The 101317-nt window shown below is 44.6% G+C and overlaps 3 protein-coding genes and 1 pseudogene across 4 annotated transcripts in view; all 4 read right to left on the reverse strand.

Annotated features, from left to right (window-relative positions):
• Positions 1 to 1233: 1233 nt before the first annotated feature.
• Positions 1234 to 10970, reverse strand: SLC46A2 (solute carrier family 46 member 2). Of its 2 annotated transcripts, none has more exons than XM_032865624.1 (4): positions 9726 to 10970; positions 8236 to 8319; positions 7666 to 7822; positions 1234 to 2060 (listed from the first exon to the last, which is right to left on the reverse strand). In XM_032865624.1, exons 1-4 carry the CDS (start codon positions 10849 to 10851, stop codon positions 2003 to 2005), a joined length of 1425 nt encoding a protein of 474 aa, XP_032721515.1. In that variant the 5' UTR covers positions 10852 to 10970; the 3' UTR covers positions 1234 to 2002. The 2 variants fall into 2 exon arrangements, with proteins under 2 accessions (XP_032721515.1, XP_032721514.1); XM_032865623.1 differs by lacking the exon at positions 1234 to 2060 and adding an exon at positions 4049 to 5276.
• A 20764-nt stretch (positions 10971 to 31734) lies between these two features.
• On the reverse strand, positions 31735 to 65752 carry LOC116872818 (annotated as a pseudogene).
• Positions 65753 to 73135: 7383 nt separating this feature from the next.
• Positions 73136 to 76998, reverse strand: LCN9 (lipocalin 9). Its single transcript, XM_032865628.1, has 7 exons — positions 76886 to 76998; positions 76413 to 76549; positions 75627 to 75700; positions 74839 to 74949; positions 74382 to 74483; positions 74182 to 74227; positions 73136 to 73224 (listed from the first exon to the last, which is right to left on the reverse strand). Exons 1-7 carry the CDS (start codon positions 76976 to 76978, stop codon positions 73215 to 73217), a joined length of 573 nt encoding a protein of 190 aa, XP_032721519.1. The 5' UTR covers positions 76979 to 76998; the 3' UTR covers positions 73136 to 73214.
• A 14343-nt stretch (positions 76999 to 91341) lies between these two features.
• Positions 91342 to 101317, reverse strand: part of LOC116872819 (zinc finger protein 420-like) — a 31021-nt gene continuing 21045 nt past the window's right edge. The window contains exon 3 of the mRNA XM_032866345.1: positions 91342 to 91926. Within this exon, the coding sequence (XP_032722236.1) occupies positions 91342 to 91926 (585 nt within the window). The remainder of the gene's footprint in view (positions 91927 to 101317) is intronic.

A 101317-nucleotide genomic window follows, 5' to 3' on the forward strand; every position in this document is an offset into this window, starting at 1 on the left:
CGAGGTATTGTATGGTGACTAACATAACATAATAAAAATTTTAAAATAAATAAAAGCCACAAGCTCACAGCAAGGATGAGTGTGGGCAAGTAAAGAAATGTTTCTGGATGTTGCAAGCCAGTTTTTCAGGAGCAGGAATGGAGCAGCCAACAATGAGATTCATCCAGGTCGGGGAGCCAATCAGGCTGGGACACGAGGGAAGGAGTCCAGGGCAAGGAGCATGACTATGAGAGTTTAGAGAGGTGAGCGTGGCCTTGAAGTCCTCTTCCCGTCCCCCCTCCTCCATCCATGTTGCCTGTCTCAGTGAGAGGCTCTGCCTTCTTTCTAAAGTTGCCTGAACCCCGAATCTGAGCATTCTTGCCTCCATCTGCCTCACCCTCTGCGGTTCATCCATCCCCCACTACCGTTGACTACTAGCTCCCAAGGATCTCTCTGAGTCCCTCACTTTTCTCGATCCTTGTAGCTCCTTCTCCAGCATCAGTCCTCCATCATCCGTCGCCTGGATTACTGCATCTCTGCTCTTGCCTCCTTTCTGCAAGTAGTGCTCGCTCCTTCTGCTCCTTCCTCCCCCAGTTCGTGCTCCTGCCTGAAATCCTCCACCAGCTAGCCCCATAACTTAGAAGAGAAACTTTTTTTTTTAAGGCTCTATTTGTGTGTTGTTCCTCCTTACCTCTCCAGTCTCGTGTCTTGATCCTGTTCCTTTGGTATCTGCCCCCTCCCTTTCTCCTCACTCCCCTTATATTGAATTCCTCTATCCCAGGATATTTTCACCTTCAGGCCTTCCAGCTGTGATTCCTTCTGCCTGGACTGGCCCTTAACTTCTGGCCTCGGTAACTCCTTATCCTTCCAGTCTTACCATGTGCCACTTCTGAGAAGCCTTCCCTGCTTTCCTAAATCTGGATTATTTGCTTCCTTAGGTTAGCATGTGTCGTAGGATACATTGTTCCTGGAGGCTCTATCTGCTGCACTTGCTAGACATAGGCTCTGGGACAGGAACAATCACATTCTTGCCATATCTCGGGTTCTAGCTTCTAGGACCCTGGTTCTAGGACCTCAGGACACATGCCAGAAAGTTTAGTTTTTTCCCTGCAAGGGATCAGAGATGCAGACTCTCTGAACCCAAATTCTTGGAGCTTTAAATCTATTCTGTAGCTTCAAGTTTGACCCCAGTATAAGAATGCCATGCCTGTAGTTATAGAGGGAGCCTGACTAGAGCAGAATGATTCACACACATACAATAAACGTCCATTTTATTAGGAAGTGAGTCTGCTTTTCTCTATGTAAGTAAAATAGGCTATAAAAATGGGTACCTTGACATAAAATGACTCTTAGCACATCTCCTCTCCCCTCTCCCTTCACACCACCCACTGGGGGGAGTAATGTTGACTGGAAATATTCAATATAATATTCCACTAAACAAAGTCTTTTGATATTCGCTTCTTAAAAGCAACAGGACCAACAACAATAAAACCACCCTGAATCCAAGAGCCTGAGCCCCAAATCTCCTAAAACATTGGGAGTTCTTATAAAACATCCCCTCTGTGTTCCCCTTAGGCTATTGAAAATGTGTTGCTTTGGTTGGAGTTCTCATGTGGGCCTCCCAGCGCAGCACCTGGGTGACTGGTTAGCCATACCTTGGAGCTCCGGTGACAGCTCCTGAAAGAAAGGGGGCTGCCATCTGAAGCCCTGGGTGCATCTGGCATGACTGTGTATGCAGCCTACATAAAACCTTTGAATGTTCACACTCTCCTGCGGCCTGAACCCAATCTCTGTTTAGCAGAGACATCTGAAAACTGAGAAAGTTCTTCTATCACCAAGAAAGGGCTGTTCCCCACCCACCAGGGACCCCAGAGCCAGAGCGGGTCATTCCGAGGCCAACTCTGGCTCGAACTTGGGGTTTGGGGGTGGTGGGTTGCCTTGGTCACCAGCACTCAGTTCCCTCCTTTGCCTTCAAAGGGGCCCCGCTGTTGCTGGTCCTCACAGCTCCCGCAGGTCAGCCCCTTCATGTCTCCGTGATGTCACCGTATTGCAACCACGAGGCTTGTTTATAGGCCACGATGCTGTAAGAATTGACAATCCAGAATTACAAGCCAACAATTGGAATGAGGCAAAGGGTGTGCCTTTTCCTCCCCACCAACAGCCGCTGTCCCTCGTGCCTGGGAGGCTGTTTGGAGTTGGGAGATGGCGGGAGGAAACTTCTCCCACTCCAGGCCCATTCCAGTCCTAAGACATCTCAAGCCCTTTACGTCTACACTTTCCTTTTCCCAGAATCTCTCTCCATCTCACTTCTGCCTGATGACCTCCCAGCTGTATTTCAAGGTCAAGACTGGCTAATCCCAAGCAGAATTGGCTATCTCATCTTCTGCCTTTCCATAGCCCCCCTTTATCTCTTCCACAAATCCTCATTACGTTGTTCGCAAATATTTGTAGCTAAGGGGATGCATAGGAATTAGGAGATTTGAGGCCAAGTCTTGGATCTGTGTGAACTTTGGCCTGTCCTTCGGCCTGTCCTTCCACCTCTGGGGTCCTCGGACTTTCCTCTGTTTGAGCCCTAGGAGCCTCAGAGTCTAAGAGCACAGCTCTTCCTAGCTGATGGCCAGCTCCTGGAGCTGCTGGATGGGATATGAATGAGAATCCAAACCTTCTAAGGGAGAGCTTCGTGAGCTCTTCCCAAAACTCTGACTTCCCATCTTCCATAAGTCACAGGGCTCCACAGGGAGAAGCACTTACTGTACTTGAAACAAAACTCATTGTATTACTAACCCAGCAGGAAAGCCCAGGAGTGGAGGCAGCTACCCACAATGCCGTGAATGCCTGGCTGCAGTCCTGACTCTAGCTGAATCCTGCAGAGACCTGACCACGCAGACCCAATGGGATGGCCAGCCCTGCCTTCAGGTCAGCCAACAGGCAGCTCTGGGGGTTGGAGGTTCACCGTGCTGGCCAGTAGGGGCCACATCCTTCCAACAGAGGATACCTTAGATCCTTTTTGAGTACTCCTTACATGCCAGGCTCTCTGCTGGACACAGACTATCCATGCTGAGCCAGAAAGCTGTGGTTCCTGCCCTCAGGCCAGCCTACCATCCAGTGGGCAGGCTTATGAAAAGGCAATCACTAATCATCAGCTGTCGTGCTATGAAGGAAAGTACAGGAAGCTTTGGGAGCATATGATAGAAGGACCTAATTTAGGTTGAGAATGGGTTAAGACCATAGCCAGTTGGGTTAAGAGGAGGCACGGTGCAGAAGGGAGGAGGACACAAGGGGCAACTACTGGGGCTGACACATGGGGTCGGGGAGGGTGGTAAGCAGCAGCAACAGGCACCAGGGAGGTTGGCAAGCCCAGATTATGTGGGGCCTTGTGGTCCATGGAAAGACATTCAGGTTGTATCCTAACAGCAATGAAAGCCAAATGCAGAATTTTGAGCAGGAGATGACATGATCTATTTAAACACTTGAAGGAAATTGCTCTAGGCACCTGGTAGAAGGAGGATGGGGTGGGCACAAGAGTGGACATGGGGGTAATGGTTCAGAGGCTAATCCAATTGTTCAAGTGCTCAAGCCTCGGGGTGGTAGCAGTAGTGATAAAAAGAAAAGGATGAAATCTAGGCCTATTTTGAAGATGGAGTCAATGAGGTCTGATGGATTAGCAGTTAGGGGAGGTAGAGAGGAGGGAGGACATTGGTGACTTGGGTTTCTCTTCCTGAGGGAGTGGTGGTGCCTTTTAGTGAGGTGGGATAGACTGGAGAGGGAACAGATGTAGGAAGGCATCAAGAACCCAATTTTGGAAACTTAGATGGTAATTCAAAGTTTTGAAAGTACTTTAGTTTGCTTAGAGAATATGAAGTGAGAACCCAGAGAAGAGCCCTAAAGAATCTTCCATTTGGTGGTTTGTCAGGAAGAAGCAATAAGGTGTTGAGAAAGCCCAATGACAGTGGAGAGAGACCATTGGTGTGGGGACCATGAGGAAATCATGTAGGGTGAGAACTGCAGGGAGTCCAGTGGCTTTAGCCTTGAAGAGTTGTTAGCGGCCTTAATGAGAAGGGCTCTGATGGTCGAGGGGGGCCTCAGATGGGTGGGAGATGAGGATGCAGCAAGTGCACACCAGCCTTTGCAGAAGCTGACCATGAAGCCAATGGAGGTTGAGGAGAGATTGGGTGGTAGATCACATGTCGGTTCAGTAAGCATTCAGGAGAGAGCAGCTCGCTTTCGAGGGGAGAGAGCTCTCTAAGGAGACGGGACAGGTGGCACCCGACACTGGTGACTCCTCTAAGAAGCCGTGCCCTGTGGTGGGTCAGAGACTGCCTGGGTTCAACCCTTGTCTCTGCCACTTGTTGGCTGTGGAATTTGGTAAGTTACAGAACACCCTAGAGTGTCTGTCTCCTTATTTGCAAAAATAACAATAGTCATGACCTCCAAGAACTTTGGGGGAAGATTAAATTCATTAAATATATGCAATATTTTAAGTAGTAGCTGGCCCATGATAAGGGCTATTTACAGGTTTGCTATTGTTACTATTAATTTAAAAAGGGTGGGGAGGGCAGAGAAGAATCCAGTGGCAAGTAGGTCACAGACGGGCAGAGACAGTTACTCCTTTAACATCTCCCAATTGCACGTAAGAAGAGCAAGTAGGAGAAGGGCGGTTCTCAACAGTAATGTGAAATGGACTCACTTTGGGACCAGAAAGGGCCGGGGACACAGTCCCTTCTGGCAAGCAGGCTGTTGGCAGCTCTGGCCCAGGGACCATTCCTCCAGCGTTCTGCCCTCTGCTGCCTCCTTTGTTCCCTGCTCTCACATGCCTTCCTGGGCTTCTATGTCATTAGAATGTAGCTTTCCTCTCTGTGGTTGGAACGTTCTACTGCTTTTCCCCGGTGGTCTCACTGGATTGATGGTACCTCCTTGGCCTCTTCTAACTGTAAGAATTTTTCAAGATCTTGTTCATTCAGGGACTCCACGGAAGGGAAAGGTAATGGAAACACTTGTACCAGAGTTATCAATCTTGGTTGTATATTCAAATCATCTGGAGAGCTTTTAAAAATTCCTGTGCGCAGGCTGCACTCCAGATCGACTGAGTCGGAATCTCTGGGGGTGGGATCCAGACATCAGTGACTTTTAAAGCTTTCTAGGTGATTCTGGCATATAGCCAATGAGGCTTTATTTTCCCATGTGTCTCTTTACTGGTACATGACTGTGAGAGAGAAATAATGATCAACTACTTCAGTGCCTCATTCACATAAGCACTCAGGTACTTACTTGATGGATTCAAGATCCTGTCCCTGCATCTGTGATAGAAAATCGCAAAGACCTTCAGGGCCTAAGGAAGAAACCGTGCACGGAAAGTCTGACCAAATCCAAGCACACATTGCATAGTGTCCTGGGGTGAGAGGTCGAGAGAAGCCCACCTCCTTCCTGTGCCCTAAAGTCTCTTACGCAAGACCAGCATCCCACTCAGTACACACAAGAAGCAGCAAAACTGTAGAAAGGAACCAACTACTGTATTTTCTCATGGCTTTCATTGGTCCATTTATCTCTCTAACTATGCCACACATTAACTTCTCAGGCTTGTTTTTTTTTGGTCTGTTTTCCTTTGTTTGTTTGTTTAGGTTAATGAGACTATTTCGCCCAACTCCCAAATAGGGTTGGGTGACTTCCAAGTGGCACAGCTACTAATTCATCACTTACTTGGGCAAACAGCTGGGAAATTTGCATTGCATGCTAAGGTCTAGCTGAGCCCAACCCATTCAGCCAAGACTCACATAAAAATAGGGCCCAGGAAAAGGCCTTCCCTCCTCCGTCCCTCCCTCTGTCCCGCTGTCCCTCCGTCCCTCAACTCCATTCCTTCTTTTCTGATCGGCACATCTTTCTTCTCTCAACCATGAAATAGAGCTAAGAGCCTTCATGATTGATAGCTCAAGAGGCTCAGCCTTGGCACGCCTGGGTGGCTCGGTTGGTTGAGCATCTGCCTTTGGCTCAAGTCATGATCCCAAAGTCCTTGGATCAAGCCCCGCATTGGGCTCCCCACTCAGCAAGGAGGCTGCTTCTCCCTCTCCCTCTGCCTGCTGCTCCCCCTACTTGTGTTCTCTCTCTCTCTGTGTCAAATAAATAAATTAAAAGAAAAAAAAAAGAGCCTCAACCTTCTGTGTAGACAGGGACATATATTATGATGTGAGAATTCTCACAAGGCCTTACTGCCATCTACTTCCTGCTTCTTCCAGCCTGCCCTCGATTGGTTTCTATTGGGCTGTCTGTAATGCCACCATTACTGACACAGAGAGCTCTCTGTGCTACCAGGCAGGTCCCCTAAAATGCAAATCCTTATCAAATCCCTTGCCCCTTAGTGTGGATATATTTACTGTATTCCTTTCTCCTGTGGTGGGATTGATACAAGCATGAGAGGACCTCACTGAATGAGAAGGGGTAAATGGTCTCAAACCATCCAAGACTGGGCTAATGGAGTAGCCACTATTGCACTGGCCCCCGAGCACTTGAAAGATGTGCAAATGGAGTCCAAACTGAGATGTGCCAACAGCATAACATACATACCGGATTTCAAAGACTTAAAAAAAAAAAAACAAAACAACCAAAACTCACTGATACTTTTGTAAATTGACTAGACGTTAGAATGATATTTTGGATATATTGGGTCAAATCAAATGTGTTACTAAAATTAATTTCACCTGTTACCATTTTTAAACATTACTAGAAAATTGACAATTGCATATATGGCTTGCAGTGTGGCTTGCTCTGGTGACTTGCACGAGAGAGGGCTGGTCAGAGACCATTTTGGTCTGTTTTGATGATGTCCAAGGCTGGTGCTCTTACCCTGGGAGTGGAGTTCCTCTCTTTGGCTTCTCCAGTGGTCTTCCTGCCTGTTATTTTCCTGACTTTATTGCTCTTACTTGACAAATGAGACAACTCCCCAGAGAGATCAAAGGAATTGCCTAAGTCCTCTAGGGAGCTCACACAGTCCAGTGGCATGTGAGAGTGTCGGGGCAGGTGGGGAGGTGGCTGAGCCCAGAGGCCGCCAGTTGTCAAGCCTTTGGAGGGCATGCCAAGAGTACCCAGAAGTGAAGCAGGATGGTTCTCATCTAGAAGGACCTAAACAGGGCGCCTGGGTGGCTCAGTTGGTTGAGCGACTGCCTTCTGCTCAGGTCATGATCCCAGACTTCCAGGATCGAGTCCCGCATCGGGCTCCCAGCTCCTTGGGGAGTCTGCTTCTTTCCCTGACCTTCTCCTCTCTCATGCTCTCTCTCACTCATTCTCTCTCAAATAAATAAATAAAATCTTAATAAATAAATAAATAAATAAATAAATAAAATGACCTAAACAAAAGGGGTGGAAGTGGTTCACAAGGGTTTCTAATCCCAGCCTCTGATTACAAGGAAGTCTATGAGGCTTTCATAAACAAAGTGAATTACCACACTGCCAGGAAGTATGCCAGCTGCTTGTGGCCGTCTGTTCATTATTCAGGACTTTGGGGGTTTCCCACATTGCCAGATTCCTCCTGAGGAACAGGAGGACTTTTTCTTTGTGGGAGAGCTGACCCAGAACCCACTGCCTAGAGGCTGCAAAGAAATAATTCTTTATGCTAATAGGCTGGAGGGGGTCCAGCGGGCCCTGACATGTGCCCCAGGGCCTCAGCCTAAACCACAGTCACTGCTCCTGTCTTACCCAATTGGGATGATGGCCAGGAAGGAGAGAAAGGAGGAGAGAGCAAAACAGGTGCCAACAAACTTTTCCATGGTGAGTTGATAGATCTTGTTGTACACCGTGGAGGTCACCACCCCGGTCAGAGTCAGGGACAGCTGCAGGATGACGAACACCTTTCCTGTGGAAGCGACAGGGGTTACCAAGAAGATATGCTGCTGTCCCTTCCTTGTTACCCACTAGCTGAGTCTCCAGGGAGCTCTCAGGAGGCTCTGCGTCCTTCCCAGAGCTCCCTCTCGGTCTCGGCTCACTCCGCCAGGACCCCTGCCTCTATCCAGCTGGATCTTTCTGCAACCCACAGATAGTAGCCTCCTCCCCTGACTGTGGCTTTTCAGTGACTGACTTTCTGAGTCTTTCCCATCCTCCTGTTTTCACCCCCTCTGCCCTGGATGGACCCCAGAGTGTTCCTAGTGTATTCAAGGTGGCTTCTGGAACTCTCTCGTAGACCTTCTGTAAGTCTGAACCCTGTGCTTCAACCCAAGCAGCTCTGAAACGGGCTGGGCAGAGAATTTCAGAGAAATTTCTTTAACGTACCGTAAGAGGAGCCCTTTATGAGTTTGGACATTGCTGATCGGATGGTTGTGATGGGGATGAGTGCGAACAGCATGACAGCTCGAGCTGGAAGGAAATCACACAAGAACACTCCTCAATGTGCCCTGCCTTGGCCAAGGAGTAAATCAGAAGAAAGCAAAAAGCCTTACCAGGAATCTCCCTTTCCCCACAGACCGCATGGGCTTGCCCTGGATGTAGTGGTTTCTCCACTAGTGGACTAATGCCCCCCCCTCCCAGGCAGGCTGAGTCCCTGAGCTCTGATGGTGCCATTGATGCCACAGACCCACTTGCAAGGTGGCGGGGCTCAGCTGGCACGGGGATGGATAGTGAAGGCTGTCTTCATTGGCAGATTTAAGTGGCATCTAGTGAAGTGGAGCTGATGTCACTGAGTGACTCAGGACTCTTCATCTTGTTGCCGGGACAGAGGTGTCTTCTGTCACCATTCACGATCCCCTCTGGGAGACAGTTGCGGGAGTGTGTGCCACGTTACACAGCTGCCACACACCCTTCCTTCCTTATTCATAATCCCAGTGTGGTGTGTGTTTAGGTGTGTGAGTGTGTGGAGAGAGAGAAGGAGAGGTAGAGGTGGTAGGAAGGGAGACAGGTACTCTGGCCTTTGCACGCAGCCTAACTGGGAGCTGGCCAGGCCTAAGTTGCCATTTTGTTAGGTGTTTTCTGAGATGTGTGCCCTCAGCCAAGGGACAGCCTGTGGTGACTGTCTAAAGTTGTTTTTTTCTAATATGTCAACCACTAGCCACAGTGACTATATAAATAAATTAAAATCAAATTTAAAATTCTGTTCTTTAGCGGTGCTAGCCACATTCCAAGTGCTCAAGAGCCACACATGGCCAGTGGCTACCATATTGGACAGCACAGATTTTAGAAGAATTCTATCATTGTAGAAAGATCTATTAGAGCCTGGATTTAGAGCTCTCTGCCTGTGGTCCTCAGATGGAAACTTCATTCTACTTCTTTGAGAGAATTTATTACATTGGTTGTGAAAGGCATTTATCCATTTTTAAACAGCCCCTGCTTGGCCTGAAATGATTTTAATGAAGGGACCTTTCCAGCCGGATTACTTCAATGTTTTGTCCCTTTAAAACTGAAGAGAAAAAATCTAACCCCTTCTCCTAAGGCCAATCCAAAACCTTCCCTACTGACTGCAGACACTACTGACTGACCCTCCCCTGACCTAGAGCCATGGGCACGGCCCTGATAACGTTTCAGTGGGCAACACAGATAACACAATACAGTGCAACTACATTAACTCAACCACATGTAATCCTGTCTCCCTTCTTAAGATAGTAGGTCCCATCCCTGGTGCTGAGCTGGGACACCTAGACCACACCATGCCACGCCACGCCACGCCACACCACGCCATACCACACCACGCCACACCACACCATGTCAGCCCCATGACCCTAGGGGTCCACATTTTCCTTGTCCTGCCTCCCCGGGAAAGCCGGACTCACCAATGTAGAACATGTATGTCTCTTTCACAAACGCCAAGAGGAGGGCTCCTGACCCAAAAGACACCATACCGATCATGATCATGGTGGTGTCCTGGAAGCAGCGGGAGAAGACCAGGACGCCCAGGAAGCTGGTGATGAAGACGGTGTACCCTGCAGCCATGCCATAGCCCACCTGCACTTGGTTCCAACTGAGAGGCTCCCTTAGCATGAAAAGAGGCATCACGTCCACGGTGCCCACCACAGCCAGGTCATATATGATGGCACCCACAAAGAGCAGGGCAATGATAGTCCTTGGGGGCTGTGCCTTCCCAGGGGATGGAGGGTGCCCCACCACACTCTGCTTGTCTAACTGATCAGGATCCAGGGCACGGTAGGTGCCAACCGTGCCAGATACCGTGTCCACCACAGGGAGCACCCTGCTGGGTCTGGCCATCGACTCAGGGACCTTCAGGACCAAGAGGCTGTAGAAAAGCGCAAAAGCAGCCCAGCTCACGCTGCAGGCGGTCAGCACCAAGCCCTGCCCAGAGTGCCCAAGCATCTGCTTGAAGAGATGCCCAGAGGCCATGCTCCCGCAGAATCCTGCCAGGCCCAGGATCAGGTCGATGAGGATGAGGCGCACAGAGCGGCGACCCTCGGGGGAGCCCAGGGAGCCCAGGGCCATTACACCGGACCAGAAGGCCGAGAAGCCGCCGCATAGCCCATTTAGCGCCGCCGCCCCGTACAGCACCTCCACCGGCCAGTCCAGCAGCACCTTGAGCAGCAGCCCGAGGCGGGAGAGCAGGAAGCCCAGCAGGGACACGCAGATGGAGATCTTGCGGTGGTAGCGGTCGCTGAGCCAGCCCAGACCATAGGCGGACAGCAGCGGCGTCAGGCCCACCACGAGGTTGTAGACGATGTAGAAATTGGAGATGGCCCTCTGCTGCTGGTCCTCCAGGGCGTCCCGGGGCGACGGGCTGGTGCTGTGGTTGGAGGCCCCGGCTCCAAAGGACGCCTTCACCACGAGGAGCAGCCCCGCCTCATAGAGGGAGGCGGCCACCTGCGTGGAGGCCACCACGGGTTCGATCCAGGTCCTCACCTGGAGGCCAGACAGGAGGCCCCTCCCTGGGCAGGCGGCCTCGGGCCCCATGAGGACTCTCGGAGAGGGGCTGGATGCGGTCCCAGAGCGCGAGTGTGCGCCGTGCGGCCGGGTGCGCGCGGGACGGGACCAAGCCGGAGCGCGGGGCGCCTGTGACAGTGGCCCGCCTGCGCGGCTGGCCCCCGGGCCAGGCCACTCCTCCCGGCCTTAAAAGGCCGCGCCCGGCCCCCGCCTCCGCCCGCCCAGCCCGGCTGGCGACAGCCCAGGAAGCCGGGCGCCCGGGAGAGCAACGCCCCGTTTCGGCCCTCAGCGTCACCGCCCCCGGATCGTCGTGTCACGCTGCTCTGGCTAGCGCGGCCGCCTGACGATGGCCCGATGGCCCCCCAGCCAGGCATGCCCCGGCTTCTCGCGGGGTGCGGGCGCCTTCCCCAAGCGTGTTCTGGCCAGGGCCGAGACGCCCGGCAGGGAGCGAAATTCAATTATCCGTGGCGGGCAGGTCTGGGCGAGGGGCTGTGGGGGGCGGTGGGGTGCGGTGGGGTGGGGGGTGGGGTACAGAACCTAGGATTTGTCCTGGGAGCCGGCGGGGGTGAGGCTTTTTTGGTTGGGTTTAAAAGCAACGAGGGGGGGGGGGCGCCTGGGTGGCTCAGTGGGTTAAGCCTCTGCCTTCGGCTCAGGTCATGCTCTCAGGGTCCCTGGATTGAGCCCCGCATCGGGCTCTCTGCTCAGCAGGGAGCCTGCTTCCTCCTCTCTCTCTCTGCCTGCCTCTCTGCCTACTTGTAATCTATCTGTCAAGTAAATAAATAAATAAATCTTAAAAATAAATAAATAAAATAAAAGCAACAGGGGCGACATAACAAAGACTTTGAGAGAAATGCTCTTTGAGATGTTGATTTCAGTTCTTTGGGACGAATCCCCAAGCAGTAGAGTCGCTGCATGGGGTGGGTGGGGAGGGGGGCGGTGGGGTGGGTGGGGGGGGGGCGGGTAGCTCTAGTTTTAATTTTTTGAGGAACCTCCATACTGGTTTCCATTTTGCATTCCCACCAACAGGGCACAAGGATTCCACTTTCTCACACCCGCACCAATACTTCTTATCTTGATATCTTTTTCTTTCTTTTTTAATAATAAGATAGCCATCCTGACAGGTGTGAGGGGTAGGTGTCTCATTGTGCTTTTGATTTGCATTTCTCTGATGATGAGTGATGTTGAGCCTCTTTTCCTGGTTGTTGGCCATCTGTGTGTCTTCTTTGGAGAAATGTCTCTTCATGTCCTCAGCCCATTTTTCAGCCGGGCTCCTAGTTTGTGTTTGTGTTTTTGTTCTCACAATTAAATTGTAGAGAACAATTACATCCTCACAATTAAATCCTTATGTATTTTGGAGATTAACCCCTTATCAGATGTAAGGTGTGCAATATTTTCCCCCATTTTGTAGCTGGCTTTTCCACTCCGTTGTTTCCTTTGCCATGTACAAGCTTTTTTTTTTTTTTTTTTTTTTAATTTATTTTTTTATTTGACAGAGAGCTAGAGAGAGAGCACAAGTAAGCAGAGCGGCAGGGAGAGGGGGAGAGAGAGAAGCAGGCTCTCTGCTGAGCAGGGAGCCCGATGCGGGGCCCAATTCCAGGACCCTGGAATCATGACCCGAGCCGAAGGCAGCCGCTTAACCAACTGAGCCACCTGGGCGCCCCTGTACAAGCTTTTTAGTTTGATGGAGTCCCACTTGTTTGTTTTCAGGATCTGGAAGAGATGTTGGCAGTCCTCTACTCACTGCAATATCTTTTTTTTTTTTTTTAAGATTTTATTTATTTGACAGAGAGATCACAAGTAGGCAGAGCAGCAGCAGGCAGAGAGAAGAGGGGGAAGCAGGCTCCCTGCTGAGTGGAGAGCCTGATGAGGGGCTTGATCCCAGGACTCTGGGATCATGACCTGAGCTGAAGGCAGAGGCTTAACCCACTGAGCCACCCAGGCGCCCCTACTCACTGCAATATTATTCACAATAACCAAGATGGGGAAATAACAGAAATGCCCATCGGTAGGTGAATGGATAAACAAAATGTGATATAGATATAGATATAGATATAGATATAGATATAGATATAGATATTTGAATACTATCCAGCCTTTAAAAAAGGAGGAAATCCTGCAATTGGTGACAACATGGATGGACCTTGAGGACATTGTGCTAAGGGAAATAAACAAGTCATAGAAAGACAAATAGTGCATGATTTCACTTATATGAGGTATCTCAAACAGTCAAGTTCAAGAATCAGAGTGGAATGGTGGTTGCCAGAGGCTGAGGAATCACTAATCAATGGCATCAAGTTTCAGTTCAGAGAACAAGCAAGCTCCAGAGGTCTCTGTACAACAGTGCACAATAATAATATGGTGTAAACTTAAAAACTTGCTAAACCTCTCATGTTAAGTGTTCTTACCACCACTAACAAAGAATCCAAACAAAACCTCAGGGAGGAGCAAGGCTCAGCCCTCTCACCAAGCCAGAAGCCTCTGGGAGAAGAGTCCTGCTTTGACTCTTCTATACCTCACGGGAGCAGCTGGTTGAACGGCTTTTGTTCCAGCCTCTGAAAAACCAGGTTGAGAATGGAGTGGGAGCAGGTACAGGGGCTCTGGTCGGCCTGGAGCTAGTGCAGGCCCCAGCCTGCAGGGCCCGGCCTCAAACCCCGGGGCCAAGGGCGAGACAGGGAGGTCCTGCAGCCCTGGGTGTCCCTCCAGATGGTAAAACTCTCTGGCAGGGGGTAGATCCCACCAGGAAGAAGAGAGTCAGCAGGTCATCTGCTTCTGAGTAAAGTCCGCAAGGCCCTTTCTGTTTCTTTGTGATTGTTCTTCCATCTCATGGGCCCACTGTCCTCTGCTCTCCTAGCCACCTTGTTTCCTCCTTTAAGCACACACTTCTGCAAAGAGGACCAGGCTGATGGGTGGCGCAGGGACAGTAACGCTCCAAGATGCAAGACCCTTCTTCGGGGTAACCCCCACGGGTAGAGAGTCAAAACATACAAGCCCTCTCCTTGTCAGTTCAACCCCAATATAGCCACAGCAGCGTGGATGAACGCGATCCCAAAGGTACCCAAGGGAGAAGACCCAGCTGCGCAGGGAGCAATTACAAAGCCAAATGCATAATGTATTCATGGGAGGAGGGACTCAACTCTAAATGACTTTGTGTAGGTTTGTGCCCTGTGGGTGAGCTCCCATCTTCTGTTCCTCTCCCCGGCACTGTGTCCAACCCAGACAAATCTGCTTTCTGCAAAGAGGAAGACCCACCTAGTCTCTCCCTGTAAGATGTGCCCTGTGCAACTGGCCTGGTCGCCCCCTCAAAGCTTCCCTACTTCCTTCTTCCTCGCCCTCACCTAGGCCCACCTTGGGAGGGATTGTTTTCACTCAGCCCATGCCCAGCTCTCCCACTCCATTCTTAACCCCTGTTTTTTCAGAGGCTGGAACAAAAGCAGTTCAACCAGTCTGTTCCTGTGAGGTGCAGAGGCTCCAGGGATGTGGAGGTTTTAGGGGAAGGTGGTACCCAGCAGTCAGATGTGGCCCTAAGAGCGACAGACAGCCTGAACTGTATGGACCATTCCTGCCACATAACCAAGGGGTCTGTATGTTCTTGGGGTTGTGGGCACGAGAGGGTACATTTCATCCTCCCTGTTGTCTCAGTTCTCCCCGTCCCCTTGTGAAACTAGGGAAATTTGAGGGGCCTCTGAGAGCTTCCCACCAGATCTAGGACAGGTCTAGTGGGAGCTGGGACACCATGATGCTAGCTAGCCAGCCCTGGGACCCTCCAGGCTTGGACCCGAATCCTCTGGCCTAGAAATGAACTAGACCAAGAGCAGTCTGTACCTTTCCCAGTTTGGGCTACTCTGCTTTGGATTGTATTTTCATCCTGTTCGCTCGAACCCCTCCATCTCTGACTGCAGGCTTCAGCTGTGTTAGTGCCTGGCCATCCTCTGTGGCCTAGGCTTCTGGCAGGGTATGCCCTTGAGCCAAATTGAACATTGGCCCTGCCACTTTAGTCTCTAGCTCAAGGTTGGCTCTGTTCAAGTGCAAAAGTTAAACTCGCTCATCTTTTAGATTGATGAAGTCATACTCTTTGAGGAGAAAAAGACTTAAAGGAAAAAAAGGGGGGAAGCAGCTATCATTTACTGAGCCCTCACTGTATACTTAGCACTCTGCAGGAATGAATGAACGCCGTCCTCCCGAGAAGTCCATCCGCTAGTCTATGACCTCATTTTATGGTTGGAGAAACTGGGGCCAGAGAGGTTAAGTAATTTGCATAAGACCACACAGCTAGTAAGTTGGGGAGCCCGTCTCAGGCACTGATGTAGGCGGAAAACACAGTCAGCAGGGGATCTTCTTTGAGGGTATGCTCTCAGCCAGCACAGGAATGTGGAGAGGAGCAGGAACACCTTAGTCATGACGAAATTACTGTCGATCAACCCTGTATTACACAATGGAGAGCAGCAAAGGAGTGGATGGAAATTTATTTACCAAATGTGTATCCCAGGCACTTTACAGTCAGGTCGGAAACAACTTTCATTTTCTTAACAGAAGGCTCCAAACTTCATTTTAGAAAGGAACTGTGTTTGTTGGGAAAATGCATGGGATCAGTTAGAAGGTGAAATCCCTAGGCCTGAGTGTCAGCTGCCCAGGCCGCTCCAGAAAGGGGGTGGGAGCTCCGAGAATGAGTCAAGGAGAGGAACTTGTCTGAGGCTCTGGAGAGGGAGGGGCGGGAGAGGTGTGGGGGGTGTGGGGGGAGGGAGAGGGAAAGAGGTGGAGGGGGGACAGTGAGACTGGGGCCAGGAAAGGAACACCTCCCTCCCACTCCCCTGCAAGTCAGGGTGGGCTGAGGGACTTTAGAAGAATAGAAATGCCTAATAGGGGGTTTAAATAGCTTGCTGTCTCTTGTGTGTCTGAGAAACCTTCCTGAGAGGGCTCCCTGCCTCTTCGGTTCTTTAGAAAAGTCTACTGATGAATGTCTTATGTGAGTGCAGTTTCTTTGTGGAAATTGGTAAAGATGCTGTGGTGTCCGTCGGGGTTGACACAATGCTGAGCAGTAGTCGTGAGTACACAGGAGGAGGAGGATACCACAAGAACACAAGCCTCCCGGGGATTTTGCTGGAATCGGGGACTGCCTTAGGACTTTCACAGGCTATGGACTTGGGGGGGTTAAGCCATGGACCCAGATCTTGAGGGCCAGAGAGACCCTCGCAGCTGCCCAGCAGGCTACGATGATGAGGGAGGTGTTACGCTCTTTGTTGTTAATATTTGAGGGGACAAGTTTGGTCTTTCCGCAAGACATTGCAAATGAGGGGAATGAGATGCCCTCAGAGACAGCAGTATGCAGTGGAACAAAGTGAAGATGTACAGATTGAGCCCAGGAGGGAGAGATAAGCCTTGTCAGTAGCCATCTAAGCCCTGTCTGTGAAGGGTTTTCCAGCGGCCAGTCCACCGCTACTGGCAAGAGGCAGCCCCAGTCCTCTTGCATGACATTAAGCAATCCTCTAGTTATGATTTTACTTCCCAAATATAGCTGCACACAGAGAGAAATGTGCTAGTTATTTGAATAATTCCCCCAGATACTTTTTAAAAAGATTTTATTTATTTATTTAAGAGACAGAGAGAGCACAAGCAGGGGGAGGAACAGAGAGACAAGCAGACCCCCCATTGAGCAAGGAGCCCGACATAGGGCTCCGTCCCAGGACCCTAGGATCATGACCTGAGCTGAAACCAGACACCCAACCGACTGAGCCATCCAGGTTCCCCTACTCCAAATAATTCCTTATAGTAAATTAATAAGTTGGCATTCTGGTTTATCTATCTGCCTTTCTAAATTGGTTCATTTGGGCCCCTTTCTGGAAATGGCTTCCTCTCTATGTGCTGATGAAACAAATTTTCTTTATTGGACACTTTCCATCAAATGCCGTGAGCCTCTTCCTGTTGAAAATATTTTCAAACTCAGTGCCTCATTTGTTCATTCATTACCTATGCACCCATCCGTCCACCCCATGTATCCATCCATTTATTTGCAAGCATTCTTTGAGTATCCAGCCCACTAGCAGGTACCAGGGTTGCAAAATCCTTTGCCCTCAAGGATGTTTCAGGCTGCAGAGTTATCAGAAGTCACCTGCACTAACACTCCAAGTTGTGTGTCACACGTGAGATCACTGATGCCCGGCCTTGCCTCCCCCTTCATCGCAGACTCTGGCTTTACAGGATTCCTCTCCACTCCAAGCTCTGCTACCATCCTGAACCGCATCTCAAACAACCTGCTCGACACTGTAGAAGAAGTCTTCAACACCGTAGGAGAAGGATGTCTGATGATTTTGCTGGCCGGAACACATTAACTCTTCCTCTAATAACAACGCCACACTGAACCGCTCTCCACTCCACGGGGATATAGGACTCAGCTCTGGCCAATCACAGCCAGTGCCTTGGGCTCACAGTGATTGGCTTAGAGAGGGAAATGTGACATAAGTGGAGACCAATAAGAACAAGGCCCGGGATTTGGGCTGAAATAGGGAAGAACCCATTTTTCTCTTCTGCGGGTCTCGGACTGGTGAGGCTGAAAGCCTGGTACTGGCAGCTGTTTTGTTACCATGAGAGAAGAACTCGCCTGAGATGGGAACGCATGGAGAGGAGAGCGGGGCTGAAAGAGGGGTCAGATCCTGAGGACATCACATGTGCTGTGCCTGGGGCTAAACTACTCCTCAGCTTTTTGCCTTTTTAATTGCTGGTTTGATTTGGGTTTTCTATCAAGTCCAAACACAAGACATTTGATGGAGTCAAACCTACAGCCTCTCATCTCTAGTGACCCTGCCCCTTCTTCAGCCACAAACTCCGCTGGATCCTCGATCTCCTCATCAAACCTCTCACTCTGACCACACGCTCCTCTTCTTCAGTGTTGCTGGTTCAGCTACTTCTGCTTCCGTGATTCTTTGATCTAACTGGGACCCACGTACCCCTCTACTAAAGTAAGATGTTCCAAACCATAGCCTTTTCCTTCTCTTCTCTTCCTCTGCTACTTAACTTCGATTTCCTGGGACATTATTTCAACAACACCCTTCATAATAGACCAGACTCTCTGGTGCTTCCGTGTTTTCAGTGCGCATCAACCTAGGACGAACCCAGTTATCTGCTGGCGCTCAAGTAACGGGGACTATTGGAAGAAGTGTCACCACAGGGCAGATTTTAATGAGACATTTACTAACTCCAATCTCAAATGAGCCCTCGGAACCAGCTGGCGGTCCTGCATTGTCTCTCCAGGCAACCCTCAGCCTTCCATTCTCTAAAATTACCAGTTCAGACATTTGCTGTTCTCTTCAAGCTTTCAAGCCCTTCTACCTTTTTCTGTTTTATTTCCAGCTCTGTCATGGCAGGACGTGGACTTTCTGACGTCATCAGTGACCCCATACCATCCTACTTGACTCTGAGCAGCCTTGGAGCATTTCGACCTCTTCCCTAAACCTTTGAGTTTATTCTCTTGTTTCAGTAACACCACAGCCCCTTTGCATATCTCTGTCCTCTCTGACCACTCTTCTCTTTCACCTTTGGAAACTCCTCAAACTCTAACCATTTTTTAAAACTGGAATTCCTCGGGCCTTTGTCATGGGCTTACCCCCTTGGTCTCTCCTCTAAACAATTTTGTCTGCACATGGGACTTGAACTACCATTTATATGTAGATGACTTACTAAATTGTTTCCAATCCAGATACACCAACTACCTACTGCATATCTTTTCAACATAAGACCAAACTCATACTCTCCTCGCCCCGACCCTTACAATATTCCCTGTCACTGAGATAGCACCATCCATCCATCCACATGTCTAAGCTGTAAGATGAAATGCATCCTTGATGTCCTTCTCTCTCTAGCATTCTTTATGCAATCCCTTACCAAAACATGTTGATTTCACCTCTTAAATGTCTCTGAATTCCATCTACCTCTTTCCATTTTCAGAGCAGCACCCCACTTTGAAGTATCATCTCTTGCTTGGTCCCCATAATAAACTACTAATTGGTTTATCTGTACCCACTTTCATTCCTCTCCAGTACCGAAACCAGATTTCTCTCTGCAAAATACACAACCTCTTCTGAAGCCAAATCCCCACACAGTGGTCTGCCAGCCTCTCATATGTGTTCATTACCTATTTCCCCCTTTCATCCTGTACCATGCTCCCTTCCTATTGCTTCTTTTTTAAAATTAATTAATTAATTAATTTGATAGAGATCACAAGTAGGCCGAAAGGCAGGCAGAGAGGGAGGGGGAAGCAGGCTCCCCACTGAGCAGAGAGCCCAGAGAGGCAGGCAGAGAGGGAGGGGGAAGCAGGCTCCCCACTGAGCAGAGAGCCCCTTTCGGAGCTTGATCACAGGACCCTGGGATCATGACCTGAGCCGAAAGCAGAGGCTTTAACCCCCTGAGCCACTCAGGCGCCCGCCCTGCCCCCGAACAGATATTTCTGTAGAGCACATACACAAATGACCAATCAGCACATGAAAAGATGCTCAACATCATTAGCCATCAGGGAAATGCAATTTGAAACCCCATGACATATCACTTTACACCCCCTAGGATGGTTGTAGCAATAATAAAAGGCAATAATAATTTTGCCTTGTCTATTGCTGGTGGAATGGAAAATGGAGCAGCCACATTGGAAAACATTCTGACGATTCTTCAAAAGGTTAAACATAGAGTTACCATATGTTCCAGCAATTCTACTCCTAGGTATAGACCCAAGAAGATCGAAAACCTGTGTCCACACAAAAACTTGCACACGAATGTTCATAGCGGCATTATTTATAATACTTCCCCCAAAATGGAAATGGCCCCAAAGTCCATCAACTGATGAGCAGATAAACAGATAAAATATGGTGCAAGAGATATCCGTACAAGAGATATTAGTCCACCATAAAAAACAATGAAGTGCTCATACATGCTACAACATAGATGGACCTTGAAAACATCCCAAGTGACAGAGTAAGACACAAAAGTCCTCCTATCCTGTGACTCCATTTATATGGAACATCTGGATTAGGGAAATCCATAGAGACAGGAACTAGATTTTTGGTTGCCAGGGACTATGGAGAAATGGTAATAGGAAGGGTGGTGATGGGTGTGGGGTTTCTCTTTTGGGTGATGAAATGCTCTGGAATTAGTGGTGATGGTTGCAGAACCTTGTGAATATTAAAATCCACTACACTGTATAGTTAAAAAGGATGAATTTTATGGTATATGACTTACATCTCAGTAAGTTTTAAAAATTGACTTATACAACACATGCTTCAATTTCATTTCTTAAATTAAGGTTTTTAATGATGTTCCAATGATTTGTGTAATATAACTTTATAATCTTAATTTTTATTCTAGTTTTAGGCATAATCTTACTATAAGACTATGCTCGAACTTTTAGGTCATTAAAAGATTTTATGTCTTTATTTTTAAATATTTTATTTATTTATTTGAGAGAGCATAAGGAGAGGGAAAAGCGGGCTCCTTGCTTTTAGATCCATGTGGAACTCGATCCCAGGACCCCAGGATCATGACCTGAGCCAAAGGCAGATGCTTAACCAACTGAGCCACCCAGGTGTTCCAAGTCATTGAAAGATTTTAAATATGGTTTTCCGTTGTGTAAATTTCATTAAAATAATTTAATAAAAGAGCCATTTACAGCCTGGCTTTTCAACAAACACCTAGAAACTTCTCTGGGACCAATTTCTTAAATAATTATAATGCATTCAATTTATAACTCAGTTTATGATTAGGCGTATATTTTTCCGGTTATTATGTCATAATGATACTACTCACTAGAAAGTCCTGTGTGGTTAGGAACCCTGTCTGTTTGACTCTCCCGTACCAAGCAGTCTGTGTGGCTTTGTAGCAGATATTCAATAAATATTTGTGAAAGTGAGTGGGTGATTAGTTAAGAGAGCCAGAATTTCAAAGCCTTCTCTAAAACCATTTGTCACCTCCTGGGCAATGATAAAAGATAATAATACGGAAGTGAGGTAAGATGGAGAGAAATATAAAGTAAGTCAATTTCCCAAAAGTGATCGTATCTCTGCTTCGGAAATTTGTCTTTTTAATTCCTTGAGCATCTCTAGCCATCTTCCAATATTTCTTAAAGATGACTGTTGTTTTGGGTTTATATCTGACTCTTCTTTCAGAGTCTTAAAATATGTTTCATTTGGGTTTTAGATTAGAATTTAATCAAGTAATTCTGAATTCTCTGGTTATCTTCACCCCTAAGCCATTTTGGGTTTTAATTCCCTTTTTAAAATCACATTTATTTTTCCCTTCCTAGTTTGAAAATAGTTTTCCTTGCCCGGGAAGGCAAGTTAGTGTGGTGGTTCAGAGAGCACAGACCCTGAAGTCAGGCTAGTTCCTGAGTCCTGGCTCTGATGGTTGGTGGCCATGTGATTTTAGTCTCTCATACCTTATTTTTCTCATCAGTAAAATGGGAATAATATTAGGGCCTATCCTAAGGGTTGTCATGAGGACTAAGTAAGTTAATGCATATAATATGTTCAACATAGTCTCTATAACTATTAATTTCTATTATTGTCAGCCTGACAGAGAAGTCAGATGTTAATTTATAATTATCTAGCTGCCAGGTTGTAGGTTTAACTCTTTCTATTTGTTTCTGTTCTGTGATCAGGGCTTACCATGTCAGTCCCATCTTTTGTGTTCATAATAATCTCCAGAATCTTGGCTCATTGAGGGATTTGGTCTTTACTGGCCAACCCACTGTCCCAAATGGTGCAGCAAGGATGGTGAGTGACTATTCAGGACATCTGAGGACCTGTTAGAAGAATTGTGCTTTTTAAACAGGAAGAAAGGGGGACTAAGTGACCAGGGCAAGATGGGGTAGAGGGAAAAGGAACAGTACATTCCTTAATCTACTTAAAGGACTGCCGTGTTGATGGGGAGTTGACTTGTTCTTTGTGATCCCGGAAGAATGAACTGGGGCCACTGGATATAAGGTTTGCTTCAGTCGAAGGCAAGAATTCCTAATGGAGCTTTCCAAACTTACCTCACTCCAAGTCACCAGCTTATATCTTCCACTTACCACAATAATCTCATACGTTATTTCCCACATCATGGAGACCCCTCCAGTACCGCAGCTACGCTGTAGCCAAAGGTCTTTTTGTAAAACACCCACATGATCACATCATTTCCGTGCCTATTACCTTTCAGTGATTTCCAGTTATCCTTGGAATAAAGACTCCGATCTGTATCATGGCCTGGAAGGCTCCCTGCATCTGGCCCTTCTCCCTCTCCTGTGCCCCCCCACCACCACGCCTCACTGGACACTCTTCTTCGCTCACAGTGGTCCACCCGCAGTGGTCTTCCTCGTTTGCTTCCTCAAACTGCCCACGGGGCCTTGAACATGCTTTTATCTCTGCTTATGACATGCCACTTGCATTTTATCTTGTCAATGCCAACTCTCCCTTCACATGCTCATTCAGGAGGAAGCCTCGAGGCTTCCTATTCTCGAGGAAGCCTCCCTCGGACTTCCTTTCCCGGGCTATTAGATGCCCTTGTAGCATCGTGTACCTCTCACCTGCATGCAGTTCTTTCCGCTGTTACAATTTAATGGTATTTGCCTGAATTTTTGATTAGTGCCTGTAAGGCCCATGAGTGCAGACATCATGCTTTCTTCTTTTTTAGCCTCACCTGAGTCCTTGTTATGGAGCACGGTGCCTGGTACAGAGTAGGTGCTCAGTAAATGCTTCTTGAATGAATGCATGAATGGATGACCCAACAGCTGATGAGCTGTGTTGGTAAGAATTACGCTGCTTCCAATGGCCACGGTCACCAAACTATGGAAAGAACCAAGATGCCCTTCAACGGACGAATGGATAAGGAAGATGTGGTCCAGATACACTATGGAGTATTATGCCTCCATCAGAAAGGATGAATACCCAACTTTTGTATCAACATGGACAGGACTGGAAGAGATTATGCTGAGTGAAATAAGTCAAGCAGAGAGAGTCAATTATCATATGGTTTCACTTATTTGTAGAGCATAACAAATAGCATGGAGGACAAGGGGAGAGGGAGAGGAGAAGGGAGTTGAGGGAAATTGGAAGGGGAGGTGAACCATGAGAGACTATGGACTCTGAAAAACAATCTGAGGGTTTTGAAGGGGCGGGGGGGTGGGAGGTTGGGGGATCCAGGTGGTGGGTATTGGAGAGGGCATGGATTGCATGGAGCACTGGGTGTGGTGCAAAAATAATGAATACTGTTACACTGAAAAATTTAAAAATTAAAAAAAAAAAAAGAATTACGCCGCTTCTCCTGGAGATATATAACGCTGAGGATAGGCAAACTCAAATCTCTTTTTAAAAGAATCTGAGTCTATAATCCCAGGGCCCTTGCAATAGAAGCTTGCTTGACTAAAAAAGTGGTAATAAACTCACCGAATTGCCTTGGCCGATCTCTGAACCTTTGTCACATCGCGTGGTTGGAAACTGCCTGAGCGCCACCTGGTGACCAGAGGAAATGAGCCTTTTCCCCACCCTCACGGGCCCCTCTCTGTTGACACATTCTATTACGTGCTTCGCTAAGCTCCAGGAGGTGCCATTCACATTCACCGTGATGTCAATGGTGCCTCGTGGAGCTCGGCAACATGGTGTCCCTGGCCTTCAAGAATGATGATTGGGGAGGGTTTGGGACAGAAAGAAGAGAGCCCCTGGGAAGGAACCGGTTGAAGACTTAGGATGGTGAGGGCCCAAGTGACGGATCAAGATTTTACAGGGAAGAGGAAGAACTGGGGGCACTGGCTTCTCTGAAAGGGAGGGGGCCACAGGGAAAAGGTGCGATGGGCTGGACGCAGATGAGGTATTATGTGGGAAGAAGGCATCCTAAGAGAGAAGAACAGCTTGGGTTCTGGATACTTTCGAGCTTTTAAACTACTCAAAGATAAATTCTTTTTTACTGACATGTCTTGGGAAAATATTATATGAGTACATTTTCCCAAATTTACCACATTTCACAAAGGATATGAGACCTGCTCTAACCGTTTTCTGAAATCAGATTCTGGACTCTGTCCCCCTGTCATACAGGAGACCAGCAAGTGCAAGCCTAGTCTTTTTTACAAGGTTTGGGCTCAGAGGACAAACAGAAGTTCCCTATTGCCGGTTCACTTCCCTCAGTGTGGGAATTCTCTCCTGATTCCCTGATAGCACATGGTTCCTCTTATTCCAAACCCCCAGGCTTCTATGGTGCTATTTTGGTATCTTCGGACCTCAACCATTTTTAGCTGAGGCCTCAGTTTCCTTTTAGAGGTAGGAAGGTAGGGCTCAATCTCTTACCACCTTACTTCTTCTGAGGACCAAGACACCAGAGTGCCAATTTTGTCCCTAGAGAAGGGATCAGACATTGGAACCCCCAGTTCAGGAGTTGGCAAGTGACCCCGGTTGGGGCTAACAATCTCTTGCATATCATATCTTAGCTCAGAAGAGCAAGGTAGGGAAGGTAGATGAGGACAGTCCCATTTTTTTCCCCATTTTTTAAAAATTTCTTTTCAGTGTTCCAGAATTTATTGTTTATGCACCACACCCAGGGCTCCATGCAATACGTGCCCTCCATAATAAAACCCACCATCAGGCTCACCCAACCTCCCACCCCTGCCCCTCCCAAACCCTCAGATTGTTTTTCAGAGGACAGTCCCATTTTAACAGATGAGAGAAGTGCAATCATTTCTGAAGATCAGGGAGAGCTGGCCAGGTAGGACACCCACATGCCACTGTCAAGGCCAGGGAAAGGGCTGTGTGTGTGTGTGTGTGTGTGTGTGTATTGAGTCTGGGATTGGAGGAAGAATACACGTGGGTCTTGGGCTAAGGAGCAGGACTCTGACACTCTGTATGTTGGAGACTGAGAGGCAGTCAAGGCTGAAAGTAGGTTTAGGGTGCATGTCAATAGACTAAAATCTGTCATATTGTAGGGGAGGTCATTTGTACCACTCCTTCCATAAGACTTGCCCAGAATGGGACCGATCTAAAGCTCAGAGAAAGCACATGCTGTGTGAGTACAACCTTTTCATTCACATCTTACATAGTGTTTGTTGCAAATACATCACGGAGCGGGGGGGTCCCATCATTACCTTCTCCACCGACCACTCACCCAATGTCCAATTAGCATCGACTACCATTTATTAAGGTCTTTTACATAAATCTCCCAGATCATAGGAGCAAAGCTGGTAGTTAGACTCAGATGGACACATGAAGCTGGTTATTCATCCCACCCTCCCCCCAGGTCGTCACCCTACATGCACATGGGTGTTTCTACCCCCTTATCCCTTCTTACCTCAGCGTGATCTATCTTCTTTGTTCTTCTAGCTCACCTATGTATCAAAATAGCTTTCCTTAATTTGTTCTGCAAAAAATAATAATGAATTGAGAAACAATTTGATCTATATAACATTTAGGGCTTTTCTTTAAGGTTTTTTTTTTTTTTTTAATCATTAGGAATGTGCCTACATTGGGTTCCCTATGGAGCAGACTCGGAAGTAGAGATTAGTGTGTGGGAGGTTTATCGAGGAGTGCTGTGGGGACCTTTGCCAAGGGGGAGGGGGAGAAGGGGGGCAGTCAGAGGGTGGAGGTGAATTATTGTAATTGCAGTGCAATAAGGCCTCAGCTGACCTTATGGGGAGCTAGGATGATCCTTCAGAGTCGTCCCACCTACTAAGCCTTTACGTTCCCCTCCCCACAACATTGATCAGCCACTGGGTTCAGGCTGCCCTGGAGAAGGGCATGTGACTTTGGGCAAGGCAGCTCTTCTCAGCTGAAACCAGTTCCCACAGGGGACTCCGTTGGCAGCTGGCAGCCATCAATGCTCTTAGCATCTCAGTCCTGAAAGAGTGAGCTGGATTGTGCATCGCAGCTTCTACTACAATGAGCAAATGACAAGAATTCAAATAGGAAGAAGTCATTTTCACCTTCAGAGTGTTAAGCAAATGGCCAGCCTCATTAGTAGTGTAAAGTGCAAAATCAAACTATATAGTACTCTTAGCCTATCAGATTTGGTATCAGCAAGGAATCAAAGCTACAGGTCCCACTTTACAGCAAAACAAGCATGGTAGTTGGTGCATGGTCATGGGATCCACTAGTTCTATCAAATTTTTCATCCCCTAGGAGCCACCAGCCTGGTAGAGTAGTAGAATAGTCTTTGACCAGCCAAGATCCCAGTTTAGAGTTAACACCCCATAAGGATGAGGTACCATATCCACACCCTGAATCAATGACCATTATATGGTACAGAATACCTGGGTCTGGAACTAAAAGATGGAAGTAGAAATGGCCCCATGTACCATCACTCCAAGTGACCCTCTTGGGGAATGTGTGTTTCCCATCCCTGTAGCATTAGCTCTGCAGGTCTAGAAGGGACCACTTCCATCAGGGAACATAGGATTCTTCCTATGAAAATTCCATTGAACTTTATTTGAGCTATGACGGTTGCTCAGGCACTTCCAGCCCCAGACAACAGCAGGAAAAAAAGGAAATTCAGGAGTAATTAGGGCTGCTGCTACTCATTGGGGCAGGGAAGAATATGTTTGGTGCTCAAAAGATCCATGGTAGGCCTCTTGGTATGCCCATACCCAGTTTTAATGGTAAAGTATCAAGGGCAATAGCCACAGCCTGAGAAAGACTTAGAAAATTCAGGCACAGACAACTTAGGAATGATGGTCTGGATCACCTCACCAGGTAAGTCCGCAGACCCACAGAGGTGGTGAGGGGAATGTCATGGGAGGTGGAGATGGGGTGATGAGGGTCATTTATGCCCTCAGTTTAGCTGTGGCAGTGGGGGCGTCTGTAGTTTGTCTCACTAAGCCTTCTCTTTTAAGTTTCCCAGGAAACCAAGCCAACCAGAATTATGGAGAAGTCATTCCTAGATGCACCTGAGAGATGAAGAGGTAAGCTCAGTGGATATTGTAGAATTTACTCAGATCCCCTCTTTAGGGTCAATGCATCTACTCTCAGTCACTGGGAATATCAGACATTGTGGGCCCACATCTGTAGCTCTCCCTGGTAATGGCACTTGGCACGATGAACCATTCTGCCCAGATTTCTACATCATTCCCAGGAAGCACAGCTCCAGAGCTATGACGTCCGTCGCAATCCCATTGCAATCCCACTGCTTCTACCCATCCTGCTTTCATGATTTCCTCATGGGGGTGCCCCCAAGAACATTCCTCGACAAACCTTCTAACACACTGTTTCAGAGTCTGTCTTCAGGGAGCCCAGTATAGAACCCAGTGTAAAACAGTGTCCATGTCCATGAATGAGTGGTCTGCAGGGATAATCAAGGATTGGTTGATTGAACTCATTAGTGCCCAAAGATTCTTTATGAAATGAATTAAAAACCCTTTAATTGCTTACACAGAATTCTTTTCAGGCAGAGAACTGTCTTTTGTTTAGGAAAATGTCTTGATAAGCTGATTGGTAGAGAATGACTCAAGAACAAGAACAAGAACGGCAAAAGGTAGGATGATTAATTGTTCTGATGCCAGAAAGAATGAAATGTGTTGGGACAGGTTGGAGAAGAACGGATGGGGGCAGATGGCATGTATGATCAAATGGGGTGTTTTGCGTGGTTGATAGTTTAAAGGATACCTTTGAGAATGGTGATATGTCAAGTTCAATGTGAGGTTGCTTCCATGACTGAACTTGCCCCACATTTTTGAGAACACATAAAACACTTAAAATTGTTTGTGAACAAGGGAATTCTGTGAAAACTAGAGAAGAAACTGAGCAGAGAGAAGCAGCCCACCAGGAGACTGGAAGCCAAGTACACTGAGGATGTGTCCCCTGGGAACTCGTAGGGAATGTTGAGAAAGCTTTGGACTTCTGTAGACTGTAGAAGGGGGTGCCAGCCAGCGTTTTCTAGAACTTTAAAAGTGAGGAGGCACCACCTAGTGCATGGATTACATTAATGAAGAACTGACACACCAGGGAAGCTTGAAAATGGAAGATGACTTTAAACTTCTGGGATTGAAGTGAGAATTCTTGGAAAGAGAGTCTGGGAGTCTGAAGTAAAATTTTGCATTACCTGAGGAGATCTGATCAAAACTATATCGCTTGCCTGGGGACCTGAAAGTTGAAAGGCAGTAATCCCAGGTCTTGGGTAATGTCACCAGTCTTTCTGTGGTGATTTCTGAGGCCAGGGTTGCCTCCTGGAAAAACTCACATAGACCTTCAGGAAGCTGATAGGCATCAGGAATACGATATTCTTTTCTCCGTGGTTGGGCCTCATTATCACCCGAACGCTCTGTTCTCTCATATGATTCTATGGCAACTGCCTCACAGCTGTTCACTCTTGAAAACACTGTGGGAGGAAATGGCAGCTCTGAAGTGTCTGTGGAAAGTAACCAATCAGTCCCTGAGGTCAAAAGGGCTAAAGGAGACACAGAGGACCTTTCCTGGTGTCCCCAAAGGAAGGAGAACAGGGAGGAAGTCCTCAAAGTTACATCTCTGGGCTTTATCTTCTCTGGGATCACAAATAACATGGTCTCGTCCTGACAGGAGACCTCATTTTTTTCCACAGGTGGTAGTTCTGTGCCCCTGATGTTTCTCGGGGTGGTCAGACTATGAAGTGCTTGCCAGCTACAGACGGAGGGCAGTGTCTCCTGTGGCCCGCTGCCCTCTGGGTGTCCCCATTGAAGTAGCTCTGGGGGAAGGTACAGCTCTCTTCCAGGCCAGCCTCAAAGCCTGTCTGTGATCTGTAAAGAACTTTCTAACACTGCTGTTATTCCCCCCTCTTCGGGCAGAATAACAGCTTGGTATTCGGACTTCGAAATAGCATGGTAACTGAAATATGTTTAAGATGGGACCAGAAAAGTCCAAGTGGACTTGGGAAGAGAACGCACAGCGTTAAAAAGTCGAATTTTGTCACACAAGTCATGTGAACACAAAACTTTATCATGCTGTATTTGAGAAAACACTACTGTGAGGTCAGTGACATGGCTTCCTCTGCTGGTAGATATAGAAATTCCTTCCTTTCCCCCTTGATTCAAAAAGTACTTATGGAACATCTTGTTGATGCAAGATCCTTGCAGTATGAGACAGACCATTTGCAAGACCCTCACTTTTGAGCCCAACGGTGAGTTTAGGGAGTTCCCAAGATGAACCGCAGGTTTGGTAATTGACTCAAAAGACTTGTGCAACTCAATGAACATGGGTATACTCATAGTTCTACTTCATTACAACAGAAGGTTACAGATTTCAATCAGCCAAGGGAAAATAGTGCCTATGGCAGAGCCTGCACAGGTCCTCTCCCCAGAGAATATGGGTGGCACTCCTTTTCTGGAAAAAACACGTGACAAGGTGCATGGAGTATTGCCATCCAGAGAAGCTCACCGGAGCCTTGGTGTTCCGAGTTTTTCTTAGAGCTCTGTCATGCAGACTGGGGTGGGAGCCCACCTGGCTGCATTTTCATCTCCAGGCCCTCTGGAGGTCAAGTGGATACTGCGTGGCCCCAACTCCCCATCATAAATCACACTGTTAGGGGCGCCTGGCTGTCTCAGTTGGTTAAGTGTCTGCATTGGGCTCAGGTCATGATCCCAGGGTCCTGGGATTGAGTCCTGCATTGGGCTCCTTGCTCGGCAGGGAGCCTGCTTCTCCCTCTGCCTGCCGCTCCCCCGCTTTTGCTCTCTCTCTCTCATTCTGACAAATCAATCAATCAATCAGATCTTTAAAAAAATAAGTAAATCACACTGTTAGACTATCTGGTGTGGCCCAAGTCCCCTGGGTAAACAAAAGCAGCCTGTCAGGGGGAATATTCTAAAGGGCTTAGAGATCACCTCTCAGGAACTGAGGGCAAACGCCTCCTTTGGGGATCCAGTCCATCTGATGGATCCAAACACTTGTTCTCTGCTGTCAGGGACCCAGGGAACCAGTGTCTGACTCATCGCTGAAAAAGCCAAAATGGCCACGGGGACAGGGGAGTGTGAGTTTGCAAAGGAGAAGCGTTTCCTGCAAAAGGCAGGGCAAATCCAGAGGCTCAGAAATGGTCGCAGAACGTACGGGCCAGGATTAACAAGAACCCTGCGCAAGATGATAGCCTTCCAGGGAAGGTGCTGGGACATTATAGGAAGATGCTGGGTGGGGGTGGGGGTGTAGACAGGAAGGAGCAAGTCGAAGGAGCCCCGGGGTGGTAGTCAGGAGAACCCCTCAGGCGAACCCACCCAGGGAAGTGTCAGCTTTAACCACCTGCCAAGTTCAGAGAACGCAAAGCCATTTACTGAACGAAAAGCCATTTTCCGCCAACGTTCTCACTTCTCCCTCCTTGCACCCCAACCTCAGAGAGGCCGGGAGCTGCTCTTGGGAATCTGAAGGAGGAGCAACGGGGGGAAAAGAGAGAAAGGTACCCCGTTGAAGCCTGCCATTGGCCAGCATGGCCTCAGCCCTAGGAGAAGGGAGAAGCCCTGTCTTTGCAACGAGCATCAAAATGTTGAGGAATATATTAATGTGGACTTTCTAATTTCAGACTTAAGACTATGTTTGTGACCCACCGTAACCCCCAGTGTAGAAGGTTGTGTTTTATTAAATGCCCCACTGTCGATGAGGACGCTCTGTACAAAAAGGAGAGGGACAGAGACCTCTCTCCCTCCTTGCATAAAGTTCTGATCTTGTCTTCCTTGGCCTGCGGCCACCCCTGCCTCTGCCTCTCACGTGCTTTTGAGGTCTCGGACCAGTGGGCTCAGCCTGATCAGCCGGGGGCATCCTATGAGCATTGTCTGTTGTCAGCTTCAGACAACATCCCACGGGAATCCACTTTATTTGGTGGGAGAGGGAGGGGGTTTGCAGAAAATCCATGTTTGTTACCATCAGAGCTCCCCCCCCATAAAAGCCAAATAAACATTTCTCAGAGTTTTGATCAGTCTAAATGTTGTCCACATGGTTAAAATGGCATATAATTTAGCGTCTCGCAATGTATTATTATACATCATGAATTCTGTTAAATGTAAGTGCTCACTTTCCAATCAAATATTTGAAAAGAACAATGTCTCTATTCATATTTTAACAGGCGAATGAGTATAAAAGTCTTTTTATTTAAAAACATGACCTGAGGGATGCCTGGATGGCTCAGTAGGTTAAGCATCTGCCTTTGGCTCAGGTCATGATCCCAGGGTCCTGGGGTTGAGTCCGTCATTGGGCTCCTTGCTCAGCAGGAAGCCTGCTTCTCCCTCTGCCTGCTGCTCCCCCTGCTTGTGCGAGCTCACACTCTCTCCCTCTCTCTGACAAATAAATCAGTAAAATCTTTAAAAAGTAAAACAAAACATGACTTGAGAATCAACAGAAAAAGCCCCAGCTTTTCTATGGAGGGTTCCTTATCTTTCTCTTTTGCTCATGTCTAATCAAAACCTTTAAGGATTCTGGCATTTGGGAAATAAAGGCCAGAGACCTATTAGTTTAGCTGCTGAATTGAAGTGTCACATAACACCGTTGGGTAATGGGTAATCCCCTCAAAGCAATTGTTTTATAACCTGTAGCCCCTCAAACAGTGGCTGCCAGTCCAGGCTTGTTTGTTAGACAGCGGGGAAAAGATGGCTATTGAGAGTGCCGGCTTCTCAGGGCTCCTGGCTGGCTCCGTCCGTGGAGCATGTGATTCTGGGGTTGTGAGTTCAAGTCCCATGTTGGGTAAAAAGCTTACTTAAAAAGAGAGAGAGAATGAAGATCTGTTTCTCTCCGTTTGAGAAAAATGCTAAATGGCTTAGTGATGATTTGGGGACTCTCAGAACCAAAAGGCATTTCAAATCAAACTATCAATAGTTAGTTTTTATTTTATAAAATAGGTCGCAGCAGCGACCCTGGTCCACTGTGTGAAACGCATGCACACATTGTGATCAAATTTGATTTACAAGCTGTACTATGAGCTCTTTTTGTTGTTGTTTGTTTATCAAATGATCCTTTATTGAACTATTCTCTGTTGTGGTCAGCTGGCTGGGCATTCCACTGTACCACTATTGATGTCATCTGTGATGTCATGAGTGTGGTGGCCATCATTGCAGCCCGAAGACTGGGCAGTTCTCAGGATCTCTTTAATGGTTCCAGAGAGTTCTCTAACTAAAGATTGGTGGCGCATCTGTCGGGCAATATTGCCAATCTCATCCAAAGTGATATTCCCATGGTGCTTCATGTTTTTCTGCTTCTTTCTGTCTCTTGGTGGTTCCTTGAGGGCTTTGATAATCTGGGCAGAGGCCGAAGGTACCACTTCAATCTGGGCCTGTCTGTTCTGAATGGTCAATTTCACTGGAATCCTCAAGACTCTTCCAATCACCACTCGCTTTGGCTCTGTCATCACCAACCTTTTTTGGAGCCAGACCCAGCGCACCAGTCTTCAGGGCCAGGAGACATGGCACTTGAATTTGCAACTGGTGCACCTCAAGTACATGACTTTGATCTTGTTGGGGTTGAACTTAGGTGGTATGGTGGAGGCAGCTGGTGTCGGATGAACCTGGATTTGGGAGACTGAAGACAGTTGCACCCTTGCCTCCTCTGAGCCGAAAGCCAAAACCCGCCTTTTTTTTCTTTTTCTAAGTTGTATGACAGATGTCACGCCAAAATGTGGTCTGAGGCTTAAGGTAAGCCACCTTTAGAATATTGCTTCTAAGTGAAATGAAGTAAACACCCATGCGTAAACACCAGATTGAAAAACTGTTAGAAAGATTTTCTTTTCATGAGAAACAGAGAGAGAGAGAGAGAGAGAGACAGAGGCAGGGGGAGAAACAAGCTCCCCACTGAGTAGGAAGCCTAACGTGGGGCTTGATCCCAGGAGTCTGGGATCAGGACCAGAGCTGAAGGTAGATGCCTAACTGACTGAGCCACCCAGATGCCCCCAAATAAATATTTTAAAGGGGAATATTCTATCAGGTTTTAGGCAACCCTTTTTGCCATAGTCTCTCCTGAAGTTTAGGTAGAGCTCATCGCATGGCTGGATCCCCAGCGGTTGAAGATCTGTCCTCATCCTTTCTCACCTGGACTCTTACATTTGGTTGCCCTAGGTCTCCCTGGTCCCAGAGCTTCCCCTGGAGGGCTTATGGAAGTCCTGATCACATCACTCCCTTGCCTAAGGCACTTCTTGGCTCCCTGCTTCCTGCTGGAGAAAAACCCCATTAGTACCAGGATCTTTCGCGTTTGCCCTCTGTTCCCTTCTCCAGGTTCATCACTGCCCCTGCCCCACCAGCCCTCCCCCCCGCCCAGGCTCAGAGGGAGAACACCTTGTCTAACATCACATTCAGATCAAAGTTTTATGGGGCCTGAAGCTTATATCATTTTGGGGGGATCTTCTTCACAAAATTCAAAATTACTCAAACAAAATGAGACACACAAATGAGTACTTAATGAGAATGAGAAAATAAGTCACAACAAATGACGAATTTCACAAAGCTGAAAGATACCTCAAACATCCCATAAGGCAGAAAAATAAAGTATTTGCATTAATGAACTGCCCAATATGTCTCTCTAATACTTTCTTTTCCCCTTCAGGTTTGTTGCACGCTCTCTGATCACTTTTTGATGTGATGATAATTTTATATTTGATAGTTTAGAAAAGGTTCAACTTCAGACTCATGGGTAATGTCCTGTAGCTTTCTGGGATTTTGTCAGATGTAGTCACCATGAAGTTCCTCGCCTCATCTACCAAAAAATGCAACCCTAACGGCTACAGTGAACCTTTATTAGAAACTTCAAGTAATATGCCAGTGATGAGTAATATCCTGGGAACAGTCCACCTACTTTTTTTTTCCTACATCTTTGACCACCCCCCGCCCCGACAATGATATTGACTTTTTGAGAGAATAGGCCAGTTTTTCTTTTCTTTTTGTAATGCTCTACCTTCTGGAATTATCTGTCTCTCCATTGTGCTATTTAACCTATTCCTGTATTCCTTGAATTTCCTGTAAGCTGGGGACTAGGGCTGAAGGCTCTATTAACCTCAAGTTAGGTATTTTTGGGCAAGAATTTGTGAAAGGTGGTGCAATATACTTCACACTGTATCACACAAGGAGACACAGCATCTGGGATTGTCCCACTATCGGTCAAGTCATTTGGTTAAGATGATGGCCACCAGATGTCGCCATTGTAACATTTTTCATTCGGGAACTACAAAGTCCCTTGAAAAATACTCTCATTGACAAATATGCTTGACCACCCTCCCACTCTCTATTGGGTTTGGGGCTCTCTTTGTCATCTTGTTACAGTGCTCTGTAATTCATCCAAAAGTGACTCAAATGTAGAAATCAAAAGGCGCAGCAGCGGGCGCCTGGGTGGCTCAGTGGGTTAAAGCCTCTGCCTTCAGCTCAGGTCAAGATCCCAGGGTCCTGGGATCGAGCCCCACCTTGGGCTCTCTGCTCAGCGGGGAGCCTGCTTCCCCTCCTCTCTCTCTCTGCCTGCCTCTCTGCCTACTTGTGATCTCTGTCAAATAAGTAAAATCTTAAAAAAAAAAAAAAAAGGCGTAGCAGTATGTTAGACACCTAATGTGTGGATTTTCCTATGTTCATGTATGTTTCCATGTTCATATGTGTTCCCATGTTCAATCCATCACATCACATTCCTGTTGGTGCTCCTTATCAATATACTTATATATTTAAGGATCACTGGAGATTTGTTATTAACAATAACAGCTGGCAGCGTGTGATTTTCTTAATGGAATGAGGCAGGTCACAGGGGAAAACATCATAAATCAGGCAACGGTTTTAGTTAGAGGGAAGTGATGAAAATTTTAGAAAATCCAGGAAAAATAATTGAAAAGGCTTAATACACACATTTTCTCCAGTCGCTTAAAGGAGGCGATGAGAAAAGAAAAATGTCAAACCCTTTCTACCAGTTGTTTCGACTTTAGAGAAAAAGAACATCTGCTGCTTTTTTTTTAACTTTTGCAACAAACTTCAGGAGTGATCCTGCTGGCTGGTGTACGTGAACTTCCGGAGAAAGTCCCGCCCCCGTCCCCCCTCCCGCCCTCCCCCTGCCCCCCCCACCCCCCAAGACTAGCTACGGTTTCTGGGGGCACCTGTCCTTCTGCCTGCTGCCTCCTCAACACAGCCGATTGTTGGCCTGGGGAGTTTTTGCCAACTGGATGGGTAAGAAATTGTGTCTCGGGTTCATTTTAACTTGCTTTTCTCTTCTGAGTGAACATCTCTTCCTGTTTAAAGGTCATTTGCATTTATTCTTCTGGGATCTGTTCCTCTTTCTTCCCCATTTTTCCCTATCCTGTCACTGATTATTTTCTTTTCGAATTTTAAAAGCCTTCAAGAAGAGTAGGGACATTCTCACTTTGTGATATGTTACCAACATTTTTCCTCGGTTTGTTAAGTGTCTCTTGGTTTTCTATACAGCGTATTTTGTCGCGCAAAAGTTTTCTGGTGTTTTGGTGCAGTCAGTTTTATCAATATTTTCTTTTATTGTTTTTAGTCCTGGGTTTTGCCCCCCTTACATATAGCTCTCTGGCCCATCTGAAGTGTTCTCTTTTCCCATGGGCCTAATCAGTTGTGGCAACCCCACCTATTAAAGGTTTTCCCTTCCCCAGGGACCGGATATATTGCCTTATTTTATATGAAATTCCCATATGTACTTGGTTACGTATCTGGATTTTCTGTTTTGTTGTTTTCTCCACTGGCCTCTTCAGTGATTCACCTGTTTTTTGGTTGATACTTGATTGGTTCAACTGAACAGTGCATTCCCTTAAGCAATTAGTCCCACTGATGAACAAAAGGATCACATCCCACGAGGAGCAGGAAGTTTGCAGTGGGTTCTAGCTTACAGACATTTGCATAGGCAGCCTCTCAACAGCCCCCTCCTGAGCCCTGTTATTTATAGGACGGTCCTCTCTAAGCATAATGGGTATAGGTCATGGTTAGCACCTGGAAGTCTCACTGAATTTCTGATTCTCAAAATACTTGCATGAACAAGGCTATAATGTCTCAAGGTTTCCCATTTAATACCACTGTGACTTAGCATCTAGAGTTTAAAAATATTTTTTTAAAAAGATTAAATCAAGGTTTTTATGTTTTAATTTTCTATAACCACAGAATTAATGAATCATTTCCTTGTGGTCTAAAATAGGACCACAGATATTTGTAGCACACAAATAGTGAATATATGCTGTTTTCATAGTCCTCTTTCTCTCTATATATATGTGTGTGTGTATGTGTGTTATATTATTATAAATAAGAATTATTTAAATTTTCTATAGCCTTATATTTTGTCATTCTGTAATTTTCCAAGTTAAAATATTTTGTAATGATGGGTATAGTGTTTTAATATTGCTAGATGAAAAACTTTCTGCAGATGGATAGTAATGGTTGTACAACATTGTGACTGTATTTAGTACCACTAAATGGTCCACTTGAAAATAGTTCAGATGGTAAATTTTACGTGACGTGTATGTTACCACAATAAAGAAAGAAAAATTCCATTACGATTATGATTTCACCCATTTCTGTTTATTCAATTCTTACAACCAGGATATGAATGGGAAAAAGTACTTGCAAAAGGAAAAGTACAAGTGACACCATTGACAAAACGTTTTAATTCGTGCAAAACATGCTACCTGTCTCTCAAGGAGTCATGTTATGCAGCAAAAGGCTTAACATATGCAGGGGACATATTTTCCTTTACAAGGAAAAAACACCACTTTTTTCCACGCACCAGGTGCTTACAATTTAAGCCCAGGTGTACCTGTATCTTACAGAGGAGGCAGAATCCTCTTCCCTCTTGATTGGTTCCTAAAAGACTCCTGAACCATTCAGCCATGGATCAGGGGCTGCTGCTACCCGCCCCCCCCAAGCTGGGGTCAGTACTTAAGCACATGAGCCTGGCCCCTGCTGGGACTTCGGAACTGGCCTTCGCAGCTCACACATTAGTGAGCACAGACCCCCTAGGCTGCTGGGGGGACTTCCAATGGGTAAGCTTTGTCCCAGGGTCTAGAAGAACAGCAGCCCTGCTCTCTGTGTCTGCGTGTCTCCGTCGTGGGTATTAGGCCTGGTGCCGGCACAGGGGGTGGTTGAGACCACCTTCTCAGGAAGATGAGAGAAGCTTGATTGGGGATACCCTTCTTCCTCTGCAGTCCTCAGAGTCCCAGCGTGTCGTAGGAGAGCAGGAAACTGGTCTTCACTGATTTGGACCATCGACCCTCTGGTAAAGCGAAGCGGCGTACTTGGACCGGCCCCGTTGTTGGAAGGGCAGCCGAGCAGAGAGCAGTGAGGGGGAAGTGAGAGGCCATAGGGCTGGGAAGGCCTTCAGCAAGGAGGCCAACAGGGATGGGCCAGACGAACAGAGGCCAGCGGGGTCCGGACCCCTCTGAAAGTTAGCATGAGTGGGCACTGAGGACAGTCGCCCAGATACCTCTTCCCCAAAGGGAGAACGGTACTGAAGCCCACCTAGGAATGCTCTTCAGGGAGTAAAAAAACAAAAATAAGGGAGAAATCCCGAAAGCACGGGGTATTAATCTAAAAGAGAGCCAGTCTCAAATGGAAAGGGTCAAGGTATTTTTTGAATCAGAAAGACTGTTTTCTGCTGGAGGCAGAAATTGGAGCTTCAGAGAAAATGTCAGAAAATTAGTTATGTAAGGCTAATATGGCTACCACTTAAAACTCAGTGCACCTGTGATGGGTCTGGATGAGGGAGGTCTGTGCCTTAAACACCCACCACCTTCCTCTGAGGGTAGCGTTTACACCCGCCTCTTGCCAAGTTTCTCCTCCTTGGTGCTACTGATATGTGGGGCTAGATAATTCTCTACTGGGGTGGGGGTGGGGTGGGGGGGGAGCTGTCCTGTGCGTTTTGGATGATTAGCAACATCTCTGGCCTCTCCCCACCAGATGTTAGTAGCCTCCCCCTCCTTGTGGCCATAACCAAAAATGTCTTCAATTACTGCCAATGTACCCCTGGGGGCAGCAATCCCCCACTACTGGGAACTGTGCTAAGGCGCTCTCCCATGTGTAGGGTCCTTGGGCATAAAGTAAAACACATGCAGCTGACCCTCGGGGTATGGCTAGTAAACAACCAGGTGATTCCGATTCCTTTGTGCTTGAGAAGACTCCGAGGAGCAGGAGCCTTGACTAGACACCACCTGGCTTTGCCTCCAAACCCAGAGGGAAATGGATGGAGGGAGTCTAGGAATCTGGGTGACCAGCAGCTTTAAAAGGCGGCAGGAGGAAAGATTTACGCGTAAGTATGAGAATATGAGCCGTGACTGTCTACTGATATGCGGCGCTTGGTAAGTTTCACCTGTTTCCGTGGGCGGGGCGCGGCCTCCGTGCTTTGGGAGCGGGAGCTTCGAGTCTGGGGTGGGAGACTTGACATTTGCAGTGGGTCTGTTCTTCCACGGACGTAACTGAACTTCAGTCCTCAATAGTTTATGCAAGTTTCATCTCCTGCTCAGGAAAATCCCTCTTGGGGCGATGTCTACACTTGAACCTTAAATTAACCATATTCTAGAACTTGTGAGAAAAATCTTTTCTCCTTAACTCTGTTGGCTTCAAATTCTTACTTCCTAGGACAACCTTAATCCTCAGAGCTTCTCAAGACCTACACGTGAAACACAGGCCTGAGTCTAGACCCCAATTAAAACCTCAAAGAGGCTTTTTCATATCCCCCAATCCCAATTTGCCAGCCAAGATCCCAGGCCCACAGGACCTTGTTTCTTCCACTCTTGAACCAAACCGGCAGACTTTTCTGACAGACCCCAGGCCCCAGACTCCAAAGGCCTCAAACCTGGAGTTTTGAGGAAATTAATACTAATGGGAACTGGGACTCTGAAGAGAAAAAGAAAGCTTCATTTTGGAAGGAATGGGAAAAGAAAAATCCCGTCAGGACAAGGTAGGTCTCTCAGCTCTTTCTGTTGGAGGCTGGGGAAGGAGAACATTCCCTGGGAAAGGGGAAGAAATATTCCCTCTGTTTGTGATCTACACTTGCTTTCATAGGTTCCTCCAACAGCACTGAGCAAGTCAAGGCACCAAACCATCAAAGAAAAATGAAATTTCCTATACAAGGAGACTATCTTGCCAGAACCACACCACAGAGCTGGTAGAAACCAAAAAGGGTTCTGGATTTTTAGCCATACCAACCTGAGGGTTGGTGTTAGCATCTATAGCAAGATGTGGAGGGGAGAGCAGTAGGGACAGGTAGACCACGGTCCCTTTACTGGAAGGGATATTCATCTTGCCAGAATTTCATTTTTAAGTCCCTGAATACTCTTGAGGAAATGTTATTTTGATACATGGCTAAAATCAGACATTTTGTTAACCCTTTTAAGTGAGTGGGGTTTCCTGGGACTAGTGTTCCCCCGCTGTGACAGGCGTTCTGTATAGTATCAACCTAAGTCTGTTCCATGCGGCTGCCCGGGGACTTGGGTGGGGGGGGCAAGGGGAACCCATGCAACTGTGAAGTTCACGCTGCCTGGTGGGAAGCATGTAGAATGTGGCAGATCTGCTGGACAGCTTGCAAGGAAGGTAGAGTCTCAGACTTACCACAGTTCTTGACAGTTTTGGTTGTGAGTGTGGGATGCCAACTAAGACCTAGCTTTCTGGGAAAGAAGGGACGGACACTGCAGGCTAGGTTAGGCAATAGGAGAAGCAAATACCCTGGGATCTGGTGGCATGTCTCTTGCCCAAGTGGTGGTGAGTTAAGAGTCTGACCCTTTCTACTGTGGATGAGAATAAGCGGTGGGAGGTAGAATTGAAACACGAAGTCCCAATAGTGCTTTTAGTGGTGGCTCCCTCTTAGTGGGAGATGCTATGAGGAGTTGATGGGTTGCTGGAAAGTGTACATGGGCTTTGCTTACCAGTGCAGAGCTGGTCTCTCCCCTCCAGTCTTCCCCATGGAGCCCTCCCACCAGCCACTTTAAGGAAAAATCCAAGTATGCTAGAGAACCTTGGGTGGGGGCAAGATAGTGGCTGTGTTGGACATAGCCACCAGAGTCCCCATCTTACTTGGTAACAGACAGGAAAGGATACTTGGAGTTTCAGGGTCACAGCTAGGAGAGAAACTAATGTGATCTTGTGTATGGGATCCTTTGGGGTGACTGATTATTCTTGCTTTGTTCTGTCTACATCTGACTGTAGGAATTGTGGGCTACTTCCATATCTTGGCTATTGTAAATGATGTTGCAATAAACACAGGGGTGCATGCACACTTTTGAATTAGTGTCTTTGTGTTCTTTAGGTAAATACCCAGTGGGATTACTGGATCATGGGGTAGTTCTGTCTTTAAGTTTTTAAGGAAACTCCATACAGTTTTCCACAATGGCTGTACCACTTTGCACTTCCACTAACTGTGCAAGAGGATTCCTTTTTCTCCACATTCTCACCAACACTTGTTGTTTCTTGTGTGCGTGTTGGGGGGGGATTCTTCTTGAGAGCACATATGCACATATGATTCAGGGTGGGAAGGGAGTGGGGAAGAGCAGAGTGAAAGGGAGAGAGCCAATCTCAAGCTCCAGACTTGGTGTGGAGCCCAAATTGGGGCTCGATCTCCTGATCTGAGCCATAACCAAGAGTCAGATGCTTAACCCAACGGAGCCACCCAGGTGTCTCTGTTCCTCGTGGTTTTGATTTTAGGCATTCTGACAGGTGTGAGGTGATGTCTCCTTGTGACTTTTGATTTGCAGCTCCTCGACAATGAGTGATGATCTTTTCATGTGTCTGTTGGCCATCTATAGGTCATCTTTGGAGAAATGTATGTTCATGCATTTTGCCCATCTTTTAATTGGATTGTTTTTTTTGGGGGGGTGGTGAATTGTAGTAGTTATTTATGTATCTTAGACATTAACCCTTTATCAGACACCTCATTTGCGAATATCTTCTTCCATTCCTTTGCTGCGCAAAACATTTTGTCTTGATGTAGTCCCAGTAGCTTATTTTGCTTTTACTTTGCTTGTCTCAGGAGACAGATCTAGAAACATGTTGCTGTGGCTGATGTCAGAAATTAACTACCTGTGCTTTAGTTTTAGTAGTTTGTTTCTAGGAATTTATCCATTCTAAGTTTTTCAATTTGTTGGCATACAGGTTTTCATAATGTTAAGATTATTTGTATTTCTGTGGTATAGGTTATTTCTCCTTTCATTAGTGGTTTTGTGTACTGGGTCTTTTTTTAAGTGAGTCTGGCAAAAGGTTTATCCATTTTGTTCTTTTCAAAGAACCAGCTCCTGGTTTCATTCATCTGTTCTGTTGGGTTTTTATTTTTTGTTTTTTGTTTTTTTAGTTTCTAGCCATTTGTTTATACTCTAATTTTTATTTTCTTCCTTTTGCTGGATTTGGGTTTTATTTTTCTAGCTCCTTTAGGTGTAAAGTTGTTTGAGACTTCTCTTCTTGGTGTACGGCTGTATTGCTATAAACTTCCCTCTTAGAACCACTCTGTAGGAATTGTTATGTGCTTGCCTTTCCCCATCCTAGGATGGATTAGCCTGATAATCCAACTAGCTAATCCCTAACTCCCCTGCCATTTCACCAGTAGGTGGGGCAGAATTCAGCACAAGAACCTCTATCTTCAGATGTCCAAATTTTCACTACATGGATATCTTATTGCTTTGGCAGTCAGAAATCTCCATCTCCATGGTCCTGACTCATGTTAGCATACTTCTGTTAGCAGGTATGGCTGACAAACCTGAAAAAACTTGGGGGCTGGATGCCAGCTATGGTTTCTAAGGTGTATATGAGTGGGTTCAAGACATCCAATCTCTGGCACTCAAAGGGAGGAAAAGGCTATGTTTGCCCTAACTTCTACCCCCTCCCTCCAACAAAAGGAGCCCTAACACCTTTGATTCTGTAAGCGTCTGAGACAGAAGTTGGACTCTGCAAATTGGAGCCTCTAACAAAGCGAGACCGTTTTCACCTAGAGTTGCCCTTGGGGTTTTGGACTTGTAGCCACATGAGGGGGACCATCAAGTAGACCCATTTTGGGGGTCTTAGGGAATTGGAATAACTGACTCATGAAGGCCTTGAGATGCTCAGTCCTCCCGCTGCTGTTTTGGGGTTGGTCAACTTGGACTCAAAGGCTAACACGGAGAAAGAGCTCCAAAGATCCTGGTCAAGAAATGACCTGATCTGTTAAAAAACACAAGTGTCCTGACCCCAGCAGCATCTTGTCTTTACTTGGGGGAAAAGCACATATGTCCCTATGGAAACTTCTCCCTCCTCTTTCCTCCCTCCCCACCTGGAGTCAAAGACCCCCCGTGGTGTCCTCTGCAGAGTCTACCTGGCTCTGGCTTGATGACGTTTTGGATAAGTTGAAACCTGTCAGTGTCCATGGAGCTGTGCACCCTGAGAGTCAGCCCCACGGAGTTGGAAATGGATGTAGTCATCCCATTCACTCGCCAGGACTCAGACTTGTGGGCTGTTGCCAAGGGCCTAGCTATTTGGGCTGTCTGCATTCTTCCAAGTGGAAGACCATCAGGGATGCCCCCCAAGCCATGGAAACAAATTGGGTTGCTGACCGAACTCTCTGGGTCACTCACTTAAATGTCTGTGGCAAAAACTGGTTGTGAGACCTCCTGGAATCAGCAGCTGATGGGACCTAACTCTGCCCTTGACCTGGAGGCTACTGTTGCATGGTAGCCTTGGGGCTCCAGCCATAAGTTGACCAGCCCACAGTTGGTGTGGCCATATCACAAGGGAGGTTTCCCCTTCCCCTTCCTTACAGGTCAACCTCCTCAGCCCTTGACCCCCTCTGTGGGTGCCAGGGGTTTCCTTACCATGGATACTACTTCAGGTTACTGATCAGCTTCCTCTGCACTGAGAGGGAGGCCTAGGGGACTCCGATTTAATTCTTAAGTTTTATAAAAATGTCTGTATCTTTCACCTGATTCTTCCAGGTGAAAAGTTTGGGGCAAGAGTAAGAGATGATTGGATGAAGGGTTGTTATAGCTACCGGCAGGGGACAGGAGGTTTGGGGAGGGGTGATGGTGAAGGAAGAGTGCCAATGCAGCTGAGAGGTGGGAGAGGAAGGACACGAAGGACATGCCTTTCAGAACTCGGCTGTGCTGTGGTGGGGAAAGCCCATGGCGTGTCTTTCAACTGGTGAAAGCAACTGTACTACATGGTGAGTCTTCCTTCCTCGGCCAGACAGCTCTGACTGACCTATAAAGTGGTTACTGTGACCCACATAGGGCTGGGGACAAATGACCTTGTTCTCAGACCTTCCAAATGGACAGACCTGGGGACTGGAACGCTCCCCAGTTGACTAGGAGGCTGTGTTGGAGCTACTGTGAGGCTGTGCTTTCTGACTGACGTAGATCCCAGTTCCCAGGGCCGCCCCAAACAAAACTCTTTCCAGGGATGCTGTATTCTCTGTTGGGATTCTACTGCCTCTGCAGAAGCGGCATTGTAGCTTCCCTCTCTACTAAAACACCATGGCTCACACCGTAAGAGGTGACCTGAAGTGTTTAAGGCAACACCACCTCGGTCCTGGCAGGAACCCAGGTGAGCCTTAATTCTTTGGCCTGGTTGTTATGGATGAGAGAATCGCCCTAAGCCTGCTCCTCAGGGGCTAAGGCAATCTGTGTGGCTGTAACACAGCCCGTCCTTGTGGGTTAATGCTTCAGGCAGATATAGAAACTTCTAGAGAGAGCCACTTGTCTAGGGTGGATGCGAATGGCTTCATGGGCTTGGTTCAGCTGGAATCCTGGGGGCAGAGCTGATGGTATTGCAGATTCTGATTCTGTTGCTTAGAATACAAATTGAATGGATTTGGTCTTGTTTCCGGGTAGCTTAATTATGCCAGTGAGCCATTACGATTATTCATAGGAAAAATTGCCAGAAGCCAAGACCATACAGAAATGAAGAGTGGATAGGGGCACCAGAGCAACTCCGTTAAGCGTCTGCCTTCAGCTCAGGTCATGATCCTGGGGTCCTGGGATCAAACCCCACATCGGGCTCCCTACTCAGCGGGGAGTCTGCTTCTCCTTCTTCCTCTGCTCCCTCTGACCCTCCCCCTGCTATACTCTTACTCGCTCTCTCTCAAATGAAAAAATAAAGAAGAGTGGATATTGTTTGGGGAGGGAGCAGGTAATCCTCAATAGCTTTTCTGTGTATCTTGGGACCACTTATGTGAAAAGAGAGCCTAGCTTGTGTGTAGGTGACAGATAGACTGCAAAGACAGAAGGGTAGAAGGCATGTTTATTTCTTGACCACTGACAACAGCTCACCATCGCCACTTAGATGTCCAATAGGCACCTCAAACCTAACATGACTACATAGGAACTTCTGGTCTCTTCTAAACCTATAGTTCCTGTGTGTGTGGTTTTTTTTTTTTTTTTTTTTTTTTTTTTTTTTTTTTTTCCAGCTAATGTCAACTCCACTTTTCCTGTTGCTTGGGTAAAATCCTAGTAAGATGTCCTTCTCTTCTTGCCTGTGTCCCACCCATTAGGAAATCCTGTGGGGGTATCTTTCAAAGTGCATCCAGAACCTAGCTGCCTCTACACCTCCCACCCTGGTACCAACCTGGACCATCTCCTCTCTTGGCTTGCCCCCGAGGTGATGCCACAGGGTGCCGCAGAGCCCTCACTCCACATGTGCCTTGTGCCCCTGGATGGAGCCTTTCCAGAGTGCTGCACTGAGAATCTAGATTCTTCTCGGCTTTCCCTCCACCAGCAGATGCTGCTTTCCAGCTTTCTCTGGTTTGCTAAGACAGCCTTTGTATTTCTGTTTGCCCGCTCCTTCTCTCTCCATCTCTCTCAAATCTTTAAAAAAGGGTGGGGGGGCTCCTGGGTGGCGCAGTCATCGGAGCATCCAACTCTTGATTTCTGCTCGGGTGGTGATCTTGGGGTTGTGCCATAGAGCCCCAAGTCAGGCTCTGAGCTCAGTGCAGAGTCTGCCCCTCTTTGGCTATTACCTTCTTTCTCATTCTTTTGTTAAGAGATTCTGATGCCACTTCCCCTCCTTCAGCCATTTAAATTCACTGTAGTGAGGTTTCAAGAGGCAGCAGGGGCAATCGTCTGCCCAGCACACCAAGTGTAACTGCAAGTCCTAGCAGTAACCTCAGAAACAGAGGCAGCCCTGCAGACCAGAGCTGATTGTGCCTGCTCCCTTAACACCATCTCCAGACGCTTTATAGATGTATTCACGAACCCTGCCTTGAAGCACCAGGAATGTTGCTGTAACATTGAGCTTGAAACTATGTTAAATACATCTAGAGTGTGACCTGAGAAGGCTGAAGTATTTTCAAGATGGAGATTAAGGTTTCTAAATGCAGGTAATATCAAAGAATCCTCTAGAATATAGAACTCTACTGGTAAATATGTGCTTTGCTCTGTGTGTTCCTGTCCTTTCTGATAGCCACGTGCTTCTCTTACTCCTGCACTTTTATTCTACAAATTTAGGCATGTATCATGTTCTTGGTGTTCAGTATGACTTCCTATCGTGTGTGGTATACTGGAGTCACGTGAACAAAATAGGGTTTTTCTTCCCCTGGAATTCTGCTGTAATCAAGTTCAGCATGTATAGGATAGTTAATCTCTTCAGAATAATTCCTTGTACCTCCTAGATTATTATGCAAGTTCTAGGACAGAAATGCAGCAAAGAGCAATAGAGTGTGTTTAAAAAGGGGACCAGAACTCCTAGAATTAAAGATTGTAGACCTTGTCATTTAATAGGAAAAAGAAGAAAAATGTGATCAGACCAAAGACCAAATAAGCAGTAAAAATTAGGAAATGTAAGGACTGCAATCTGAAATGGGAGCCAGATGAGTCCTTCTACTTCCAAATGCACCATTGGCATGAATTTAAAAGCACAGCTATGTGGGGCGCCTGGGTGGTGCCATCGGTTAAGCCTCGGACTCTTGGTTTTGGCTCAGGTCATGATCTCAGGGTTGTGAGATCGAGCCCTCCCTAGGCTCTGCACTGGAGGCTTGAGACACTCTTGCTTTGTCTCTCTGTACCCGCCCCTCCGCCCCTCTGCCCCTAACCACTCTCTCTCCCTCTAAAATAAATCTTCAAAAAAATAGTAAGAGGTGCCTGGGTAGCACAGTCGGTTGAGGATTCAACTTCTGGTTTCCGCTCAGGGTCCGGAGATTGAGACCTGAGTCGGGCTCCGCATTCAGCGCTGAGTCTGAGGGACTCCTCTGCCCCTCTCCCACCCCCTGCGTCCTCTCTCCAAAATGAATAAATCCTTGGGGGAAAAAAAAAAAAAACAACACACCTAAAGAGTTGCGAGTCTTTAGAGTGACTTAATGAAAGGCAAAGAAGTTAAAAACAGGTGGGGGAATGAATGCTGTTGGACAAATCGGTGCTTAAGGAAGGATGAGACTGTTAATGCATTAACAAGACAAGGATTTTAATAACTTTCTTACTCTTCTTTCCCTTTATTTCACCCACCCGCCACCCACCTCCCTTCTGGCAACTTCTAGCTCTCTGTATGTAAGAGTCTGGATTTCTTCCTCCCTCTTAGTTCATTTGATTCTTAAAATTCAGTGGGTGAAATTGTCTAGTATTTGTCTTTCTCGGACTTATTTCACTTAGCATTATACCCTCTCGGTCCAACCATGTTGTTGCAAATAGCAAGATTCATTTTTTTTATGACCAGCATTCCATTGTGTATATGCAGCACACTTTATCCATTCATCTGTGCTTGGACATGGGCAGTTTCCGTATCTTGACTACTGTAAATAATGCTGCAATAACCCAGGGGCCCGTATCTCTTTTTGAATTAGTGTTTGTGTTTTCTTTAGGTAAATGCCCAGTAGTGGCATTACTGGATCAGATGGTAATCCTATTAAGGTTTTTCTGCAGAACCTCCATCCAGTTTCCCACAGCGGCTACGCCAATTTGCATTCCCACCAGAAGTTGCACAAGGGTTCGTTTTTCTCCACGTCCTGGCCAGTACTTGTTTCTGGGTTTTTGATTCTAGCCATTCTGACCGTTGTAAGTGGTGGTATTCATTGTGGCTTTGGTTTGCAATTTCCTGATGATTAGTGAGTGAGGTTGTGCATCTTTTCAAGTGTTTCTCAGCCATGTGTATATTTTCGGGAAAATGTCTAATCAGGTCCTCTGCCCAATTTTTAATTTTTTTTTTTGTGGTGTTGAGTTGTGTAAGTTCTTTATTTTAGATATTAATCCCTTATTGGATATATCATTTGCAAATACTTTCTTGCTCTCAGTAAGTTGCCTTGCTCTGTTGGTTTTCTTTGCTATGAAAAAAATCTATTTAGGTGTAGTCCCAATGGTTTAATTTTCTTTCTTTTTGCTTGCCTGCAGAGACCTATCTAGAAAAATGTTTCTACTGCTGATTACTGCCTGTGTTTTCTTCTAGGAGTTTGATGGTTTTAAATCTCACACTTAGGTCTTTAACCCATTTTGAGTTTATTTTTATGCATGGTGTAACAAACAGTCTAGTTCCATTCTTTTGCATATAGCTGTCTCGTTTTCCCAGCACCATTTGTTGAAGAGACTGTCTTTTCCCTGGGGTATGTTCTTGTCTCCTTTGTCATCTACTGGCCATACAAGTGTGTGTGTTTATTTCTGGGTTTTCCATTCTGATCTACGGATGGGTTTTTTGTTTTTTTAAAGATTTTATTTATTTGACAGACAGAGATCACAAGTAGGCAGACAGAGAGGGGGAAGCAGGCTCCCTGCTGAGCAGAGAGCCCGATGCGGGGCTCCATCCCAGGACCCTGAGATCATGACCAGAGCTGAAGGCAGAGGCTTAACCCACTGAGCCACCCAAATGCACCCTGAATGTGTGTTTTGTGCCAGTGCCTTACTGTCTTGATTACTCCAGCTTTGTAGCATACCTTAAAATCTGGGATATTAATAGCTCCAGCTTTGTTCTTTCTCAAGATTGCTTTGGCTATTTGGGGGTCTTTTGTGGTTCCACACAAACTTTAGTATTATTGGTTCGAGCTCAATGAAAAACATGGCCGGTATTTTGATAGGGATTACATTAGATCTGTAGATTGCTTTGGGTCCTTTGGACATTTTAACAATATTGGTTCTTTCAGCCCATGAACATGACCTATCTTTTCATCTGTGTCCACTTCACTTTCGTTGATCAGTGTTTTATGTTTTTTTTATAGTCTTTCACCTTCTTGGTTATGTTTATTTTTAGGTATTGTTTTTGGTGCAATTATAAATGGGATTGTGTTCTTAATTTCTGCTACTTCATTATTGTGTAGAAATTCAACAGATTTCTGCATCTTTTGTATCCTGCAAGCTTACTGAATTCATTTCAGTTCTAATAGTTTCTTGGTGGAGTCGTCAGGGTTTTCTATATATAGTATCATGTCATCTGCAAATCGTGAAATTTTTGCTTCTTACCAATTTGGATTTCTTTTATTTCTATTTCTTGCCTAATTGCTGTGGCTAGGACTTCTAGTACTATGTTGAATAAAAGTGGTGAGAATAGATATCCTTGCCTTGCTCCTAATCTTAGAGGAAAAGTTCTGTTTATCACCATTGAATATGTTATCTGTGGGTTTTTCATATTTGGCCTATATTATGTTGAAGTATGTTCCCTCTAAACCTACTTTGAGAATTTTTATCATGAATGAATGCTGTTTTGCAGCTGCTTTCTCTATGTCTAATGAGGTGATCATATAGTTTTAATCCTTCCTCTTATTTACATATCATGTTGATTTTCAAGCATTGACCCACTCTTTCATCCCTGGAATAAATCCCACTTGATTGTGGTGAATGATTTTTTTTAAATAAATTATTGGATTCTGTTTGCTAATATCTTGTTGAGGATTTTTGCATCTATGTTCATCAGAGGAATGGGGTTATAGTTTCTTTTTTTGTAATATCTCTATCTGGTTTTGGTATCAAGGTAATGATGGCCTCATGGAATGTATTTGGGAGCGTTCTTTCCTCTTTTTTCTTTTTTTAATATCTTGAAAAAAATAACTCCTTAATTGTTTGGTAGAATTCATCTGTGAACCCACCTGGTCCTGGACTTCTGAGATTTTTTTGATTATTTAATTTCATTGCTAATAATTGGTCTGTTCACATTTTCTATTTCTTCCTGATTCTGTTTTGGGTGGTTATATTTCTAGGAATTTATTTCTAGGTTGTCCAGTTTATTGACATTTTTCATAATTTTATGATTCTTTGTATTTGTTGGTTATTTTTCCTCTATTTGATTGAGTCCTCTTTTCTTCTTGAGAAGTCTTGCTAAAGATTTGTCCACTGTTTATCTTAACCTCCCAGTTTCATTTTTCAAGTCTATTATTTTTGCTCTGTTTTGTTTTTTTTTTTAAGATTTTTATGATTTTATGTATTTGACAGAGAGAGAGAGAGTACATGTAGGTGCAGCAGCAGGGAGAGGGAGAAGCAGGCTCCCCACAGAGCAGGGAGTCTGACGTGGGGCTCGATCCCAGGACCTTGGGATCATGACATGAGCCGAAGGCAGACACTTAACCAACTGAGCCACCCAGGTGGCCCTCTGCTCTGTTTTGTTTTGTTAACATTTTATTTATTTATTTGATAGAGACACAGGGGGAGAGGAAGAAGCAGGCTTCCTGCCAAGCAGGGAGCCCAATGTGGAACTCGATCCCAGAACCCTGGAGTGATGACCCGAGCTGAAGGCAGACGCTTAATGACTGAGCCACCCAGGCACTCCTGCTCTGTTCTTTATGTTCTGTTATTTTCTTCCTTCTTCTGACTTTGGGCTTTGCTCTTTTGCTAGCTCCTTTAAGTATGAGGTTAGATTGAGATTTTTCTTGTTGCTTGAGGTAGGCTTATATTGCTATAAACTTCCCTCTTAGAACTGCTTTTACTGCATCCCAAAGATTTTTGAACCACTGTGCTTCCATTTTCATGTGTCTCCATGTATTTTCCTCTTAGATTTCTTTGTTGACCTATTCATTGTCTAGTTGCATGTTGTTCAACCTATTATATATCTGTGTTCTTTCCAGATTTTTTTCTTGTGATTGACTTCTAGTTTCATAACATTCTGATTAGAAAAGATGCATGATAGGATTTCAGTCTAGAATTAAGAGGTATTTTGTGGCCTAACCTGTGTTCTGTTCTGGACAACGATCCACGTGTGCTTGGATGTATTTCACTGTTTTTGGATGGAATGTTCTGAGTGTTAGGTCCGTCTGATGTGTCATTCAAAACCACTGTTTCCTTGTTAATATTCTGTCTGGATGATCTGTCCATAGATGTAAATGGGGTGTTTAAGACCCCTACTACTGTCAACTTCCTGATGTCTGTTAATAGTTGCTCTATGTGTTCAGGTTCTCCCATTAACAAGGGAACTTAGTTATTTATTACCTTTCCTCTTTTGGATAGTTCTCTTTATCATTATGTAGTGTCCTTCTTGGTCTTTTGTTACAGTCTTTGTTTTTTAAAGTCTATTTTGTCTGATATAAATATTGCTACCCCAGCTTTCTTCTTTCTTTTGCTTGGTAAATGCTTTTACATCCGTTTTCTTGCAACCTGCATGTGTCTTTAGGTCTGAAGTGAGTGTCTTACAGGAAACATGTAGATGGGTCTCACTTTTTTATCCATTCAGTCACCCTATGTATTATTTTAGAGAAAGAGTGAGCAGGGGAGAGGCAGAGACAGAGAGAATCTCAAGCAGACCCTGCGTTGAACAGAGCCTGACCAGAACTGGATATCATGGTCCCAAGATCATGACCAGAGCTGAAATCAAGAATAGGACACTCAACTGACTGAGCTAACCAGGTGGCCCACACCCTATGTCTTTAGAGCATTTTATCCATTTATATTTAAAGTAACTATTGATGTGTATTATTGCCATTTTGTTATTTAAGATTTCAGAGAGTGCATGAGTTGGGGAGGGGCAGAGGGGGAGAGACTCCTCAAGCAGACTCCCCACTAAGCATGGAGCCCAATGTGGGGCTCTGTCCCAGGACACCAAGATCATGACCTGAGCCAAAACCAAGAGCTGGTCGCTTAACTGAGCCACCCAGCTTCCCCAGTTTTATGGTTCTTTTTGTAGTTCTTAACTGTTCCTCATTTCTTGCTCTTACTTTGTGGTTTGATGATGGCTTTCTTTAGTGTTCTGCTTGGATTCCTTTATTTCTCATCTTTAACTTGGAGTAGGAGGATCCTGAGCTCACCTCGTCATCCCATGGACATACCAAGGTAACAGCCACAGTTAGTCAGTGAAACTAACTCTGAAAATCACCAGAAGATGAGCAGAGCAGAATTCATGATTGGGAAGGGCAGGGGGTGTGGAGATGCAGTTAGGAACCAAACCCCTAGTGAGACTAACCCCAAATGGGAGAGATACCACAAGCATGGAGAATCAAGAGGATCAGACCATCCTGACTGCCCGAGGTAGGCCGTATTGGTGTAAACTTCCCTCTTAAAACTGCACGAGGGAAGCAAGAGGATCAGACCCCACACCAGGCATCCCAGGCATGGGGGACCCGCACTAGGAAGACAAGTTCTAACATTTGGCTCTGTGGACCAGTGGGGCTTCAATTCAGAGTTTCTACAATCAGCAGGGCTTAATTTCGGGTACTTTAAAAATCAGCAGGCTTAAAACTAGGGGATGCAAGTCCCCGTAATCCCCCACAACTTAAATGTATGGCAGTCACCTGAGCCAAAATCAAGAGTGGTTTGCTTAATGGACAGGCACCCCACATGCAGGGTTTTTAAAGGGTGAAAATTCAGGGTAAGGGTCTCTGGGCCTTAGATCATGCTGATTAGGGATTAAGATTCCTTTCCTCATCTTGTCCCTCCTGGTGACATCCCGTCTGGCTTTGGTGTGACTGGACTGAGGTGGTCCTTCAGCTTCAGCTTCAGTCTGGCCCTGCGAGACGTTCTCAGCAGATTACATTAGCGATGTCCTCTCTAGAGGACAGACAGAAGTTCTTTATTCTGTGACTATTACTATTCTGCAAAATTTTTTTTTCTCCCAAACATGGCACATTATGTTTCTCTCCAGCAGAACAGCATTTCACGAACTTTTGGGGAGGCTACTTTGTTATTTCCTGAGACAATTTTCCAGTTTTCTTTAACAGTACCTAAGGGCTATGGGACTCTGGTCAGAGGGTGCTAAGAGCCATACATTTAAGTTGTGGGGGGATTACGGGGACTGTAATGTCCTCTCCACACGATTCAGCGAACCAAAGGCTAGATTTTGTTTGCATCGGTTTTGTGGGTGTCCGTGTGTTATAGGATTTTTCTCTACTTCTAGATGGTATTACTAAACTTTTTAAGAAGAGCTCTGTTTAACTGGTTTAAAGGCAAGTGTGTGTAAGAACTGAGCATTCCATAACTCAGATAAATGTCTTTCAAGTCCATGTGATCTGGAGAAATATTCGATTATTAAAGCTACTTTGACATTGGTTTCATTAAAATACATGACTTTAGAACTATCAGGATTAAAATTCAAACTTATTTGACCAGCTTAACCAAGAATATGTTTTTTTAAAAAACATACATAGCTTGAGAGACTGACCAACATAAACCTTTTTACGGGTAATCTAAGCATAGTTAAGAACAAGTAAATTTTAAGAATTTTTAGATAAATAGGTTACCAAAGATTTTACAAGCTACAACTTTGAAGTTTTGGTAGGTTCAGTGATAAACCAACTTAAATTAATTGGATCTCTAATTTCTGATCAATAATGAATCAAATACTAAATATAAGTTTATCTGCACTTGGTTTCCTATTACAGGGAAACTAAAGATATTTGGGTCTGTTAAATGTATTTTGTGCTTTTATTAAGCTACTATAAAAACATTTCTAGAAATTGGCCAATTTGCTTCATAATCTAAATTCTGCTGTAACAGTTCAATTGCTTATTACATTTTCACTAGAAACTAAGGTTTCTAAGAATTCAGAATTCTAATAAGTATAAGCAAAACTCCTGGAACTAAGGGAAGCGACTCTGTATGCAAAGAAAGTAAGATGTGGTTTTGGGTAAGAAAAACACGAGGGATAGAAATACATTTTTGTCAAGGGAAAAGCAATCCTAAAAACAGACCAGTTAAAGAAATGTAGGACAAAATCTAAACGTAAAAAAGTTATAGAAAGTTTTTGGAAAAGAATTGAGTCCTCAGAAGATGGAGCTGAATGAATTTTAATATCAAAATATACAGCAGTAGAAAACTAGAATTGGGTTTTTGTTAAAATGACAAAGTTCTTAGATGATGGGCCTACTCTCGACAACCATAAACTAAGGTTTTTATGTGCTCCGAAAAAGTTATGTTTTTTCTTGATCAGGTCTTGCGTTACTTAAGTTGAATCTTATTTTTGACAAACTTCCCAAAATTCAGCTTCTAAATGAAGTCTTGAGTAGGCTTACTCGGTGTGACGAATTACAAGGGAAGCCTTGTCAAATAACTGATGATAAATCATCTTAGGTTAGGTTGTGTGGGTGAATGCTAGAACTGCTCCAGAAACTATACAAAATCCCCAAGTCTTGACAGGTCCTAGTAGAAGATCATGAGCTGTCCTTGTCATTGAAATGTTGTGGGTCACAGAAACGTTTCCTTGTCAACTGCATTATGAACGCTCCCTAGTGCTTGAACAGTGACCCTCTGAATGGTCTTCATGGTCACCATTTTACTCTGATCCTGTTACAACTGTCTCGGCTTCAAGGAGATCCATGGAAAGGACTTTGGACACATACAGGTTTCTGATAATCTTTAAGATCCTAAAACTAAGAATTTCTAGAACTAGTGGGAAAACTGCATTTAAACAACAAGAATTAACAGGGGGCCAGAGAAATTGAAGAAGATTATAGTTTTTAGGACTCTTACTTAAAACCTTATTGTTTCTAAGTTTTGCTCTCCCACATTTAAGGAAGCTTTTTCTCTTAACCTTCTAGTACTTACACAAATTTGGTAAAATTTTCCTTTGTAAACTAATATGAAATCTTTCTCCCTGCCTGATCCTCCAGAATTCAGAAACTTTGCCTGAGTCTCCTTTGATGGCATTTGTTATTTTCACAAGTTCAGTAAGACTCTGTCTCCTTGGTTCTGTTACCAAGGCTTTGACTGGAAGGTCATATTTGAGCGAGACAAGCATGGAGTCAGACATGACCAGACAGCTTTAGGGAACTAGGGTTGACTTTATGGAGCCAAGGAAGCCCGCTGGAAATAACTATCAACCTGCTACCTTGTTGACAGAGCCCCTGGAAGTCTTACCTGGTGAGTCAAAAGTCACTTCTTGGCCGTCTCAAGCCCCAGGATATTTGGGGGACCTTGAGAAGAGACTAAATAACCAAATCTGTACCTATTACAGGTGAAATCAGAGGGCAGGTTTTTGGCTTGGACTCTGGTCTTGAGCGGCTATTAAAAGTTCAGTCTAAAATTCCTTGCACAAAGTTCCAGCAAAATAGATTTTTAAAAAGCTTATATGGTCAATCAGTACTCCTGTTGCACTTACATAATTAGGCCCAGACATTAAAACTGGGCTGCTTTTACCAACAAGTTAGTCTTAATTGGGCTGAGGGTAATTCTGGAAATCCTGTTTTAATAAACTACCTTTGTGGATGTTAAATTCTGATTCTGATTGCCTTTGAATGTTTGCCTCTAAAACTGGGCTGGATCCTGAATTCTTCTAGGTTCCTTGAGCATCTGACTAGGACTCTCTAAGGTTTTTCTATTTCTCTTTTTTGACTAAGATTTTCTACTTGACTTGGACTCACCCTGCCTTCTTCCTTGAAGCCCTATAAACCAGAGCTAGACAATTTCAGGTAAATGTCAGAGACATTGCCACAACAGCCCACATTTAGACCATCTTTAGGCCGGTTGCTGTATGGGCCACTAGGACCACCGGGGGCATTCAGACTGAAGACTGGGGATAGATCTGTCAGCTTGCCACCATCTGCCCTCACTCCAGCTAAAGATGCTTCAAGCCTGACATCTAGAAATTTCTCCTTGGCAGCCCTTGGCACTCAGGTACTGAATTAATAATCTGTTCCAACCAATCACATATTTTTCCTTTGTTTCCATAGAAATGCCTCTTATTATGGGACTGCTTGTACAATATAGGCCTAACTTTGAGAGCCCACCTCTGTTTAACTGAACTTATTCTCAAGACTGGCTGTGTCATGAGACCTGAAACAGACTTCTTCCCGAAGGTCCAGTTAAACTCTGGCTAGGAGGGATTAACGTTGATCCATAATGTTTGTCTGAGGGGGGAAAAAAATCTGTGTCAGAAGGTAGGTCCTTCCCCCTCACTTCTCACCAAACCCTGGGTACTTGTACAGGACTTGATAGTTGGAAACACAAGAGGGATATGCTTATTAAGGAACTTGGTTAGCCCTTTCTGTTGGCAGTTCCAGTGGAATTAGAGAGCTAGTCCCTGACTAAACTACTTATTGGACAACCAGGGAATCAACTCCAGATGGGGATCCCTTGCCTAGTTATCGAGAGGAGAAATCTTGATCTTTACTTCGAAGAACATTTTTACCCTGGTGGGGAATAAGGGCTCATGAACACATGATCAAAAATCATATTACCTTAGGCACGTTGGCCCATGAACCCGCTCAAGCATGAGCAGCCCCACAAAAACCATTCGATTCCATGCCTGCGCCCGGGGTAGTGCTGGACCGGAGAAAGACCTCGGGTTAGATTTTGGCAGAACAAGGAGAGGGCCATGCCAGGTAATTAGCTTCCTGCTGCATTCACATTAATTCTTCAGCAGAAGTGGACCAGCCCCTGAGACAAGAATAGAGAACAAGCCCGTTGCAGCGACAGATTCCTGCTCAAGTCCCTGGAGCAAGAGGGGGGCGGGTTTTCTAGGCTTTGGGGATTAACCAAAATGAGCTTTTCTGCTGGGCTATTCTTTTTGTGACTTACCTGCTCCTGAAATTCGGCAAAATCAGGAATTGAATCACCACCACAGTTAGGCCAGACACCGAATAAGGCTCACAGTCAGGACCAAAACCATTTCTTTCCTCCACTCCGGGCCTCAGTGGCTCTTCCACAGAAAGGAGCTAAACCGGTCCTTGTCCCCACCCCTGTTCACTGAGGAATGGGAGGGAAGCCCTGCAGTCCCCACCACGTAGACCTATGGCTCTGCATGCCTGGGACTGGAGTCACGGAGACCATTTTATAGGTCTTTAAAAATAGTAACAAAGTTGCCTGCCAAACAGCCTGTAGGATGCTGTTCTGCCTGACCTAAGAAATGTCACATGCTGTGTTTGCAAGAAGCAGTTTTGAGTTTTACTTCCGCCTTTTTTTTTTTTTTTTTTTTGACAGATCACAAGTAGGCAGAGGCAGGCAGAGAGAGACAGGAGAAGGAAGCAGGCTCCCTGCTGAGCAGAGAACCCGATGCGGGACTCGATCCCAGGACCCTGAGATCATGACCTGAGCCGAAGGCAGAGGCTTTAACCACTGAGCCACCCAGGCACCCATACTTCCGCTTTTATAGTCCGGAGCCAGACTCACTAACGTAGGCACCTGAGCAGTGGGGCGGTACCAGCTGCTGAAGCTGAAGGACTGACCGCCAGACGGGACTGGAGGGGCCAGAAGGGACAAGATGATCCAGAAAGGAATCCTACCCTGACCCAGTGCCTAATCAGCCATCAGTGGGACTCAAGACCCTGTGGCCCTTACCCTGAATTTTCACCCTTTAAAATCCCCTGCTTTATAAGCTGTTGGGGAGTGGGGGACATTCTCCTGGGCTGGGCCACATCAATAAAAAGCTTGTCTTCACTGCAAAAGCTTGGTGTCTGTTTTTCTTGGCTTGTGGTGCATCAGGTACACAAACTCCCTTGGTTTGGTTACAGGTTTAGTTCTGGAAGAGCCGGGGGGTGGGGCACGGAGCCTTCCTCCTTAAAGACACCCAGCAAGGTAGCAGTTTAAAGAGCATCTGGGGGGGACGCCTGGGTGGCTCAGTTGGTTAAGCAGCTGCCTTCGGCTCAGGTCATGATCCCAGCGTCCTGGGATCGAGTCCCACATCGGGCTCCTTGCTTGGCGGGGAGCCTGCTTCTCCCTCTGCCTCTGCCTGCCTCTCTGTCTGCCTGTGCTTGCTCACTCTCTCTCCCTCTGTCTCTGGCAAATAAATAAATAAAATCTTTAAAAAAAAAAAAAAAAAGAGCATCTGGGGGAGGAATTTAATCTCCGAACACACCGGAAGCAGGGAGACTTCTTTAAGGATAGAAGAGCTGGTGGAAACTAGCTAGTCCTCGATAGGCAGACACCTGTGGGAGCCACTGCCACCAGCTACCGCTGTGTGCCCGCACCGCCCACACCTCCCGCCCCCCGCTCCTGTCCCCATACACCTGCAAGCAGCCCCAGCAAGGACAGGCACCCTCCAAAGGGACTCCTGCCCCGGGCAACAAACCATACACCAGAGCACCTGTAGTCCCTGCAGACAAGCCTTACAGCTGGCAGAGGGAGGGGGGCAGGCATCCGGCCTGATCGCTGGCCTGAAAACCTCTCGGGGGCAGCACAGGGAGCGGGCCCAGCAGATAGGTGGGATGTAATTATTTGCAGTTTAAATAGATATAATTTGCAGTTTAAATACGAAATATAGGGGTACCTGGGTGGCTCCATCCGTGAAGGCCCTGCCTTCGGCTCAGGTCATGATCCCAGGGTTGAGCATGGAGTCCCACAATGGGCTCCTTGCTCAGCGGGGAGCCTGCTTCTCCCTCTTCCTCTGCTGCTCCCCCTGCTTGTGGACGTGTCAGGTCATGGGGAGGTAACAGAGCCCAGAATACAAAGATGAGCCAAGCCAGATGGAGACATCCAATCAGGAAAGCACCTCCCTAACCACCCAAGAATGTGGGCCCTGCCTTTTGGGCGCCAGTTCTGACCAGAGTGATAGGCTAGTTCAAATAACTACTATAGGGTGAATTGTAATTCAATCGGCCACCTGTGTGTGGCCAGGCTCGACCACATGGCCTTTACTCTATAAAAGTTAGTCTGTGAGGCTGGGAGGGGTCGCCTCTTTGCAAGAGACCCTGGCCGGTCAGTTTGATTCCCGATGCTTGGCGCGAAATAAAGCTTTGCTTGACCTTCGCTTTGTATCAATCTCACTCCTTTGACCATGGACCCAACAGGGAAGAACAAAACAAACAGTAACACCATTGAACAGATGCGAGTGGTAGGTGCTGCTTTATGCATCAATCCTCACGCAAACCAGATGAAATAGGTAAGGAGGAAACAAGCCCAGAGAAGATAAAAACAAAAACAAAACAAAAACAAACCTGGCTCAACCTCACACACCTAGACTCTCAGGAGGAATTCAAACCCAGGCGGTCTGGTTCTGAGTTCGTGGCATTAACTGCTATGCTAGGCCCCTCCCTTCATGGACAAGTTGAAATTAACAGACTAGAAAAAGCTGAACAAATAGAACCAGCAACTGGCTCTCTGCAAAGACCAGTAAAGTATATAAATCCCTGGTAAGTTCTGATAAAGGAAAATTTCACCCTTTGACATTTACAGATGCTGCTTCTGGGCTCCCGGAGAAACTGTACCTTAACGTTTACCAAGGTCAGAATGAGCTGGCAAAACCTCAGAGCAGGGGCTCTATTTCTGCCCTGAGGACATATGGTACATCTGCTTTGTTAAAAAATAACCAAAGGAGCATTCTACACATAAAACAGTCCCTCCCTGTCCCCCACCACTCCCTACACACACCCCATAAAATTAAAGTCAATAGGCTTGCATATTCCTAAAAAGATAAGCTGAAGCCTGTAACTTTCTGGAACATTCTTTGTCAGGATGCTTTGTAACTCTTCATGTAAAAAGTGTATATAACCCTCCACCAAATGTTCCTTCCCTGGAGCATTCTCTTCTTTGTGAAGTTTGTATAATCCAGGCAGCTGTCCTAACTTGGGCTCAAATAAAACTCTCTTCCTTTCTCTTTAAAAAAAATTTTTTTAAAGTTTGTTCATTTTGCATCAGCATTTCTTGGCACCATCAGCAGGGTAACCAGGCCACTTGCCTGAGAACAGCTGGGGGTCGTCCTGAACTCAGCACGCAGTACCAGCTGGGCCCCCCGCTATGGTCCTCTGACTTCTCAGAACCTCACAGGTATTATCTGGTGAATTTTCCTGATATCAGACCTCCTTGATTTGAGCTGATGGTCCTTTTATTTGAGCTGTTGAGAGTCACCAGTAATATCGTCAAGGTGGGAATAACCTAGAGGGGTTGGAGTTGAAGGGTGGGTTGGTTTAATTTGGCATTATACTCATGAATATAAGGCTTGAGTAAGTTCTCTGGCTAGAAATAGGAGACTGAATCATTCAGCTCCAAAGAGAAGAGACACGTGCTCCTCCTGGCCCAATGAAGCTTTCAGGTGACGGAAAGCCTAGCAGAAATGTTCTAGGCTATTCCTCGAGACATGTCGGGGTCCTGTAGGAACTTCTCATCTCATAAGGTAATTAGCAATCAGCTCATCTGGGGACACACACACATATTTGATCATCCCGTGCTCTGAGTTCCTTTGATGGTCTTAGATCTCACAGGGAGAGACTGGGACCCGTGAGACTGTACGTATCACAGCAGTCTGGAAGAGACCCTTACGAGCCACGCCCTCTTGATCCACCACACGTAATGCCCTTATTCAAGCCTTATTCTAAAAATAAAAGTGAAACTAAAAGGAATGGGGAACCATGCTTCAAAAGCTAAAGAGCCTCCCATGGGGTACCTGGGGGGCTCGAGCCTCCGACCCTTGATTTCAGCTCAGGTCATGATCTCAGGGTCATGAGATTGAGCCTGGTGTGGGGCTCCATGTCTGACGCCTGGTCTGCTTAGGATTCTTTCTTGTTCTCTCTGCCCCTCCCCACCTGTGCTCTCTCCCCCCAAAATAATGAAAAGCTAAATAGCCCCCCGCAAACCAACAGCTACCCACGGAAAACTCCAGCAGGCATTTTATAGAATACAGATAGAGTTTTTACTTGTAAGCGCTTACTTACGCAGGAAAATATAAGGATAACCTGGGTCTCAGAGGGCCCAAATGGGGCTTCTTTTGACATGTCTGAATTAGTTTTCTTGCATGCACAATTAGAGAAAGGCAGCTAGAAGATTAAGCAACCAGGGGCTGCCTGGGTTGCTCAGTAGGTTAAGCCTCTGCCTTCGACTCAGGTCATAATCTCGGGGTTCTGGGATCAAGCCCTGCATCAGGCTCTCTGCTCAGCAGGGAACCTGTTCCCTCCTCCCCCCACCCCCAGCCTGCCTCTCTGCCTACTTGTGAGCTCTTGTCAAAAAAAAAAAAAAAAAAAAAAAAAAGAAAAAGATTAAGCAACCAGAAATGAGGCCATATTGGTTCATTCAGTGAAACGCACTGGCTTCTGGGGAGGAACAGATGCTCATGGAGGAAATCGGACCCTCATTTGGTGAGTTTGTTGCTGCAGCTTTTGGTGTCTCTGGGTGACACTGGCTGTGTTCTGATCGGAAAGTGTTAAATAATAAATAAGTCCATAAATTATAATGCTATCTTGTAGTTACATGTATTTTAATAAAAGGGGGGTATGGGGACTCGGGGTCTTTAATTCCCTCTCCACAAATACGAGTGAAACAAAGGCAAAGTTTTGTTTGCATCGTGTTTGTGTGTCTGTGTCGATAGGCGTCACACACAGGAGTGATTTTCTCTACCTCCAGGGGCAGTGCTAAAACTAATTTGTAAAGGAGCCCTATTTAATTGGCTTAAAGGCAAGTGCTTATAAAAATTAGGCATTCTAAAACTCAGAAAGATTAAAAACTCAAATGTTTTTCAAGTTCACATCATCTGGGATGAAATTCCTCGCATTCAGACTTTAACGTTACTCTATAACAAAGATGCCTTATGGAAAGGGACCCAATTGATGGTCCAAAGCGATAAAGATGGACAAAACTCTAATAAGACACCTGACCCCCATCCTGATAGAATAATGAAGAAAAGGAGGAAAGCAGGCAGACACTAGAAATCCTCTCGCTCCCCTCCTTTGCTCCCTCCTTCCCCAAACACAACACCAGAACCAAAGCCCAGAGAGAGGAGACAGAGAAGAATAGGAATGTTAGTCCAAACTCTGAATTTGCCCCTGGCTCCCCAGGCCTTAAACAGCCGACCTGAGATTTCCCCAAGGAGCCCCACGTGAAACTGACCGGCCAGGAACAAGCAGCCTTTTAGTGGGCACAGGGCAATGCATTCAGCATGAAAGCTAATTCAAGGTTGGTCTGATTAAAATAGACACGTTTGGGGGTTAACATCAAATATAACAGATAATCAGCTTTTATTCTCCCTGAACTTACTAAATTCATGTTGTGTCTGTTGCAATTTGTCAGCAGAAAGGACTGAAAATGATCGTTGATTTTGTCTGTCTCGTGAAGTTTTTCATGGGTAATTGCTAAGAGCAAATCATTTAAATAAATAAAAACATTTATAGATAAACTTTTAAATAGCTTCCAAATTTTAAGGTTAAATTCATTGGGTATCTAAATCTTTTCCAAATAAGATAAAATACTCAAGCATTAATTACTAAGTATGGGTTTGTCAGTTTAGGTCTTACTACAGAGAAACTAAAGATACTTCCATCTGTGAATAAACATGTTTTATGTTTTCAGAAGTGATACTATGAAAAAATGCATTTCTGAAAATGATGAAATGTTCTCATAAGTTTGCAGATCCAGTACCTGAATGGTGACTACTTAGTTTTCACTGGAGACAGTCTATGAGTTAAAATTCTACATAAATGTAACTGAGACCACGGGAAATAAGGAAAGCAACTCTGCATGTAGGAGATGCGTGAAAAAGGTTTAAGCAATGAGAATACATTTTTGTTGAGGGAAAAAAAAGTAATTTTTGTCCTGAAATAAGACAGAAGGGCTAAAATTAACAAGTCAGGAAATAACAGACATTGGCGAGGATGTGGAAAAAGGGGAACCCTCCTACACTGTTGGTGGGAATGCAAGCTGGTGCAGCCGCTCTGGAAAACAGCATGGATGTTCCTCAAAAGGTTGAAAATAGAGCTACCCTACGACCCAGCAATTGTACTACTGGGTATTTACCCTAAAGATACAAATGTAATGATCCGAAGGGGCACATGTTCCCCAATGTTTATAGCAGCAATGTCCACAGTAGCCAAACTATGGAAAGAGCCTTGATGTCCATGCCTAGATGTCCATCAATTGATGAAAGGATAAAGAAATTGTGGTATGTATACACACACACACACACACACACACACACACACAAAATGGAATATTCTGCAGCCATCAAAACCCCTGAAATCTTGCCAATTGCAACGACGTGGATGGAACCAGAGGGTATTATGCTGAGCGAAATAAGTCAATCAGAGAAAGACAATTATCATATGATCTCCCTGATATGAGGAATTTGAGAGGCAGAGTGGGGGGCTTGGGGGGTAGGGAAGGAAAAAATGAAACAAGATGGGATCGGGAGGGAGACAAACCATAAGAGACTCTTAATCTCACAAAACAAACTGAGGGTTGCTGGGGGAGGGGGGTCAGGAGAGGATGGTGGGGTTATGGACATTGGGGAGGGTATGTGCTATGGTGAGTGCTGTGAAGTGTGTAAGCCTGATGATTCACAGATCTGTACCCCTGGGGCTAATAATACATTATATGTTAATAAAAATAATTAATAAAATAAAGCACAGGCCTAAATAGGATTACAGATTTACAAAACTTTAAAACTTGATTATCTATTTAGCCAAGATGGCAGTAAGAGATTCTAAAGGCAAATTCAGAGGGGTTGCGTAACTGTTAGCAAAACCTAGCTCTTTTATTAAGAAGATTCAATTTTAAGTTCTCCAAGACCTGATAAAAGACAATACATAGAAACCGTTTTTCCAGGTACATTAAAGAAAAACCTTTGTTTACAGTTTCATACTCCAACGAGACCAATGATCTAAGAAAATGCAGTCATTTTAACAGAAAAACCAAACTCCCATTTTATACTGGCATAATTCTGAAATTAAAATTTCATGGGGCGCCTGAGTGGCTCAGTTGGTTAAGCGATTGCTTTCAGCTCAGGCCATGATCGAGTCCCACATCTGCTCCCTGCTCAGCAGGGAGTCTGCTTCTCCCACTGACCTTTCTCCACTCATGCTCTCTCTCTCAAATAAATAAAATCTTTTTTTTTTAAGATTATTTATTTATTTATTTGACAGAGATCACAAGCAGGCAGAGAGGCAGGCAGAGAAAGAGGGGGAAAGCAGGCTCCCCGCTGAGCAGAGAGCCCGACTCGGGCCCGATCCCAGGACCCCGAGACCATGACCCGAGCCAAAGCAGAGGCTTAACCCACTGAGCCACCCAGGTGCCCCTCAAATAAATAAAATCTTAAAATAAAAATTCCATTCCAGAAAGTTTACTTATTTATTTTTAAAGATTATTTTGGGGGAGAGCACACAAGTGTGCACCAGTGGGGTGAGGGACAAAGGGAAGAACCTCAGGCAGGCTCCCTGCTGAGCCAGGACTGGGGATCTCAGTCACTAGCCAAAACCAAGAGTCAGACATTCAACCAACTGAGCCACCCAGCCTACCCAAAAGACGAATTTTTAAAATAATTTATGCAGTCCCTATTTTCCTCCCGGTCATCTCACATGTTGATATAGGCTCATTGAGACAAGGACACCGAGGCGCCTCCTGGATCTGCGTTTTGTTCTGGTGGTGGGCGCGAGGATGGGCTGATCAGAGCCCCCATCAGGAACGAGGGAGTCTCAGCTGTGGGGGGGCGGAGGGCGCCAGCAGACGTTCTCAACTCTCAGAGGCCATCAAGGATTGTCTTGACTGAAGATCTGCCTTGCCAAGGTTGTAGCCTCTTCCCAGGTGGTCCCATCCAGCTGCTTGCACTCCTGTTGTAAGCTGAGGGGGGCCGAACCCCCAGCAAAGAGCTCCAGGCTGACTTGCCCGACTTGTAACTAAACCCAGGCTGTTGGGCCCAACTCGCAGCAAAGCCAAACTCGAGATACTGAGGATAGAGCAAGGAAAGGATTTATTGCAGAGGCAGACAATCCAGGAGTCTGGGAGCACGCCTCAACTCGGCCTCCCGAAGGGAGGACAGTCTGGGCTAGTTAAAGGCAAAGCAAAGAAAAGAAAGTTGGGGTAAGAAGTTTCAGCTGTGCCTAGTAGTCCTGTTAACCCTTTGGTTGCTGGTTCCATTTCCACATAGGCACTTCACGTGTTTTACTTGGATTTTAGGGAACCGCTTGGAAGTGTGGGGTTCTGTGTAACACATTACAATTTTTCCTATTAAAAATGGATATGGAGGGATGACTGGGTGACTCAGCTGGATAAGCGTCTGTCTTCCATTCAGGTCATGATCCCAGGGTCCTGGGATTGAGCCCCGCTTCGGGCTCTCTGCTCAGCTGGGGGTAGGGGGGTGGGGGTCTGCTTCTTCCTCTGCCTCCTGCTCAGCCTGCTTCTGCTTTCTCTTTCAATCTCCATCAAATAAATACAATCTTTTTTTTTTTTTTTAAATGTGTGTCCAGGAGTGCCTGGGTGGCTCAGTGGGTTAAGACTCTGCCTTGGGCTGGGGTCATGAGCTCAGGGACCTGGGATCGAGCCCCACATTGTGTTCTTTGCTCAGCAGGAAGCTTGCTTCCCTTCCTCTCTCTGCCTGCTTCTCTGCCTACTTGTGATCTCTCTCTGTCAAAGAAATAAAATCTTAAAAAAAAAAGTGCATCCATAGATAGACTTGTACATGAATACTCATTGTGTGTTCTTTGTAATAGCCAATTGTCTTCCAGCAGACGAATGGGTAAAAATTTTTAGTATATCCATAAAACAGGACACTATTCAGCAATACAAAGGAACGGACTACTGGTGAGCACCACATGAATGAGCTTTAGAATAACGATGAGAGCTGAAAGTCGTCAAAACAACAAAAAAAGAGTACATACTGTTGACAGCATTGATATAAATCTCTAGAAAATGCAAACTCTGGAGACAGACCATGGATCAGTGGTTGCATGGGACCTGGGTGATGGAGGGGAGGGAGGGATTACAAGGAAAACTTTCCAGCATGAGGGATATACTCACTATCCTGACCATGGTGTATCTCCATAAAAGCTCATCAGATGCTATACTTTAAAAATGTACACTTGGGGGCACCTGGATGGCTCAGTGGGTTAAGCCTCTGCCTTCAGCTCAGGTCATGGTCCCAGGGTCCTGGGATCGGCCCGCCTCGGGCTCTCTGCTCAGCAGGGAGTCTGCTTCCTCCTCTCTCTCTGACTGCCTCTCTGCCTACTTGTGATCTCTCTCTCTCTGTCAAATAAATAAATAAATAAAATCTTAAAAAAAAAAAGTACACTTGGGGGGTGCCTGGGTGGCTCAGTGGGTTAAAGCCTCTGTGTTAGGCTCAGGTCATGATCCCATAATCCCTAGGATTGAGCCCCACATCAGGCTCTCTGCTCAGCAGGGAGCCTGCTTCCCTTCCTCTCTCTCTGCCTACTTGTGATCTCTGTCTGTCAAATGAATAAATAAAATCTTTAAAAATAATAATAATAATAATAATAAAAATGTACAGTCGATTGACAATTATACCTCAAAAAAAAAAAGCCTTATTAAAAATAGGAAATAACTTTCCAGTTAGTGTTTTTCGCATAGAACCTCCAATGGTCATGAACATGATTTTTTATTCCTGACGTTAAGTGGAAAATGCTTCCATGTGGAAGACGGGACTAGTGACCTTGCCACACAAGTTCTCCCAGCCTGGGGGCCCTGTAGGTCCTTATTCTGAACTCTGCAACTCCTGCGGGTGTCTGGGGGCTCCCTGACCCCTAGGTTCTAAAAGCACCTGTACCGGCCTCCCCTTAAGCATTCTGTAGCCTCAAACTTCCTGGTCTCCCCACATCCCTGCTGGGGGATCCCTGCATGGGCTTCCGCTCCATGCTCCGCGCCGACCTGTTTTCTCTGGCTTGCAGACAATCTGAGAAAGCCAACGTGAGCCCCAGGCCTTCTGGAAGAGGCTTTCCAAAGTGGCCCATGTCCTCCTTGTACCCGTGCGAGCCCGACACAGCCGGCTGTTTCTGAGCCGCGCCCCAGCGGGCGGCGGCGGTGGCTGCGATGTGCGCAGTTGGCCACCAGGCGGCGCCAGGCCTCCCGCGCGGTGCACCTGCCCGCGGGACGTGCCGCCCTCCAAGTACATCTCTCCCTACTGCAGCGAGACAAGTCCGGGCAGAGGCATTGAGAGGCCGCCTGTGAGGGGACCGAAGCCGTTCTCTGGGTTCCTCTGGGCACCGGGGCCGATCTGAAAAGATCCATCTGCGATCTCCCCTCCCACCCACCGACGCCCCGCGGCGGCAAAGCCCTTGTTTGGGGCCTCTCCAGGCATCCCCTCTTTGCAGCGACAGTTGGAGAGATTCTGGTTTAAAGATCTTTCCGTCCTTACATCAACGTTTTTCACTTTGGCTGTACTTGTGAATCACCTGGGGGGGCCTGAAAAAATCCCGATTCCCGGGGACATATGGAACTTCTCTCACCTTTCACTGATCAAAGCAAGTTACAGAGCCACATCTAATTTCAGGATGCCCAGGAGAAACAGCTGTCTTTGGTGGTCAGCACAACCATCACAGCCCTCCGGGCGCCTGGGTAGCTCCGTTGGTTGAGCGTGTGTCTTCAGCTCAGGTCATGATCCTGGAGCCCTGGGATTGGGTCCCATGTCAGGATCCGGGCTCAGCAGGGAGCCTGCTTCTCCCTTTCTCTCCTGCTTGTGCTCTCTCTTGCTATCTCTCTCTCTCTCTCTCTCTCTCAAATAAAGAAATAAAATCTAGGGGCGCCTGGGTGGCTCAGTTGGTTAAGCTGCTGCCTTCAGCTCAGGTCATGATTCCAGGGTCTTGAGATGGAGCCCCGCGTCGGGCTCCATGCTCAGCGGAAAACCTGCTTCTCTCTCTCCCTCTGCCTGCCGCTCTGCTTACTTGTGCTCTCTATTTCTCTGTCAAATAAATTAATAAAATCTTTAAAAATAAATAAATAAATAAAATATTAAAAAAAAAACCCAAGAGAAATAGAAAACTAGTAAAGAAAAAGAGGTACCAAAGAAGATGATGCAGGGATTTTATAGGTAAGTTCTCTCTAATTTAAATGATACTCTCTAAAGAATAGATCACCTTGAAGCTATTCAAATTATTTTCAGGTGCAAAGCTACCTTATGTGTCTTATGAAGTTAGCACTGTCTTAAAATCTGGTAAGATTCATCATATAAAAATAGATTATGGATTGGGGTGCCTGGGTGGCTCAGTGGGTTGGGGCCTCTGCCTTCGGCTCAAGTCATGATCCCAGGGTCCTGGGGTCAAGCCCCACATCGGGCTCTCTGCTCAGCAGGGAGCCTTCTTCCTCCTTTCTCTCTGCCTGCCTCTCTGCCTACTTGTGATCTCTCTGTCAAATAAATAAATAAATAAAATCTTTAAAAAAATACTTTATGGATGAAGCTCAATTGTGGAGGTGTGTGCAAGAATTACAATGAAATTATTAGCAAACTTACTGCAGAAATGTAGTAAAGGAATAATAACAGCAAAGGCTTTAGATAGTACCTACCGTGTGTCAGGCACTGTTCTAAAGGCTTTGCAACGTTAACTAATTTAATATTTACAAGGATCTACTATTTAGATGTTACTATTACTATCCCCCTTTTATAGATGGGGAAGAAATGCGTGGATTCTTGTTACATTCCCTGCCTTAGAGCTGAGATGAAAAATGTGCAGCAAAGGCGAATGGAGAATGGCAACTCACAGGTGCTTCCCGCACATCATTTCCTGGCCCTGAGGGAATGTGGACTTGTGGGCCCTGCTGTCAGCTTGGGGAAAAGGTGGAGGAATGCAAGTATCACACAAGATGACGGCTAATGAAGTGATCTCTTTGTTTTTGCTGAGTGGAGGTTCATATGTGTAGGGGCTGTAAGAATCTGAGTCAAACGAGCGAAGCTGATTTGAGGGAAGGGAGACAGTCAGGGAGGGGTCAAGGCTGCCCCCCAGCTCTCCACACCCTCAGTCCCTCCTTTTCTTCGGAACCCTGCAAAGCTGCTCTTCCATCTTCTTCTGTAGATTCCGAGACCTCTGGTGCCTTCAGGCCTCCCTGATTCAACTCTGAAGTCTGGATCGCATTTCAGAAACATCCATGTCCCTCCATCAGGCCAAGTCTGTGTCTACCATTTTACTCATTTCTTGAATCTCAACTTCTACAACTTCTTTCAAGCCCCCCGGGAGGCTGGACAGAAATGGCAGTGAGTTAGCGCCCTGGCCTGGGTTGTAGGAGGTGGGGAGGCAGGTCACGCACGAATCAGTCCTTTCTTCCTCTCTCAGGGGTCGGTTGCTAGGCCTGCTCTTCTCGGATGTGTAAGGGACAGGCAAGTCCCCCTCCAAGAGCCCAGTGTTCCCATCTCTCCAATTCCACCAATGGGCAAAATTCTGAAGGTCCCACTGAGACACTCCTGAAAAGATTAGGGCAAGACAAGGGAGAAAGAAGATGGGTTCTCTGATCCTTCCTGTGCAGGACAGGGAAGCCCACTTATTAAGGCAATGAACATGGGGAGCCTGTGTCACGCTAAGCACGCTTCTGGTGTTGGCTACTGTGGTGAACAAAAGAAACTCCTTGGCTTCCTTGTACTTACACTCTTGAGGGAGGGGGTCCAAGCAATAAACAAATAAAAAGGAGAGGCCAGTCAAGGAAGGTGGAGAAAGAGTGCTACTTGATCCTTGGGGTTTGGAGGAGTCCTCTGTAGGGGGGACGCACAGGGGCCAGAAGGTGGCGAGGGAGCGGGCCAGGCCGCTATCTGGGGGACGAGTATTTCGTACAGAGGGAACAGCAAGGACAAGGGTGCAGAGGTGGGATTGCTCATGGGGTGTCTGAGGAAAACGGTGTGCATAACTAATCAGGCTTAACAGAAATGTGGAGAATTACGGTCGTTGTGTCAGGCTATGGGGATCTTGGCTGCTGGTTAATGGTGTCTGTGCTGCTGGCCAGGTCTTATCTCCCAGGCCAGGCTCTCGGAAGCCACCTGGCACTCCAGTTCTCTGGCTTTACCAAGAGGTTAGCCAGTAATTGTCTATTATCCTAATAACCCAAACTGATCCATCATACGTTTTTTGAATCCAACAGAACAGTGTTTCTGAAATGTTAATTTTTAAGAACAACAGCGAGTATCTCGATGGGCTTGCTTCCAGGACCACAGTCTGCACTGAAGTCCTGTCCTGGGACAAGAAGAGCAGATGACAAAGTCCTCTGAGCCTAGAGTAGAGATTTGGAATTTTCATCCTTGTCCTTAAACCCCAAAGTAAAACCTCAGGGTGTCCTGGTTTGCTATTTACTCTGGAAGTTTATTTGATTTTCATCTAAATTTCCTCCTTCCAGGCTCAAGACAGTCCCGATATTTGAAGGAGAGCCGTAAAAGGACAGCTTGCAAATAGCTCCTTGTCCCACAGTGACATGATCGAAGGCTCATTTTACTGAAGGTGCGCTGCAGGGACAAGCCTGTCTGCTTGGGGGAAATGCGCACAAATAACTACAGTAAAAAACAGGGGGGAGAGGCCATGTATAGAAACGGGAGCTGGCAATCTGCTTCTCTGAAGGGCCAGAGAGTAACTATTTTAGTTTTTGTGGGCTAAGAGGTAAAATCAAAGATATTATGTAGGTACTGACATAATAATACAGAAAGCACATTGTTGATGAGACTTAAAATATAATGTTGAGTACAATTTATTTTTAACAGAGGTCTATTGGTTAGAAGAATGGATTTGGGAGGGATAATATTTTGCTTAATTGGGGTTGAAAATCAGTGTTCCTAACGTGTTCTTAGCTCATAGGCTATACAAAAATAGGCAGATGGAAGGATTTGGCCTATGGGCCATGGTTTGCCAACCCCTGGTATTGAAAGCATTGTTTCAATGTTTAAAATTGGCCTGAGGTTCTGGCTAACATTACAGGGAGAGAAAAAAGGGAGGGGGGAGAGAGAGACTTGAACGGATTAGAAGACATAATTGACACTCTTCGCAGGTAATATGACCATACACCTATAAAACCAACAGAATCCATAAAGTATTAGAACTGATTTTGTTGTAACTAATCAAAAAATGTCATCAAGCTTGCTAAAGCAATCAACTTATGAAAACCAATACCATTTCTCTATAGCCAGCAAAAACTCATGATAACAACTAGTGGTTACAAAAACCGAAAACCAAAACAGAGAGTCGAAGCATATAGGAATCAACAATCATGAAAACACAAGAAGATAACTAAGGAGAAAACTTTAAAACTCTAAAAAAAAAAAAAAAAAAAAGACATAGAAGGTGATCTGAATAAATTGGCAGACTTGGGGTTCACTTTGTGTTGGTTCAGTGAACCCTGTGTCAGTCTTGTGACCTTCAAAACTTGTGCTGCGGTGACTTGTTAAGCAAAACAGAAAATCAGGGGCGCCTGGATGGCTCAGTGAGTTAAGGCCTCTGCCTTCGGCTCAGGTCATGATCCCAGGGTCCTGGGATCGAGTCCTGCATCGGGCTCTCTGCTCGGCAGGGAGCCTGTTTCCCCCCCTCTCTCTACCTGCCTCTCTGCCTACTTGTGATCTCTGGCTGTGAAATAAATAAATAAAATCTTTAAAACAAAACAAAACAAAAACAGAAAATCAACCTGGGACACACGTCTCCCATTCCACTGGATGCAAATACACTTTTCCTCGCTATATTTTGAGGCCCAAGCAAAGTTTCCTTGCATATATTTTTAACTCCTGGAAGGAAACGGGGCATATATGACCTACTGAGTAATCTGAATTCGTACTTGTCTGCTTTTGAAATATTGCTCCCTGGGGCTCTTTGCAGCAAATTTATTTCCCTTCCTTTACTCAATTTGTTTTCAGGCCCTAAGAATGTGTTGATAGTCAGTGAGGTGATAGTTAGGATGATAAGAAATAATAATAATAAAAAAAAACCCCAAAACCTTAGGATTTAAGTATTATGGTGGAGAATCCCTGGTGGGACTTGGCTGGGAGATGGGGCCTCCAGTTCCTGAGCAAAATGTACCAAGAAGCAGTAGCATAGCTCCTGGTAGTGGCAAGTTCTGCCATCTTTTGTAGGATCCCTGATTCCATTAGATATTCTAGAAGATGTTTAAATGGGTTTGAAAATACGATGCCTTTCTCTCTGTATGTCTTTTTGGTGAAATAACCCGCCTGGGTTGACATCAGCAAGATGGCAGAAGAGGTGGTGTGAGCCCTCATCCCCTCACAGAATCACCTGGGTGAGAATCCCTCAGTGGGAGTTAGGAAGTACACCTGGGAGGTTCCAGCACCCAAGTGGAGCAACATAATCCAAGACTAGCAGCACCGAAGAAAGTTAAAGGAATAGTTTCACTTCACCTGTGTTACCGCCCCACACCCCCAACACCCGGGGGGCGGACAGCATTGGCATCTCTGGGAACTCAGGAGAAAGCAGAATCTCAGGGTGGGTCACGGCTTCTTTACCCCCAAGTGAAGCAGTTGTAAGCAGCGGCTGTGAAGTGGCAGTCAAGTCTTAGTAGGACATAAGTAGAACGTAAGGCTGTGCTGTAAAAAGTCGCAAGCCTGCAGGCAAAGAAGGTGTTACGGCCCATTGCACCCAAATCCTTTGTTTCCAGTGGGCTCAAAGTAACCACTTTAAATTAAGAAAGGGAGATGGGGTGGGAAGGGCATAAATGTCAATCTAGAAAATCCCGGCATTTCCAGGCTTAAATCTATGCTTGAATAAGATTTGGGGGGATCTGGTTATCCATACAGGAGAAGTCAAGAGTTAAATGCATCAGAAGACTACTACTGTCTTTGAAGACATTTGCATTGCCAAAAGAAATTTAGGTCTGGCCAGTAGCAAAAGCATGTGACTCTTTAATCCTCAAAGTAATCTCTCCAAGCTTTGACAAGCGGAACGTGGGTGTGGCTGTGGTGCAATGAACCAGAAGCTCCCAGAGCCAAGGGCCACAGAGGACAGTGGCCATAAGACCATGTTTCCACCACATTCTCCTTTCTCTCACTTCCTACAACTCAGCTTAACCACACGGATGAAGACAACTGTCCTAGAGTTGGAGAAATAAGATAGAAAGAACAGAATTGCCAGTCAACTTGGAACTCTTGCTTCAGATTGTTCATTGGAGGGCAAAATTAATTCTATCTTCAATAAACCACACCGGATTATGGTAGGGTTCCCCCTCCTTTTTTTTTTCTTTTTTTTTTTTTTTTTTAATAGCAGGCAAGGTAGATAAACTAATGAAGTGTCCCAAACTGAGATCTTGAGGTCCTTCCCCACTACACTGGTTCCTCCAGCGGACTGGAGAAAATGGCAATTCCATCCTCCTAGTTGCCTAGGCCAAACTCCTTGGAGGGTCCCATGTCCTAGCCCCTAAGCATGCATAGCATTAAAGCAGACCTAGCATTTGTGATTTAGCTTGGTGCCTCCCAGAATTCCAGGCAGCACATGCATGGAGTGGGTCCCGGTTCTAATCCTAAAAAGATTAATACTCTTCAACCAAAGATCACCAGGAACATGCTGGAATTGAACAAGTTGGGTTAATTATTGCAGGAAGGAAGAGCGTCACCATGGGGAACCATGAGCATCTCAGTAAGAGAGGGTTAGGAAGAACCTACTACAGGATTTGGGGAGGATCTGGGGAAACTCTCTATTGGGTGCAGTCAGAAAGCAGGGGCTAGTCAGATTGGTTATCTTAATAAATCTTATCCATAAGGAGAGGACATGAACATGAGGATAAAGATGTAGAATTCACTCATTTTAGCAGAGAGAAGGCATATTTGCGCAATGACCTTGTTTTTATGATCTCAGAGTGACGTAGTCTGGTGTTGATGTTTGATGAGATTGTTTATGTCTAATTGGATTAACAGTGGTCTAGCTGTGAGCATCACGGCCAATTTGTGATAACACTAAAGCCTAGTGGTGGGAGTCAGGCTAGTTCCAGAATAGCAGGGGCTGTTTTTTCCTTCTTAATGGGTGGTGGTATCTCCTTTGCAGGCCACAGGCAGTCAGCTTCCTTCTGTGACCCCACTGGCCACTGTGACACTTGCTCCCAACCCTGCATGAGTCACTGCGTGAGGGACCCAGCTCTGTACTAAGGACCCAAAGGACGGTGCTGATTCGGCCCTGTTTGCCCATATCATTTCTTTCTCTCTCTGCCTTGCCCTTCCATTTCCAAAAAATAGACAAATCAAAGGGCAAGCGGCACTCACAGGGACAGAGAATTACTGCAGAGGAGGGAGAAACTCAGGAACGATTCTGAGAAGCTAGAGAAGGATTATGGGTTCAGAGTTCACCCCCCCATTCGTTTGTCGTCAGCCCCACGTCTCTCATATACACAAAAACAAACCACAGGACTGCAAGACTAATCATTTATTGCCCAGGCAGAAGAAGGTCTTATTCATGGTAGTGTTCTCCTGGGTATGGCAGAGATTTGGAAGTTAGGAGGAAATCTTTGATTCTTGGTCAGTTGATGAGTTTTCCTAGACAATTAGGGAAGATCCTGAAAATGCAGACAGAGCTAATGCTTCCACAAGCGATCATGATGGAAATCAGGTCCCAGAACTTGTTACTAGATGGCGTGGGGACCATGCAAGGGAAGATCCTGGAGCCCAGATGAGGAAGCATTCACTCAGCACTAAATCAGCAGATGAAAAAGAGAACACAGAAATGTATTAAGTACTTCGTGGATTGAATTAAGAGCAAAAAAAAATTTTTATTATCAAGCCAAATGGTGAAGAAGAAGATATCAACCTGTGTTCTAACCTACGTTATTTCTCAGAATAGGGGAGGGAGGGCAATGAGCAAATGCCTTTTTTTTTTTTTTTCTGTTGCTAATTCCATCTTAATCTTCCCCAAACTGAATCTATGAAACAAAGAAAGGAAGCAAAGAGGGATGCTAGGCTTGTTCTGCCATCTTCAGCAAGAGATATTTTGAAGAGATTTTGATAAATGGAGAGATAATGGCAAAGCCATAGCTACATTTAATAAAGGCTGACTTTATGCAACCCACATTATCTTAACGAAGCTCCACAATATATCTAAGCTAGGAAACCAAAGAGAAAATTCAGAGTCTATTTTCCAGCTTACAAGACAAGCAGGCGTTCAGACAGCTCTAATCTGAGATGAGAAGTTAAAGATGAGCAGAGATGGAAGGAAGAAACGTCTGCCATACATTAGAGGGTGAGATGGCTTCTGGGCGTGGAAGATAGACCATGAACACAGAAGCGGGTGTGTACATGAATATTCAGGAATGACTATGAAACTCACACCCTGTTACTCTTTCCCCTTTTCAAATGTTTAAGTCTTAATCATTTTTAGCACATCACCAGTTACTGAGGTCTTTCACCAGCATTATGTCCATGAAGTAACTCAGTAGCGGAGACATTGTTGTTCCCCTCGTAAATGTAGGTCATTTGTTCAAAAGCTCATGGTAGGAATGAGTCCTGAACCCAGCCATTCCAGTTCCACATCTCAAGCTCTCCCCATAAGCTTCCTTACCAAATTATTTTCATTATCATCTTTGGACACAAACCCCTAATGCTTCTGGAAGGCACTCATCCCTGGGCCACCCTCTCCACCAGAGATGACCAACCTGGAGTCCTGGTCCTCTTCACTCCCCTGGGTGTGGAGACAGCGATCTGGAAAGACAGAGCACATGAGAACACTGACCCCAGTTCACTTTCCAGGGTAAGACATAGGGGACTGATTGGGGGGATTGTCTTCTCTTGTTTTTTTTTCCCCTTCAGTAACATCGGAATTTAGGAAGGGAAAACCAAAAATAGCTAAACTTACCAACTTTGGTCAGGTCGATTATGTTTTCCTCAACAATTCCATGTTTTTGGCAATATTTCACAAACCTTTTCTTGACTTCTTCACTCACGTCTGGTTCTCGGGCTGTGGGAAGAGTGACAGGAACTGTTGTGTCTTAAGTATGTCACTGAGGCTCATGATGGGGTGGCTCCAGATGGACGGGGAAATGGACAGCACTGATTGGGTGCCTAGGTGGAAGTCTTGGGGATGAGTTATAACCTGTCTTGAATGTGACATCTTCAGGATATACTTCTGGCATGATGAAAGATGTTATCATTTTCCCATTTGGTAATCTGAGGGATTACCAAAGGTGAGCATCTGTCTTCAGGGGAGCTAAGACATTCCAGGATAAAATTGGGAGGACTGCTTTGTCTCCAGGCTTACCTTCCTTCCTCTCCCTCCCCACCCCAAGATGAGTGTCGGCCTGAAAATACTCTACCATAGAGCTTCATCAGTTGGAATGTGTGCTCCTCCTTGATATTCACAAGATGAAACACAATATAGCCAGTGTAGTCTGTTTCAACAATGCTAAATACATTGTATCCATCATCTGTGGAGGAAACAGAATACAGCTCAGAGCTTGTTTGGTCCATGGGAAGCAAGGGAAACCCTTTACCTGGTCTCATCCACAAAACAAATTCAAGTGCATATGGTGGAAGAGATAGAGAGTGGTATCTAATGCCTTCATCTACATCTCCCGTGGGCTTCATGAGGCAACATCCCAAGGGATATTGGTACAATGACTACTAGTGGTAGAAAAATTTAACCAAAGTGGCAACTTGTGCTCTATCATCCTCCCTGAGACTCACCTACCACTCCTGACCATCTCTGCCAACACTGGTTCTCTGTCCTCTCTACAAGCCCCACTGGCTTTCCATACCCAGTGCTATATGCTGAGCCATGTGCTGTGGCAATGGCCCACCAGACATCATCAGAAATTGGGCGGGGAATGAGAAGCTGTCCTGCCACTTGTTTTTCTGCCAATTTTCTTTCCTTGGTGGACGTACATATGACCAAACTGCCTCCTTTATCTGATGGTATGATGTGCCAGGCATTGGCTTTTGTATGCAAGATTCTTCCCAATTCAGGATATTGTCTATTAGATGGCCCCCATTATATCATGTGCGTATACACTATCGGGAATGGCTCAAGATCCTGAAGATATTGGGGTTTAGTAAATTCTTGGGCTTGGAGGTAGAATATAGAAAGACGTTTTCATGTACTTACACACAACACTATATTCACCATCCTTTTCTGTTTTGTTAGTAAGCACAGAAATCTCAGTACACTTTCCGTCCACTCTGTAAAACAGAATAAGCTGATGTCCCAGAGTATTGATGGACTAGCTCCCCCACACTCTACTTATGAGTTTCTGATTCCACTTAACTGTTGAACACTTTGGGGGTGCAGTTTCCAAAGAGCTTTTATTTGCATTACTTCACTTCAGGTGACACTTTAAGAATGAATCAATGGCTTCCATCACTGGTCTTCTGCCACCATTTCCCGCTATTACTACAAACACCTGGTTAGATAATTAGCCACAGACTCACCATGTGCCAACCTCTCAGAAAAGTGCTCTACAAACATTACCTCACATGGTCCTTGCCAAACACCACAAGGGAATTATTATTATCCTCTTTACCCAAGGGAAAGTTGGGGTGGAAAGAGATGAAGTTTCTTGGTCATACAGGTAGTAAGAGAGAGGTTCAAGGGAGAGATAGGGTGCCAATTCCAAATCTTGTGCTCCAAACCTATGCCACACTCCTTATGATTCTGAAACTCTCTACCCCTTACCTCCTCTACTCCTGCTTTAATATATTTCTGTCACGATTCTTTTCTCTGAATCTAGAAAAGGCCCAGGTTCTCTAGGTCCTGGATCAGTGTCACGTAATGGGCTCTGATTTTGAGTACAGACCCGGGATGTATGTGTACGCCTGTGTGCCCCACACAGAGTTCCAACGCCATATTCAGACTCTCATGTTTCCTTTCCCAAATGAAAAAGGCCACACTTACTTTGTACTCATGTTAAAGAGCAGAGAAGAGTTGCTCAGGACTTCGATGTGTTTCACAAAAACCCTCATGCTGCCACCTTCTTCTATCTTTTCCCTGACATCGGAGGCCAAGAGAATGGAATACCAATATCCTGAAATCTGTAATAAATCAGTAAAAGCATTGGGTAAGAAAAGAGGAAAGGGAACACCACAGAGACACATCACGTGTCTCTGTGAACCCTGGCCTGTGGGCTGGGACTCATGATGGTGACATGAACGTGGAATTAGACCTCAGGTCAATTGGTGCCACATCTAGGGCTCTTTCAACTGTCCCTCCAGGGAGAAGAGAGGTCCCTCAAACTTTGCCATCTTTTCACATGGGACAACTGCTCTTAGTGGAAAGTCTGAGCACCCGCCCTCCAGTACGGCCATGTTGCCCCAGATTCCTCCATACCATCCCCCAGGTAGGAAGCTACTGCACTCTACCAACTTTACCTTCGAATCATCGATGTTGCTTCTCACAACATCATTTCCTTCCTCGTGGGCACAGACTAGAATCAGCCCCAGACCCAGCAACAGCAGCTTCATCTTGGCAGGAGATAGTACCGTCTTCCCCACAGTCGCTGAGAGGGAGTCTCTACTGGATGGTGGCTCCACTCCCCAGCTCCTCTGTTTTTGTATCTGGTCTGGGTCTGGTTTTTTTGTCTAGGGGACACCACCTTTTCTCCTTTTCTCCTCCCACTCCGTGAAATGGTCTGTCATTCACTGGTGTGGGGCCAAGAATTGTTCTTGCCCTTTTGAAACTTGGCAGTCTCATCTCTTTTAGATCTACTTGGTGGCCTTAAATTTCCCAAAACACATACGCAAGAAAAATAGTTGGGGGGGGTGCGGAAAGAGCTGCCTTTTGGAACCAGATTTAACCGTGGATCTGGCTTGGAATCAGAAAGGCAATGATGTGTGGTGGGAACGCACTATAACTGGGAAGAGGAGTGTGTAGGGGTCAATATTCGACCACTCACATAGTGTGCAGAATTGTGCATGCTGCTCCATTGTTATTAATTTCAGAAGCAAAGAAACTATCTCTACCAAAGATGATAGTACCTTTCACAAAACATTAAAATAGAGTTGATCAAAATAGGATCAAATAAAATAATGAAATATGGTTTCTGGTATTCAGTATATTTTAATTTCTTTTCCTTATTCTCTGAACCACTGTGGTTTCCCCCTTCCCCCACAATGAACGGACAAATTGTTTAACCCTGTGTATACCTCACTAGACCACAGGGCCTTGTAAGAGAGATGGAGAAGTGCAAGATGTCATCTGTTCCTTCAGGTAACCTTCAATGGAGTTGGGGAAATGCTTCATTTCCTCAATGAAAACTTGATTCTACAAGCATATGAAATAACCCAACTGAGCAAGACTAAGTCCAAACCATCGTAGGTCAGAAAAGGGGTAACACTGAGGAGGTGGTATCATGTAGAAAGGGCTTAAGAACCTGGCTTTGGAGTTAATGTAGATCTGGGCTTCCTTCCTATCTCTGCCATTCTGAAGCCATAAGGCTTCAAAATCTATTCAAAATCTTCAAAATCTATTCCTCATAGATTACTATAGGGATTAGATGAGATGATGTGTAGAACCCTCAGCGTAATGTCTGGCACATACTGTCCAGAGAATTATTCCTGGAGAAGGTGGGACTTGGCATAGGTCTTCAAAGTTAGGGAGAGTATGAAGCTGCGGAGGGCATGTGGGAAGAGCATTGCAGGTGAGTAGGGTCTTGGCCCCCAGCTGGGGCTTGTCAAAAGCTGTGGTTCATTTATGCCTTGCACCTTGCCCCCTTCTGCACTACCCCCCAAACAGAAAGATGTTGGTGTCATGGATGGGGCTGTGCACAAGGCAGTGAACCTAGGAACTGTGGCATTTTATCTGCAGCTCCACTGAAAGAGGCACTCCATTAACACCTGGGTGGCTCACTCGGCTAAGTATCTCACTCTTGATTTTGGCTCAGGTCATGATCTCAGGGTCCTGAGATAGAGCCCCACATCAGGCTCTGTGCTCAGTGCAGAGTCTGCTTGAGATTTTCTCTCTCTCTCCCTCTCTCCCTTCTCCTGCTGTGCTAGCTCCCTCGCTCTTTCTCTCAAATAAATAAATAAATCTTTAAAAAAAAAAAAGTCACTCCAGCCCCCGTGTCTATTCCTAATTCCTGCTCAACCAGCATCCAGGCACTGGGATTTTGAGTTCTATGTAACTTTAGCCACTATGGGTTGGCTATGGGTTTTCCTGCCCCTTGATGGAAGACTTGACCTTGAATTGGTGGCAAAGGCTGTGTACATTACTTCCTCCATTTGCTTAACCAACATCAATATCACAGTAGGGACTTTTTTTGCTAGAAACTGGAAAATAGATTTTAAATTTATATGAAAATGCAAAGGGTCTAGAATAGCCAAGACAAATTTGGAAATGATGAACAAGTTGGAAGATTAACAATATTCTATTTCAAGATTTTTAAATAAAACTACCATAAGAAAGACAGTGTGGTATTAGCGTGATCAACACCTATATGAATGACTGACAGATTTTTGTCAAAGGATATGATATTTTCAACAAATGATGCTATAACAGTTGGCTATCCATGCAGTGAGATGAATTTCAATTCTTACATCATATACAAAACTTAACACAATATGGATCATAGACATAAACTGAAAACCTAAAACTACAAACTTTTCAAAGAGAACAGAGAGAAAATATCTGTCACCCTATGTTAGGCAAAGATTTTCTAGATACAATACTGAAAGGATGAGTCCTAAAACAGCAATTTCATAAATAGGACAGGATCAAAATTAAACAGTTCTGTTTTATAAAAGTCACAAAAGAATGAAAGAGACAATTTGGGAGAAAATACTTGCAATAATATATATATTTTTTATTTGCAAGCCAATAGTAATGAAGATGAGGAATAAAAGGGGAAAGACTAAAATGTGATTTGACTCAGTTAAAGACTGACCATTTAAGCCCAGGAGCAGAGGCAGAATTTCTTCCCTTCAGATGAGTGGAGCATAAGCTTTAATAGACATCCATCCTTTCCCAGTCCAGTGGAGAGGGAGAGAGAGGGTCTCTGGGAAGTCAAGGTTTTGTGGGGAAAGAGCTGAGAATGGACTTGCCCTTCCAGTTTATGGGCCCCAAGACATGGACACCTTCCCTTCTGCTAGGGGACAAACAGCACCTCTGATGAGGCCGTCCCAGTCAGCACAATGACAGCAGATGGACTAAGGGTACTTTCTGGCCTCTGATGCTGTATTGGGAAGCTAGTCTTTGCACCTTATCTTTTATGGGATCAGCTGAGTAGGGTCCTGACTCTTGTTAAGGGTCATTCCAGGGATGAACTGCCTAGGCCCCAAATATCTACCAATCTTTTAAGACCAGAGAGCGAATATTCAATCCTATAGCTACATTTCAAACATGAAGCCTGAATCCAAATTGCTTTATTACAGTAAAGTTGCATCAGCAACTTTTATATTTAAGACTTTCAGGCTTCATCAAACTTAGGAACAATCTGGTAATCAAAGAAAGAAGGTCTTGTTCAAAGTCACATTTGTTCAAGGATGGGACTGTGCCAGAATCCACTCACCAAGGCAAATAGTTACAATGAGGAGGCAACAGTACAAATATCATCTGTCCAAGAGCCTGATATACAAAAACAATATTTTAATGTCAGAAATAGAGTCATAACTCAGTATTAGATAAGTGTTTTATAAATATCCTTTCATTTAATCCTCATAGGAGCTTTATATGATAGGGATTATCCTGTTTTACAGAGGTATGAACTAAGATTCAGAGAGGTTAAGTAAACAGACCAGGATCACACTGGCAGTCTGTAGGAGAGCCCGTATTTGAAGCTAAGACTGTCTGATCCCAGAACCCCGACTCTTAAGACTTCATCTGTCGAAGATCAAAGCTTGATGTTTCTGACATGAAGGACGAATGGAACAGGAATAAGCAATGCTTTAGACGCTCAGAGGCGTCTGCCTGGTGGTTACAACTGGGGAAGCCACATGCAGATTTCTCAGAAACGTAGAACTCTGGGTGGAGCCGCCAAGAGTCTGACCCAGTGAAAAGCATGTAACAACTCTTCTTAGTAAATGGATATTTGCTAATTGAATGGATGGATGGATGACATGAAGACACTGTTCTTCTTATAAGGAATTAGGAGGTACTTCCATACCAAAAAGGAAAAATTCTTCCCTTTCATTCATGGCTTCAAATGAAGAACCCAGTCACCAACACATTAGGACTTCCTCACACAACACCAGATACAGGATGTTTTATAAGTGACCCAAGAGAAGGGTGACAGTCTTCCAGGTGGTTGAGAAACGATTGGTCTACATTGCGACTCAGCGTGTGGGCAAGGGGCTTATGGAATCCATATATGAATGGATAACAATCCATTTAGAGCCAGGCAACTCGACTGAAATGAATTGGCTGACTGGAAATGGACTTAGTGACCTTGACTTCAGTCATACTTTTAATGAATTGAACAGATCACTCCCTGAGAAAGCCAGTGGGAACATCCGAGCCATGTTATATAATATCAAAACATTGTCAGTGCCAAGAATAGGAAGAAACACAAGCTTATTTAATTCATGTGCCAGAATGGAAGTATTTTTTGGTCCCTAGCACCCAGCGTGATTATTTATTCTCTTGGTACCAACTCAAATCCAGTTCAAAAATATCCACGCCCTTTATGAATGAAAGGTTGCTTGGGGCTAACAACATACCATCTGTGTCAGCTGGGTCCTCTGGAAAGCAGATACTGGACAGATTTGGGGTGTAAAAGGCTTACCAGAGAGCAACATTTGTGAAAGGAAAAAGGAAGAGGCAGGATTACAGAAGGATTAGGAAAAGGTGACATAGATCCAACAAAAGTTGTCAGCCCAGTGGGAAGCTCTGAAGGATGTTGGAAGAGTCCTGCGTCAGGCAGAAATTAGATAGGACTTTGTACCATAGTCATGTTTGGTCATTGGCTGGAGCCACCTCAAGAAGACCAGTACCTCAGCTCAAGAACTGAGGCAAATCTGAGCCGTGGAGGCTGTCAGCTAACCACACTCCTCACAGCTCAGCCAGGAGCTCTTTCTTGGAGGGGGAATCTGAGCAATGCCTCTCCACGTCTGGCACACCATCTTAGTATCCAGAAATGAGGAGTCTCCTCAAAAGAGGTCCATAGTTCTCGTCCCACATAACGTAGGAGCAGAAGTGAAAGCAGAACCTTTACCTAATTTCTTTTCCTTTTGGGGGTGGAGTTCCTTTTTTTAATTTAAAATCAATTTCTAATGTCTAGTTTCTACCCCAGCATGAAGGTTCCCTCTAGGTCAGAAAACCAATAATCCCAGTGATCCACTAGGATTATTAATTATTAATTAATTAATTATTAATTATTAATCCAGAGCCACTCATTAAAATTCAGCAAGTACTTATGTGCACATGGCCCCAAGTTACCCAGAGACTCATCTTTCCATTGAAAAGATAATAGTGACTTTGGAGTCAGAAAAACCTGGATTCAAATTCCGACTACAATGAACCCCTGTGAACCTCCCTTTCCTCAAAGAGTTGTTGCAAAGATAACATGAAAAGGTTTAGAAAGTGTTAGAATGCAATAGATTCCCAGAAAATACTAGTCCTTACACTCTCTTCTCTCCTCTTCTGAGGCCAGAGACCATGTTTTGTATTTCTTGTGATCTTCACCCTCCCCTTGGTCCCCCACCCCAGCCAGCTTCTAGTAGAATGTCTGGACCCCGTGTAGCAAGTTTTCAACAAATCCTTGCTGACTGTTTTGTGTATGTCTGTGACTTGGCCAAGTTCTTTCCCCTTTCTGGCCTCAATTTACCCAGGATAAAAATGAAAAGATTCAGTGGTTCATCACCGTGGAGGGCACTAGTCCCGAGAGGTTTTGGAAATGGGGGCGGGTTTGTGGCATTTTTGGGTTTTACTCTGACTGGTGAGTGCTACTGACATTTGGTGTCCTGGATCCAGGGATGCCAACCCTTCTGCCATACCTGGGCTAGTCCCCCACGTGGAACTGTTTCATCCAATACAACAGTAGCGCCCCCACTAGGAAGCATCAAATGATCTCTACAGGGCTTGGCAAATTTCATCTTCTGACAACAAACTGATGCTTCTCTGGTGGTTTGTTTGTTTGTTTTTCCCCCCAAAGGATGGACGATCACAGCTGCACTACACAGGCCTGTTTTGCTTAAAGGAAGATATTTTTTGTTTCCAAACATTTCAGCAATTCCCCAGATTATTCCATGGCAACTGCGCCGAAAGTGCAGCAAGGCGCGGTGTGGCCCCCTGGTGGCCAGCCAGAGAACCGCGCTGCGTCCCAGCCCCACTGCTGGTGTAGGAACAGCACCAGCGGGACCTGCGGGAACAGCCTCTTGGAGCTTCCTTTCGTCCTGCTGTATTGTGAGGTTTCGGCCCTCGGGAGAATTAAATGGTAGCTTATTTTTGTCATATGCATATATACAAATATAATTCGCAACTATTAGAGGAAGAGTCTCAGCGGTCTACAGAACTGGTACATGTTATGGTCTGAAAATTGGAAAAGTTTTATTTTGACAAATTTGAGAAATCTAGCAAAAGCTCTTGGCTCTCATCTTCATCTCGTTGATTTCCACCCACAACCTAACCATAATCCTAACCAATCTTCTGCACAGCTTCCAGAGCAAACTTATAAAAACAGGCAACGGAATCACTTTACTCCACCACTCAAAATCCTCGTCTTCCCATCCCACCTAGAAAACCGTCCGAAGGGCTCGTGGTGTTGACCTCTCCAAGCCCAGCCTCGTGTCCCCGTCCGCAAATTCAGATGGCATTCTTAACAAAAACACTAGAAGCTCAGAAATGATGGCAAAATAACTTCAAACTCGTGAGAGAATGTAATTTTGAATCCACAGTTCACAAAATCCAGCCAAACTCTCAAATGTATAAATAGGATCAACACTGTTTCACCTATGAAAAGTTGAACATATTCACTTCCACGAATCATTTATTGAGAAGTTTTTGGAGGAAGAGAGTCACAAAATGAGGAAGGGAGCAAAGAAAAAGAAAGATGTGGACCCGGGATGGTACACAAGAGAAGCAAAGGGAGATCCACAAAAATAACGGGAAAGGAACGTTCTCAGACAAGAGCAAGTACCTGACTGGAGACGGGGTTAAGCGCCAGGATTGAGCCTCCAAGTTTAAAAGGAGGAGGAGGAGAAGGAAGATAAAACAGGAAGAAGAGGAAGAAAAGAAATAATTTAAAGGCAATTTATACTTCCGCCACATAATGAATTAAGAGAGAGATACATAAGGAAAGTAAAACTACAAAATAGTAAGTAACTCTAAGAAAAATGGATGTTTCTGGAAGAAAAGATGTGTAATAACATTACACCACTGAGTTCCAGTGTAAGTCATATTAAGAGGGACCACATAGGGACGCCTGGGTGGCTCAGTGGGTTAAGCCGCTGCCTTCGGCTCAGGTCATGATCTCAGGATCCTGGGATCGAGTCCCACATCAGGCTCTCTGCTCAGTGGGGAGCCTGCTTCCCTCTCTCTCTCTCTCTTTCTGCCTGCCTCTGTCTACTGTGATCTCTCTCTGTAAAATAAATAAAATAAAATCTTTAAAAAAAAAAAAAAGAGGGACCACATAAGGTAAGGCCATGAGCACAGCCACCTGTCTGGAAGTCTGCGAGCCCAGGCCGATACTGGTGCTCTTTACCCATGGGAGCATTATTTACTGCAAGTAGCCCCTGACAGGCTGGAGACTCACGCTCCTGGGTGTGTGCATGGCCCAGAGCCCCGCGGTGCACCTGGCTCAGTGGGTCATTGATCCATGCTCTGCTCTGCACTCAGGCAGCAGGGATTGACCTGTAAACCCACAGACGGATCACATGGATGGGGCTGTGCACCCATGTGCTTCTGGGCAGGGCTCGTTTCCCAGGGATGAAGCCCACTGGGACAAGGAGCAGGTGCATGGACAGAGGATGTTCGCACAATAAGTAAGTCTGCCATTCCTCGCTCTCCGTTTGCACATGGTGTTTCCCATGTCCCATGAACAAGGATCGCAGTGGACCCACAGTGAGTAGGAAGGAACTCTGTGAGACTCAAGAAAGGTGGAGTGTGTTGTATGGACAACTGAGGAAATACAGGTGCTGATGACTAAAGAGAGGCCGAGCTTTCTGTTCCAAGGAGAAACTCGCTCCCATCTCAGCAAGAAGCCAGTGATGGTGTAAGAAATACAAAAGATACCAAGGAACCGCATCTTGTCCTTTTTCATTAGAGATATATCCCTGCATTTACTAATGCTGAAAATTATGACAAAGACAGGAAAGAAAAGGTAGCACGACATGGAGATCCTTTTGAGTAAGTGGTCCTTACTCACTCATCAGGAAGCTGGACAGAGAGCGTGATGGTGGAATGCGCACATGTCAAGAAATGAAATGAAAAGTGAGTTAGTTTTGTGTGGCATTCTTCTACTGTACTGAGAGAATGAAACACATCTGCATACATGAATTACAAAACCCAACTCGTTTAATTCTGGTGATTCTACATTTGCACTGAATGCTGTTTATCCCATTTAAAGCCAACATTGCACAATAGGAAGATGAAAAGGAAAATGTATGCTAATAAATGACAATGAAGACCACAGGAGGGAAAAAAAAAAAAAACTGTTCTACTGTTGTACCTTTCAGGGCACAGTTTCCCTGCTTTTTTGAAGATTTTATGTATTTATTTGTCAGAGAGAGAGAGTGCACAAGCAGGCAGAGTGGCAGGCAGGGACAGAGAGAGAAGCAGGCTCCCCGCTGAGCAAGGAGCCTGATTCAGGACTTGATCCCAGGATGCTGGGATCATGACCCAAGCCGAAGGCAGCAGCTTAACCGACTGAGCCACCCAGGCGTCCCTCCCTGCTTTTTTGAACGTGGATTCCTGACTTTTCATTCTGCACTGGGCCCTACAAATTAGTTAGCCAGTTCTGCTTCTGAGGTCCAGTTCCCTTGGCATTTTTCATTAGTTAGTGCCTTCTTGTTTCCTTCTCACTTTGCCTCAACTACATTAACTAGTCATTGTCTAATTTTTTCCTCGTTTTTTTCCTGAGAATGATGATTCTGACTTATATGCTAGTTCTATTACCTTCCTATTTTTACACATCACTAATCTCTTTTTACTCTGTCCTTTCTTTCTTTGTTTTATCTTGATGTTTTTGTGGGCTTTTTGAAATGGGAATTGAAAGAATCTGTGTCCTCCCATTCTAACTGACACACCCTACAGTCTAAATTCTGACTCCCTATCCACTGCTAAGCCAGGCGAGCTCTCCCTGGCCCTGGAGCTCCTTTTCTCCGCGGGCGAATCCACAATTGCCTAAAGGCACGGCCCAGGGAGGCTGCAGTTGAGGCTGGTGGCCGCTAGGCGGAGACAAAGCACGCGTGCGTGGGGCCACCGCTTCCAGCGCGACCCCACGGGGGTCCAATTAGTTGTCCGCCAGACTTCCTGAGAGAGGTTAGCCCTCCACCCGCTCTTTTCGGTCTCTCTCTTCCACCGGGCCCTCGCCAAGCCCTGGAAGTAGGCCAAAGAGACCAGTCGGGAAACCTCTTGGGCGCCGGGAAGAAAATGGGGATCCAGAAAAGAACGCGAGGCGGGGCCAACGTGCCCAACCCAGGGTACACTGGGGCCACCGGGGCAGGACGGCAGGAGGGCCCGCGCTCGGCTCCGCAGGGTGCGGTGTGCCCGTGAGCGCGTGAGTTCACGCACGGGGTCATCCGGCTCTGGCGAGGACCGTGAGGGGCCTCAAGGCCCAGCACTTGGTGGCAGGATCGCTGGAGGCGGGGACCGGTTTCGAGGCCTCCCGGGCTTAAATAAAGGCATCCAGGGCTTGGCACCAGCGCCGCCAGAGGGGGCAGCCAGAGCCCGAATCAAAGAGGAAATCACAGGGCACCCGGGTGGCTCCATGGATTAAAGCCTCTGCCTTAGGCTCAGGTCATGATCTCAGAGTCCTAGGATCGCGCCCCGCATTGGACTCTGCTCAGCGGGGAGCCTGCTTCCTCCTCTCTCTCTCTGCCTGCCTCTCAGCCTGCTTGTGATCTCTCTCTCTCTCTCTCTGTGTCAAATAGATAAATAAAATCTTAAAAAAAAAAAAAAAAGGAAATCACAACAAAATTAGAGAATGTTCAGGTCGGTTGAATAACAATGAAGATGTGTCATATCAAAATCTGGGGTGAGGGGTGCCGCTAATGCCCTGTTTGGAAGAACATTGTAGTTATAAATGCTTTTCTTTTGAGAATAGAAGTCTAAAAATCAGTGCCCTAACGTTTCACTTTATGAGGCTCGTGGAAGAGCAAAGTAAACTCAAAATAAATTGAGGGGGTGGGTGTTGCCTGCAGGGATCCACCGCTCCTCTCCGTTGGCCTCCTTGTGCCCCTCAGTGTTGGGGTGCTGGCTCTGGCACGTCCTCTCTGGGGGCAGGGGTGGGTGGGCGCGTGCAGTTCTGCTGGGCTAGTGGGGGCGGGGGTGGGGGCGGGTGCGTCCTGCCATGGCGCACCAGGAGAGTTCAATTAAAGCCCCAGTCCCACATAGTGGTGGTTTCTACCCACAGGGATCATTTCAACCCCCGCTGGTCTCACTTTGAGAGGAGTAAGATGGAGAAAGTCCCCAAAGCAGCTCTGGAACCCTCCAGATCTTTTTCACCAACTTCTCTTTGTGCTGTTAAAAATGGCTTAAAAGAGACCGCTTAGGTGAGACACACAAGCTTTAACACTTTATCAAGTGGCCAGTCTCCTTTTGGAGAACTGCAAAATGGGGCAAAAAGCAAAATATAATTTAATGACTGGTCCATTTTTTCTCCACCATTTTGGGATGCTACTGTTCCCATAAACTAAATTCTCATATATTTTTCTGTTTTCTGTTCTCCAGATCCTATGGTTTCATCTGCAGTGTACCAACTATTTTGTTTCCTACAGACTACTATTTGAACTGCTTGGAGGGCAAGCCCCATTTGTTGCTCCTAATTAACATTTTTTTAGTTATTCAAATATATTTAGTGTGCTAAATTTTATTTTAAAATCCCATTGGATGACAAGGATGCTGAAACAATTAAATGTGGGAAATAGTCTTTTCAACAAAGGTGCTGGGATAACTGAATATCCACATGCAGAAGAATAATGGTGGACCCCTACCTCACACCATATACAAAAAAGTTACCTCGAAATGGATCATAGACTTAACAGTAAGCACTAAAACTGTTAAACTGTTGGAAGAAAATACATAACTCTTCAACTCTGGGTTACAACAAAGGGACAAACAATAAAAGAAAAAAATAGGTAAGGTGGACTACATCAAAATTAAGACCTTTTCTGCTTCAAAGAACATCAAAGAAAACCCGCAGAACAGGAAAGAAAAATTGCAAATTACATTTATAAGGGTTTAGTATCCAGTATAAAGAATTCTTACAATTCAACAAACAGACAATAATCTAATTTAAAATGGGCAAAGGATCTGGACAGACATTTCGCCAAAGAAAATATATATCTATGTGTATTTATAAAAATATTTATGAAAAATGCACCTATTGCATGTGTGTGGAAAAATTTATGAAAATATACATGTAACTTTATGAAATTTATGAAAATATACATGTAACAGAGAAAACAAGTATTGATGAGGATGCGGAAAAATAAGAACCCTCACGTTCCTGGCGGGCTTATAAAATGATGCAACTGCTTTGGAAAATAATCTGACATTTCCTCAAGAAGGTAAACATAGAGTTAACTTGTGACTCAACAATTTCACTTCCAGGTATATACCCAAGAGAACTAAAAACACGTCCATACAAAAATTTATACATGAGTGTTTACAGCAGCATTATTCACAATAACCAAAAAGTGGGAACTGAAACGGCCATAAACTAATGAATGGAAAACAAAATCTGGTAGACCCATACGATGGAATTTTATTCCACCATAACAAGAAATTAAGTACTCATGCTTGTTACAACATGGATGGACTTTGAAAATATTAATGCTAAGTGAAAGAAGCCAGCCACAAAAGGACACACACATTCTGTTATTTAACTGATATGAAAAGGCTAGAGTAGACAAATCCACAAAAAGAGAGTAGATGAGTAGTGACCAGAGGCCAGAGGGAGAAGGGCAATAGGGAATTACTGCTAATGAGGTGGTGAAATGTTCTGAAATTAGATAGTGATGACGGTACCACAACTTTGAATATACTAACCACCACTGAATTGTACTTTAAAAGAGTGAAATTTTTGGTGTGAGAATAACACCTCAATAAAACTGTTCCTTTTTAAAAATTCCATTGATTTGATTTAAATTTACAAATCAAAGATAAATTTTAAACAAATCGACATCTTTATATTATTTTTCAAACACATTTCTTCATTTATTACATTATTCTATGTTCTTCTGGAAAATTTTCTCCTATAAACATCTTTTGGATTTTTCTTATTCCTGGTATTTTTAGATTTTTGGTCAATATTGTGACTGTCACTTTTCCTATCACATTTCCTATTTTTCTACTTAAGATAGTTTTTTATTTACACATTGTTGATAGACTATATATCTCCACCTTACAAGTTCTAGTTAGATTTTCTTTTTATTTATTTATTTGACAGAGAGAAAGAGAGAGAGAGAGCATAAGCAGGCAGAGTGGCAGGCGGAGGGAGAGGGAGAAGCAGGCTTCCCACTGAGCAGGGAGCCCGATGCAGGACTCAATCCCAGGATCCTGGGATCATGACCTGAGCTGAAGACAGCCACTTAACTGACTGAGCCACCCAGGTGCCCCTCCAGTTAGATTTTCTAGTCACCAAACATACCATCTCAAATAATATCAGTTCTTTCAAATATTACTAGCTCAATTTTTTCTCTTATTAAGTTATCTGGGACCTTCAGAGGAATGTTAATAGTATTGATATCAAACATCATTTCTCATTCCTCTTTCTGATAAGAATGCTTCTGGCTATTCATAATGTTTACATAGGTTTCTAATAAATATCCTTTATCAATATAAGTTAGGTTTCCTTCTATCCCTAATTTAAAAAAACACCAATGCCTGTAGAACTTTGCCAAATATTTTTATATCCTCTGCTAAGTAAATCCTCTTTATTAATGTACATTTCTACTTTTGAACTAGTTTGGAGGTCCTATGATGTATCTCAGTATTGATTTTACAAAACAGATTTGGCTTGTTATTCATTGAATCAGAAAATTTAATTTTCCTTTTATTTATATTTATATTCCTTTTCTTATAGATGTTGCTTTTTCCCTTTCTTTCCCATTGTCCTACTTGCTAGAGTTTGTCTATTGGCTCATCAAACATATTTTTGTACCTATTTCATTGATGTGTATTTTATATTTATTGAGGCATTTCTTTTATTTTCCTTGGTTTTACGTCATTATTCTATTTCCTTTTTCTGGAATGTAATACTTAACTTATGCCTTAATTTTATTATTTTCTAATAACTGTCTTTTTTTCTGTTTGGCTTTATCCTTTAACAGAAAAGTTACTTACAAAATTATTCTGTGATTTTTAAATAAGTTTTATGTTGCCATTTTAACTTATTCATATTTACTTTTTTTTTTAATTTGACAGACAGAGGTCACAAGTAGGCAGAGAGGCAGGCAGAGGAGAGGGAGAAGCAGGCTCCCCGCTGAGGAGAGAGCCCGATGCGGGGCTCGATCCCAGGACCCTGGGATCATGACCTGAGCCGAAGGCAGAGGCTTTAACCCATTGAGCCACCCAGGCGCCCCTTCTATCTACTTCTTATCTTATTGTGGTTTTTAAAAAATGGGAAGGGTTGAATATTTCCCTTAGGAAGAGTTTAATATTATCTTTGTAGACATATTTTTTAATGGACCATATACCATATATGTACACAAGTATAGAAAAATATATGTATATACACTTTAGTTATATTTTAATGGAATATATATACATATATATGTGTGTATATATATACACATATTTCCAGTATTCATGGAATATTTTTAATGGACTATGTATATATGATATACACTTTGGCAAGAAACTACACACACACACACACACATATATTCCATTAAAAATATTTCATGAATACTAGAAAATAATGCACATTTCTCTGTGACGTATTCTCTTATATGGCTATTAGACAAACTTGTTAATTTAAAAAACTCAAACCTGCTATAAAGGTGGTTTTTTTTTAAAGATTTTATTTATTTATTTGTCAGAGAGAGAGAGAGGGAGAGAGAGCGAGCACAGGCAGACAGAGTGGCAGGCAGAGGCAGAGGGAGAAGCAGGTTCCCTGACAAGCAAGGAGCCTGATGTGGAACTCGATCTCAGGACCCTGGGATCATGACCTGAGCCGAAGGCAGCTGTTTAACCAACTGAGCCACCCAGGCGTCCCTATAAAGGGGTTTCTTTAACAGTGAAGAACAACATGAGAATTACTAAAAGGATAAAAGATGATATATAAACAATTTTCATCATCCCACTAAAACTTTGTGCCTGAAAAACCTTTAATTATAAGCAAATAAATAAATATGTAATAAATTATTTCTAAATAATTTTCCAAATGTGTTTTTAAAAACAAACCAGGTTGGGGATAATTCCATTTTAAGTTTTTATCTGAACAAGAACACATTTTCAGGATTAATTGCAAGAACAATGCTTTTTCTCAGTATAAACAAAATGAACATTTTGCCTAAAGTTTTTCTTGCATTAACAATCTTGGAATTTCTTACCACTGAGTGTTCAGGTATAAGTGATGACCTATGGCTGCAGGCTCCCCACATGCATTACTCTGATAGGATTTCATTTCTAAAATGAGTTCTTTGATGTCGAATTAAAGATGTACTATGATAGAAAACATCACTACATTTATTACATTTATAAGGTTTCTCCTGTGTGTGTTTGCTTATGTTTAGTAAGGGCTGAACTTAAACAAAGATATCCCACATTCATCACACTGGTAGGGTTTCTCTCCAGTATGAATTCTCTGATGTTGAATGAAGGCTGGGGTATGACTGAAGGCTTTTCCACATTCTGTACATTTATAGGGTCTTTCTCTGGTGTGAGTTCTCTGATGTCGGATTAGTGATGTGCTATGGCAAAAAGTCTTCTGACATTCCTTACACTGGTAGGATTTTTCCCCAGAATGAATTCCCTGATGTTCAATAAGATGTGTGCTCCGGCTGAAGGTTTTCCCACATTCAATACACGCATATGGCTTCTTTCCAGTATGAATTCTGTGATGTTGAGTAAGGGCTGAAATATGACTGAAAGCCTTCCCACATTCATTGCAAGGATAGGGTTTTTCTCCAGTATGAATTCTCTCATGATTTCTAAGCGATAACCTATGACTAAAAGTTTTTTCACATTCGCTACACTCATAAGGTTTCTCCCCAGTATGGACTCTTTGATGTTGAATAAGATTAGTGCTCTGACTAAAAGCTTTTCCACATTCATTGCATTCGTAAGGTTTCTCTCCGGTATGTATTCTTTGATGCTGAATAAGATTAGTGTTCCGGCTGAAGGATTTACCGCATAGTTTACATTCATGCTTCTCTCTCATACAAATTTTCTTAGGTTCCATTAGTACTGAACTATGGCTTTACATTTAAACTTTTTCCAGAATAAGTAAGGTTTGAGATAAAAATGCATCCTTGCTTATATCTAATCAATTATCTCCCATTTATGAGTTGCCTTTTAAAAAAATCAACGGATACCTATGCTTTAAGCTTCTATCATTTATGTCATAATTATGTCACAATTATCTTTAGAAGCTCTCAGTTGTTTGAAAAGAGTTGAGCTCAGGTTAAATATTTCCTGAAAATTATTATATTAATGATTTTGCTTGTAATTCACTTTTACTAGTGTTTCTCAACTTAGTTATCAAATTCCAATTCTTCTATTGCAAAGTTTTAGGAACCATCATTTAGAAAAATGTCTAACATTATGCCATGACACTATTCTTTTTCAGAAGCTTTCTGCTTTGGAGTTGATGTTCTGACTTTGGATATAGTATCCAGGATTAAGGAAAAGATAGTATCTCTTCCCTCTGGAATATAAAAGGAAAAAAACAAAATTCGCTCATCAATAACAGAAAAATAATAATAATAATAATAATAATAGTAAAAATGAACCAGTGCTGTGATGAAACAAAAGATTATACAGTATAAGTCCTGATTAATATGGAAGTCTAAAGAGGGGAAGGAGCAATACAGATAGGAGAGTAAAAGAAATGGAAACACTGAGACAAAATATATATAACACAAAAAATAAAGACACAGGAAAGTACATGACATGAAAAAAGTCAGTGACATTAATTCAAATGAATGTCTTTGGAAAGCAGAGATTAAAAAAGAAAGGAAAAGTGAAATGTGACTGGATAATAAAAACTCTGACAAACACAGAAATTCAATACTACATAGTAGGAGATAGGAAAACTAAAGTTTTTAGTAGCAAAATGATAAATATGAAATGTTTTAGATGAAGATGCTTGTTAATTTTATTTAAAGTGAATAATGAAAGAACAAGTCTATTGAATTCAGTAAAAAGGATAAAATAAGTGTTATGGGCCTGGACTGGGATAATACTAGCAATAACTTAGTGTAGAAGTAAATCTAAAACATAAAAAAGAAGAAAGAAATTTTAAAAACACCGACACTGATTATGGGGACTTTTTACAAAATGAAGTTTTTAAGGATACAAGTTTCTTTGCCAATAATTTTGGAACTAATGGTCGTACTAATTGTTGTCCTAGCAGAGGAACTAACAGTACCCTAATCGTGGTACTAGTGATAGAAATATTGAAGGAAAAGGAGGTGGCTTAGTGTAAGTTGGTGATTTCATTTTTCATAATATTGCGTCTAAAGTGATTTAAAGTGAAGTGGGACATTTAACGGAGACAGACTCTAAGCAAGAAAACTATGGGGACAGGATTCAAATGCAATATTTGGAATGAAAAAAACATTTCGGGGAGTTAATGACATGGAAGGACTATGAAGATCATCAGAATTCACGGACTCTCTGAGATAAAAAATAAACAAGTAGAAAGTAAACTTTAAAAGCATATGCAATTGTGCTAAGGCAAAAGTAAAGCTAATTAAAAAGCATTTGGAAAGGGACCAGAACACAACAAAAAAATCAACTGATGTCACAGAAGCAAAGAAAAAACATCGAATGCAGCAGAAACTCTGACTACAGAAAGGACTAGAACAGGGTGCTATCAAGAAAGAATTCAAGATTCAGGAGTGTCTTCCAAATAATGTTAGTATAAAAATAGAAGATAATAATCTACTTCAAAGACTACAACAGAATAGGAATGGAGGCTGTTGGCTACAAGTGCGGCAAGCCTGGTAATGAAAGGGGAGAATAAAATTGAAAGGTGGATAAAAATTAAATTATGTTATGCAAGGAGTTCTTTTAAAAGAAAAACTTTGGGGGCACCTGGGTGGCTCAGTGGGTTAAAGCCTCTGCCTTCGGCTCTGGTCATGATCCCAGGGTCTTGGGATCCAGGCCCACGTCAGGCTCTGCTCAGCAGGGAGCCTGCTTCCTCCTCTCTCTCTCTGCCTGCTTCTCTGCCTACTTGTGATCTCTGTCAAATAAATAAATAAAATCTTTAAAAGAAAAACTTTTGACTGTTGGAAGTTAGAACTGAGAAGGACTGAATTATGAAATAATTAATAAATCAAGGTCTTAAAACCTTGATGAGTGTTAAAGAATGGAGTCTGGGGTACAGAAGGACAGACTAATTAGCAGTAGAAGAACTGGTATCTATTTCTCTAAGATCACAGAGTTACATAGAAGATGGATAAAGATATGTAGATATGACGCTGATGTTCGAACTAGATGAACTCAGTTTTTGTCACCGACTGAAGGACTCTGCGCAGTGGGCACTAACCAATATTTCTAAATCTACCTCCTGGTACCAATATTGTTACTACCACCAGCACAATGGACAGATGGACTGTTACTTACAAGGATTTCTAGCTATTTGGTTGTAACTTAGCTATCTGATTTTTTTCTTGGTTAAGTATTCCCCATTTTCCCCTGTTATCTATAAATAGGGTTCTTCCTACTTGAAAGATAACATTCAATTTAAAAAGCTGATATCCCATTCTTGGTTTAGGATATAGGCTTGGGTGTTTATGATGGATCTCATAAGTGTGTCCTAAGTTGTCTTCAGGAACTCTGAGATACAGGAATGTTGATGCTAATGTGGCAAAATAAAACTATCCACTTACAATTTTTTGAAGAAAAGACATCTTATCTCTGTACACAAAATAAAACACCTCTGGTCCCAAAACTCAAAGCCCAATCTCAGATAAACACTTATAAAACATATTTTGACATGTGGGGGAAGAGTCACTGTAATCTGCATTAATTACAAAGCCTTACTTATCTAAGGAGACAAGGCTCCTACAATTGCCATCACATCCCTTACAGTATCTGATAATGATCTGGTTCTTTTCGTTCCTACAAGGTAAAGTTCACCAGCACCTCCTCCAATGTCTCTGGTTCCTAACACATCAAATAACTACTCACTAAAGGATCACTCATGCAATCATTTATGATGGAAAGAGTAAAGCTAAGAACTGAAAATAACAAAGTGGAGGGCTAGCAAGTTGTTCAAAGATGATTTGCAGTTCTAAGTAAAAAAAAAAAAAGTGGTTAAAAGTGCATTATTTGGAGGAGGAGTCAAGATGGCGGAGAAGTAGCAGCTGAGACTACTTCAGGTTGCAGGAGCTCAGCTAGATAGCTTATCTAACGATTGCAAACACCTACAGATCCAACGGGAGATCGAAGAGAAGAAGAACAGCAATTCTAGAAACAGAAAATCAACCAATTCCTGAAAGGTAGGACTGGCGGAGAAGTGAATCCAAAGCGATGGGAAGATAGACCGCGGGGGGAGGGGCCGGCTCCCGGCAAGCGGCGGAGCAACGGAGCACAAAATCGGGACTTTTAAAAGTCTGTTCCGCTGAGGGACATCGCTCCAGAGGCTAAACCGGGGTGAAGCCCACGCGGGGTCAGCGTGACCTCAGGTCCCGCAGGGTCACAGAGGATCAGGGTGTCTGAGTGTCGCAGAGCTCGCAGGTATTAGAACGGGGAAGCCGGCTACAGAGACGGATCCGAGGAGTGAGCTCTCAGCTCGGGGTTACCTTGAACCGGTCGCAGGGGCTGTGAGCTCAGAGCGCGGCCGGAGGCCAGGGTGACGGGAGTAATTGGGCGCTGTTCCCTGAGGGCGCACTGAGGAGTGGGGCCCCGAGCTCTCGGCTCCTCCGGGCCAGAGACTGGGCGGCTGCCATCTTCGTTCCCGTCCTCCGGACTCTACGGAAAGCGCTCAGGGAACAAAAGCTCCCGAAAGCGAACCCGAGCAGATTACTCAGCCCGGCCCCTGGTAAGGGCGGTGCGACTCCGCCTGGGGCAAAGACACTTGAGAATCACTACAACAGGCCCCTCCCCCAGAAGATCAACAAGAAACCCAGCCAGGACCAAGTTCACTTACAAGGAGTGCAGTTTCAATACCAAGGAGAGCCGCGGAATTCCAGAGGAGGAGAAAGCAAAGCACGGAACTAATGGCTTTCTCCCCATGATTCTTTAGCCTTGCAGTTAATTTAATTTTTTTTTCTTTTTCAATTTTTTTTTCTCTTCTTCTGCCAAATTTTTTTAACTTTTACCCTTTTCTTTTTTAACGTTTTTTAACTAGTTTATCTTATATATATATTTTTTTCCTTTTTATATTTTTTCATTATTGGTTTTCTTTTTTTGTTTCTTTTTTCTTTTTTTTTTTTTTCTTTCTGAACCTCTTTTTATCCCCTCCCCCCCCCTCACGATTTGGGATCTCTTCTGATTTGGCTAAAGCATATTTTCCTGGGGTTGTTGCCACCCTTTTAGTATTTTACTTGTTCCTTCATATACTCTTATCTGGACAAAATGACAAGGCGGAAAAATTCACCACACAAAAAAGAACAAGAAGCAGTACCAAAGGCCAGGGACCTAATCAATACAGACATTGGTAATATGTCAGATCTAGAGTTCAGAATGACGATTCTCAAGGTTCTAGCTGGGCTCGAAAAAGGCATGGAAGATATTAGAGAAACCCTCTCGGGAGATATAAAAGCCCTTTCTGGAGAAATAAAAGAACTAAAAACTAATCAAGTTGAAATAAAAAAAGCTATTAATGAGGTGCAATCAAAAATGGAGGCTCTCACTGCTAGGATAAATGAGGCAGAAGAGAGAATTAGTGATATAGAAGACCAAATGACAGAGAATAAAGAAACTGAGCAAAAGAGGGACAAACAACTACTGGACCACGAGGGTAGAATTTGAGAGATAAGTGACACCATAAGACGAAACAACATTAGAATAATTGGGATTCCAGAAGAAGAAGAAAGAGAGAGGGGAGCAGAAGGTATATTGGAGAGAATTATTGGAGAGAATTTCCCCAATATGGCAAAGGGAACAAGCATCAAAATCCAGGAGGTTCAGAGAACCCCACTCAAAATCAATAAGAATAGGTCCACACCCCGTCACCTAATAGTAAAATTTACAAGTCTTAGTGACAAAGAGAAAATCCTGAAAGCAGCCCGGGAGAAGAAGTCTGTAACATACAATGGTAAAAATATTAGATTGGCAGCAGACTTATCCACAGAGACCTGGCAGGCCAGAAAGAGCTGGCATGATATATTCAGAGTACTAAACGAGAAAAACATGCAGCCAAGAATACTATATCCAGCTAGGCTATCATTGAAAATAGAAGGAGAGATTAAAAGCTTCCAGGACAAACAAAAACTGAAAGAATTTGCAAACACCAAGCCAGCTCTACAGGAAGTATTGAAAGGGGTCCTCTAAGCAAAGAGAGAGCCTAAAAGTAGTAGATCAGAAAGGAACAGAAACAATATACAATAACAGTCACCTTACAGGCAATACAATGGCACTAAATTCATATCTCTCAATAGTTACCCTGAATGTTAATGGGCTAAATGCCCCAATCAAAAGACACAGGGTATCAGAATGGATAAAAAAACAAAACCCATCTGTATGTTGCCTACAAGAAACTCATTTTAAACCCGAAGACACCTTCAGATTTAAAGTGAGGGGGTGGAAAAGAATTTACCATGCTAATGGACATCAGAAGAAAGCAGGAGTGGTAATCCTTATATCAGATCAACTAGATTTTAAACCAAAGACTATAATAAGAGATGAAGAAGGACACTATATCATACTCAAAGGATCTGTCCAACAAGAAGATCTAACAATTGTAAATATCTATGCCCCTAACGTGGGAGCAGCCAATTATATAAACTATATAAACCAATTAATAACAAAATCAAAGAAACACATCAACAATAATACAATAATCGTAGGGGACTTTAACACTCCCCTCACTGAAATGGACAGATCATCCAAGCAAAAGATCAACAAGGAAATAAAGGCCTTAAATGACACACTGGACCAGATGGACATCACAGATACATTCAGAACATTTCATCCCAAAGCAACAGAATACACATTCTTCTCTAGTGCACATGGAACATTCTCCAGAATAGATCACATCCTTGGTCCTAAGTCAGGTCTCAACCGGTATCAAAAGATTGGGATCATTCCCTGCATATTTTCAGACCACAATGCTCTGAAGCTAGAACTCAATCGCAAGAGGAAATTTGGAAAGAACCCAAATACATGGCGACTAAACAGCATCCTTCTAAAGAATGAATGGGTCAACCAGGAAATTAAAGAAGAATTGAAAAAATTCATGGAAACAAATGATAACGAAAATACAACGGTTCAAAATCTGTGGGACACAACAAAGGCAGTCCTGAGAGGAAAATATATAGTGGTACACGCCTTTCTCAAGAAACAAGAAAGGTCTCAGGTACACAACCTAACCCTACACCTTAAGGAGCTGGAGAAAGAACAAGAAAGAAACCCTAAACCCAGCAGGAGAAGAGAAATCATAACGATCAGAGCAGAAATCAATGAAATAGAAACCAAAAAAACAATAGAACAAATCAACGAAACTAGGAGCTGGTTTTTTGAAAGAATTAATAAGATTGATAAACCCCTGGCCAGACTTATCAAAAAGAAAAGAGAAAGGACCCAAATAAATAAAATCATGAATGAAAGAGGAGAGATCACAACTAACACCAAAGAAATACAGACAATTATAAGAACATATTATGAGCAACTCTATGCCAACAAATTTGACAATCTGGAAGAAATGGATGCATTCCTAGAGACATATAAACTACCACAACTGAACCAGGAAGAAATAGAAAGCCTGAACAGACCCATAACCAGCAAGGAGATTGAAACAGTCATCAAAAATCTCCAAACAAACAAAAGCTCAGGGCCAGATGGCTTCCCGGGGGAATTCTACCAAACATTTAAAGAAGAACTAATTCCTATTCTCCTGAGACTGTTCCAAAAAATAGAAATGGAAGGAAAACTTCCAAACTCATTTTATGAGGCCAGCATCACTTTGATCCCCAAACCAGACAAGGATCCCATCAAAAAAGAGAACTACAGACCAATATCCTTGATGAACACAGATGCAAAAATTCTCACCAAAATACTAGCCAATAGGATTCAACAGTACATTAAAAGGATTATTCACCACGACCAAGTGGGATTTATTCCAGGGCTGCAAGGTTGGTTCAACATCTGCAAATCAATCAATGTGATATGTGATAAAACACATTAATAAAAGAAAGAACAGGAACCATATGATACTCTCCATAGATGCTGAAAAAGCATTTGACAGAGTACAGCATCCCTTCCTGATCAAAACTCTTCAAAGTGTAGGGATAGAGGGCACATACCTCAATATTATCAAAGCCATCTATGAAAAACCCATCGCAAATATCATTCTCAATGGAGAAAAACTGAAAGCTTTTCCGCTAAGGTCAGGAACACGGCAGGGATGTCCGTTATCACCACTGCTATTCAACATAGTACTAGAAGTCCTAGCCTCAGCAATCAGAAAACAAAAAGAAATTAAAGGCATCCAAATCGGCAAAGAAGAAGTCAAACTATCACTCTTCGCAGATGATATGATACTATATGTGGAAAACCCAAAAGACTCCACTCCAAAACTGCTAGAACTTGTACAGGAATTCAGTAGAGTGTCAGGATATAAAATCAATGCACAGAAATCAGTTGCATTTCTCTACACCAACAACAAGACAGAAGAAAGAGAAATTAAGGAGTCCATCCCATTTACAATTGCACCCAAAACTATAAGATACCTAGGAATAAACCTAACCAAAGAGACTAAGAATCTATACACAGAAAACTATAAAGTACTCATGAAAGAAATTGAGGAAGACACAAAGAAATGGAAAAATGTTCCATGCTCCTGGATTGGAAGAATAAATATTGTGAAAATGTCTATGCTACCTAAAGCAATCTACACATTTAATGCAATTCCTATCAAAGTACCATCCATTTTTTTCAAAGAAATGGAACAAATAATCCTAAAATTTATATGGAACCAGAAAAGACCGCGAATAGCCAAAGGAATATTGAAAAAGAAAGCCAAAGTTGGTGGCATCACGATTCCGGACTTCAAGCTCTATTACAAAGCTGTCATCATCAAGACAGCATGGTACTGGCACAAAAACAGACACATAGATCAATGGAACAGAATAGAGAGCCCAGAAATAGACCCTCAACTCTATGGTCAACTAATCTTTGACAAAGCAGGAAAGAATGTCCAATGGAAAAAAGACAGCCTCTTCAATAAATGGTGTTGGGAAAATTGGATAGCCACATGCAGAAAAATGAAATTGGATCATTTCCTTACACCACACACGAAAATAGACTCAAAATGGATGAAGGACCTCAATGTGAGAAAGGAATCCATCAAAATCCTTGAGGAGAACACAGGCAGCAACCTCTTCGACCTTAGCCGCAGCAACATCTTCCTAGGAACATCGCCAAAGGCAAGGGAAGCAAGGGAAAAAATGAACTATTGGGATTTTATCAAGATCAAAAGCTTTTGCACAGCAAAGGAAACAGTTCACAAAACCAAAAGACAACTGACAGAATGGGAGAAGATATTTGCAAACGACATATCAGATAAAGGGCTAGTGTCCAGAATCTATAAAGAACTTAGCAAACTCAACACCCAAAGAACAAATAATCCAATCAAGAAATGGGCAGAAGACATGAACAGACATTTCTGCAAAGAAGACATCCAGATGGCCAACAGACACATGAAAAAGTGCTCCATATCACTCGGCATCAGGGAAATACAAATCAAAACCACAATGAGATATCACCTCACACCAGTCAGAATGGCTAAAATTAACAAGTCAGGAAATGACAGATGCTGGCGAGGATGAGGAGAAAGGGGAACCCTCCTACACTGTTGGTGGGAATGCAAGCTGGTGCAACCACTCTGGAAAACAGCATGGAGGTTCCTCAAAATGTTGAAAATAGAACTACCCTATGACCCAGCAATTGCACTGCTGGGTATTTACCCTAAAGATACAAACGTAGTGATCCGAAGGGGCACGTGCACCCGAATGTTTATAGCAGCAATGTCTACAATAGCCAAACTATGGAAAGAACCCAGATGTCCATCAACAGACGAATGGATAAAGAAGATGTGGTATATATACACAATGGAATACTATGCAGCCATCAAAAGAAATGAAATTTTGCCATTTGCGACAACGTGGATGGAACTAGAGGGTATCATGCTTAGCGAACTAAGTCAATCAGAGAAAGACAACTATCATATGATCTCCCTGATATGAGGGAGAGGAGATGCAACATGGGGGGTTAAGGGGGTAGGAGAAGAGTAAATGAAGCAAGATGGGATTGGGAGGGAGATAAACCATAAGTGACTCTTAATCTCACAAAACAAACTGAGGGTTGCTGGGGGGAGG

The sequence above is a fragment of the Lontra canadensis genome, unplaced genomic scaffold (assembly GCF_010015895.1).
Source record: "Lontra canadensis isolate GAN:19392208 unplaced genomic scaffold, GSC_riverotter_1.0 scaffold30, whole genome shotgun sequence".
Lineage (NCBI taxonomy): Eukaryota > Metazoa > Chordata > Mammalia > Carnivora > Mustelidae > Lontra > Lontra canadensis.

Excerpts from the sequence above, each read along its gene's own strand:
- SLC46A2 (XM_032865623.1), bottom strand. The coding sequence starts at position 10,851 with ATGGGGCCCGAGGCCGCCTGCCCAGGGAGGGGCCTCCTGTCTGGCCTC. Across the intron at positions 8,320-9,725 it reads GACATACATGTTCTACATTG|CTCGAGCTGTCATGCTGTTC; the intron begins GTGAGTCCGGCT and ends ATTTCCTTCCAG. Across the intron at positions 7,823-8,235 it reads CATAAAGGGCTCCTCTTACG|GAAAGGTGTTCGTCATCCTG; the intron begins GTACGTTAAAGA and ends TCGCTTCCACAG.
- LCN9 (XM_032865628.1), bottom strand. The coding sequence starts at position 76,978 with ATGAAGCTGCTGTTGCTGGGTCTGGGGCTGATTCTAGTCTGTGCCCAC. Across the intron at positions 74,950-75,626 it reads TGGTGAATATAGTGTTGTGT|ATGATGGATACAATGTATTT; the intron begins GTAAGTACATGA and ends TTTCCTCCACAG. Across the intron at positions 74,228-74,381 it reads AATCGACCTGACCAAAGTTG|ATCGCTGTCTCCACACCCAG; the intron begins GTAAGTTTAGCT and ends CTGTCTTTCCAG.